Genomic DNA, 118,080 nt, shown 5'->3' with positions numbered 1-118,080 from the left:
GATCTAAATTAATTGAATACTTTTTATAAAATAATAACTTGATGAATTGACGATAAAAATATAGGATTATTGGTGGGAAGAAAAAAAAGCTATGATCATATGTTTCAACAAATAAGATAAATTTTTAAAATTTAGTTTTTTTATTCGTTACATAACTTATTCAAATTAAAATATATATGTTGATTGATTTAAATTTGAATATTATTTATTTTATATGTTGATTGATTTAAATTTGAATATTATTTATTTTATATTTAAGTTGTTCAATTAACTTTTAAAATATATATATATATAATTTTTGTGGATGAAAATAGATAGCAATAAAAATAGTTAAAATAAGTTCTTACATTTATTATTTACATGGTGCCCCGGTTACGGTGGTACGTTTTTCATTTTAAATTAAATTTAAATGATAAAAGTTTTAAAAGAAAAATTTAAAAAATATCCTTACCTTGAATTCTTATGTTAAAAATAAAAAGTAAACGAAATACTTATCAAATTCGTCGTTCGATATGGGAGATGTTAAAGGACAAATAAAATTTTTTGACTTTTCTTTTCGATAGTCAAAATTTTATCCAAATTTACAAATTTATAAAAAGGTAAAAAAAAATATATATATATATATAAAAATAAAAGAGTATATATATACAAATAAAAGAGTTATATGATAAAAAATATTTTCTCATCAAAATAATGTTTTGTTTTAAAACTTATGATATACCTCAACACGTTATTATTGATAATATGTTAAAAGAAATGGGAATATCTAAAGAATTTTCTTATGTACGTGATAATAGGACAAACGAAATTGTTTTTTATTTTAAATCTTTACGTAAAATGATTAATGCATTTATGTGTCTTAATGGCAAACCATATATTCTAGATGACAATAATTTTATTTTTATATTTTGTAAAATTATTGATTATTAAAATTTAAATATCTTTATGCTTTAGATATTTGACATTATATTTATAGAAAATTTTCTCTATAAATTTACGTAATATTTAACTTATAGAATATCAATAAATTCTTTCTAAAAACTTAGTCACGAATTAGTATTAAATTTTTCAAAGACAAATTATATTGAAGCTTAGTGGATCAAATCCTCTTTACGAATTCGAATTAGAATTTTTATAGATAAACTATTAAAACTTAGTGGACCTTATTCTCTTGATTAAAATTAAAATTTTTAGACAACTTAAATTTGATTTTAATGAACGACAATGTTTTGCTTTTACGATTTTAAATATTGAAAGTTTACTTTACTCAAATAAAATTATATAATGGACGAAAAATTAACTCTTACACACACTCAATATGTTCCTAAATTTCCCAAGTTATCAGGAAAATTATCTGAGACTTATCTTAACTTAATAGAAACATACTTTGAAGGACATATTGAGTCAGACTCATCTAAAATTAGGACACTACTATGCAGCTTACCAATTGAGATTGTAGACCAAGTTACGTCGATATGTTCTAAAGCACAGTTAAAAGATTTTAATATTGTTTTTGGTAAATTAAAACTGTTAATTCCAAGTGAGGACATTAATGTAAATATAAAGAACTTTAACTTAGCGGTACAAGGTGCCGAGGAGTCCTTCCATACTTTTTATTTTAGAATTTCAAAACTTCATAAAAAATGCGATTTTGATAACGATACAAGAATGATTGAGAAATTAATAACTTGTTCTTTAAATGATAATATTAGAAGGAAGTTAAATAAACATAAGCACGAAGGTTTAGATAAGATGATGAAATTAGGAGTGGAGTTAGATGGCAGCAATATTAAACCAGACGTTAGCGATACAAATTATGTAGATAATGATAAAAAATTGGATAAAAATAAAAAGTTTTACAATTTAAACATGGATAAAATACCATGCAAAAGTACTTTTAGTAATAATGAGAATAATTCTAATGATTATGAACGTAATAATTTTAAAGAAAATAATTTTAATTATAATGGAAGTAACATTCATAAGGAAAATTTTGATTTTAAGAAGAGGAATTATAATGATTTTAGGCCTAATTATAGTGCTAGCCGAAACTATCAAAACAATATTTTTCGAGACAGTGAGGGTAACTCTAGAAATTTTCGTAATAACCAATCTTCGAATAACAATTCAAACTATTACGGAAGAAACTCCATGTGGCACAACAACAATAATGCAAACAATTATAATAGAAACAATGCCTGGCAATACAATAACAATTCAAACAATTATGGTAGAGGTACTTGGCAAAACAATAATTATAATGGGAGAAACAATTCCTGGTCTTACAACAATCAAAGAAATCAGAGTCAATATAATAATCGATATGGTTATCAATATCAATCCTATAATAACAACAATAATGGAGAAAATAATGCGTGGAAAAATTATAATCAGTATATTAATCAAAGAAAACCATTACAATATAATGACGTGAATCAAAGTAACATCAATTGTAACATGAACATTGAAGAGATTGTTGAAGAAAAATATAACCCTACACAAAATAATAATGGTAGTGATTTTAATATCAACAATTTAACTGAGTTTAAACATAATGATAATGCGTTCATGACCACTTTAAAAGTAAATGATGCTGTTGTTACTATGCAGGTTGATACGGGATCCAAGTTTACAATTATACCTCATGAAATGGCTAAACAAATAGGTATTAAAGATCTTAAAAAGTCCACTCTACAACTTTCAGCTTATGATGGAAACTTAATCAAGATTATTGGCGTCACTCAAGTTAAAGTAACCTACGAAGGTATCACCAAACACTTGCAAGCCGTGATCGTTAAATCTAATAAAAATGCGTTATTGGGACGTATGTGGATTAATGCCTTTAGTAATATTTTGAACAAATTTATAGCAAACATTGATACCAACTATGAAGATGAAATAAAGAAATTAATAAAAGATTGCGAATCTAAACTGACTAAAAAACCGATCAATAAAGGGAATGTCAAAATATATCTACGTAACGACGCCAAACCAAAAATCATACCACCTAGACTGTTACCTTATTCAAAGATAGACGCTGTTACTAGAGAACTTATGAGATGGATAGGAGATGGAATCATTGAGCCTGTAACAGATGTCCGATGGGCAAGTCCGATAACCGCTGTCTACAAGGATAATGGGAGCGTTAGGGTTTGCGCCGACTTCAAAGACACTGTCAATTCAGCCCTTGAGGACTTCAGATACCCACTTCCAAGAATAAATGACCTTATCGCTAAGCTCAAGGAAGGGAAGAAGTTCACCAAGATAGATTTCAAGGATGCGTTCCTACAAATTCCCATCGATGAAACCTGCAGAGACATATTAACTATATCTACACACAGGGGGTACTACCGGTTTACCAGACTTCCTTTTGGGTTAAAGACTTCATCTGCGATTTTAAATTATGGATCAAATTTTCAGTGACATGAAAGATGTCATATTTTATATTGATGATCTACTAATTACGGGAAGTAGTGACGAAGTTCATTTCAATAACATAAAGAAGGTTTTTGAAAGAATACTATCTCATGGTTTAGTGCTTAATTTTGCAAAAAGCCTATTTTTCAAAAAAAGTCTAAGGTTCTTAGGACACGACATCGATGCCAAGGGGATCCACGCCAACCATGACAAGATCGAGGCGATCGTTAAAATGCCGGAACCAAAATCAGCCGCGGAATTGTCAACGTTTCTAGGTATGGCCGGGTACTACAGAAAATTTTTGAACAACTTCGCTGAAATAGCTGATCCTTTATACAAGATTGTTAACAAAGAAAAATGGGAGTGGAATTTAGAACACTCCAAAAGTTTTGATGATCTAAAGACATTGATTAGTCTTCCTCCAGCTTTGACGTACTTTAATCCTGAACTACCTATCGGAATTGCGACTGATGCATCTAAAAGAGGTTTAGGAGCTGTTTTGTTCCACACTGAAAAAGATGGCAAAGAAAAACCGATAGCTTTTGCATCAAAAACTTTAGCAAAATCTGAAACAAATTATACCAATATTGAGCGTGAAGCTTTGGCCATTATGTTTGCTATCAAGAGATTTCAAGAATACTTGATAGGGACTAAGTTCACTATTATAACGGATCACAATCCGCTAATCCATATTTTCACCAAAGGGCTCAAAGATAATAGCACCATGTCATTAAGGTTACAGAAGTGGAGTATAATTTTGGGGGGTTACGACTTTAACATCAGATATAAAGCTGGTAAATACAATGTTGTTCCCGATTGCCTCTCAAGACTACCACAAGTAATTGATGATGACGTTATTGATGATATCGCGATTATAAATGACTTTGGCGATATACCTCTTACTTTTGACCGAATACGTGATGAAACATCCAAAGATTTTGAATTATCTCAAGTTATGAATGATATAAGAAATAATGTGCCTATCCAAAATAAAATTTATGAAAATATTGAACAAGAACTAAGTATCATTAAAGATTGTCTGTACAAAAGCGACAAAATAATAATTCCGTCAAGTCTGAGAAAGAACATACTGAAGGCGTTACACGAAGGTCATTTGGGAGCAGGTAAAATTAAATCCTTAGCCAAAGATCGTATGTGGTGGTCTGGTATGGTCAACGACATTGATTTGGAAGTCAAAAGTTGCGATGATTGTAATATTTATCATGACAATCCAAAGAAGATACAAAATCCATGGGTAGCAGCGACTAAACCATTTGAAAGGATACACATAGATTATGCGGGTCCGTTTTTTACAAAGAATTGGTTGATAATCGTTGATGCTTATAGTAAATTTCCGGTTATAGTTCCGGTAAAGAGTATTACGACTGAATTCACGTTAAAGGAAATTTATAAAACTATTTCACTATTTGGTATACCTGAAACCATTGTTACAGATAATGGTACCAATTTCACGAGCAAAGATTTTGAAAAATTTTGTAGCAATTATGGTATAAAACATGTACTAACATCGGCCTATCATCAGCAATCTAATGGACAAGCTGAACGTATGGTGAGAACCTCATATGAAAAGAAACATAAAGATTGGCTTAGAAACTGCGCTGGACAGATTTTTGTTCAACTATAGAAACACGCCGAATGACACTACGGGAGTTACACCGTCCAAAAGAATGTTTAACCGCGACATAAGAATAAAGTGGGATTTATTAAAACCTTTGGAGGATAAAGTTGGTGAAGTCTTCATGTCGTTACCACGAAATCGAACTTTTAATAGAGGAGACTATGTTTGGTATAAGAAACAGGGTGATGATACGTGGTGCAAAGGCAGCATCAAGCTTAAAGAGAGTAACACCATGTTTCAAGTTTATACTGATAAAGGGATAGTAAGTAGGCATATTGATCAGTTAAGGAAAAGAGAATGTTATAACAGTTTAAAATATTATGAAATTGACCCTAAAAATTCCTCTAAGGGGGGAAGTGTGGACACAAAGAATGAGATTAAGATACCAATTACTAGACCAATAAGAATTAAAAATAAACCTGATTACTTAAAAGATTACGTGCTTAAAATTTAAATATAAAACGCAAAAAATATAAAACGCAAAAAATATAAAACGCTAAAAATATAAAACGCATAAAACGCTAAAAGTATAAAACGCTATGAATAACTTAACACCTAAAAAATAATATAATAATCGTTATGATTTATCATTCCTTATTCTGGATTTTATTCCTTATTCCATAAATTATCATTCCTTATTACATATTTTATTGTTCCGAAATTCAAAATTTTATTTGTGTATATTATTCATACATTTGATTTGATCAACTATTCCAAATTATATATTCCGATTTATTCCAAATTCCTATATTCAACTGGATTAATGATAATAACAATTTTGAGAAATGTGAACAACATACGATAAGGATATCAAACCAACGATAACGTTCAACGATTTTATCAAACCTACGCGATTGATTCAAGCCTACAGAAAACGTACAAACTCACGCAACTCTAATAAACGATTTTACCAAACCTACGTGATAGAATCAAGCCTACGAAAACATTTGAGACTTATGCGCTAACCAAGATTAAACCGAGTACAATCGAAACAGGAAAAACTTCTAGGACAACAAGCTCTCGATGACTGCTGAGAAGAAGCTTCGTTGTTTGTAGAAGAGGGGGAATGTTGATTGATTTAAATTTGAATATTATTTATTTTATATGTTGATTGATTTAAATTTGAATATTATTTATTTTATATTTAAGTTGTTCAATTAACTTTTAAAATATATATATATATAATTTTTGTGGATGAAAATAGATAGCAATAAAAATAGTTAAAATAAGTTCTTACATTTATTATTTACAATATAGTTGGTTACATTAATTAAAAATTGTATTTATTGCAAAGTTTGATGGCTTATATGATTAAAATATATATAGATGATAAATATCTTTATAAAAAACAAACTGATTTTTAATAAATAAATTGTTGAATTTTAATCGTATATAATTGCGAAAAATCGGATAATTGCGAAATTTTTAAATATTTCGGTCCCAAGCTTTCGCAATTAAACGGTTTTGACTGTATCATGTGGTATAATGGTATACTTTGATATAGTGTCGACTTGCATAGTTGTAGTAACATCATTTAATTTCAAAGTAGTCATAAAAGCACTGTCATCACCTTTGTCTGTATTTTCAACCTATGTTGTTGACGTTGAAATCATTCATTATTGTCTTTGGCAGTGTCGACTTTTTTTCCCCAACTTCTTCAATGTTCATATTACAATTATTGTTATCATAGCAATTTTGATTATCATACTGGATTTGTTTTCTTTGATTAAAATTTTTCCACAATTACGATCGTCATGTTCGATTAGTTTTATTTGGTTATCATTATCTTGACACCTTTTGTTTCCTTCATAATTATTTGAATTATTATTATAAGATCGGTAAATTATGATTTTGTTCGTCACATTGAATCTGTCTCCTCTGATTACAATTACATCAGGCGTTGTTCCTACCGTAGTTGTTGTTATAAGATTATGAAAGTTTCTAAAGTTGCTATTGTTATACCGATAATTGTAATTTTGATAGTTGCCATCATTATACTGATTATTTCTATAATTATTATTGTTTCTATTATTACTAAAATTCCTATTCTTGTTGTCATTAACATTACTAAAATTGACCATAATTCCTACTAATGTCAAAATTTTGACTCGTATTATAATTCTATTATAGTTAGTAATATTCTCATTCCTATTAGAAGTATTTTGGTTATCTAAATTTATCATTATTTCTATTATTATCATTATAGTTTTTTATCCCTACTAAAAACATAATTAACATTGTCACTTTCTGATTTTTAATACTATCTAATTTTTGTCCTATTTTAATCATTTCGTCTAATGTATAGTTAATATTTTTATTTAATTTATTTTTTATATTGTCGTTTAAACTAGATGTTCTCAATTTTTCTTTTATGAGATCATCATATAAAATTACATTCTCTATTCAACTTAGAAAGTCTAAAAAATCCAATCCATAAAATATTCCTTAACGCCTTGTGATGCAAGGTTAAATTTGCTAGTTAATATCCAAATATCTTGACTAGACATAAGGTATTTTAATTTTTTAAAGACAACTCTATAATTTGATATCTCCTTAGTACATAATGATTTGATTTTATCGTATAGGTCATCAGATAAATTGCTCATCAATGTTTCAATTTTTACTGAATCGGACAAAATTGTTTGAGAAAAATAATCATCAAATCTCTCCAAGTAAGTGTCAGTCAAACGCCCCTCCAGTTTTGGGAACTTAACCTCCCTGGTAGATGATACACTAACTTTTTCGTCCATATTTATGCAAACTTTTTTTAAAAAGGTCTATTTATAAGCATTGACATTATAAAGTCATATGATTATATATTCAATTTTTTTTTTACTTTGTGTGTGTCCTTTTATATTTTTTATAATTTATTACATAATTTAATTCCAAAATTTTTATTTTTTATAATTATCGGCATCGCACAATATATATGAGATTTTTTTTATATATCATTGTATATGAATAACCATACCGGGGCACCATAGAAGAATTTAAAAATTTTATTATATTTTTTTAAAAAAAAGAATTAAACTAACTAATAAATTATAAAAAATAAGGTATATATATATATTATATTAAAAAACAATTTAAATAAAAATAAGGTTACAGGTTAAAATAATAGTAAGTTTCCTCAACATATGAAATAAGGTTATATTCAAATAATACCAATTAAAGTTATATAAAATATCAATACAAATTTAATCATTTTCCAAGATTTCTTAGTGTTAATGGCGTCTCCAGCTGATTTCAATTGATACATGCTTAAAAATGCATTTTAATGAATGAATTGTCAGTCTAGGTATTATTATTATATGTCATTGCGCCAACCCAAGAAATCAGCCAGGTTTTGCAGACAACAACTTCTACAACTTCCCCTTGCTGAACTCGCGGGTGCTAAGCTAATCGACGGGTCATTGCAATCTCCCTTTAAGCGGGCGGTCGCAGGCGAAGCTTCAGGCCTAAGCTCTACCAAAATCCGCAATAATGAAGGCCTGTACTTCCGACAAATTCATCTAGAAGCACCTACTGGTTGTTAGCTCGCTTCTCAAACCAGGAATAATCAAACCTGCGAACAGCGATCAGATCTGTTCCATGCTTTACTTCATCAACAAGTAGGATGGGTCCCCAAGAGTTATTATCGACTTTTCGGAGGCTTCCAAGAAGTTCCTTCGATACCCTTTCCGACTCAAGTCGATTCCATTGATGTCTTCTAATTTGGAAAAAGCTAGGTAAGCCTGTAATATCGATATAAAATTAGTTTTCCTCAGTATCCCGTTAGCATCTCAAGTTAGGAGGTTTTTCGGTATATGGTTCAAAGTAAACGCGTACAAGTACAAAGTACTGCCCATAGGTGCTCTTAACCCGTACTATCTCTAAAGCATCATCCGTTCGAAAAGAATCATACAACGTATATTTAGACAATATTTTAATATACGGGGACAACGGCTTCGACTTAAAATAGTTCAAATCTCCCCGTTACACCTTGAAGGATAGGGTCTATCGCCACATCCACTCTTATAAACTCCTCTATGTGATTCAAACTCAGTGTTTTTCTGAGATTATGACTTCCTAGTCCTACTACTAAGATTATTTGTTATATAACCTTCATCTGCATATCTACAATCCTCCTTACTTTGATTCTCATTAACAATATTGCATGAAATTTCTAAAATATAAATTACTTGTTGTTTCCGGTGTTCCAATTAGTGTTGTTAAACGGTTCCATTTGAGCTAATTTTTAAAAACGGCTAACTCAATGCTTCACTCAGAAAAATATTAGACAAGCCTGAAAATTTTTCTCATAGAAGGAACAGAGGTTTATACATATATTATCGAAATCTCGAGGCTTAGGCAATATTTTTCTGGCCAAAATATTGAGTTAGCCGTTTTTAAAAATCGGCTCAAAACAAGCCATTTAACAACACTAGTTCCAATGTAGGACCATGAATGATTAAATTTTAACACAAATAAATATGACAACAAAAAATTCTATAATGTAGTCTAACTAAACAATATAAAAGAATTTTAAAAAAATAGTATTTTGTTTTTTACCATTTTTTAAAAATAAGTAACAATTCAATTTAAATAACAATGTTATTTAGAAAAAACAACGCTAAGCGTTTGTATTCAATTTGTAAGCACTTTTACTCAATTTTTTTAATAAAGTGGAATTAAATTAAATTGGGGTTTTTTTAAAAATAAATAAAATAAAAAAATATTCCAGATCAAGAAAATAAAGTTCCGATATCGGGATGTCGGGCAAAAATAGGTTAATTATTTATTATTTACCTTTACAGTTTACATATTTTATGCATTTTAGCTGGATGACAGGTTTCTAAATTTTTTTGGCATAAGAGTTCTATATAGGCATCAACATCAAATGAAAGATAATTCAAACAATTCGAGCGCCAAATCGTCACACTAGCCCTCAAGTCTATGTCATGAAGGGGGTGGACTAAAAACATTTTCTAAAACTTAAGGGTATTTAAATGAAAGATAATAAGAAGTTATTATAAAAGTGTAGGAGTCTTTTTCAATTTTTTAAATTGTTTCAAATTGAGAACAAACAGTAAACGAATAATAAAAATTTTTTCTGCCCAAACATAGACATGCCATATTCTAAAAGTAAGTTTGCGAGATTTTCAATGATTAAAATGTTAAAAAGCGGGATTATGCGCGACAATGGTAATCACTTTTTATATACGAATATTTGGTGAATTTTTAACTCTTTGAAATATAAAAATTAAATGCGAATTTACAAATCTATAGTAAGAATTAAATTTATTTAAAAGTTTATTATACATGAAAAATTATATGAACTCTTCGCAATTCATGTCAAAATTTTGCTCTGCCCCTTAAATTAATTGAAACCGAAGAACGATTTTTTCTCCAAGTCATATTTATTACACTAAAAATTATCTCTGAGGGCTCATTTTAATATGGAGTTAAAAATATATAATTACATATTTTTAAGTTTATTGTTAGATTAGGGTTTTAAAATTTCATCATTTTTTTGATGCTCACGATATTAAATTCGCTATAATATCTTCGAGACATATGTTTCGCTAAATGGTTTTCACTAAATTATTTTAGCAACATAGGTTTCGAGACAATGACGCTATAAAATTTTCGCCTATTGATTCGTGTAGCTTCGTAGTAATGTATTCACTTTAAAAGCTTTGCGATAAGGATTTCGCTATAAAAAAATCACGATTGTCTTCGCAGAATAGTATGCGATAAATGTTTTGCTATAACATCCATTCGCGATAAACGACATCCGCAATAATGTTTTGAAAAAGGGCTTCGAGATAAAAGTTTCACTGAATTGGCATGAAATCATAATATTCGCAGAGGCCCGGTATTATAAATAACACTCTCTAACGGAAAAACTAATATTAACTAACGCTATTAAAATTGACTGAGAAAACTATTTTTAATTAGAACGTTGAAATTATAATTTTAAAAGAAAACCAATTAATATCATTAATTGAACTCCATGACATGGAACCATAATATAAGGCGCAGTGGCTCGTTCTTATAGGAATAGAACTATTTAACGGAGAACCTAATGTTAACTAAAGCTGTTAAAATTGTAGAATAAACGTTTTATCCATATTTAAAAAGTTGAAATTACAATCTTTAATTCAACTCCAAATAGTGAAAACGAGTTCTGCCCATAACAAGAATGAATATAAATAAGCAAAAAAAAGCAATAATTTATTGGAGATAAAGGGGTTTGAACCCTTGACATTCCGCATGCGAAGCGGACGCTCTACCACTGAGCTATATCCCCTAAAAACAAAAAAATGAAATAATATTTTATAATCTTTAAAATTGAAATTTATTTAATACTTTTACAAGCGGTATTAAATATTTAAATTGAATGTATGGGCGATTTATTTTCCAAACTGAGTGGAAAAAGACGTACCAAGATAACGGAACATGACATCATTGTTTTGGTAAAATATATATTTCTATCCTTAAAAATATATAGTTGTAGATTTTTATATATTTTATTAAAAATGAGATGAGAAATACCACTATTTATAGATAGATAATAAATCTTTCTATTGTAAAATAATTGATTTTTTTGATATGGTGACGATTTTTTTTTTTTAGTTTTAACACATTTACACCATCTATAATATTATGTTTATACCAATCTACCAAAATTTGCCTGGGATTTAATATTGTTTTATGATCTTACCTGAAATAAATTCCAGCATCATGGAGTACCTACCCTGTATAAATTTGTCATATTTTCTTTGTAATTTATATGAATTAAGATTAGCTTAAAGATTGGCAAAATATGCAAGACAGGGACATGCTGATGCTTAAAACTGAAATTTGAATCACTTTGTGGGTAATATGGAATAATGCTTATTCCAGATAAACATATCATGTATATGATATTTATGTATAATTGCACATTTCAAGGGCTATTATCTCCTAAATTACTTTATTTGCTTAATTTTTAATAATATAGAACAACATTTAATTAATCAATGCACCTGATAACTATACAGATTCCAAATTTCAGAGGTTTTATATGATTGAAACTTTTCAAATCAAATGAACAGAACTGAATCAGAGATATCTAAATTTTTTTAATTTTTAAGTGTATGATTATCTATTCTGCAACATGTAGTATTAAATCATAAAAAGTAGATAGATATTGGCTGGATCTTTCTATATTGCAGGTTTTTGGTTTAGACTACTTGTGCAAAATGGCCTGGCCTGAAGCTCTCTAATATTTAAGCCTTGAATTAGACAATTTTACATGTTTTCTCATTATATTTATAATGGGCCATGCCAGACATCCTTTGTAAAATTTTTTATGGAATTGGCCAAAAAATTCTATGTGTGAACTCATACCAACTTCTTATATGACAATACCAATTTTTTTAACCTGATATTAACAGTGTTGGTCAATACCACCAAAATAAAACACTGACTCTAGGCTAAAAATCAATTAATTTATGAAAGTTAAATATTTGAGTATCAGCAAAAGAATAGGTTTATCAATACAAATACTTAGTGCATCTTTAATAAACATGCTAAATTATATTTATTCCATATTTAAAGCAAATGAAAAGGCAGCGCGATAATCTACATCAATACAGAATGCGCTTGGAAAATAATATGGAGAAGGAGAGACGAATGGCAAAAAAGTTATTATCTGAAGGAAGGAGAGAGTTACTTTTTTTTATAAATATTTTTATTTTTTTGATATCTACTAGAAAAGCTAAATTGTTGTTAAAGAAAAAACGGTTTCAAGAAAATTTATTGGAAAAGAACGAAAATATATTAGACCAAGTTGAAACTATGGTAATAAATAATGTTCATTATAAATTTTAACATTCTTATAAACAATAATTATTTAAACAAATCCACTAGATATATAATATTGAATTTTCCAATATACAAACTGAAGTTGTCCATAACCTTAAATTAGGAAATGATTGCTTGAAGCAATTGAATCAGGTATATATATATATAATTATTACTAAATTCATTGATGTGTTTGATTGTTTAGCTATTTTCGATTGATGATATAGAAAAAATAATGGAAGAAACTAGAGAGGGTGCTGAGTATCAAAAGGTAATATTTTTTTTCCCCTATATCAAATGACAAGCATACTTTTAATTTTACACTATGTCACAATACTGAAGCAAATTGAAGGTATTATATCCTTAAATTTTACCCAAGAAGATGAAAATGATGTCCTGAAGGAATTGAATGAAATTTTGGATCAAACAAATTTGGTAAAAAAAATAAATAATATATTACAAAGGGATTTTGGAATCACTCATTTTTATATCATTTTACTGATAGCAATTTTTAAATAAAAAATATATTTGATTTTATAAAAAATATATTCCAGAAATTACATACCCTGTGAATTTCAGGAAATTTTATTGTGTACTTTTGAACAATTTATATTGTTATATAGATCAGATTTGTATAATTTAAAAAAAAATACATAAAGGTCCATAGCTTATTGCCTGAAATTCATATCTTAGGTTAGAGGGTCTAAAATATTATTAAATTTTTTAATATAACCCCTTTCTGTTCATTTTTCCCAAAAAATATTTTAAAACCTCCCCATCATTTTATGAGTGGGTGGATTATTTGGCTGCACACCTCTAGGGTAGAATACTCTACACATTCTTTTATATATTTCTTGTAATATCAGATTTTTCAAGTTTAAACATTGCCCTAAATAATTGTTTCAATCATATAAATCTCTTTAAAGTTACAACGAGATCTGATTCTAAAGCTTAATTAATAAAATTATTTGTTCTTATAATATGCTTATTTAAATATATTATTTTTTAAATTTTTCATATTTTAAGGTGCTACCCGATGTACCTAAAGAACCTCTTATTAAAGATAAAATACGTAAGAACGATTGCTTATTATTTACTATTTATATATACTTTTTTGTACTTCAAAAAAAATTAGCAATCAAGAGCCCATTCAAACAAAAAATTCCTCTACAAGCTTGAATGGAACAATTTTTAACATTTGTTTTGCTAAATTTTATATACTATAAATAATTGTGATAAAAAAAAATTATTTTTGATATTTTATAATTGAATCGTGAATAACATTTTGATCGAATTCTAATATAAGATGAAAGAGGTTTATATAATAATAAAAATAAATAATGCCATTATTTTAAAAGTTCATAAACGTATTTAAAATTTGGATTTTTGTTGCAGTTATTGAACCATTGATTCCAGGTAATGATTGACGTCAATTTCGTAATTTTATCATTTTTCTGTGTCAGCTCAAACATCAACCCCCAGATTAAAACATCGGCTAAGGTCAATTTTTCGTTGAAAAGATAAAGAACGTTTTCCCTGGGTTTAACATAATCGTTAAAAATAGTCCCAAGCACGTTTTCGGAAGCTTCGTCTTTAAAACTTGGACACCTATTTTTGCATTCTGGCATAGACATTTCGATACGAATAAACATCTCGCAGATTAAATCAATCAAAATGGCTTGACTCTTTGGGAATTAAATATGATTAGTAAAAAATTACATTCAAAACAGTTCTCTTTTCCTACTTTTTGTTAGCTCTAATTTATTTTTGACGAGACTGTCCAAAAATAGATTTGTGCAAAAGGAAAGTAGGAATTTAAAAAAAAAGTTTGGACTGAGTAATATAAATAAAAAAAATTAAAAGTTTACTTCGGATATTTGGCTATGATTATTTGTTTGCCTCCATAATAATTTGCACGCATTCACTCCGCCCTCAATTTTACATGAGTTTTGATAAATTATTGGATTGAAACAATCTTTAGATTTTTTTTTTTAAAATCAAAGAAAATATTATATTTAATCTGTGTATCAATTAAATACAATGACATGTCTTTGATTAAATAATATTATTCCTATTAATCAAATTGTAAAAATATAGCAGGATTTTTTAGGATAATTTATATAAATATTTATTAATACAACCTCATTTATGCTGAAAGGGTCAGAGTTAAAAATAAAACTAATTACAGCAAAACTTTGGAGCACTATGAAAGATCAATTTCTTAATAATTGAACTATTTTATCAATAAAACAAAATTTATTTAATTAAATCAGTGATCTTCATGGGCCAGGCAAGTATGAGGCCCATTGGGCAAGATAATCATCTTGCAGTGTAATTTCTTTAATATTATCTATCTGAATCATAACTATAATCTGTGTAGATATTTTAAATGATTTACACCAGTAGGTTTGGATTCATAATATTTTTTTTAGCATTCACCTTTTCTGGTGGTAAGCTCCTTCAATATCTCTCTCCACTTTATGTTATTCATGCTATCCCTTTTTTCTAATTTATACTTTTTCATATTGGCTCTAACTTTATGGCCCCATTGAAGTTTTGGCCTTCCTCTTTCACGTTTGCCCATCACTTCCAAACTCTCAACTTTTTCCTATATAGTTCATTCATAGGCCTTCTCAATGTGTGCCCATACCACCTAAGTCTGTTCACCATTAAGGCAATAACTTTAAACTTCCTAGTATTCTTGCACTTCGCACCTCATCCTTTCATGATACCCCAGCAATCATCCTCAGCATTCTCATCTCCATAGTTTGTAGACTTCTCTCGTCTGATTCTTTGGTTGGCCATGTTTCCGAACTATATTGAATAGTTGGTTGTACTACGGAGCTGTAAATTTTTCCCTTCAATTTGTGTGGGATTCTTTTGTCAAAGAGCACTCCAGATAAAGATCTCCACTTTAACCATCCTTGATTAATTTTATTCTTTATCTCTTTCTCTATTGTGCCGTTTGTTTGTATAGTGGAGCCCAAATATTTGCAGCTTTCAATTGCCGATATTTGCCATTTATTTATATCAATTATTTCTGTTTCATCTCCTATCACCATAAAGTTTAATTTTAGTCCATGCTTTTCGAGGATACTTATCCAACTCACTAATCGTTCTTTCATTTTATCCTTGAATTCGGCTAGTATCACAATATCATCTGCAAATATCTATCATATTCCACGGGAGTGTTTCCTGTATAGACTGTGATAATACATCTATTACTGTGATGAAGAGAAGTGAACTGAGAGCCGACCCTTGATGAACTCCTTCGGCTATTGTGAAGCTTGTTGAAGTACCAGTTGTGCTACAGACCATATCCTGTATTATTCTTATATATTTTTTGGGAACCTATTTGTGGCGTAGCGCCCACCAGATAAGTTTTCTTAGGATACTATCGAAGGCTTTTTTTATATCGAGAAAGACCATGTGTAGCTTTTTGTTCTTTTCCTTGTATTTTTCGCTAATTTGCCTAATTGCGTGAAGTGCATCAGTCGTTGATCTTCCAGGCATAAAGTCAAACCTTTCCTATGATTTTTTCGTAAAGTTTAAGACAGTGTGACATTAGTTTTATGCTCCTATAATTTTGACAATTAGGTGGATCCCCTTTATTTTTGAAGATAGTAACTAGATAGCTGAGCCTCCATTTTTGAGGAATCTCTTCGTTTCCCAGTATTTTATTGTACAGATTCGTGAGGAAATGTATTCCATCATCTCTTAGTACTTTAAGGTTTTCTATTGAAATATCATCAGGACCCCTAGCTTTGTTTTTCAAATGCTTGAGGCATGTGATTATTTCTTGTTCCGTTATTGGTTGAATAAGGTTTGAGTTTTCATCTAGATGTAGTATGTTGGGATTAAAGTTGAGAAGCTCCTGAATATACTTTATTTTTGATTACTTTCGGAGCTCCGTTTATACCCCTAGAATTCTTTTCTCGCTGTTTGGCTAATCAGTATACTTTATTTTTCCTCTCCTTAGTATGTAGTTCTTGGTATTCGTATTCCAACCGCCTTTATAGCTATTCTCTTGGATTTTTGTATTTTGTCTTGTCTTCTGGGTTTTTGGATTAGGGCTCTTTTTTCATGTATAGTGGCGTGCACATCTTCATTCCACCACCATAGTTCTTTGTATGATTTGTTACCTCATCTTGTCATGCTTAGTGTTGGCAGTGTCTATTAATCTGGATGAAAGGTCTGTCCACATTTTTTTCACTGACTTGTGAGGAATCTATTGTTTCAATGTTTGAATTGATTACAAAGGCATCTGCCATTGATTTTAATCTACCCCATTTGATGCATATTTCTAGTTTTATCTTGTTTTGAGTGGATTTATTTGTGAGGTGTAAATCCATGACTAGTAACTTGTGTTGCGCGGCAATATCTTCTTCTGGGATGACTTTGCAGTCTATTACACCTTTTAATCTTCTTCGAGAGATTAGCATGTAATCTATCTGGGTTTTCCTTGTACCTCTTTCATATGTTATTAAATGACTGTCCTTTTTCTTATAGTAGGTGTTGGTTAAGGCAAGGTCGAAGGCTTGCGCAAATTTCAGTACATGTTCTCCTTCATCATTTTTTTCTCCATATCCAAAACCACCATGATACCTTTTGTAGGTGTTTCTTGTTTTTCCCATATGCGCATTTAAGTCTCCAACTATTATGATTAGGTCATAGGGATTTCCATTACAGCTTCATCAAGGATAGCTCTAAAGTCATCTTTCTCTTCTTCTTTGCAACTCATTTGAGGAGCATATACTGAAAGAATGTGTAGTATTGATTGACCAATGCAGAGTTTTATTTTTATTAGTCTATCAAAGATCCTATTAACTTCTACCACTGAGGAGGAGATCTTGATTGAGGATGATGCCGACACCATTCCTATTCCATTATAGTACAATTTATACCCATCTCCAATCATTAGTCTTCTGACCTTTCCATTTCGTCTCTTGTATGCATGCTATATCAACTTTTCTCTTGTTCAACATGGATGCCAATTCTCTCGTCTTACCTTTAAGTGTACCAATATTCAAGCTTACTAACCTTGTTTTCTTTGCTTTGATCTTTATTTTACTTTTCACAGGATGGAGGTCTACACCCTGTGCGTCGCTTGGAGGGAACGCCCTAGCTTTCATATTCCTATTTTTGTTTGTCATTTGTTTATTGGACAAGTATCCTTAGAACCCGGCTGTCCAAGCCTGTCAGTGACCGGGGTGTCATCTCTAAGCTCAGAAATTCATCTTACCATATGTCTTTACACATCAGTCATCGAAGAAAAACCTGAAAATTTTTATGGGACCTTCTGTTTCCAAGCATACATCATAACCCACTAGGCCACCCTGGCGATTGGATTTATAATATAAATTTCAAAATTAAATAATAAAATTCCAAAATTATTATGATTAATAATTAATCATAAAATGACATATAAAATTTTTATGTTTAGTTATATTCTTTATATTTAACAAGTAGTGTGCTTGGCTATTTTTAAATAGTAGTGTGATAAAACTGGCTATTTGGCAAAAAAAGTAGCACACTACTAATAAAAAAGCACAACTTTAACCACTCTGATTAGTAAGTTATAATTAAGGATTAGATCAGGTACATTTAGATGACACATTATTGTTTATTTTTGCCTAATGTGGTATCTGTAACTTTTAAAGTATCTATATTTAGATATTATTTTAGACAGGGATGTGAATCCTTCTAAAGAAAAAGATTCAGTAATATCTCTGAACCAGATTTGATTTAAGATAAATATTTACAAGAACACACAAATTTGCAATAGGAGAGGGGGGGGGGAATTTGGCGTTTGAAACAATAATAAAGATTCATAACATATATATTACAAAAAAACCTTACCTAAAATTTAAAAAAATGTTTTTATATTCAAAATTTAAAAAAATTATAATTTACAGGATTTTTTTAATTTTAATTTTTATTATATTCTTTAAAATAAATTTTAAAAAAGAAATTATTGAACCCTGAACTCTATGTTTTAAAAAATGGTTCTGTGGGTTCAGTAAAATATCAAGGATTCGCAGAGTTCTAACTGAGGGTTAGGTTTCATGGCCCTGAATTTAAAGGTATCCAACATTTTATATAATTTTATTTTAAGTTTATAAAAATTAATTATAATAATATTTGGATTAAACTCATGAAATAATATGCTCAAGTTTAATTCATAAGAAATTTAGCACAAATAAACCAGACAAATTTTATGAATGGATGGCATCAATTTTGTGAATGTTTTATATTTAAAATCTAATAATTATTATTTATCATCATATAATTATATATTTTGTATATTTATGGTCAATATATAACGATTATTATTTGTTATTTAATCATATACTTTGTATATAGAGTCATTCCATGTCAAATGAGCAAAAAAATGAGATTTTCGGATGGCCCCCTTCGATTTTTTTAAAATTTGGCAAGCAAAGAAAGATTAGTGTAGTTAAGAAATAGCTAAAATTTTAGCCTTAACATTTATATTTTTGGAGATATTAGTGTTCAAAGTGGCAAAAATGACGTATTTTTACCATTATTTGCCTTCATTCAATTAAGCATATCTTAAAAACTACATAATTGGAAATAACAAATTTAATATCAAAATTACATACAAGGATTCTACTTTTAGATAAAAAATTTTTTTTATTTTTTTCCCAATTTCCGGCCATTTTATTTGTAAATCAAGGACTAATAAAGATTTTTTGGAAATAATAGAACCTTCAATTTTTTTAAAAAAATTTAGTAGACATTACTAAACTCTTCCTTTATATTTATAAAAAAATTTGTTCTGGGACGCGGCCATCTTCATTCTCAAAATCGTTTAAAATGTTTAGAAAAGTGTATAAATATTTTCCCGAAAAGGGACGTCTTTGTATAAAATTATATATTAATTAATTTTTAATGGTTTTTCTTGAACTATTTAATATAATTTAAAGGATTATTCATCTTTTATATGAAAACTTTCATTCAATTATAGAAATTATAAAATAAAATAATATGGGCAAATGTGATAATTGACCAGGGTCAATACATATACGCGATCAAATAGAAATAATGTTTCTTTCTAAGGACATCAAATTTATAACATAAAACAATGGCTATCCGTAGATAGAACCACTCTTGAAACAATAACCAAGCCAGTAGATGAATTTATCAATGCCTTTTTTGAAAAATTGGAATCTTTATTACCCCATTCTTTTATTTCAACGCAACAATTGTTGTATCAAAACAATCTAAAATTGAACTTAGACGAAGGCCAATATTTAATTTTATGTGATTTTTCAGAAAACTATTGCTTTATACTTCAGGGTGAAGTACAAAGTTATCATTGGAATAGGACTCAATCCACTATTCACCCTTTTATATATTATAAAGATAATTTTGCCAATTTGTTACCTAAATTATGTAATGATACCCGAATCTTTACAAACAATACATTAGCAGTACATTATTTCCAAAAAAACATTTGTAAATTTTTTAATTAATAAAATTTATATGCCAAATAAAAATTTTAATTTTTCCGATAGATTCCGTTGCACAGTATAAAAATCGTAAAAATTTTATTAATATTTGCCATCATGAGATGGATTTCGGCATTTATCTGCTACAACACAAGGGAAAAGTGTTTGTGATGGGATTGGTGGCACTGTTAAAAGATTAGCCACTAGAGCTAGTTTACAAAGGCCTTACTCAAAGCAAATAACCACATCATATGAATTATTGTACGAGTTTGCTAAAGAAAATATTAATGGTATATATTTTGAATATATGACCCAAAAAATTATGATTACGAAGAACTATTCGAGGAAAGATATTCAAAAACTAGACCTATACCTGAAACACAGAAAATTCACACCGTACAGGTCTACATCAATTTAAAAGTAAAATGTATTCCAATTCAATAGAAAGCACTATAGAATATTTATCATATAATGATGAAAGTATAATTTTTGGAGAAATATCATGATACATAACATGTGTTTATGATTCTAATTGATGGTTGGCCTTTGTTTTAGTGAAAAATCAAAAGCAGGAAGAAATATATATAAATATTTTACACCCATATGGACCTTCTAACCTTTACATTTCCAAGTATAGACGACACTCTTTACTTTCCAAAATGTCATATCTTAACATTAGTTTCACTGTTAACTGCTACTGGCCATAGTTATACATTGTCATCACAAGAAAGTAAATGCTCTACCTAAAAATTAGAATCTTCTAAAAGTGAGTTATATATTAGATATTTAAATTTATATTATATCAATTATTTTTAATATTTAGGCCATATATGAAATGCACAAGATTCTGATTCATATATTCAAGAACTATAAACTTGGTTGAATATATTTAATAATAATAATTAAATATATGTTATATAAAAATTTTTATAATAAATTACAAATAAAGTAATAAAATGAATTTCTTTTATTGATAGACAACTATAATTGAATGAAAGCCCCATTTATTGTTATTTTCATTTACAAGATGAATAATCCTTTAAATTATATTAAATAGTTCAAGAAAAACCATTAAAACTGATTAATATATAATGTATACAAAGACGCCTTCGGGAAAATATTTATACACTTTTCTAAACATTTTAGTCAATTTTGAGAATGAAGATGGCCGCATCCCAGACCAATTTTTTTTATAAATATAAAGGAAGAGTTAGTAATGTCTACTAAATTTTTTAAAAAAATTGAAGGTCGTATTATTTACAAAAAATCGTTTTTAGTCCTTGCATGTTAAATAAAATGGCAGGAAATTTTTATCTAAAAGTAGAATCTTTGTATGTATTTTTTATATTAAATTTGTTATTTACAATTATGTAGAGATATGCTTAATTGAATGAAGGCAGATAATGGTAAAAATAGGTCATTTTTGCCACTTTGTACCCTAATATCTCCAAAAATATAAAAGTTACAAGGCTATTTCTTAACTAAACTAACCTTTCTTTGCTTACCAAATTCTAAAAAAATCGAAGGGGGTCAGCTGAATCATGGTTGATTTGTCATGGAATGACCCATTACCCGTTATTAAAATTTAATAACAAATATTTATCATCTAATTATATCTTTTTAAATAGGTGATATAATAAATTCAAAAATATTTTTAGCTCACTTCATAATTTGATTAACAATATAATCAATTATGTATTATACCTCATATAATTATGGTAAAAATTCCATTCATAAAGCTTGTATGGTATCAATTTACAGATACATTTGTTATATTTAGATACTGATAGATTTTAGATGATGTATCTTCTAAATCCATTTAAAAAGTGTCTAACAACTCTGCTAAAATCAATACATTTCTAATAATCAGTAAATATCAGATAAAATATTTAAATGATATTTAATATAAAATAAATAACATTTTAAGATATTTTATTCTTTTAACTTGTCAAAATGCAAACTACATCAAAATCAGTTTTTCTATCTGAGGGTGATAATACTTTGGTAAAATTTTTGAACAAACCATTATATTTCGAATTATTAAAGGATGAATGAACATAAGTAGTAATTGCCATTGAGTCATTTTTTGTAAGAAGATATAATAAAAATAATAATGAATATGAAGAATGATGTTGAGGATAAATATAAATAATTAACTTCTTTATAAAAATCTAGGAACAAAATATGTAAAATTTTAGTTAACAATTTACATTCTTCTGATTAGCAATATCTGGATAAAGACTTTGCTTGATCTCTGCAATTTGTTTTAGAACTTGTTTTTGATTTAATATAATTTTTTCAATCCTTCTGTCAAGAATATCAAATTCATTAATTTTATCCTTTAGAAATTGTTAATAAAAATTATGATTATAAAAATATACCACAATTAAATTTACGTCATATATATTTTTTAATTTATATACACATTCAGGAATAAATATTTGAAAATTTGTAATATAAGGTTGTAAAACATACATGCTTGGCTTGTAATCGTAACCAAATGTGTTTAAATAATATATGGCGCTTTATCGAATTATTGGGATGAAATATATTAAAAATCTAAAAAAAGCAATATTTATGAATCAATAATTGAGAAAATTTTGTTTCCTGTGCTTAGCTTTATTTAATTTCTTTTATATCGAACCTAGTTTTAGACAATTCTTAAATTCAAATTTTTTTTGGTAGTTGCTATCCGGACTTTATATTAATAATAGGGCGTCGTTTTAAACCTGGTAAGTGTAGCATGGTAATCACAAATGATGGCACAGAATCAGAGATAGTCATAAATCACAAATAGGGGTGAGTAACAAATAACGATGAATCACAAAGTATGAGATACTAAAATAAAAAATTAAATACAATATAGGTATGATGGGGATGGGGTAGAGTAGGTAAATTTTTTTTAAAAAAATAATAAGAAATATTTGCTAATATTATTCAAAATAGTAATTATTATATAGTATAATGTTTAAAATATAACTCCAAACCACTATTTCATGTCCATAATTTTATTTCCATATAATTCATAATATATATAATCTCACATGATACAAATTTTAATCCTGAATACAAAGTGGCGCGATTGCGATTGCGATTTAGACGCGATAAATACAAAATACAGTTAATATCATATCGCATTCATAGTTACCGATCGCGCGATTTGAGCAATGACATTAATACTATAGACTGCCGATCGTAATGCTAAAATCAAATTTGAAGTGGCAAAAATTGAAGTGACTGGTGGCCATTTTGTGTTTGTATCTTTTACGAAAGAAGCATATGATAATTTCATAAATTTCAGGTATATTTTTATTATGTTTATATTTATAATATATATATATATTCTAATTAAACACCAATTTATTATTTACCTTATATATTATAGTATATATGAATCAAATAAAGGTCACTACTGAATATTTTACTTGAAATATTTCTGCTCTTTATTAACATTTGCAATTTATTATTTAATAATGAATATCTTTTATAAGAATTCAATTTAATATTTTTTAATTACTAAAAGATTTAAAATGGTAGTATATTGCTGAGGAAGCAAAATTTCCTTTCATAAGTATGATATATCAAATTAAATTGTAAAAATTATTTATGGCAGATTTCCTATGAAAGATAAAATATTATTACAAAAGTGGACCCATGCTGTGAAGAGAGAGAACTTAATGTAACAAAATATAGTAAATTATGTTCAAAGCATTTTACACCAGATTCATTTATTCCATCTGTTACAAATCATGTTCAATTAAGAGAGGAAGCAATACCATCAATTTTTAATTTTCCAAAGCATCTTCTAAAAGTAATAAAATAATGAATAATAAATTATAACATGCAGGTTTCCTAGAAGCCATATTAATTCAAAAATACATTAATATTTTTTTTTATAGAAATCAATTCTAGATTTCTTTTGTATTTTTATAATTTATGTCTTATGTCTTTTATGTTTTATTTTTGCTTATAATTATGTTATTCCTTAATAAATATAAACTATCCCTTTCTAAATATATTTCTTTATTTAAATTTAATTCACTAAAGTATAAAAATCAATAATGTAATATATATCATGAAAAATACAAATAATATATATTATGTTATATTTACATCAAATAAAATAATTGTATTATTATAATTAATATGTATCGCGAAAAGAAAATATTAATCTTATAAATCAATAATAAATAATAATATATATATGTTATATTTATGTCTAATAAAATTAATTTATTATAACCAATAAAGTCATTAGAAATTTTCAGATAATTTGTTCTTCACCTATAAATATTTAAGTTAAATAACATATTTTTATATTACTTGGTTTATTGCCCTTGAAAAACTACAGCCTTGTTTAGTTTTTGCCTGATATTTAATTGTAATTTTTGATTTACTTTATTACCAAAATGATGCATTCTTATGTGCAGGTATCTGAAAATAAATTTTTATTAAAATCAAGTAAATATTATATATACCTTTTTATTATAAGTCTTATTATAATTTGATAATGACTTAACCCTGCCTCTTGATCAAACATATGATCTTGCAGGTCACTAAGGATATTTGTGCCTAATATTTTTGACAATATTAGACATTCTATTTTTTTAACAGCATGTCTTTTGGTTATTTCATCTACTTTTTCAAAAGCCCTGAATGAGCTCTCTGTTATTTTGCATAAATTTGACACGCTTTGGGATGGTATTATCAATCCACCATAATTCTTAATTTTTATTAATGTATAATTATTGTCGTTTGCGGAATTATCAATTAGGGAATGTAAACAGATATCACATCTAACTTTCTATTCTTCATATTCAGTAGTGACCTTTATTATAAGGTAAATAATAAATTGGTGTGTAATTAGAATATATATATATATATTATAAATATAAACATAATAAAAATATACCTGAAATTTATGAAATTATCATATGGTTCTTTCGTAAAAGATACAAACACAAAATGGCCACCAGTCACTTCAATTTTTGCCACTTCAAATATATTAATCGGCAGTCTATAGTATTAATGTCATTGGATTTGAGTCGCAAAAGCTTGTCGCCGTGATTTTTTAAAAACACAAATCATTTTGTATTTATCGCATGATTTTAAAATATTGATTCGTAATACCTCTTTGGTGAATATAACACAAAACATTTTACATTTTTAAAAATTTTTTGTAGGTATCAAACCTATAAATCAAGATAAAATTATGATTTAAATAACAAAAGTCTTCATTAGATAAGGAAGGATAATTTATACTTCCAGATTTAACAGAGGTATCAATGAAATAACAGGGGATATAAATGAATGTAAAATATAGCATTTGAAATGGTAATATATTTATTTAAGCTGATTCATTGATATTATTATTTGGCTGATCTCATTAATAGTGACAATACATTGAATGATATAATTATTCCCAAAGCTCCTGCATTAATTGCTTGGATTGAAGGATCTATATCTTCTGTTGAATCTCGTAGTTCATATTATAAATGTCCTAAGATAAATTTTAATGACATTGGTAATTTTTGTTTATTATTGGCTTTATAAAAATACTTAAAATAAATGAATTTAATAAAATGAAGAGGAAAGAATTCTAGATGCTTAAAAATAAAAAAAACTGAATATGGCATATGTCTTGTATTGAGGAAAAAATTTGATCAATATGCAGGAAAATGATTTAACTAATCGAATATATGATGTTCTACACATTTTTTAATCATAATATTTTATAAATTAAATAAAATTATTTTGCATATATTTATTTGGAAATAAAATATATTTTCATATGTATTGCTACCTTATTTCTTTTTTTAAAATAAAATTACATACTATACAGTTTTTTAGTGACATATTCCTAATATATTTTATAATGAGTTTCTTCTTCTTCTACTCCATTTTATAAAGATTTCCATGTTTACCCAGGTATGCCAGTTTATCCTCTGATTTTTCTTTTCCATTTTTGACGATCCTGACCATAAATATTTGTAAGATTCATGCTTCTCATATCCGCCGCTATCACATCTGTCTACGTCATCTTTGCCTTCCTCTGGGTCTTAATCCCCCTACTTCCATCAAGATGCATCTCTTTACCCAGTTATCTTTTGTCATACGTTCCACATGCCCAAACTATTTTAGTCTAATTCGCTGTATTACCACTCCATTCATTTCTATACCCAATCTTGCTCGCAATTCCTAATTTCTCTCTCTCAGAGATACCCCACATATCCATCTAATCATCCTCATCACTGTTCTTTCTAATTTTGCTTCGTGAGTCACTTTCATTGTCCATGTTTCTCCGTTATTAACTAAATAACTCCTCACACAGCTTACGTAGCTTTATTAATCCTTTGCATCATTGATCAGACTTGATCATTATATCTTAAGTAGTGTTGTTAATAGGTTGGTTGTGTAAAACCGTGACCCGGGGTTTGGGTCTAAAAATCGACCCTGAGGACGAACCCGAGGCTCAGACCCGGGGTTTAGACCTATCGTTTAGACCCGGGGTTTAGATTAATGAAAAGTAAAAAAAATAAATCTCAATAACTAATCTTAAATCAAATCTTTACATTCTATAATTAAAGCTTTATTTATTATTTTATTATACATTAATCTCATCTCATTTTCTTACCATTTAATTTAAATATTTGTTTAAATTGGGGTGCTTTTGATTATTCACATATTGCGTTTTTTTATATTTTTAATTTGAAGTTGAAAGAAAATGTTGAAAATAAAAACTTCAGATAATTTAAATTTAATTAAATTTAGAACTATATAAAAAGTGTAAATTGATTTTGTATATTTTGACTTTAGAATAGGCAGGAGAAAAAGATGCATTTTAGAAATTAAACAAACCCGGCTAGAAAGTTTGCACCTCATTCTGAACTATGAGGGCATAGCGATACTAATTTATTAAGCCAGGGTATGCTGAAACACTTTTAAAAAAAGTTTCCATAGCCTATACCAAGCTTAAGATAGCATGATCATGACTGACTAATGATGTAATGGATCAATAAGCTATGAATCATTAACCATTAAGATCTAATGATAATCAACAGTACAATATCAATCAAGCTATGACTCATTAACCATATTTAATAATAATCAACAGTACAGTATAAATAAAGCTATGACCCGAATGCCATTAATGATAATCAACAGCTCAATGTCAATTATATATGGTCAAGAAAAATATGGAAATTATTGAAACAGAAGAAAGAAAATTTAATGAAAAATAATAATAATTTTTGATCATTTATTAGAATTTATGTATGACAACTTTTACGTTCCAAAAGGTGTAGGATCGGTAGTCTTAATAAGATCGGTTCCGATATTTTATTTCCTTTTTTTTTAACAAATCCCTATTTTTTTTAACCTGTTTTTTCTTTAATTTTCTTCTTATACAAAATACTAAATTCTAAATACTAAACTTTTCTTTATTTCTATTTTCAAAAAAAAAGCAATACTTTTACAAACTTTTTAAAACAAAAAAAAAATTTACATTTTGATTAATTTTTGAAAAATCTTTTTAAATATAATAATAAAATCCTAAAAAAAAAATAATAATCTCTATTTCTTTTCTTTTAATGATATACATATATTTCCTATTTTTATAATAAAAAATTATTTATTTTTTTTACAATTACTAAAAAAATAAACGACTATATAAAAAAAAATAACAAACCAAAAACCGACTCTTTTATATAACAAAAAAAAATATAAAATCCATACTAACTGACTGCCTACAGCAATGTATACATTTACTTCAACTATATATGCGTAAATTGCATCTCTTAACCCAGTTTGATTTAATTAACATTCATGAACGTTTTTCAATTGATTTCGAAAAAGAGATATATCACATTTTTTTATCTTTATTTTTAGAATGGTATCATGTGACATTATATTGATATATTTTTGAAATAAGAAATCGTTGAATTATTTTTGCAAACCATTATAGGAGTGGTTTTTTAAACAATATACATATATATAATAATATATCTATATTTGGGCAAATTTAGGTGTGCCCTCTAATATTGGTAAGAGGAAACCATTATATTGGTGTACCTCTCTATTAATTTAAAAGATATAATTACCGGAGCGAGAATTGGATAAAATATTATTAATCTTAATAACTAGTGAAGTGAATGCCAATACGGAATTAAATAATACTCTTGTTAAAAGTAGGATGATAAACAATGTTCCCTGGTAAATAAATGTATTAAATTTGAAGGAAAAAAAAAATTTCGATATAATTACCTTCCCATTCATGCAACATGTAGAAAATTAAATTTTTTTATCTGAGCTTTACGTTAATTTATAACTGTTATGAAATCTTAAGGAGATATTATTATTTTTATTTCTTTTATCGGTTTTTTGGATATTTATTATTTTTTCTTTTCTTTTAACGATTTTTTTGAATTGTGACTAATTTTTTTTGACCAATTCTTGGAATTTGTATTTTTTGAAAAAGATTTTTTTTTGTTTAGAAAAGAAAAATAAAAAATATATTTTTTTGGAAAAAGATTTTGTTTTTTTTCTTAGAAAAAGTAAAAATAAAAAAGTTGTATGAAAAATAATAAAATTGAAAAAAAGAAAATCCATTTCAGCATTAAGGAAATATATTATTTAATATTACGTAAAATCTCGACTTAGAAATTCGGCGACTTTCAATTCCACAAATAAGAAATTTAACACTGGCGACGACACGGGCGACGAACAGATGAAATAACTAAAATAATATAAAAATATATAAGATGATACCTTCGATTTCCATTAAGGAAAACAGTGATTGTTTATCAACATTTCTTATTAAATTGGAGGCATATTTCACATTGAACAATATTGCAGATGAAAAAAAGAAAAAAGCGATAATTATTCTCTCATTACAATCCAGCGATATATATATTCTAGCCACAAAAAGCGGTGCCGAAAAATATGATGGATCTAAAGTATTATGATATGTTAAATATTTTAAAGGGGAAGGAAGCATGTTATATTTCCGCGATAGACCATGAAATTTATCCTCAAAAATTAGAAGAAAACAAAATTATTGATAAAATAAAACACGAATACAAAAAGGATAATAATGTCAACGAAATGGATAAAGGAAACGAAAAATTCAGGGATAAAGCACCCAACTCAAAAAAATTACCAGATTTTATGCCTTGTCATATAACTTCCATTAACGATTCTATAAATTCTTACAGTTTAGCACTTGTATTAAGTATCGAGAAAAAAGAGCAAGTCACGTCAAAACGAAAGAAATGTTCAAAGTATTTATTAAAGGATAAATTATACGTTAAAACCACTAAAATTTTACATGAGTGTGATAAAATTGATGTAATACCCACGTCTCCAACTAGACGTTATCAAGATATAAAAAATATTTTAAAAGATAAAAATAGTGAAAAAATCAAATTAAATAATGGCAATATAAAAGTGAAAAATATTTTAAAAGACAAAAATAAGGGAAAATATTTACCCAAAATCAAAAAATACAAATTCGATATATATAGATTAAAAATATTTCAATATAACATCTGGGACGACGATGTATCAGCATCTCAGATAAAATTAGGAGAAATCGGCAACAAAAAGATTAAGAGACTCACGATCAGAATAATTCAACAAATAGAGCTACCGAAGAGGGAAAAATTTACGAATTCCAACAAGACTAAACTCACATCCAAGTTCAGCAACTTCGACTTCGGAAGGGGAAGGAAATGGAAGCAGGATACGAAAACAAAAAAAATATTAAACGAATTCTTATTAGCTTATAGAAACACCCAGCACACGACTACAGGACAAACCCCAGCACAGATGATGTTTGGACGGAATTCTCGGAATCCTCTTGAAATGATTAAAGAAACCCATGAGAGCAAACAAGACGATACGCATGCAGATCAAAGAGGTACATTTTTCAAGATAGGACAATCAGTATGGACAAAAACTTATAGTGACAAAGTAAAGTGGATCAAGGGGTCTCTAGTGGGCCGATCGGGAAAGTTCATATATACTGTGGATACCGCTAAGGGCCAGTGGAAGCAGTGGCGTAGCTACGGGGTTGGTTTTCAGGTTTGGACCCCTCCCAGAGCAAAAATTTTTTTTAGATTATACGTTCAAAAGACTTAAAAGTGACTTTATATCAAATAAATACCATTAATATTTATATTTTCTGGTTTTGATGTTTGTGGAGGGATATTATAATACTATTGAAATTATTCTGGATAGTATTATTATAAAGTCATTCAGAATAATCTACTAAATTATAATAATATATTATTGATGCATTTAAAAAATATTTTTATTATATAATATCGAAGATATGGTTATTATTTGTAAGATAGGCGAAGCCACTCCCCCCCCCCAGGCTTTTATATGTATGGACCCCCTCTAAGGAAAATTTCTAGCTACGCCACTGAGTGAAAGAGACATAGGATCAAATTAGAAAATCTTTTTAAAAAAGGGAGATGTTATGAAATCTTAAGGAGATATTATTATTTTTATTTCTTTTATCGATTTTTTGGATTGTTATTATTTTTTATTTTCTTTTATCGATTTTTTTGAATTGTGACTAATTTTTTTAACCAATTCTTGGAATTTGTATTTTTTAAAAAAGATTTTTTTTTGTTTTTTTTTTCTTAGAAAAGAAAAATAAAAAATATATTTTTTTGGTAAAAGATTTTGTTTTTTTTCTTAGAAAAATGAAAAATAAAAAAGTTGTATGAAAAATAATAAAATTTAAAAAAATAAAATCGCCGATATCTAACAAAGGTGGTGAGTGATGGCCATCAAATATAGTTGATATATGCATCATGGCATAAGTATTACATGTTTTTATTTCCCTAATAAATTTTTACGGAAAATACCTATTACAATCCTTTATTTCAAATAATAATTATAGAGAAAAATAATTCATGTTAATTTTAAAACATCATAAAATTTCAGGGAAAAAACTTCCATTGATTTTTAATGAAAAAAAATAAAACAAACTATATAATAATTGATTGACATTTCATATAATTTATTTTTTAATTAATATTATTTAATTTGTATGTTCACAAACTGCGACACGCCCACCCTTCATATGCCAAGTGTCCATCTCTTCCTAGTTCCTATGAATTGGAATTTATAATCCTCGGATTTATTCACTTATCGTATTTGTAGCGTTTAACCCAATTATAATATTTATCAAATCGTCTATTTGAATTGTTTTGGTTTTTGGTCTTTGGAACTGTTCATGATATTGATTGAATCGTCCCATTTGATACTGATTTAATATACTCATCCGTAAATGTTTTCCTATACATTCACTTTACAACATATTGCTAATAAACGACATTAACAAATTTATATTTATAATATATCGGATAATCATATTGATGTTATAATCTATAGGAAAGGCATATTGATGATATAATCTTTAGGATAGTCATATGATGTTAAAATTTATGGGATAGTCTTATAGATGTTATACTCATGGGGATAGGATATTGATCTTATAATATAGGGGATAGTCATATTGAGGTTATAATTAATGGAATAGATTTAATGATGCCAAATATGACGTGATTTATAAATACTAGTAGAAAGCCCGTCAAAAATGACGGGGAATGAGATTTTTATTCATTTTTTACGATAGATGCCATGCCAGGTTCAAGCTCACAATATTAGGAAGCATCCAAGATCTTATAATTTTAAAAAGTTTATCAAGCCTAGCTCAACCCTTAATAACTTGTATAAGATATTCCCAAGTCAGGTGCAAGCTAATATTTATTTTGAGGTTCCAGGCCCAGTCCTACCCATTATAATTTTGGAAATTTTTTCCCGCCTCGAAGATAGTTAAATTTTTAATATCATCACATGAACGGGAAATATCTGATTTACCAATTAGTCTAATATGGGGAAAAAACATGTAAATTCCGTATTAAGGGAAACTGGGAAGGCCTGGGCAACCACTTATTAGAGAATCATGACAAATAAAATAAAAATAACTATATATTTTTTAAGATTTTTTTTTTTTGATGACATATAAATTTAGGAATATTTTTTTAAAAAATAATGAGGATTATAATATATTTATTTGATAAAATTAAGAGCAAATCTTGTTGATATTTTAATTTTTGATGGAAAAAGCGACAAAATAAATCTGGGCGGTCGTCTGGAGAGGAAATAATTAATGTATAATTTTATATCATTTAAGGTTGCAGATGAAAGTGATGACGGATTAACAAAGCAGTGTACAAAACACATTACGTCTTGATAAAGATGATATGCCTATGCCTTGGGATACTGGTAAAAGAAGAACGCAAAACGATATTTCTGTCAATGTCAGCATTGGTATTCCCCTCTAAAATAGAATCATGAACACCAATGTTAACTCAACCATAAAACGGTCGTAAGTATTGTTATAAAGGCCACGACAGAACTACTGCATATATTTCCATTAATAAAGTTGATGAAATTGGCCGTACTGTACATTCAAGTTTGAACACGCAAAACAATATTTCTGTCAATGTCAGCATTGATATCCCTTTCTATAGAATCATGAACGACAATGTTAACTCAACCATAAAACGGTCCTAAGTATTGTTTTAAATGCCACGACAGAACTACTGCATATTTTTCCATTAATAAAGTTGATGAAATTGGCCGTACTGTACATTCAAGTTTGAACATTCCTCTAAATATTCATGAAAGTTTCTCAGAGAATCGGATAAAGTAATATTTATATTAACTCATAGTGAAGTGAATGATAGTACAGAATTAAATATTTATATTTGTTAAAAAATAGGCGGAGGCATAGGGATTGTGGTAGTGGTGATAGTATAATTTGGAGAACTGGGTGAAAATAAAATAAACATAGATATAAAACATAAGATAAAAAAATAAAATAAACCTCCAGATGAGTTCATTTCAAGCGTAGTTCTTTATTATTTTGTCTACCAGTAACTCTAGAACGGGTAAGGCGTTTGTTTAATCGTCATTATTTTCTTTGCTTATCTTTATTAATAGATTCATCATGTTTTGTAGCAATGTGAAGGATTAAGGTTAGCCTAGACAAATAAAGAAATCAGGCAAAAATATAAATAAAGTATTGTTGAAATTAAACAAACATTAAAATAATGTAAAACCAGTAGATGTGTCAATATTAGATGCATATTTCTTTCTAGTAATTGGAGGGCTATCATCAAAAAATTTTTTTTGGGGGACTTATCAAGCCTATTATGATATTCTAACAGTTAAAAAATAACATGATGAATGTAATGTTATTAAGATTAAAGTTAATTAATTGTAAGGTAATTAAAAAATAAGATTAAAAATGGGAGGGGGGAAGAAGGTATAAATAAAAATTAAATTAGTATAAAAAATTGTAATGTAAGTACTGACAAAAATTGTGATTATGTTCAAAATAAATATACAAGTTGAGTATCTTGTAGAGATTTCATTAATGTGTAATTGATAATATGAGATGAAAATTGATAAGGTAATCTAAAAAATAAAGAAAGGATTAAGTGAAATAAAAAGTTTCATTCATATTTACAAAGTTGAGGGAATATTGTTTTTATCAATTCAAAGACGATTTTTCAAATCTCTCAATCCATGTTAGGTATGTGTACACCTCAATTCTCGAAATTCCATTCATCTGTTTGTATAAAATAAATAAATAAAATCAACAAATAAAAATAAATACGTACCGATGACATGACGAAGAGATGACATGACGTAGAGATGACATGACGTAGCGATGACATGACGTCACGATGACTTGGTGAGGACATCGGAAAATTATAATATAGATATAATAAACCAAATCTCCCAAAGGAGTCATCATTAGAAGTGTCTTTCTAATTGATATCTAAAATACATATATAATTGCTTTAATATAATATAATTTACTTAAAATCTGCACACTATAATTAAAATTTCATGTGTGACCCATTAATTTCTAATTTTACTTGAATATTATATTTTATTTCAAATCTGCACAACATTGTAATTAAAATTTCATCACCCATTAGAATTTAATTTACTTGAATACTGTTGAGCTGAATTTAGAATAGAATGATTTAAATAAAATATTTATTTTTATTTTTTTTTGAAATTTATAAATAAAAATGAATAAATACATGACGTAGCGATGACATGACGTTCGAAGGATGTAGCGAGGACATCGGAAAATTATAATATAGATAAGGGGTTTTTTTGGTGCAAGTGGCTACAAATGCAAATAAAAGAATATCAATAAAAACCATATTAATCGAACTAAAATATTCACGAGAAGTTAAATAATAAATTTTTATTTCTTTTTTCCCTTCTAGGATAAATTGCAAATATGAACATTAAATCTCAATATCGATAGTAGTCATAAAGAATTTAAAATCAGTCTTAAAGTAAATAAATTATATTATAGTTCTCGGGTATAAGCTTTTGTTTTGCCCAACTCTTCTATTATTAGCCTATAGAAGTTTAATCAATAGTTTTCGGGCGGTTGATCGTACAAGTACGTACGGCTTGCCTACAAACGTGTAAGGAGCTCCTCATTTTTCTTCACCTAAATTAAATATCCAGTTTGATGAACTTGAAAAATCTTTTGTATCCATAACCAGAGGGCGAAAACACTTTTATCACGTATCACGTAATATTGAAAAGAATTTTATTGATAAAAATTGATGAAAATTGAAGAATGATGGAAATTTAACAAACAATAAATATAATCAACAAGGAACGATAATAAAGAAACCAGCCTTTACAATCAATAAGACGAGAAAAGAGATGTTAAATAAGCTAAAATTAGTTACATAGAATTAGTTTATTTCATTATACAAAATATTTTAGCAGTATTTTACTTCATATTATTCAAAAGATATTCAAAACATTTTATTTTTATTATATAACTTGCCGAAATATTTCATCATCTTAGAAAAATATTTTTCTTATTTTACTTAAAAACTTCTATTTTGTTTTACGTTTATATTCTAATTTATATTCTAATTTATATTTCATTTAGGTTTTATATTTTTATATTTTAGATTTTATATTTTAGTATGTAAATATACTTAGTTATATAGGTAGATAAAATTATTATATTTAGAAGTATTATTTTGTAGAATAAATTGTTTTTATGAAATAAATTGAGAATAGACAGAAAAATTTATTTATGGCCTATCAATTATATTTTATTATTAAAAATAAAAGGTTTTTATTATATAAATCAAATTTATCCAAAATTAAAATTATCTAAATAAATAAAATAAAATATAGAATAAAATGTAGTATAGTAATTTATAATATGCATAAAACATATATATATTATATAGAAGATATAAAACCCATAATAAATTTTTTAAATCACAAATAATCAGCCAATCCACCTTTAGATTGCATTCAACTCCTTCAATTATCTGACAGACTTGGTAGTCATGAATGGTTAGAATCATTCCCTAGTCGTAACCTTGGTAATCTCTTATCAGATAAACAATTGAGAGTAGCCATTGGTTTACGTCTAGGTTGTGACATCGTACAGCCTCATGCTTGCATCAAATGCAAATCACCCGTCGATTCAAAGGGTAGGCATGGCCTTAATTATATATTTAGTCAATGGCGACATCAACGCCACACAGCAGTAAACCATATAATAAATAGAAGCCAAACAGCTGCCCACATTCCGAATAATCTTGAACCATCAAACTTATCTCAAATAAATGGCTTAAAAGACCTGATGGTATGACAACCATACCTTGGGCCCTCGGTAAATCACTTATATGGGATTGCACGTGTTTCATAATCCCCTTCAAACATAAATTTCAATTTAACACAGCAGAAATTAAAAAGACAAAAAAATACAAAAATTTCATATTCACTTCAGTAGTGACCTCTACGAACGGGCATTTTTCGCCTTCAACAATTATGTTTTCAAAAAATCTGGGTAATAAAAACAACTTTTCACAAATGAACCCAGTGAATTTCTTTTTATTCGACAAAAATTCAAATAGAAATTTTTAGACATAATTATGGTTTTGGGGACTCAATTATAGAATTTTATTTTTAATTATATAATACTAATGTCATTTATTTTTAAATTAAAAATATATATAGAAATAAAATTAATATTAAAATTAACATATAAAATATAAAATAAAATAATATTATATAAAAACGGAGATGGGACTACAAGTTCCCAAAAAACATGAGTAATTATATTTTAAAATAGTGATATGAATGTTTTGTTTTAAATAATAGAATTCTTTTGGTTCTGATGTAAGGGCTCTTGTCTTATCCCCTATATTTTTTAAGAACTTTAAAGTTCCGCTTGGCATATGTCCAAGGGAAGAGATATCGATCGGTGTAAAAATATAATTGGTGAATTTGAAATATTTCATTGTTTTTTTTCTCTCGGCTATATCAACCGGATTAGAATTTAAATTTTTTTGGAAAGAAGATACGCATGTGAAATCCCAAATTAAGGATTTCCTTAAAGACCAATGCACGGAAGTTAAGCCATCTGGTCTTAAGCCATCATCTAATGATAAATTTGTAGGCTCCAGGATGTTTGGTATTCGGGCCCTGGTAAGAGAAACGGCTAATAGCTAAATTAATTGCTGCATGCCTTGCATGCCTGCCTTGCATGCCTGCCTTGCATGCCTGCCTTGCATGCCTGCCTTGCATGCCTGCCTTGCATGCCTGCCTTGCATGCCTGCCTTGCATGCCTGCCTTGCATGCCTGCCTTGCATGCCTGCCTTGCATGCCTGCCTTGCATGCCTGCCTTGCATGCCTGCCTTGCATGCCTGCCTTGCATGCCTGCCTTGCATGCCTGCCTTGCATGCCTGCCTTGCATGCCTGCCTTGCATGCCTGCCTTGCATGCCTGCCTTGCATGCTTGCCTTGACTATATATACAATTTAGACCATGTCTCCCTTTGGAGTTAACTAATATTTTACATTTGATGCATGTATGTGGTTGAACAATGTTACATCCAAGTGGATGGCCTATGACTCTTAATTGTTCATCTGATAAGAGGTTACCTCGGTTACGACTTGGTAATGCTTCCAACTATTCATAACCACTAATAAATTTAGAAATTAATTTTTTTTAACTAGGTTTTATGTAAAAAAGAAATATAATAAAATATTTTAATTGTAAAAAAAAAAAATTGAGAGGCTATAAAATAAAAATAAAATTTACCTGTCAATTCTCAGTTTAGTTACACCGTTAAAAAAAATTATGTAACTTGAAACGAAAACCTTTCATTCTGCTAAATTATTATATGAAACTTACTCAAATACTCATTTAATCTATTATCATATACTATACGCATTTTGATACCATATATATATATATATTGAATTTTTTTTAAAACAATTATTATTTAATTCTTAATCTATCTATCTTCGTGTATTTGCTATTCTTACAAGGCGGACTCTCTGTAAGATATAGAATCGGCACGGTAATCATAATTAAATTTTAATAAAATTTTTCAATGAAGGACCACAATATTAAAATGATCTCTTTAAATATAAGATCCCTGAATGATAAACTAACTATACTTAGGCAAGTCATGAAAGACCAACATTACGATATCCTCCTTTTACAGGAGACCCACCTTAAAGTAACTGAGGTAAGGAACCTCTTAGATTACACCTTATATTGCAGCTCAAATGCTGAACACGTATAGGCTGGGGTGGCGATTATGATACATATTAAATTAATAAGATTCGTATGCTTCAATCAAATCTCCAGCCGAATATGCTGCCTTACCCTAAACTTAGGATACAAAAAAGTTCATTTGTTTAATATATACGCTCCTCACAATGATAGTGTTTTCTATATGGAATTGGAGAATGTCTTAAAGAAACTACCACATCTGAATGGCATCATTCTAGCAGGCGATTTCAATGCTTCGGTAGGTAAATCTAAGAACTCTTCCTGCCTTGGAAACGCCACATTAATACAAAGTACGAACCCCAACGGTAAAAGGTTAATAGAAATCTGTGAGCTTTTCAACATGAAAATTGGAAATACTTTCTTCAATCATCCAACTCATCACATAATGACTTATTAGAGTCCTTCCTTTGGCACTACCTCACAGATAGATTTCTTTGTAATTTCCACTAAGATCTTTAAGTGGATGAGAGACATCAGAGTAATCAGTAAACTAAACCTTACACTTTTTACGGACCATTATCCACTGGGTTGTGAACTCAAAATTAACAACAGTATCTTCCCAAACCACACTAAACAGAACAGTTTCACCACTGTAAAATACATAGCTAGAAAAGACTTGGCACAACTAAATGACTTAGAGGTGAAAGAAGAGTTCGTCCCTAAATTAACATCATGGAGAAATACAGTAAATATCATTAAATTTGACCTAAAAGGACATTAAGCTGAATTTATTAAGTAGTATAACATCATGCTTAAAACCACGCACCAAGCGCAGAGAGTGGCTCACCCCTTCAACAATACAAATAATTAAGAATCTTACAACAAATATTTCCCACCACCAATTCGCAAGACATTATAGGATGTACATTACTCACCGCATAAGGGCTGACAAAAGACTGTTTATTGCTAACTTTTCGAATTCTATCGAATTCAATTTTTATAATAATAATATTTATAAGGCCTTCCAATCTCTTAAACTACTAACCACATTTAAAACCAATCCTTTACCAAGACTACAATTAAATAACAACAAGATTATAACTGACCCTAATGAACAATTAGACTTATAGATAGACCACTACATGAACCTCTACAGAACGAGATGGCTTAAACCTAGATGTGACTACCCCTTCCAATCACCCAGTCAGAATCTGAACAACGATATAGTCGGTGCCATCAAACGTCTAAAAATGCATAAAGCTGCTGGAGCTGATGGGATCTTTGCAGAACTCTGAAAGATAGAGGTAGACCTAAGTGCCAGCTTACTACTTCCCCTCTTTAGGGAGATTTGGAATACAGGTAAGTTTCCTGACGAATGGATGATATCAATTATACTAAACTTCCCTAAAAATAAGTCCCTAAACTGCCTTAAGGATCAAAGGTATTGCCCTGATTCCAGTCACACTAAAAATGTTCACATACATCATATCGGTCAGGATTGAACCAATCATTAACAGGTTCCTTTCTAACGCTATCACATCATACAGGAGTGGCAGAAATACTACGAAGTTGACTATGGCACTTAAGGTCATTCTGGAAAAGGCCAGAATGCATAAATCCCCCATCTTTGCCCTAATGATTGATTTAAGTCAAGCCTTTGACTCCATAATTCAGAATAAGATATGGCCCTTGCTGGAAAACATTGGAATAGATAAGCATCTGATAGCGCTAATTAAGATAATTTAGGACAATCATAGCGTAGTTCCTCAACATCTAAATATGAAATCACAACCTTTTAAAGCAAATAGGGGTCTCAAACAAAGATGCATCCTTTCACCGATTATTTTTAATGTAATAATGAATGATATCCTAAATAAATCCCTTAAACAGGAATATGCACTCAACACATATTACAGTGATCAACAGCACCTCAATGATATGCATAACTCTCTAAACTTTCTATGTTATGCCGACGACGTATGTATTCTAACCAACTCAGAATACAAATTAAGAAATATTTTATCATTATTTGTCAATAACTGTGATGGATATGGTTTAAGAGTTAACTACACAAAAACCAAGCTGATCACCTCAAATACCGATGCGAGTAACTTAAACCCCTTTAACTATGAGGGTAATACGTTAGAATTAGTGTCAGATTTTAAATACCTAGGTACCAGATTTTTTAGATACGAAATCGAGAACGAATAATGCTAGACTCCGCTATCATCAACTGTTGAAATTATGGTCATCCAACCAAATATCAACTAATTTAAAAATAAGACTCTTCAAGTCCCTAATTGTACCCATTTTTATCTACGGCCTGGAGACTTGGCAGGACTCAAAAAGTAACATAAACACAATTCAGACATTTATAAACTACAACACATCAAATACAACGCTATGTAATAGATGCGACATCCTACCAATCAATCGTCTCATACCCTTGAGGAGACTAGAATTACTAGGCCATAGCTTAAGACACTCGCAGGAAAATATGATATTCTCGTCCTTGAAATGGTGCCCTGACGGTAGAAAGAAAACTCCTAAATACTATTGGTTGGCGAAATGTTTGAAAGATATGGACCTGATTAACCTCTCGTTTGCAGATTTTATGGCACTCAGCAAAAACAAGAAACACCTAAAAGAACATTTACAATACATGTTAAAATGTGGCTTAAATTAATATTGAAACCGTTCTTCTCCTTTACTTTCTTGCAATAAATAGAATAAAGTATGTTTGATAATGATAATAACCTGAACAACAACAACATAACTTAACTTCCTTTATTAACCCACGACCTTTCTTTTCTGGACACACGATATCGGCGACGATAACGATAACAATTACGAGACCATTAGTTGTATAATGAACAATGAGAAGGTACACTGGTTATAATAATAACCAATAACTTGGACGAACCCAAATATCGGCACAGCACATACAAGATCTACAGGACATACGATATTTGGCACACCGAACAACAAACAAGGAAGAGACTCTTCATGCAAACTTAACATAAACTCTCAATACTTACCAAGATATAAGGGTTATTATTTTTTGTTGCCTCACTAAATACCACTTAAGAATGCAGGTACATTATTATATGACATTATTTTTTTTCCCCCTTAACACTATTCTGCCTGTAACGGAACTAATACATCGTCATTATTGTACTTCTTCCTTCTTCACTTTGCTAACTAGCTACATAGTGGTACCGTCCACTATAATAAAACGGGTAGACATCATGTATGGGATCTATATACTAGTGAAAATACATGATGCACGCTTCAACTCCTGGTGAGTGATGAATCTGGCGTGGTAATGAATGAATGAATGAATGATGTAACTTTTATCGATAAAAATGCGAATGCTCATTGACGCGCACCCGAAAGATAATGCTCTTATTATAAAATCAGAGAATAAAGAAGAACAAGATATTAAAACGTATTTTAATATATATTAATTTTTATATGCTAGATATTTTAGGATAAAATTATTAAATCTTTCAAAAAACGTTGATCCTGATATATTATCTTTCAAACTTATTGAGAAGTTTGACATACTTTATGGCCATAAAAAGGAATTGAAGCATTTGCTAAATTTTTTAATCAAAAGAATCAACTCTCCAACCAATAGCATAAAGTTAAAAGGAGAAATTAGTTCAAGTATATAACACATTTATCTAAAATGGTATTTTTTATCTAAAATGGTATTTTTTATCTTTTAGCTAACAGCAATATTATCAATACTGAAGTTATTGATGAGCATATTGAATTACTATATGAGAATAAATCTTCCCAGCTAAAATGTTTAAAATTTCTCTTGCAATCATGTAGTTCTTCCTCAAATATGTGTATTATTGTAGAGCATGGTAGACACTATTATTGACTAAAATATATAATTTATATTAATAGAAACTCTCTTGAAAATCATTATAAAAATATTGAATAATCAAAACACAACTGATTATGATGTTACTTTATACTCAACATCATTATTTGTTACAGTTGCTAAATTTTTATGTTTTACAGAAAAACTCTTTAGTTTAAAAATTATAGAAATTTTTTTAAAAGTTTAATTATAGTTGAGCTTCCATATAAATTACATCATGTATAGATATTTTATTCCATTACAAAATCTTATTCGCATGTTAATCAAAATGAGTTATTGCCCAAAATCCTGGATATTAAGGATAAGGAGAAAACAATATTGCAAAGTTATATTAAATATAGGATTACTCTGTTATTTTATTATGTAGATTGTTTGCAACTATTTATATATTACACTGATGATCACAACTCATGTAAACATTACATAGATTTACTTTGCAAACTTGAGCTAATTCCTACCTTAAATATTTTGTCCACTGTTAAAGATGTAATTGAAAATCAAATAGGACCATTGTTAATTCACCTACTATTTAACATGAGCATTTACAAGGAAGTGATAATTAAATATGTAAATCTTATTTTTTAATTTTATTTTCATAGACATATAAATAGAAAATTATTAACTCAAATGTGAAGTTACAATGTTGTTAAATTCCTTAGGCTGCATTCAAAGTGGAGATGGAGTCGTTTTTTACATCTGTTCTGTCAAAAGTCAATCTCATTAAAAATGATATATATATGTTCAAAGTGTGTCTGTTCTGATACCTTCCATCTTAAAATGGATCCGGCAAATTTAATAGAGTGTTATAATGTTAATTATAATTTTTTAAAAATGGAAATAAATAAATATATATATCATTTTTAATGAGATTGACTTTTGACGGAACGGATGTAAAAAACGGATCTGTCTTCACTTTAAATGCAGCCTTAATTGGGTTGAATTAGCATGTTTTTGTTTGAAAAAATGAGCTAGACACAACCCAACCAAATGGGTTGATCTGCTTGACCAAATCTATATCCCTGAGCACCAACCTAAAACCAACTTAATACAATATTTTATTGTAAATATTTCTCAATCATATTTTTATGCCTAGAGGACTATATTTGAAAACATCAATATGCCTAATCTAATTAGTATTAATAAATTTATCAATATAAATTCAATACCCCCACCCCCTCTTATACCCTACTGTAAAATAATAATACTTTTTCTTCCGGTATATTTATTTATATATATATCTTACTTATTGTCATCTAATTGGGACCAACACCCAGATTTATATATAGAGTAAATAAAAAAAAATTCATTCAATTTTTAATTCTTTAGATATTTTCTCAATAATTTTTTATTTAAAAAAATTTAATTTTAATTCATATATGAGAAAAATTAATAACTTTATATAGTAAAATTTAAAATTCTTAATTAAATTGAGCAAGAATATGTTGTCTTAATTTATAAAATTAAAAATATTGTTTAGTTTTAATATCTGTAGAATCAGGACCATGTACAGACTTTTGCACACCCAGTGAGAAAAATTTTGCATTCATTTAAAAAACCTCCAATTTATCTATTCATCAAATTCAGAGATAAAACTTTGTAATTCAAATGTCTAAAAATTTATTATATAATGATCACAACTCGAGTTGCTAGTGTAAGGTAAAAATTATACAATATTTTCAGATTAAGAAGAGAACACCATTTGTAAAAAAAGAATTAAATATAATATTAAAGAAAGGTAATTATTTCCTCATCCTTTATGCATAATAATATGATTAAGGAAAATACTCACAATAAAATATATTAAATTGGTGGGTTGATGCTTGGGTCTATGGATTTGGTTGATTAGATTGACCCTTTGGTTGATTTGGATCTGGTTCATTTTTTCAACCAAAAACCATGGTCATGGTAGTGCAAAACTAACCATGTAACCACATTACTATATAGGCTCTAATTTTTTGTCTATAATTGATTGGGATAGAACATGTGCAGAAAATTTACTACCCCATTGTATATGTACTAGAGTTCTGCAAGTCTATTTGAAACTCAGGGTCAAATTTTTGGGCATGACTAAAATACGCGCCCTTGGAAAAGAAGCTTAATTTATATCATATTAATATAGAATCGTATTTAGCATTATAAGATGATTTAGAAAATGTTTTTTTTTAAAAAAAAATGGTAACAGTAAAATTTAAAAAATATAATTTTTTTACTTGACTAAAATATGCGCCTTATCAAAAAAGTTAAACATGATTCTGCATTCATTTTTTAAAAATAATGTATATTCACCAAGGGCGCATACGCGTAGTATAAAAAAAATTTTTTTAAAAAATAAATACTATCATTTTCTAAATCTCCCTGAAAAGCTTAACATGATTCTGCATTCATTTTTTGTCAATATTGTTAGGATGTAACCCTCAATTTCAGTCTAGGTTTAGCATTAATGTCATTGCTTTGTCCTATCCCCAAATCCTAGAACAATGTATCACTTTATTTTTGATAAAAGTAAAGGAGAAACAAGAATTTTATTTTTTAACTCTCAGCGGGGGCTTGAGTTAAAATATAGAAAATGAGTCATTTTTTTGCAAAATCTACACAGGCCTTATAAAATTTCTCTTTAAAAAATATTTTAACTAAATAAGCAGATCACGATATTTCATGTATTTTCATATTTTATTTTTAATAAAACTAGGGTGAACATGATTTAGTGAAAAATTTGGGCAACTTCTTAATTTCCGGTCATCTCATACACACGGACGAGTCCTTTCACAACAATATGCTCTCGTTGATGCTGAACATGTCCTTCGATTGTAAATTAAGAATCGCTATGCTTAAATCAGGATACATCGATAAAATCAATAATATATTCAGTTGAGTCTATTTCCTGACTAAAGACGTATTAGACCCAAATCTTCACAGAACCATTAGCGGATCTGGAATTTTTTAATTATTCAGTCAGCTACTATGATATACGGGATATAATTTCTCGTCTTGTCGGTACCGTCCTGAATTTTTTGATTATCCCCGGTGATATATCGGATCAAATTTTCCACCTATGTGCCCATCCTAAAATTTTAAAAAACCGCTAGATACAAATCGGGGAAATTCGGATCCAGTGCATCTCTAATATAGTTGCTCTAGTTCTTTGAGTAATCCGCCCTTGAGCATAATTCTGATTTTGCTAAATCCCCTACGACATATACATACAAATTATTTGTACCTTTTTTTTGTTAGAACCGGTTAGCATTTCTTCAAATTTTAAAAGGTATTTCGGTTCAAGAAGTTTAGGATAGGTTTCTAGTTCCAGTTTAACGCGTGAAAGTGAAATTTATGAGATTTTAAAATCTCACACCATCAAAATCACATGGCTAATAAATAACGTGTAAAATTGAAATTATGAAATTTTGATTTTTATCGCTTTAAATACATTGGTCTTTAAAACAAACTTCACATATATTTTGAAATGCAGGAAATATGATTACAGAAAAAACGGATTTGAAATTAAAAAGCATTATATAAAAATGTCTTCAACCTGACAGTTTCATTCAAATCTGACGTCTAAATTTTACACAATTTAAAAAAAATCGATAAAGATCGAAATCTCATAATTTCGATTTCATGCGTTATTAGACGTGTGATTTGGGTAACCTTATATATCAGAATCTCACAGATTTTACTTTCACATGTTACACCTTCCCCCCCTTTAAAAAAAATATTTTTTGTCATTTCTATTTTTTATTCAAAAAAATATATATAATGACAGAAAACGAAAAATTGAATAAAATTGTCAAAATTTTGTACAATTTTTCTCTGGAACAAAACTGCATAACACGATTCAATGGCTCTATCATTATTAATCGAGTATAAATATATTATATTATTCGTTTTTTACCCCACTTTTTCAAAAGCTCATATATTACTTTTCGTAAGGATAATGTATATATCAGATTTTTCTTTCCTTCCTAAGCTTTTTTGATAATATATTTTTTTGTATTGTTTGTTAAGGCTCCTTTTTTTTAAAAAAAAGATCAATAGATGAAAAATGAAGTTATTAACATAAACAAATTATTTTGCGTTTATGTACACGATATAATTTTGAACTGAAATTCTTTATATTTAAATAGTGTTTTAATTCCTTTCGACTTCGACCGAGTCGAAACCGAAAAAAGCTGCCTTAACCAAAATCTGGGCCGTTTTTTCAACTCTGACTCAAAGTTCGGGTCTTTTTTTACAAATTCAAAAGTTGTGGTCGTTTTTTCGATCCGACTCAAAATATGAGTCCTTTTTTTAAAATCCAACAAATAGTTTCGTAAGTCCCCACAAACGCTTAAACAATGTTTATGCTTATATTCCTGAAATACCAATTTATGAATAATCAATACTGGATATAATTTTACTCTTGTTTTATATGAATTCCGGAGAGTCTTCACATTTTAATTCTTGAAATTTGTAAAAACGGACGGTTAATTATGATAAATTTGTAAAAAAAAATCAGCACACCTTGGAAAAATTTTATAGCATAAAACATCTTTTAATAATTAAAAGTTTAAAAAAAGTTTGCTCGATTTTTTCGCTTAAAATGAATTTTTTAGGCACTCATTACAATTGATACTGTGACTAACTTTAAACCCTTAATAAATATTTAAGAATTTCTAAACATATTTATATGATAATGATTTCAATCATGAAAAATCTTTTTTTCTGGGGTAATGGCGGAATCATTTTTCTATGGTTTATTGTAGAAATTTTAATTTAGCATGTTTTACAATATATATTTTTACTCATTTCAGGCAAAAAAGATTAAAAATAACGATTGTGACAATTGCCATTTTCTTGTGGTTCATCCAGGCGCGTACGCAGCGGGGGGGGGGCAGGGGGACAAATCCCACCCAAAGCCAAAAAATGCAGATGCCGGATTATATTTTTCAAAAATATTATTGTTAATATTAATTTATATTTGTTAATATTTATTCTTATCTCATATATACATATATATATATATATATTTAATTACATTTATTTATCACATTCATCTACTAAGTTATTTTATCAATCAATTTCGATTTCAAGTTTTGGCGTAATTTACCTATTATTTTCAAATTTTAGTGGCGTAATATTTATCTAAATTTCTAATAAAATAATAATTATCTCTGACTCCTTGTCCAACAGGGAGAAAAAAATTGCAAGCTTGTCCAACGAGATCGAGTCTCCGCCACAGTAACAGCTATTTTGGAGTTAGAAGAGCTGATTATTAATGCTATTACTGAAATATCACAATGGCTTGAAAGAAATATTTCCTCAGAAGCAAGAAAATTATTGGATTCAATACTTATTCCTAATTTTTTTTCTCATTAGAATGTATTATTTAATTATACAACTATTTTATGTAATACTTTTCAAAAACATAACATTGACTTGATTAAGAAGATGAGAATAGCGGAGAGCATTTTATTAGAACTCAAGGAAATAGAGCTAGTGTTGTTGAAGAATTTCATATTTTATATGTTATTGTTGAGTCAAAAGCAGAACTATACGTGTTAAATATTTGTCCCCCTCGACTTGCAGCAAGCAAGCTCATCATCAAAACATTAATATAGGATCAGTAGAAGAGTATTATAAAACAAATGTCCCCTCTCCCAACCTTTTTCATATGGTGATAGAAAAAAATATAAATATTTGTTATATTTTTATCATGAAGATGTTAAAATATCTTATGATGCCTTATTAGCTGAATAACTATGATTAAAAGATTAACTATGGTTGATACAGTCCCAAAAAATGCTATGGATGCTTTTTATTTCAAACACATTTTAGATTATACTCCCAATTATTAAAATGGTTATATATATATTAGCAGCTCTTTAGTAAACTAATGAGAGAACATTCACTTTTTTAAGAAGAATAACAGAGCCTTGCAGAGGTACCATTTGCAGGACCAGGCCCAGATTTTATTTTAAAATTTTTTCCGGCCCGGGTTTTTTTTAAAAAAATTTTCAGGCCCGGCCTGGCTGGCTTAGCCCGAATTTTTTAAAATAAATTATATTTATTTTTGATATTTATAGCTAATAATGGCGATTTCAAATATTTGGTTTTAAAATATACAACTCGGCTCGGATATTTTTTCTTAAAAAATTTTCAGGCCCAGCCCGGGTGTTTTTAAAAAAAAAAATTACGAGCCCGGCCCGGGTATATTTAAAAAAATTAAAATACGGTCCGGCTCAGGGGCCGGGCCTGCAAGTCTGTGAAAAACATACCTATGAAATATAACATCTGAAAGTAGATTGAATGATTTGGATCTTTTGAATATTCATAGACATTTAACGCCAAGCAAGGATTGATAATTGAAAAATTAGCTCAAAACATACAAAATACAATTATTCCTAAGAAACTTTTTGTGTATTAATTTATATTTACAACATTTAAATTTTTTATACTTTATATATTTTAAAAGCTCAAAAAATTCAAATTTCAATTTTGGGTCATTTAGGTGATTCATATCGTGAGTTATATTCACTTTATATTTTATGATTCATATTTAAATGCCGGTTTATATATATAATTTTTTTAATTCACATTAGTTTAAAATTGTGTATTAGAAAAGTTATTAATCCTAATAAATTTATGCTTTAGTATTTTTAATTAAAAATATTATTTCTTAAAAAAATTTATTATCCCCCCCCCCCCCAGACCAAATTCCTGCGTACGCGCCTGGGTTCATCTTAACCGAAATATAAATTTAACATGCTTACAATTTTAATTTTTGCCTACTTGCGTCAAAAATCTTCAAAAATAATGATTATGACAATTATCTTATGGTACATCTTTATTGAAATTTTAATTTAACTGTTTATAATTTATATTTTTACATATTTGCTTCAAAAAAGTTTAAAACGATTATGATAATTGTTACTCCTCTGTGATACATCTTAACTGAAATTTTAATTTAACATGTTTGCAATTTATACTTTTACCCATTTACATCAAACAATTCAAAAAGTTAAAAAATAACGATTATGACAATTGCCACTTTTCTATTGTTCTTCTTCACTGAAATTTTAATTTGACCGCTTAAAATCTAGAGACGCGCATAAGTGAGTTAGCCTCAAAATTAAAAGAAGCTTTAATTATCCCACCCATAATAATATCTAAATGTTATTTATTATTATATTTATTGGAGTCGACCCTAGTTAGATTTTCGTCCAAAAAAATGACCTAGAATTGGATCAAGTGAAAAAAAGCGTTCCAAACTTTAGGTCTTCTTAAAAAACGACCCATATTTTGGGTCGGGTTAAAAAAACTGCCAAACTTTGAGTAGAAGTCGAAATAAACGACCCGGACTTGATGATAAAACGACCGTACCCAAAATTTATTTGGGTCAGCTATGTTCGAGATAACTCGGCTTAGCTGATTAACGACACTATATTTAAGAATAAAACACCCTAATTTGGAAGTAATAAAAAATAAAAGAATCACCTTCGCCTCCTTCATCCTTTAAATATTCCATTAATACATGATTATCGATAGCTAATTAATGCCCTGGTTAACCCGCGAAAATCGACGACCCGAAAGCACAAATTGGCATTCGAAAAAATTTTGCCCGCCTTGCTGATCAACGTGACAACAAACCAAACCAATTGCTTCGACATTTTATCGCCCCAGAACAAGGCGGCCGTTCTTTGCCTTCTAGATTATGCCATACAAAATCGCAACGCCTTACTGATCAAATTTTTTGGGAACTTATCGATGCACCAATCACTTCGTTTAAACTTTCAGGTTTTATAATTTTTTCTTTTTAAATTGCTTTTTTAAATACTTACTGTAAAAACACATATATTTCAAAGTATAAAAACAATTGTTAAATCAGTATATTACGAACATTAGACAAAGAAAAAAAATCCCCATCGTAAAAAAACACTTTCCCTTTATTTCGAAAGGAAAAATTATTTAGTTGTTGACAAACGTCTATAAATGTCAATTACAAAAATTAAAAAAATAAATGTCTTTATTTTTTCGACCTTTCTTTACACCAATGTCATCAACTGATTTTGCTGATTTTCAGTAGGATAATAAATAATAAATCAAGGAATATATAAAGATTTTGCTTTTTTTTAAAAATTAATGTATCAAATACTCCAGTCAATGTTAACCCATGAGTGGTAAGGTGAAAAACGCTAGTGGCTGGGTGGCCTCCTCCATTTTGAAACTGCTATTTATGGCTCATTCAATACAAATCAGCTGGTGAATTTATATTAGTTTTTTATCCATTTAAAAGAATAAAATAAAAATATTTAAATAACGTCACCAGATAATTTGCACACTGTACCCCCCCCCCCCAATCCTTATATACCGCTCAAGGGTTGAAAAAAGAAATAAGTGCTATTATTTATCACACAATTTACTTTTCTTTCATTTTTATGAAAAAAATAATAAAACGTAGGATCACCTAAAACCCTTAATTATTAGTGTTGTCGCAGCTGATGTAGAGTCATTCAATAACACTTATCAGAACGAAGTCATAGCTTTGATCAATGCCCTATTGGAAGATTTGAATTGCTTTAATTCTTTGACTCGCGCCATTGACAAAGATGTGTCCCTGTTAAATAATCTGGTCACTTTTATAATCGCTATATTGGAAAATGGTAATTTTTTGATTTTTTTTGTAATAGGTGCAATCTTGTCAATGTTATAAAAAATATATTTATTTATTATTTTTGTTAAATTTCGGAAGAGATCTGGAACAAATAATGAAGGCCATTTTTTGAGTCCCTGTTCCCACCCCGTTACTGTCATGAATGTGGAAAAGCACACTTCAAAAATTAACTGCATTGGATCGAATTTATGTTCGATATATTCAATTTTCGAACGAGCCATTGCTACCACCTCTAGTTTTCTTTAATTTAATAAAATTATTCTTTTATTTGTAAAGCGAGCGTAGAAAAGCTTGCTTACAACAGATTTATAGGATTGACGCTTGGATATGTATCAATTAAATATAGTATGATATAACATCATCTGGGATTTTACAAATATTTCGCTAAATAATATTCCTCTCCCTATGAACAGATTTTCCAAGTTATATACCTATATCCTCTATTATTACAAGCTATCTTTTGTAAGATTGCATTTTTTTGACATATTTACATATGTACCATTTTCGTTTTTGAATTTTTTTTATTTAGTCCTGTTTTCAGTGTATAAATATATATTCATATAAAATTATAATATTGGATACAAATTTTTCTCTTTTTTTCCATAAAATTTCAAATAACTTTTATATTTAAAAAAAATGAACTTTTTATCAAATATTTATTACGAATTTTTACAATTGATTAATGATTGAAATACCATATCTCCTAAACCTGAGCTCGGCCTTTCCTTAAATTTTGCCCCTTTGTCCTATATCTATATAAAAAATAAATTTGAAAGAAAAAAAATATTTCTATTTTCGCGTTTTGACATTTAGATTTCTCAAAAACAATATTTAACATTATTAAATAAAAGTATTTTGTTAGATGCCCCCCCCCCCTCTGCTGACTACACATTAGAGTTATTTTTGTATATCGCCATTTTTTTCGAAACATTTCCTTCGTAGTTTTGATATTCGTTTAAAGAATGTTTATTTCCTTTTATAAAAGAAAGAAAATTTTGATATAGACTTTTAAAACAAATTCCTATTTTAGCTTTTCTAAATCCTGTTTTTTTTAAAAAATTGTTTTAAAAAATTTTTTCAGGTTTCGATTTAGCGAAAACAGGATTTTCTCCAACTTAGTTCATGACATTTTTTAAAAAATAATTGACGTGAATATAATTATTCATTTCCTTGAATAAAAATCAGATGGTGACGCGCCATTTTGATTTCTTGTAGAATCTTGATTATTTTTTAAAAAAGGTTTTCATAAAATTTTAATCTACAAATTGTTTATAAATCGAGATGGCGTACCACCGGAAAAAACCTTCATGGGCCTTATTTTGATCAAGCCTGACCCAGGGCCGCATTGGAAAAATTTTTTCGACCTATATTTAAAATTTTAAAAAATTCTCAAACCCATCATAAATTTCAAAAATTTAATTTTTTGTATTTCATTAAAATATACAATATTAAAGTATTTAAGCATTCATTTTATTTAAAATACTGAAGTTTATTATCATAAGAAGAAAAAAGTTGAAATATTTTTTTTAAATGTTAGCAAGTGTTTTAAATAAGTCAAATTTAAATTTAAAAAATTTAAGCCCAAGCATGCACTAGCCAAAAAATTCTTCAAAATCCCAGGACCGCTAGAAAATATAATATTAGACTGCATGCCAGCCCACCCCATGAAGATCTATGACCACCAGCTGATTTGTACTGATATACATTTAAATGAATGAATCGTCAATCTATGTATTATTATGTCATTGGAGCATACTAAATATTTTATTATTCATTCAATCTTAATACAACTTGATTTAATTGCAAATATTATATATTTTTTAGTAAGATTAGATATTATTTTTTTATAAAATTATATAATATTTTTTGGCCATGAAATCTAAGTTTTGAATAAAACATTGATTAATTTACCATTCGCTAAATATGCTAATTTGACTTGGCTAAATTCATGAAGAGTAGGCCAAAAGTATCAGAACTTTTGCACTGGAGGCTAGAAAAATTTTCCTCATTAAAATCAAAATGAATATTTTATTCTTGAGTCATACATTAACCTTAAATATTTTTATTAATCAATAGAGAATCGGGATTCTATTGTCTATTTAGCGTTAAATTTGATAGCGAACCTTTAATAAAAATTTTCATAACTGAATCATGTTAAAAATTTTTGACAGATTCAAAATTATTTTTTAATTGGGGAAAAAATTACTATTACTAATATTATTTATATTTTAAAACATTTATCATAAATCACCTAGTTATCTCTTTTTTTAAACAGATAGAAGTAAAAATGACGACTTTTTGCTCCTAAACACCGTAGTCTTGTTGAACGTTTTGATATCTAAGGATTTTTCCTTTGCCACCCTTTTCGTCCAACAAAGAATCTTAAATATTTTATCCGATTTGATGAAATGTAATAAAAAATTATACCTTGAATAAATAGAAAAATGCTGAAAAGAATATAAACCTGATTTAGCATTTATTTAATATTTGTCATTTTTCACTTAAAAAAATAAATAGCGAAACAAGAGGATGACGAGTTCGTGTGCCAATTAGTGTACGCGTTTTATCGTATGATGCATTACGATTACATACAGAAAGAGATTATCAATCATGAAAGTTAAGTAATATTTTATCTTAATCTTGTAACATTATAAAAAAATATATAGTGTTAAATATATATTTTGAATGACAAAACTTTTTCTTTTTAAATGAAATGACCTTTTCGCAATTCTTCCTTTTTCGTTTTTTTTGAAATAGATTTATATAACCTTTTAAAAACTTATATGTAAAAAACTTACTTGTAAAAATGTATATAAAGACTGTAAATTTTCAGTGTAGAGAGATATAAAATAAAATAAAATAAATTTAAAATATAAATTTTTGGTGCCTCCATTAAAATTTATTATGGTGGCAGAATATTTGATTATTATAACGTTACCAACCGAAATGTGTATAAAAATTTTTTTTGATAACAATAAAAGAGATTAAACATACAAATTACACGAAAGCAAGACTATTATTCTAATACGATACGATAGACTGGAGGATATGCAACAGGCCTATAGACTCATAAATGGAAAGCAATACATTGACGCCAATGGGAGATTATTTATATTGAAGGCAAAACGATATCAAAGACATTAAAGAAACTATCAATATTAGTCGTATTGTATTTAAATAAATATATATATAAAATAAATTATAATTATAAAATATTGATATGATATAATAAAAGTATAATGAAACCTTTAATAAACATTAAAAATACTATTAAGACAATCTTTTAGCAAGCTCAATTCCATCTCCATATTTTTGTACGTTTTATTTTTTATCGGGTTGTTACTCCTAATATTATCAATTATTTCCATTAATTCTTCATCCTTATTTGTTTCTTTAACTATTCTATTGAAGTTTTTTGGGATGTCCCATAATTTGTCATCAATTTTTTCACCTTCTATAATCTTTATCGCACTTTCGGTATTTGTTAATGGTAATCTTGATAAACAATCTGGCACTAAATTCTGTTTCCCCGGTCTATGTATTATTGTGTAATCATAAGTTCCCATTGCTAAATTCCACTTTTGTAATCGCATTGATATTGAAGTATTTTCTTTGAGTGTTTTTGAAAACATATATTAGCGGTTTGTGATCTGTTATTATCGTAAATTTTGTCCCAATCAAATATTCTTGAAATTTTTTCACTGCATATATTATAGATAGAACTTCTCTTTCAATATTTGTATAATTTGTTTCAGCTTTCAATAAAGTTCTCGACGCAAATGCTATAGGTTTTTCTTTACCATCGCTTTCAATGTGAAATAATACTGCACCTAATTCTTTTTCCGAAGCGTCAGTAGCAATTCTTTTAGGCAATTCAGGATTGTAAAAATTTAGAGTTGGCGGACTACTAATCAACGTTTTCAAATCATCAAAACTTTTCTGATGTGCATCTTCCCATATCCACTTTTCTTTGTTAACGATTTTACATAACGGGTCTGCTAAAGCAAAGTTACACAAAAATTATCTGTAATAACTGGCCATGCCTAAAAATGTTGCTAACTCCTCTTTTGTTGTTGGTTTTGGCATGTTTGTAATGGTTCGGATGTATGCCTTTTTCGTCTATATCATGTCCCAAAAATCTTATCTCCTTCTTCATAAACACACTTTTGTTAAAGTTTGGTGTAAGTCCATATTTTGTTATTTTGTCGAAGACTTTTATTATGTTGTTGAGATGTACTGTATCATTATCACTAGTTATCAGTAAATCATCTATGTAAAATATTATATCCTTCATATCTCCAAAATTTTTATCCTACATTGGAAAATTGCTGATGACGTTTTAAACCAAAAGGTAGCCTCCTAAATCTATAATAACCTTTGTGTGTTGATATTGTAAGTAAATCTCTAGATTCTTTATATATTGGTATTTGAAGAAACGCGTTTTTGAAGTCGATTTTTGTAAATTTTTTTCCTTTCGATAATTTTGAAATTAAATCATTAATACGTGGTATCGGATATTTAAAGTCCTTTAATACAGGGTTTATCGTATTTTTAAAATCAGCACATAGCCTTAGTGATCCATCACTTTTATAAACTGGAGTGAGTGGACTTGCCCATCGTACTTCATCTACTGGTTCTATTATCTTATCATTTTTGTAATTCTTTTGTTATTAAATCAAGTCTTTTCTATGGAACGCGTCTTGGTGGTATAATTTTTGGTTTTGCATCTTGTTTCAAATGTAACTTAACATCACTTCGATATATAGGTTTTTTGTTAATTTTTGAGTTGCATTCTTTCATCAACTTTTCTAACCTGTCACTATTATTTTCCTCGATTTATGTTTCTGAAAACTTTTATTCACGTCCTTCCCAGAAGTGCAATCTTGTCACTTTGGACTACATTTTAAGTTTTGCCTTCATATATCGCTTTTATTTGAACAATTCCTAACACCTCTATTCTTTTTCCATCATAGCCAGTAAGTTTCGTATCCGATTTATTTAAGACTTTGATTCCTATCTTTCTTGCAATATTAATCGGCAATAATGAATACCTCGAGCAGGTGTCGATCTGCTTGACTTTCGGTATATCATTAAGGTATATCGTAACTTTGTAAGCGTCATTTGCCTTGTCATCATCATCCATATTATTCACGTCAACGTTAAATAAACTGTGTTCCTTTTTATCATTATTATCCTCTTTTATTTCTTCTATATCAACGGTATTTATATTATTCGAATATCTGGATTGATTATTATTATTGCCTCTATATCTGTTGTTGTATGACTGATTATTGTTTTGATTATTATTGTATCTTGGTATGTATCTCGATTCGTTTTGATGTCTATAATATGATCTTGGCCCATTATACCCCCTTTCATTATCGTAAACTCTTGGATTATAATTTCGATATCTTGGTTCATAATTATTTGAATGTCGCGAATTAAAATTGTTTTGATATCGTGGATTGAAATTGTTTTGAAATCGCGGATTAAAATTATTTCCTTGATAATTGTTTCTTTGATAATTATCGTACCTAGGTTTCCATTGATTTCTGTATACGTTATTCGTTTGCGCATTAATCCTTTTATTGTGATCATCGTATTTCATCATTCTTCTATCCGTATCCATTTGTTTAACTCTCTGCATCTCTATTTGTCTTATTTCCGTAGTGTCTCCTTCTATTTTTATGTTATCAAAATTATTTAATCATACTCTTCCTCAATCTCCCTATTTTTATTATCTCTAGTATATCTATACTTTCTATATGTGAAATTTTCTGACGTATCTCTTTATTAGTTGAAAATATTTTTATTTTCTCGATTGCTCTATACTGAATCTGTATTTATTACTTAACATACATAATCTAGTTACCCAATTACTGAATGTTTCATTTTTATCTTGTACCACTTCACTAAATTTTTTTAGATACGTTATATACGATTTGTCTGGGTGTAATAGTTTAAATCTTTCAAGTACGATTGACGGATTGCAAAATTCTGTTGGAGTACATATTGCTTCTAGTTTCAGGTATTCTTCTTCGGGTAATTTTTGCGTGAATGCGTATGCTTTTTCTGCATCAGAAAATTGTGGACCCTTAAAAATATTATCAAATTTAAAAACTTCAACATTATTATTATAATTTGGACATTCAATAATAGTATTTTTAATGTTTATTAAAGGTTTCGTTATACTTTTATTATATCATATCAATATTTTATAATTATAATTTATTATATATATATATATATATTTATTTAAATACAATACGACTAATATTGATAGTTTCTTTAATGACTTTGATATCGTGCCTTCAATATAAATAATCTCCCATTGGCGTCAATGTATTGCTTTCCATTTATGAGTCTATAGGCCTGTTGCATATCCTCCAGTCTATCGTATCGTATTAGAATAATAGTCTTGCTTTCATGTAATTTTTATGTCCTATCTCTTTTATTGTTATCAAAAAATTTTTTATACACATTTCGGTTGGTAATGTTATAATAATCAAATATTCTGCCACCATACCGATTTAATGTTCCTCAAGGATCAAAATTTTAAACGTTATTTAAGCAGGAAATACAAAATACATTTAACGACACTTGGCTCTAATTACAAATCTTTTTTCTACAGGTCCATCTTTTCTATCATTATATGTTTAAAAGAAAAGCTGACCTTGGTTTTGTTAAAATTTCTATGAACTGGACCAGGAGATGTACGTACAAAAAACGTTAAATCGGGATTTTAAAGCTATTTTTCATAAGGCTTTTGAATTATTTCTTTTTTAAAATTTATTTTCGTATTATTGCATCACGCTCAAATTTTAGGTGTGGTTCCTATCATTATTGATTTGATGAACGATAAGAATCTATTTATCAAGCAAATATGTAATTCTACGTTAAATATAATATCTGTAAGTATTTTTATTTTATTTTATTTGATTTATTTTTTCTTAAAAAAGAATTAAGGCTGTGTCCTAGGTCGGCTTAATTGAATGCCTATTGCTTTTTAGTATAGGCTAAAAAGTTTTGTTTTTGAACCAGAATACCCTATTTTGGTTTGTTTTAAGTATGAATAGTGAACGTCATGGTCCGGACCATGGTTTTTTATAAAAATATCTATCCAGAAGGTACTTCTAAATCCTAAGATAAAAAGATCCCTCAGGACTTGTGGTCCTCAGAATAAAGATCGATCAAGCACTAAGTACGAACAAGTTCGTCTTTTAAAATGGTATACTAGCCATCGAAAAACCAATTTTTTTTTGAATGTGTCTTATAATTGCTCATAATTTTTGTTTTAGATCTAATAGTAAATAACATAGAATAAAAATGTTAGAAATACATACAGCTTATAATATAATTTTATAATAAATTTAATTTCTATGCACAAACATACATAATTGTGTTTATTTTAATATAAAAGTGTCGACATTACCACATCCTGATATGATAGCACTATTGTAATAAATAGATTAACAACCAATCTCATTTGATTAACTTATAATATATATAAATTAAACCCTATTATTCTAATTACCTATCCAGTACTATTTATGTCTGCCTAGCAATCCGAGGTTTAGCTCATATTTTGTAAGGTAAAATTTTTCCATGTTTTTTAAAAAAAATGAATTTGATACAAAGTAGTAAAATAACGCAAGTTAAATAGAGATATAATTTTGCAAAAAACACTATTATTAGTTACTTTCAAATTTGATAAATGCACATAAACACTATAATTAAATACATTTTTAAAAAATATAACCACCGAATTAACTCGCTACTTTTCAAATATATTTCATTCATTATATTTAAACTCAAATTAAAAATCAATTATATACATCTTTTTAAGTTTTAATAAAATTTATTACATAAAAATTAAAATTATTTGTTAATCATGTATTTTTTTGGATCAAATAATTATCATATTTTCATTTATATTCTCTAATGGTTAGGAAAGAATCACAAATACGTTTTACCGACGTAACACGTCCATCCCAATTGTAACTTTTCTATCCAAATTATTTTAAACAAAAATCGAGCGTTGCTAAATATTAAAAATTGTATATTGAATAGCATGCTTAAAATCTTAATTTCCTCTTACTTTTTTGGCTATTTAGTCGAGGCGCAGTCATATTTAGAATATAATTAAAATATTCATCCTCATATATTTATAGAATTTTATGTCATCATATAATAATTGCTAAATTAATTTTGAAACCATCCTCTATCATGTCGATTCAAATATATATGATTTATTTGAGATCTTTTTTGCTAATCAGCATAGGTTGCTAGAGCATAGATATATAGTGGAACTGTTCAATAAAATTATTTCTTATATTTTAAGTTATAAAAAAATGCGTCATTGAGTATAAAGTTAGAAAATTGAGATAAATTACAAATAAAGCAGACGATATAATATTTAGTTGGTATCTTTTAATCTCATGACTTAGACCGATGTTGATGTTATGTTTAAAATCTAAATTAAAAAAAATCTAAAATCGGATGAATATTATAAATCAGATTTAAGTATATTATAAAGAAAAAATTTCAAATAGTGGGATAGAAAAGTTGCAATTGACTCTTTCCCAACCAATAGAGCATCTAAAAATATATATTTTAACAAATAATTTTTAATTTATTAATAAATTTTACTAGACCTTAACTAAAAGATGTGCACTTTTTTTTTATCTAAAAACAGATAGAAGTGTATATAATTGGTTGTAATTTTTAATTTGGGATATCATACAAATATAATGAATGAAGTATATTTGATAAGTAACTAATTAATTCGATCCAGCATCTACATGACAGGATTTTCACTGGATGCAAACCCCCCTCAAAAACCTTTGCCTACCTCCTTAAAAAATTCCCGCCGCTTTCGGCGGCGATGCCTCTTTATCATTATTTTCACCTATTTATTTATTGATACTCTTTTCAAATAATTTATAAAGGATAACTTAAATTAATCTATCTCTACTACCAACTATCGATATTTTGTGAATATTAAGAATTTATTTTTTAGATAATAAATTTAATTAAAACCTCCATTATTTACAATGAATTAATTATTATGGCATTATGAGCTTGCTGAAATATCTTAACCTTTTAAATTATATTTAAAAGGATAGTTTATTTGGAAAACAATCTGTATGATTGTTTGCAATATATAGATTTGGTCGATGAATTGTATTATAATAATACTATAATAAAAGTAATAATTTTTACAGCAATAAATTTTATTATTTCATCTCAAAATTCAATAGATAACCCCCCAAAAATTTTTATCCTACCCCCATTAAAACAGCTTACCCCCTACCCCCTCAAAAAAATAGGATGCAAACTGTTCCTACCCCTCCCGCTCATGTAGACGCTGATTCGATCATTATATTTAAAAAAATGCAACTAATTATAGTGCCTATGCCTTAATCAAATTCGAAAGTAACTACTTATAGTGATTTTTTTACAAAATTATATCTACAATAAATCTAACTAGCATTAAAAATACCAATAAAATTTAAAAAATTATACAATTCCCATATTATTTTAATATTTCTTATCAAATTCATTTTTAAAAAAATATACGAAAAAATTTCACTTCAAGATATTAACCATTGACTTCGGATTGTTAGACAGACACCAATAGTACTAGACTAGACGAGCTATTAATATAAAATGCTTTTAATTTGTATATAAGTTATTCAAATCAAATTTGTTGTTAATCTACCTATTATAACATGATGTGGAAATGTAGATACACCTTTACATTAAAATAAACAATATATATTTGAGCATAAAAATTTACTTTATTACAAAAATGTTTATTAAATACTGCACCTATTTCTTATTACTAAGCTGAATAACATTTTTATTCAATAATTATGTTATTTAATATTCAATTTTCTTCCTATTTAGATCTAAAACATGTTATGAACAATTAAGACACATTCAAAAACAAAATCGATTTTTCGATGGCTTTTTATACTTTTTAAAAAGTCGAACTTGTTCTTAAAACACGAAATTAAACCGACCGCTTTCAGAATTAAAAAAAATGCTCAGTTTAGAATTTTTACTGAATTTCATATCTATTTTTCTTAAATATCTAAGACGATTTTTTGAGCGTTTATACTTGAACAATTAGTATTTTTTTCTGCGCAATTAAGTTTTTTATTTTTAAGAAATAATTCTATTATTCTGGGTTTTCATTTCATTTTTAATTTTGAGCTATTAAATTAGAGGCAAAAATAATTATTCAATTTCCTACTTTATTTTAGCAAGCTTAAATTTAGAAATATAGAGCAATAGGAAGTGTAAGAAAAAAAATTCACGGGGATTAATCTAAAAAAAATATTAATTTTTCTCTCGAATATATCTAGATTTTTTTAAAAAAATTAAATAAGTGTTCTGGAATTCGTGAGAAATTCGGAATCTTTCATTTTTGAATTATTTTACGAATGCAATTTAATAGTGCGCACAAATTGAGCGTTGCAACGCTCCGTTTTAAAAGCTAATAATGCATTTTAGATGGTATTGTGCAAATTGGATTTTTTTACGGCAAGCGTTAAAAAAAGCAAACTGGTTTGATTTTTTTAATGCTTTTTTAATTTTGCGCTAAAATTTGAAAATGGATACAAAATTGTAAGGATAATTTATCTCATATATTAATCGATATTATATCATTTAGAATATATTAATTGATATTTATATAATTTTAGAATATATTAATTATATTTTAGAATATATTTATATAATTTTAGAATATATTAATTGATATTATTATTTGAATAAATTTTAGATATCAACCATTAGTTTAAGGTAAAATATGAACAGTGATAAATTATATTTTTATTAGCATGGAGATGGAGTTTCCACAGCATGATACAACTGTATCATAAAGAAGTTGAATATATATATATATATAAAATTCATGAAGCCAATGATAAAGGACAGAAAAACTACTGACAATTTTAGTCCTAAAGAAACTACACCAAAGACTAATGGTTTAAAAATAAATGCACTCATGGGTGAAAGACTTTTGGCTCTTTTGGAAAAGGTGCCATCTGAAAGCCAGTAAAATATATTTTTTTGTCTATAAATTTAATATTATTTTAGATTTTATCTACAATCAATGGCAGAAGGCTTGGAAAGTATGAGCCTTTCAAATAAATACTTTTTCAATTGTGTAGTATCAAGATTGTATCATACTTTGATGGAGCAATCAAAGGATCAAAATACTATAGAATTTTCACCAACAAATTCAACAGAAACAACTTTAAATCAAACATTAAATAAATTTTATCTTAGTTTATTTATTTTTGTAAATATGTTTATTTATATATAATAAAGTAATATTCCATATTATAAAGTAATATTCCATATTATAAAGTAATATTCCATATTATAAAGTAATATTCCATATTATAAAGTAATATTCCATATTATAAAGTAATATTCCATATTATAAAGTAATATTCCATATTATAAAGTAATATTCCATATTATAGTGTCCATTTTGAAAAATATAAATAAATAAGCAAACTATTCAAAATTTATTTAGCATTTTTAATAAAATATATAGATTATTATAAATATATTAAGGTAGGATAAACAAATAAATATTATAATAATCAAATTATGAAATGAGATTGTGTAAACAGTTATGAAAATCCAATAAATAAAAAAATCAGGAGTAACATGATTGGAAGAAGTTACAATTAAGATCTAATAGTGTATATATATTATAAATTTTGACACAATAATTAATTATTGAGATCAAAATTTGAAGCCTTTCTAGGATTTCAATTCATTGACATATAATTTAGCCAATATTATCTTTAGAAATTAAATAAAATATTATGTATATAAACAGAATAATAGTGTTTGATTTTTTAAGATATTGACTATTTATATCTTACTATGTTTTATTGAGCTAACAATATTATATTTTGACATCATCTTATGTGATTATAATAAAAAAATTCAAAAACCAATTAAATAAAATTGTGCAAGATGGTATGATTATACTATTTTAATAAGATATTTAATATTCTTACATATATTTTTATTATTAAAGAATTGAAAATGTAATTAAATTATTTTATTTGCATTATTTGTAAATTATAATGTTCTCCTCATCCTTGTATAATTAAAATAAGCAATTAGTTGCTTATCTTGTAAACTAAAGAAATCCATATTGTTTAATAAAAATTAAATCACGTTTCAATTTTAAAACAAGGAAAAAACGTACTGCTTTCAATTTAAACAAAGATGCGTTGCGTTAAAAAACGTACTGCAAACGCAAACGCTCAATTTGTGCGCACTATAATATATTCCAGCTGGATAGATTAGCTACAAATTTCAGATAATTTTATAAATATTTATTTAATTTATATATCTATTTTTACAATATAAAAAATTACACAACGATATTCGCAGGGTATTCCAGGAATATTTACTCACATAATATACAATTTATAATAATGAACTCTTTAACATATGTTTAATTTAGGTGTTGGACCCAGAAAATTGGGGACGCGTGATTAAAGAAGAATTTTTTATAAGACATAATGCTTTTTGGTTGGAAATGGTGAATGAAACACCCAATATAAATGGCGACTAAAGAAGAAGATAATTAATGATCATTCTATAAATTTTAATCAATTCAGACTAGCCAATGATCAGAATTATATTTAATACATGTAAAAGACGTTACATTATCTGCTTTTGTGTCATTAAAATAATTTATTCCATTTTTTTATATTAGCAATGAAAAGTATCTGTGCAATATACTAAATGTAAATCTATTAATATCGTTTTTTTTATAATTATACATTCCAAATAAATTGTTCCTTGAAATCCTTTTTAGGTTTCTAAAAAAGTAAAGTTTAAGATTTAAATTTAATCGTCGATAAATTAAATCCTGTCAGAATCCAAAAAAATTTTCTTTGATGATGTTAAATCTTTGGAACACTGCCTTTGTGTTAAGTTGTGCCACCAATGTATTGTTAGATAATTTTAAAGATGTGTTTAAGATGTTTTATTATTGTTTACTTTGAAAGCTAAATTTATTAATCAAGGTTTATTTCTCAAGTTCTTCGGCCTCTCATGCACTCAGCAAATGCATTACAAATACAAAAAAACGAATAGATTTTTAAATCTTATTTAAATAATTTATATTTTAAAGTATCGAACTATAGTACCTTTAATATGAATTGCACTGACCCTAATTTGAACTAGGTTTAAATGACAAAACCAGGTTTGTAATCGGTTTAACAAAAAAGCAGAGGTTGTTACTTATCGTAGGTTTGGTTAACAAACTTACTAAAATGGAAAATAATATTTATCAATTTTTGTTGTTATTAAACACAATATCTTTATGAAATTCTTTTTTTGATCCAAAAAAAATATATTACAATTTATAATTCAAACTAAAAAAATACAAATAGGATGTGTGAAAATTTGAATAAGAAATAACATTTTTATATGGCTTTGATAAATGTATGTAAATAAGAGATCTTTATTTATTTTAAGGAGATTTCTTAAAATTCAGATAGTTAAATATTTTTGTGTTATATAGCCCGCTATTTCGCGTGCACCAGATTTCTCGTATATAATTCTCAAATTATAAGCGATCTCTTTTGTCATATCGACGCACCCGTTATCATAATCACCTGTGGATAGTTTGATAGGACCACATTTCAAAGCCCTTTCATAGTATACCATAGCCAGGGAAGTCAAATCTATTTGATGAAAGGAGCGAGCAATGTTATAATAAGATTCCTGACATGGTCCACGATAGTGTAAGTAAATTGAAAAACAGATAAAAGCGTAAGTCAGGGGTAACATGATTAAAGGAACGTTGGTGGCTACAGGGAAAAATTTATTGGCGTTGGGTGCGGTTAAAGCGTTGAGTAGTTTTTTCAAACCCGAACTCTCGATTATATTGTCACGTATATAATAAGGTTGGTGGCAAGATATATTTAATAGCGTAGTTCCCAACATTAGAAAAATCAATGGTCTGGCGTGCTCATTACCTTTTAAAAGTATATGCGAGTTCGTTTCGTCCAAGATCATGGATAATACGTTCTTTAACTCTGATAAGGCGATTCCATAGCAACCAGTAGCCAAGTTGAGACAAGCGTATGCTAACGAATAAATAAAATATACGCGCTTTCCACTTTTGAGATTATTTTGGTAATCATTCGTTTCCAATAATCTAAGCCGCTTCAATATAAACATAATTATCGGTTTATGCGCTTTGGCCATGTGAGCTAAATTTTTTTTCTCATTGATCGTATATAAATTGCTGTATTTATTTGTAGAAAAGTAACTACTAAATTTATTAACGTATTTAGGCCTTAAAGTGTACATCAAGATATTCATGAACGTTGCGTGAATATCCAATATTTGATCATTTATTAAGCATTGATCTACGTTCGGGGATAAATTATAATAGAATATCTTGTTGGAATTAGGATCCATCTCCATTAAAATGAGTACCGATTTAATAATGTCTATGGCGTAATGCCATCTTCTAGATCTGATTGTTAGTAATAGAAGATTTAGACGGATATTTTTACGATAATTACGACCGCTGAACGCGTTAATATTGGCTGATGCGCAAATAAACAAAAAGAAAATATTATCAATCGCGTGGTCGCTATGGTCGGCTAATAGTTCTTTCACCAAAAGACCGAATAATTGATTCATCTTAATGCCTACTTTGGTTCCGAATCTTATATTGAGAATTTCTTGCGCTCCCATCTCTTTGACCTCATCATCGAGAGACATTACCGTGGAATCGTGATTGATTTGAGGCATACGAGCCGGTACTACTAATTTTTTCCGCTCCTTGACTTTACCGAGCTTAATTTCTGCGAAATGCATGGTTTCCAAAACAATATTTCTTCGGGACATAGAAGTCGAAGAAATCTTGAGGCTATCAGAGGCCATAGAAAAAAAAGTTGAAATACCGAGGCTTAAAAATCGGTCGCGATTGGGAGCAGAAAAAGATGATGTAGGGTACTTGAGGCACTCGTGTAAACAATCATTAAATAATTCTTGGTCTTGCATGAGATTCGAAAAAAGTTCCAACGTTATATTATCAGATGGGAAAGGAGGGCATTCCTCAAAATCTTCGTTTTTATAGGAAGTCATGCCAAGATTTTTGTCATCATAATTTCCCTTTGATGTAGAGTAGACGTTCATTAAATTCGATTTTATGGCGCTGATGTTAGGATAAATGTTTTTATTTTGCACCTTTAAAAGTTCTGCTTCTAGAGTTTTTAATTTAAAACGGGTGATTTGATGTTCTGGGGCTAAACTGACCACTTTTTTCATGGCATAATAAGCCTTTTCAGTTTCGTTAAAGGATTCCAGCGTTTCGGAATAGGAGAGCCATATTCCGGGTACGCTGCTATAAATAGTCGGATTTTCGATGTAGTCATAATCTATTTCAAACTCATCTGATTGAGGTTGATCATCCTTAGGGGTTTTGTCGAAATCCTGCTTAATCCCTAATAACCGGTGATAAAGTACTAAAGCTTTTTCGAGGAACTTTTTATTTCTATCTAAGTTTGAATCGCAGCATGTTTCACAATTTTTACCAGCCCCTTCTTCGAAACTCATCTTATAGGCTTCGATTAAATCGATGTATAGATCACCAAAGAGATTGGGATCCAATTCAATCAGCGATCTTTCCGAATGGTTTGTTATATTATCGTAATAGGGAGTCCTAAAATGGTGATATTTTTCGGCATGCAAATATGGAGAGGCGAATTTTTGTAAATTTATTATACTAATGGCTAATTCGTTTTGAAAATCTATGGGGAAATTATCGGGAATGATAACATCGTTAATCCCGCCATCATTTTTATCCGTGTGTTGGTTACCATTTGATAAGAGCGAAGCTGATATTAAATCGATACCACAAAAATTCCCCAAAATGTCTAAAACATTTATGAATCGTTTGGTGTTGACCTGGACGAAATTTTAAATAAAATAGACATAAAGGGTGTGATATTATTAATTATTTCTCAATTGTTTATTAAATAGCAGGTTTTATAATATACTTACGCTGGGGTTTGGTCTAAAAAGTCGACTAAACTAGCTCTGAGCATAAACCCTGAAGGCGCTCTCCGAAATAGAAATCTGGAAAGATTCACCCAATTTAAAAAAATTTTTTCAATTATAAAAATAAATTTCTCCCAAAATTTTTAAAAATCTAGTATACATTTCAAATTTATAATGAGTCTAATATAATTGTATAATCGTTCTATATTTAGTCGTTTTAGCTACTATTTTAACAGATTAAAAAATAGATACCCGAGTAGAGAATCATTGCCTCACGCTGCATTCTTAGTTAGCTCGGTGCGAACCGATGCAGAGTAGAGGCGGGTTTTTGGATCATAAGCCTGCCCAAATGTTTTAAAAAAATTTAATCCCCCCAGCCCATAGTTAAAAAAAATATATATCCGCCCGCCAGCCCGCCCATTATTCTAAAATTTTTTACCCGCCCACTCATTATTTATAAAAAATTTATAACCCAAGCCCGCGCTATTATCATATTTAATTATGGCCATTCTTTCAATTTTTTAAGCATCTAATAAAAAAAAAATTTCAGCATTACACCTCTATAAAAAGTTTTTAGGAAATTACTATATTAAACATAAAAAAATATTCAATTTATATTATGGATAATTTAGTTGCAAATAAAATATTTATGAAAATAATATAAATATAAAATTGATATTATATATAATTAATAATGCAAAAATAATAATGAATCGACATTTTCTGAATTCAAGCACGTTTTTCTTTGTTTTAAAAAATTTCCAGCAATAATAAATCCTCATCAGAAGAAGCACTAGTTGCAGGAATTGCCAATATTTTTGCTAGTCATGATAGCTTTGGCAAATCTCTTTTTTGTCGTTTCCATCAAAGTAGTTTTATAAATATAAAAAAAGATTTATTTATTTTACGAAAAATGTTTTTATGATACCAAAAAAGGACATTTTAATTATATCCAAAAAAATTCATAGGAACAATTTTTTATAAATATTTACTTAAATGATTTTAAAATTTTTTAACCTGCCCGCCCATTGTTTAAATTTCTTAACCCTCCCACCCACCCAGTTATAATTTTTTTGGGCACAAACCCCGCTCAATGCAGTCCTCTTATGAAGTCAGTCTATTCATTTGATTCTTTGAAAATATAGCTCAATTAGCTTAACTTGCATCACAATGGTTAGCAGATTTAACGCGGGGCACGCCAGTATTATCATAGTTATATCTTTTGTCCTAGTTGGACTAAATTAATTAGGAATTTAGTCAACGAATTTCGTATTAATATTATTAAGCGTTTAGTAACTAATTTTCGTTAAACAAATTTTGGGATCTTATGTTTTTCGTAAACTATGTTAAATGAATACTTTTGAGTTTATCGATGTCAAAGCTCAAAATTTATCATGAACCAAAAAATTGCTTATATGTATGATATGCTCAAAATATAATTTAATAGGTTAAAATTATTTTCTTTAATAAAATGTAATTTAAGGATATACCACATATATTCTAATGATAAATACCAAAACCTGCAAGTCCAGCTCGGGTATATGGGCCCGTATCACGTCAATACCGCGAAACTTTTACCGCGAAATGTATTATCGCGAATGCATTATCGCGAATGTCGATTACCGCGAAAAGATATTATATATCGCGAATGCATCATAGCGAATATATTAGCGCGAATGCATTATAGCTAATGCATTACCGCGAAAATATTATAGCGAATGCATTACAGCGAATGTAATACCGCGAATGCATTATCGCGAATGCATCATAGCGAATGTATTATCGCGAATGTATCATAGCGATTGCATTATCGCGAATGCATCATAGCGAATGCAATATCGCGAATGCATTACAACCAACATTATCACAATGCAATAGTGATTTATATTTGACAAAATTATATTTAACCCATTTCCCAAAAAACCAGCTTAATTGTCTATATTTATTTAAAGTAGCGTTTTAAAATTATTTACCTCTAAAACACGTCGTTATTTATGAAATTCGTATTTTATTTAAAAATATGTGGAATTTGGTATACTCAATTTTTTTAACGATTAGATTAAGTCGTTTTTTACAAAAGACCCTATTAATAAATATTTTATATTTTAAGATTGATTCTAGTAAAAGTTAATTTTCGCCCCAACAAGCCCCAAACCCCAGGCTTGTAGATTATATTGGTTTATTAAGTCTCCTATAGGATAATTGTTATTATCAATAATACACCATTTGTATATAAATAATTTATAAAAAATTTCAAAATGTGATATTTTATTTTAAAAAATGTTTAAGTTTTAATGAATTTTTTAATTTTTTTCTAATTCTTTTGATTATCAACCACCAGAAAAGGTGAAAGTTAAAGGGGAAAAAAATAGAATTTAAAGCTATAATAGTAGCCAATGAATACTTATTATATCATTATAATTAATTCGACCTAATTCTACTAGCCCCTAGTTACTGATATGATTTACCCTTTCCAGCGCTAAAAAAATATGTTGATAATTTTTAAAATTTTTTAAATAAGATTAGATGAAGGGGAACATTGGATTGAGACCTCTATCTTATTAAATCTTTTGTAATCGTCATTAATTTTATAGCTTTAAAACATAAAATCTTATCTTTTTTAAATTTAAACATTGTTAAATTTAAAAATAATAAATGCCAACTCCTGTTTCAAATATAAATCTTAAAATGATAAAAAATATATTTATAATCTTAAAAACATTTTGTCTGGTTCATAAATAATTTTACGCCATTTTAAAATTATTTTTAAATATATTTTGCCTATAAAAATAAAAAATTTATTTTTTATATCAAATTTATGTCTAATTTTAATTATGATTAATGATAATATAGATATATATATATTTTTAAGGAAAAACAAATTACTAAAATAACTATATTCACATATATACAAATGAGAGGTTTTCTTAATAATAAAATGACCATATAATAATTATTAAAATGACCACATAAAAATATATTAAAATAATAATTATTCAAATGACCACATAAGAATATATAAAAAAATAAATATTCAAGTGATCACATAAAAAATATTTTAAAAAATAAATAAATAAAAAAAAGATCAAAAATTTCCCCGTGATTCAGGTAGTTACCCCTTTATCAACGCCAAAAAAATTATATTATTAATATTTAGCTATTTTTTACAGTACTGACAAAATTGAATTTAACATATTTCAATGTCATAATTAGTAATAAAATAAATAATATAAATGTCGTAAATTAATATACCTATGTTCTTCGGCTGCATTTTTTAGCTCTGATTATTTAAAGCCCTGCCCTAAATTTTCAAATTTCGTTATTTTGAATATTTTCTCTGTATTTTATAAATTGTTTTATACGGAATTTAAGATAAGTAAATAATATTAAAGCATAATTAAAATGTTTTTCACAACGGCATAAAAATATGGATTTGTGGCCTTCTGTCTCTCTTAAAGTTGAAATTGTTTTAAACTGTATCATGAATAATAAACCAATTTGCACAGTGAGATAGAAATAATTAAATAGACAGAATATGAAATTAAAAAATCTTCTTTTCCCATTTCAGAAAGTCTCATAATCATTATGTTTAAAAATATTTATTGTAGGCATTCCCTTTCAGGCAGAATAATATGATTTGAAAATAACTTACAAAATATTAAATTTGAACTAAATTTACATATCATCTCTATTGAAACCACCAAAATATATAATTAAATATATTTTTTATCATTTTAAGATTTATATTTGAAACAGGAGTTGGCATTTATTATTTTTAAATTTAACAATGTTTAAATTTAAAAAAGATAAGATTTTATGTTTTAAAGCTATAAAATTAATAATTTTGACAAAAGATTTAATAAGATAGAGGTCTCAATCCAATGTTCCCCTTCATCTAATCTTATTTAAAAATTTTTTTGCCAGATATGGCTTGGGGGAGGGTTGTATTACAACCACTTATTTTTTTAAAAATATTTATGAAAAATTTTAAACCATTTACTATAATAAAAAGAAAAAATTATCAACATATTTTTTTAGCGCTGGAAAGGGTAAATCATATCAGTAACTAGGGGCTAGTAGAATTAGGTCGAATTAATTATAATGATATAATAAGTATTCATTGGCTACTATTATAGCTTTAAATTCTATTTTTTTCCCCTTTAACTTTCACCTTTTCTGGTGGTTGATAATCAAAAGAATTAGAAAAAAATTAAAAAATTCATTAAAACTTAAACATTTTTTAAAATAAAATATCACATTTTGAAATTTTTTATGAATTATTTATATACAAATGGTGTATTATTGATAATAACAATTATCCTATAGGAGACTTAATAAACCAATGTAATCTACAAACCTGGGGTTTGGGGCTTGTTGGGGCAAAAATTAACCTTTACTAGAATCAATCTTAAAATATAAAATATTTATTAATGTATAACTTAAGTTAAGTGTTTGTTGGGCTATCCCATGGTATTTAATAAATTCAATTATAAATTGTCAACCTTATGATGATATTGACAAAAACGACTAGTAGCCCTATTCCTACTATTGGAAGAAAGTTGATAATGAGATCAAAAATTTTGATTATTTACCGGGCGGCTAAAAAACGTCGTGTTTTGAAATCTTATTAACTCCGAAACGTGTCATTCGTTTTTTATGAAATCTCCTGTCTTAATATTCTCAAAATATATAATTTTATAAAGTGGTTTTTAGAAAATTAAGATAAAAAAAATGTAGTCGTACATATATATTTTTAAAGATTTACTTTAATTCATAAACTATAACATAAAAACATAATATTTTAAATTTTATAAAGTGGCTTTTAGAAAATTAAGATAAAAAAAATGTAGTCGTACATATATATATTTAAAGATTACCTTTAATTCATAAACTATAACATAAAAACAAAATATTTTAAATTTTATAAAGTGGCTTTTAGAAAATTAAGATAAAAAATTGTAGTCGGACATATATATTTTTAAAGATTTCTTCAAATTCATAAACTATAACATAAAATATTTTGGCATTATTAAACAAATCTCATTATTAAATACCACTAACAATATAAACATACGATAATTTTCTAAATTATGTATTTTATCAAAGATCTGATAATGATAAAATTTTGACATGAGAAGAAAAATTGGAATCAAGTTTAATTCCTGAATTCTCTAGGAAAAAGTGGAATATTAATTCAGTTCACCAAGCTAACCCCATGGTTATCATATAACTCATCAAGCTCCTTTTGTTTTTCAACTAAAATTTTATCAAGCAAAACCATAGATTCGTAATACGAATTCCACTAGAATTTATCAGATACCTACCCAATTTCTTGATGTTACCTGCCATAATGGTAGACATTTTTTGTTTATTCCACAAGGTAAGACACTTTTGGAAAGAACTTTGTGATATTATTTTATGTTATCAGCTAAAGTTAAAAAATTTCTGATGCCCATAATTAGGGGAGACCGGTGTTATAATGAACCCAGGGTTATAGTGCGAGTGGCTTTATTTTCTAGAGTATTAAATAATTTTTTACCAAAACTATATACTTATATATTGCATATGCGGCTATAATTTTTATTTCTATCGGACCGCTTGAAGAATTTTTATAATGCTTTATATCATTCGTACCTTCAAAAGTAACTTTTTACACTTTTACTATTTTTCAAAAATAAAGATTAATATACAATTTTACCACACAAAAATCATCTTATATAAAAGAAAAAATCCTATTTTATAGAATAACAATTTACCCGAACAAAATTGATAATATGAATACTTCAAAATATGATCTTAATCAAAGTGGTGCTACTGGGGCTATTTTTATGGGGTTAGGTCGAACCTTTTTTTTTTTGCTATTTTTTAAAAATTTGACATGCAAAAAAAGCCAAGGAGAGACCAACTAAAAGAAAAAAAATCGAAAAATGTTATTATATGATAAATAATTGTTTGGTATACAAATAAATTATATCAAGCATAACAATCAAGACTGCTTTCAATGTCCGTTATTAGTTACTACATGGCTTTGCAATTTTATTGTTTTTTTATTTGCAAAGATTGTGAATGTTTTAAATGATTTTATATAACACTTTTATGTTTTAAATCATTAAATTTATCCTAATAAAAAAATATATAACTTTTATATATGGAAAATTAAGAAGAGTTTATAATAGCCTCGACCAAGGGCTTGTTCGTCCCCGGGTAGGGTTCACTCGTTTACCAAAAAAAATTCCAGGAAAAATGATATTTTGAAAGAATTATTAGAGATGTATTTTTGAAATTTAAACATATCATAAAACTAATAGAGCTGAACAAAATGAGATATTTTATATTAAAAATGATAAAGTACTTATAATTTGCCTTTAGGGTTCGCCATAACCCCGTTCTCCCCTACAAGTTTTCAATAAATTAAAAAGAAAAAACTTGATGTTTAATATTTAAAATGATTAGATGAAAAAGAGAAATCTATTTTTTTACTTAGAATCTTTTTTATATATTTTGAGTCAAAAAAAAGAAAAGCCTTAGCCTTAATTTCAATAAAAAAATGTTTTTAGAGCCAATCCCCATTTTAACTTAATTTTCAGATTTAACTAAGTCAGTCGAAAAGTCGATAAATATAAAATTGTAACTTTCATGAAACTCCATTCGCGATATGATAATGCATTCGCTATAATGCATTCGCTATAATGCATTCGCCATAATGCATTCGCGATAATTCATTCGCTATAATGTATTCGCTATAATGCATTCGCTATAATGGATTCGCTATAATGCATTCGCTATAATGCATTCGCGATAATTCATTCGCTATAATGTATTCGCTATAAAACATTCGCGATAACATTTTCGCGGTATTACATTCGCGCTAATACATTCGCTATAATATTTTCGCTGTATTATATTCGCTATAATGCATTTGCGGCAATGCATTCGCTATATTATATTCGCGATAATGCATTCGCGATAATACATTTCGCGCTAAAATTTTCGCGGTATTGACATGTAACCATATGGGCCAAGTCGTAAAAAATTTTCAAAAATAAATACGGGGCCTAAAAACTTTTTCCTATAAACCCGGGGCCAAATATTTTATATTACAAATCTGGGCCGAGTAGTGCAATTGATATTTCTGTAGGTCTTTGGTAAATACAAAGGTAAATTTATCCACTTACAATAATATAACCCAATCAACAAATTTTAAATATCAGTTTTCTAAGAAAAATAAGTTAGTCATCAATATTTTAAATGACACTACAAATGGGGATGATACCTCTCCAACAAACTAATTCAAAAACAACAAGCGAAGATATCAAACGAGATAAAATTAAATATCCGGAAGTCCAGATTATTCTTTTAGTAAATTATGTAGAACTATATTTCTTTAAAAAGATCATTTTATGAAGACTCAGGCAAATGTATGCAGCTTTCCAAATTCTTAAGCAAACTTCCAAAGCTATGCTTGTTTTTTTTGCCTGATTTATCATATTGCATTTGCCTAAATTAAATGTTTTTCCAAATATTAAATATAATTTGAAATGCTTTAACAGTTTATTTATCAAGAAAGAAAATAAAAGATAAAATTTAATATTTCATTAAAAACACAATGAATTCATCAAATTTCAATCCGAAATTCGTTTACGATGCAAGGACGAATGAATTAAATAGTCACAAAATTCGTAACCAATTTAGCCTAGTTATGATATAAATAAGTTATGTATTTAGTTTGGTTTAGTATTGTTAAGAAGCCTGACGGATGGATTTTGAAACACGGCCCGATTAAGATTTTAGCCAAAATAATATTATATAAGCTCCGAGATTTGGCAAATAAAGATCCAAACCTTTCTGCCATCTAAGCCTCAATTACATAATATTATAAAAAATATATAAAGTAAATTAAAAAAATTTTTTAAAAAAAGCGTTTACCAAAAAATATTTTCAATTCATTTCCCATTTGGTTAATAAAAACCATTATTTTGATAATTACACACAATTATAGACTAGACACAAGATCCCTAAATTTTAAGGTATATATATGTTGGCAGAAATATATATTTTTTAAAAGAATTGAGCGAGTCTTCTTATATTTCTAATTTAAATGTTTGTGGTGAGGGCAGGCCTGAGTAATAAATCGGTCAATCTAGGTTAGATAAATTACTTTTAACACTTGAGTGGTATTGTGGTGGAAAGGAGGAGAGTGGTATTGTGGTGGAAAAGAGGAGAGTGGTATTGTGGTGGAAAAGAGGAGAGTTATTGAGGGGAAGGGGGCCAATGGCTCATCACATACAACCTAAACTAGATTCATTCATTAAGATGTGTATCAATACAAATCTGGTTATGCCATTTTGGTTTCTCATAATGTTAAATTATTTATTTTATATTAAATTATACGAAAATTTAATCTATAAAAATCAAATATTTCTCATTCATTTATAAATATTCTTATATGTAGGGCTAGACTGATCCATCACCGCGTTAATCCTATATTTCTATAAAGCCGATAACTGATATTTATTGATTTTTATTTACAATTTATATTTGAACCAATGTCATTAAAAGCCTAGATTAAGATCTTAACCATGATTTTTATTTACAATTTATATTTGAACCAATGTCATTCGAAAATAAGCCAATACCAAACCTTTCTGTCATTGTGAACAAAATCTCGTCATCACTACGATTAAGAAGCAACTGAAAGCATTTTTTGTGATATTAATGTTTTAAGCTAAATTATATAAAATTGGCAACAGTGAGAAATAGAATATATTAAGGAATATTATATCAGTTTTGATTAATATTTAGTGCCTGACTAGTAGTTATTAATTCCTTAGTCAGTTTTACGAACCTCAAAAAAAACCAAGATATAAAAAATTATAACCAACATTTTGGAGATACTGATCATGAATGCTTATTAGTAGGGGAGACCGGGGTTATAAAGCAATGAGAAATGATGTTATTTATATATTAATAAATTGTATCTTTGGATAATCTCAACCCATAAATAAACTTCGTTTTGTTTTGAAACATTTAGAAAATTCTTAAATTATTTTTTCTGATTCTGATGATGTGTCAACATATAAAGGAAAGTGTTGAGAACGAACTAAAAAAGATTCATCGGTCAAAAAACAAATAGTAATCAAGAAATTTTGACGTTTTAGATTAGGAAAATTTATTTCCTTTTTTAAAATTTTTATGGACCCAACAAATTCGTATTCCAGTGAAAGGTTATTTTGTATAGCCAATTGGTAATTAAGGGAATAACGAACACAATTAAAATATAAAACATTCTCCTTTTTAAATAAAAATTTTAATTGTTAAATGGTAATTATTTTGTTCATTAAAAAAAAATAAAAAAAGCAGGATTTAATGGAAAAAAGGAGTAGAAATAAGTAACATTAAAGTTTTGAGAAATTTAAAAAAGTAATTAAATACAACGTGAATTTTTCGGGCGTAAATAAAATATTGTAATTCGTCAGCGGGCGGGTGGAGTTAAAAATAATTTCGCAGCGGGCGTAAAAAAGTGTGAATTTTTTTTACTAGTGAAAGTAAAAAATTAATCCCGCGCTAATTAAAATATTACTAACAAAATAAAAGTGATATTAAAAGTTTATGAAAAAAATTATAACACATTTATTCATAACAAATGAATTAAGTTATCGAATAGATTTAGTTTAGGGCTTCTAGCCTATCTATAAGAATTCTAGAGCCATTTAAGCTAACTAATGACCCCTGGGTTTATAGGGAAATGGGTAGGTGAGAAATTTGTAAAGGTTTTTCAGATCATAATTAGCAAAATATTTTAGGGGGGTTTTCTGTCCGTGAAATTTACTTATTAGAAAACTATTATATTTTTACCGATTATATTTGTTATTGCCGGGATAGTTTTGAAAGAAAAGAAAGTTAACATTTCAGGTTTGGTTTGGATATATTTATTAATATATTTTATATCTTTATAGTTCATATTAATAATAAATTGTGTAAATAAAATAGTATGATGATTCAACATCAAAAAAATATTCAAAATAATGAAGATAAAATAGTATTAACTTCAGATGCGTAACCAAAAGGAAGGGGGGATTTTCACCCCCTCCCCTCCATCGCAAATTTCCTTGTTTTCGTGAATCATTTCTATTAAGCTGGCTGGTAATCTCCACTTTTTGTAGAAATTGGCTCAATATATGGAAATATTGATGTAAGCATCATTCCATATCCTACGACAATTTCTAGAAATTTAATAGATGCTGAAGGTATACGCAATAAATTATTTCTGAAATTAAACGCATATATGTAAAAGGGTTGATGTGCTGATACCAAATCTATGAAAGTATGGTTAAATTATTTATAATTTTTAGATTCGATAGTATTTTAACTTTTTTATAATATTTTTTACAAATTAAATAAAATGCAACTTAATATATATCTTGATTAGATTATGGCCTTCAAATCAGGGATGTGAACCCGGACCCTCCTGGACCCTCGTATTTTGGCTGAACCCTGACCCGGACCCTTTTAAAAAGTAGAGGGTCCAAGGGTTCAGGGTGATAAAAATTTTTAACTTAAATTTTTTTTTTTAAATTAATGTAAAAATATAATTTTTAAAAAATAATATAAAATTTTTATAATTTTATTAATTTTTAAAAAATAATATAAAATTTTTATTATTTTATTAATTTTTAAAAAATTATGTAAAATTTTTATAATTTTTAAAAAATAATGTAAAATTTTTATAATTTTATTAATTTTTTCGTGGAATCTCCCTAAAAAATAGTCACTTTAAAACTATAATTGATAAAGTAAGGGATGTTGTAAAATATTTAAGAACTCCCACAATTGTTAGAATATTAAAATCCATGAAAAGGTAAATGGCAATTTTAGATTGCACAACACGTTGGTCCTCTATATGTATGATGCTAGAGCGATTATTAAGTTTGAAAGATTTCTGTAATGATTTTATCATAGGAGCATGTGAAATCATTTTGTCAGAAGATGATTGGAATCAAGTAAAAGAGCTTACTAGTGAGCTGGTTCCTTTAAAAATAACAACATTAAGAGTGCAAGCAGAACAATTATGTTTATCGGATTTTTATGGCATATGGTTAAGATGTCGATTAGAGTTAGGGAGATTAACAAGTTCTTTTTCAAATGAAGTATTAGAAAATAAGAGAGCAACAATATTTACAAAATAGTGTTGTATATGCTTCTATATATTTAGACCCGCGATATCAGGTTTTATTAAGTAGTGAGCAAAAACAAATGGCTATAGACCATCTTAAAGATTTATGGCATACCCAAAACTCTAATATTTACAATACATTGGTGGTTACAACAATATCTACTGGTTGTAGCGATAACAATTATAATGATAACGATATTGATGATCTGAAAATTTTACTATTAGATAGAGAAAAAAAAATTAAATTATCATCTGATAGAAAGGAGCAAAAAATATCTATTGTATCTTTAATAGAAAAGTTCTCGGAAGTTATGAGAATAAATAGAGATGCAAACATTTTAAAATTCTGGGAGAAAAATTCTTCAATATATCCAGAATTATATACCTTTTCTAGAATCGTCATGGCTGTACCGGCGACACAAGTACAATAATTTATGTATTATAAAAATGACTATTTATTTTAGGTAAGTGTAGAACGTGGATTTTCATCGTTGACTAATTTACGTGGAAATCTGAAGGATGATATTTTAGAAGATATCATGATTGTGCGATTGAATAAAATAAATATAAATTATCTCATTTCGAATTATAAATGTGTATATATTGAAGTATAATAAAAAATGAATGGAAAAAAGTCTTATTTTTATATTTCCTCTGAACCCCAACCCTGGACCCGGGTCCTTTTTAAATTTATTACCGGACCTGAACCCGGACCCTTTTTTTTGTCGAAGGGTTCACATCCCTGCTTCAAATAAACTTTTATTTTAGGTGGCGATGAATAAATATACATAATAATTCTATCAATAGAGTCTGTCTCAAGTTATTTCCAACTTTCCAACATGTAAGAATTCATTATTTTATTTTTTATTAAATTTTACATTTAAGGAGAGGGTAATAAAAAAAATAAGTTTTAGTCAAGATGATTTAAGTTTAAATAAAATTTAAGAGAATAAATTAAGAAGCCAAAAGATTTTTGAAAGAATTTCCTAATAGAAACTGGTCTATCGCAGCCATAACTTTATAACATAGATTGCTCAAAGATTAAAAATAACATCACTCAAAATGTCGCCATTTTGAACATTTATTTTAATAAGTCTATGTTTTTAATGATAGAAACAATTGAACGAAAAAAATAAAATAATTCAGATAATTATGATTTTTTTTTATTTCGATTGCAATACCAAAAAGATATAAAACAACCGGATTCTAATTTGCGCTACATGGATGCCTTAAGCCATCAGCTGATGACAAATCAACATGCTCCAGAATGTTTAGTATTCGGGATCTAGTAAAAAAAATTTTTGAATACTATTCTAATTTAAATTTATTTTTTTGTGATAGATCAGTTTTATTTATTATAAAAAATAATATATTCATTGATCTGATTTTTTAGTTACCTGTTTTATGTTTTTAAATTTGTAATCAGAGACGTTAATAATTTATATTTATTTGATATGCAAATTAGGATTATAAATGTAATATATATAATCTCAATTATTCCCATTCTAAGATCACTAATTTTTTCCAAGAAATTTTTTTTAAATATTATTATTATTATTTATATTTTTTTTTAATTCTGTGAATAATTTTAATTAAAAAACGGTTTCAATTTAGAAATAATTAAAAATATAACGATATCAAAATGAAATATTTTTTTTAAAAAAAATTTTTTATATTAAAAGTATTAAAATAAACTTTAAAAAAGGGTAAATATATCACCCTAGATAGGAGTGAAGCTGGCGAAGGTAGAATCCTTTGTTGGGGTCGTCTGTAATCTGTCTTTTAAATAAAATAAAGGCCATATTCCCGAACATGCATAAGGTATTAGTAATGATTGGTGTGAACACTATGTTTGTGAGGCTATATTTGTCTTTCTTAAGACTTTTGTCTTTTCGATGGAAGAAAATGAGAGGTTAGACTTAACTGCAAAATCAATAAAAGTACAGTCCCAAGTCAGCGGGAGATCGTCCGTCCATGGGATAAGGGATATACCACGCGGGAGTGGGGCCTTTTCATTTGAAAGGTGCACAGGTTCGAGAATTATTATTATTTAAATATCTAAGGAAATTATTTTACGAGACAATTTTTAAAATATTTTCTAAAAAAAATTTCTTTATTAAAAGACATTTTAAAAAATCAGCAATATCGAAGAAGATTTTTTATCTACTGTATAAAATATTTTTTTAAATTGATATTTTAACTTTGAATATCCTTATTTAAAGAGAATAATAAAATTGATAGTTTACTTGAATTTTAAAATTATACAAGGCTACTATGCGAGATTTAAATGGCGCAATATTCACTATAGAGATCTGTATGAAAAAAAATTGCGGGAATTCCCAGTTAATGGGGGAGGAGACTTAGTAATCCTGCCAACTAACCCGGCCGAAGGCCAGAAAATAGTATTAATCATATTAATTTCTTTTATTTATAAATTTCTTGACTTTATCAATTTGTCCGGCAAAATTTTATGCATAAATTTTTAATGATCTTAAATTTTATTTATTACACAAATAATATAATTTTAATTTACAGACAGATAAACAATAACAAAAATGATGGAAAATAAAATTATTTGGGCTGGAGAGGAAAAGGAGCTATAAAATAATGAATATAGAAAATACGGGATTTTTTTTGTTATTTTTAGATTATAACGGAAAACAGGAATATATTTTGAAATTCAATTTTATAGGACATATAAATAATTAAATGCATTCAGCATTTTTTTGTAACAATAATGCGAAGGGCATATGCATTTGGATATTAGTAGTAGAACCCATCATGGTATCAATCAGCCTCACCAGTAACTCGATCGATGGAAATGCAAACTAGAAAATGTAAATACAATCTGACGCCGGGCGAGGAAGATAGAGCTTATTTGACCCCCATATTCCATTATAGATGTTGCAACAAAAAAATGTCGATACAAATCAATAGGAAAATTTTTAAGGGTGAATAGTGCCTTAAAATTATTTTAATGATATTTAGCAGAGACTTGCTAAGGTACTGTTTGCACATCCCGGCCTGAATTTATTAAAAATATATTTTTTATTTTTATAGTTAATAATGACGAATTAAAATATTTGGTTTTAAAATATACGGCTCGGCCCGGGTATATTTAAAAAAAAATTAGATACGGCCCGGCATTTAGAAAAGGAAAAAAAAAATCATTTTTTTAAACGCTTATCTTCAAATTTTTTTTATATAAAAATCTAAATTAACAACAAAAATATAATAGGAAATATTTAATTTAAAAAAAACTAATTCAAAGTATTAATATTAATTTAGGTTTATTTATATTATATTTTAAGGATAACCACTGATGATTTTTTAAGGGCTTTTTTTTGCTTCACTTTCTATAATAATTTTAGGCTTGCTATTTTGAAGCCTAGACAATTTCCTTTGGCTTATAAAAGCAAAGTAATGTATTTAAAAAATTAATCATAAAAATCTTATAATTTAATAAAATCAAAACAAATCCTTTTTGTTTTTAACTAATCAGCATAATTGATAATTTTGTACAAAAACAAATGATGTTTACTCAAAAAAATTATCATTCCCTTAGTAGAGAATAATTTATGTCGAAATATAAATTCAATTCTTTTATTATTTATGAGGGCTAATAACATAGATTTTAAAAAGCCATGAGTCTCGACCCCTTCATATTCCAGCCATCTTCGACCTCCGAAAAAAACTATCTATTTCTAGGTATAATATAAATTGGAAACAAGCAATTTTAAAAAAATTGTAGTTATTTTCTAAAAACAAGAATTTTCCCGTCCTTAGGCAGCTATCTGTACTGCATATTTTTAAACTGGTACAGCGTCAAATAAATGGAACGATTGTGGCTTACATATTCTTTTCTACTAGCTACCACCCGTTTCGCTATATAGAAATTATTCAAGAAAAGAAAACCTTAATTCACGAATAATAAGAAAGGCACTCCATAATCACCCTGGAAGCATTAGATCTTCTTAGTGATATAAACTATCTACGTATGGAAACCGATATATAATCAAAAACTATGAAACCAACCACACACTTAAGCGTGAGATTGACCAAACTTTTGAAAGCAATAATTCTGAAAACATCTTAATGTCAGACCCGGCTCTGCCCGTATCGTTATTAGCTATAAAAATTAAAAATAAATGTAATATATTTTTAAAAAATTCGAGCCGGGTCGTGCAAATGATACCTTTGATTTATATATCAGTTTTGCCAGCTATGAAATTGAGAATTATATATTTTTTTAAAAAAATACATCGTGGGAGGGGGAGGTGGGTATTATTTAATTGACGTGCCCGCCGTCATACTTTGTTTGCATTATATTATCGACTTTTAAAACAAAATATACATTATAAATTTTATTTATAAGTGATATTATAATAATTATTTTTAAAAGCTCCAAATTTAAAAAAATAAATTAAGAGATAAATAAAGCTAAAATTTGAAATATATCGGATTATTTATAAATAAAAATAAATGATTTCATTTCATTTAGTTTTTTTGCTTTAATTGAATTTTTTAAAAAATTATTAGAGAAGACGCATTGTAAATAATTAATAAATATAAATCTTATATTGATCAATTCACAGTATATGGAAGAGCAGCAACTTTGTTCTAACTCTTCATCACTAGGGTTACTACTTGACAACCCCAACATAAACTGGTACATTAAAATTTTCTCTATACTCATTTTGATTACGGGACTCTTCGGAAATTTATTCGGAGCAATTATGGTATATAATACAAGCGTAATCATTGATTCATGCGCTCATCTTAAGGTTTTCATTAAATGTGTCAAGAATTTGCTAATTAAAACCACGAAGCGATCATTTGGAAAATGGTTTTGGAAAAAATCGTCGAATGTATTTAACCCGCCATTAGAACATCAAAATTCGTTGTCAATAAATACAAGGTGTGGAAATAGTAGTGAATTCTCCTTCAAAAGAATAAAGTGTAGTTTTAATGCTAATCAGTATTTATTAAAATGGTTTTTCTTAATAAATTTTATGAATGTTCTTGGCTTGATAATTTCACCCTTGCTCAAAATTTATGCGAGTGAACATCCAGAAAATCCTATCTGGAATTCTAAAGGTTGGAAATCATATTCGGCACATTATCATTATCCCATAACGAAATCGTTGTTAAATTTTGGTTTCTTTATTTATTTACTCTTCTTCGCTAATCAACTAATAGCAGTTATATTCCCGTTCAACTATAACTTGTTAGTTAATATTAAAAGAGTCAGAATTGCAATGCTCTTGAGTGTCATATACTCGATCATATGGTATTTTCCTATTTACAAGTGGTTTACTTTGTATAAAACAAAATTATGTACAAAACAAATGATGGGAGGAAATAAAATTTACACAGAAAATTATATCTATTATTATCGCTACCGAAAATTTGAACCTCAGGACACTAGTTCTAAGTATTTGTGGATAACTTACCAAATCTGCAGAGAAGTTTTTGCTGTGCTAATACCCTTTTGCCTAATGATTATTTGCAAAATTATAATTATCAAAAGAGGCATGAAGGTTGCCGATAAAATTTATAAATCATTCAATAGTAAGCATGTCATAGGCCTATCTACTAATGAAACTAAGGAAGATTTTAATGTTGACAATTTTAAAAATTCTCATTTTTTCGATTCAATTGGGAATGATCCCACCCTTATTCAAAATTATAATTTAACTGAGAATGGAACAAAGTTAACCGAAGTTCTAAATAAAGGAGTCATTAGTATATTACTAAATATTGAACCTTCTGGAATGAATTCCTCTAACAGATGGCACTCTAAAAAGTTATTCGAAAATAAGCAACACATAAAAACATTAACAATCTTGACATTTCAATTTATATTTCTTTTGCTACCAAAATCAGTGTTTCAAATGTTAATAGATATTTTGGATGCAAAGTATTCTAAAAACTTTCTACTTAATACTTATGTCATCTTAATAGCGTTAGAATATATATATTTTGGTTGTACTCTTTATTTTAACTTATTATTCAATTCCGATTACAGAAGAATGGTTACCGAAAAATTGAAGATATACATCAGAATTTTTACAAAAAACTTTCAAAATTAAAATTTTGAGTATTCGTCATTATAAAATCATATAGTCATTTAATTATATTGATATATTATAATTTTTATTCCACAATGATAATTTCTTTTGGATCTTCTCCAATTTGTAATCATTAAATTATTTTTCTGGTAACCCCTTCCTTTAAATTGTGATAAATAAATGCATTATCAATTAAATAAACAAAATTATGATAATCGTATAAAAATTTAAATACCATATCTAACACCCACGAAAACTCTCATACGGTGGCGGAAATAACATAAAAATATTCTGAGCTAAACAATATTAAATTCGTTTCTGTTCTAGGAAGCTTCGGAAACGAGTTACCTATTTTCCTGAAGGAGATAGGAAGAAAAATTACCCATCTTACGAGCAATCTTAGAGAATTAGCCATAACATTGACTTAAAAATTTACATTCAAATTTCTTATCAATTCACTATATCTAAAAAGAATTATTCGATTCGTATTTAACTAATAATAAAATTATTCGATGAATCGAAAACGAATATATTATTCTAAGAATAATTTTTTATACATTATTCGATCGAATAATTCGATTTTTTCATATTATTTAAAATTATTTGTAGGTATTTAACATGTTTACGGAACATTTTATTTTTTTTAAAATATTCAAATATTCATTCAAAATATCGAATATTCGACGAATCAAATTGAATAATGTTTTTATTATCCGTATGAATACAAATAAGGAATTATTCGATTGGGAAATGATTCGTATTTTGTTGGTATACAATTCACGGCTCCATATTTTTTATTAATCATTTATTTTAGTCTTTTTTTTATGATTTATAGTTACTTTTTTTTTGTTTTAACATATATCTAATGCATATATATATATATTAATAAGCATATTATATATATAACTGTTATTTATTTTATATTAATATTTAATCTTAATGGACAATCATACTTTACCAAAAAGTGAGGGTTATTTTATGTGTATTTACCATTAACCAATCCTAAGGTAGGACTCTATATGGTTTATGATAGGTTTTTTGAAAAATTATATATTTGTTAGACACAAAGAACCAATTAAGTTTTTTTTTACAAATTATGTGTATTTATGTTTTTTTGAATTATTTATTAAAAACTCCTATCATAAAATATAAAAGACTATCAAATTAAAATAAAAATACAATTTCATAATTGTGTTCCCAAAAAGGAACCATAATTATTTAAAATTTCTTTTGAATTTTTTGACTTGTATATAAAAAACAACAATTTAAAAAATAGTGTATAAATATTTTGAAAAGATGATAATTTTTATTAACTTATAACAAATAAGCTTGTTTTAAAAAATCAAATAATTAATTATATTTCTTATTTATACTATAATATCTTTTAAAAATTAATACTTTGATAAAAAATTTAAAGTATGATTTTTATTAAAATTTTGTAATTATATATTTCATATTTTAAAAATTTTATTTCTTTAAAATAGCATTCCTACCTATAAGAATTATTAGTACTTCCTTTATTTTTGTCGAGATATATATACTATATTATGAAAATCCCAAGTTTAATATCATCTTACAAAAAATTCGAGGAGAAGCCTACTCTACCTTGGACGATGTCTTGCTTCCAAAAGGAGATAAAAATCATTAACATTAAAATAAGTTAATGATAGTAAGATTGATTCAAAAAATGAAACTTTCAAGTTAACTACCAACTGTTTGAAATATTGTTGAATTGTTGCGGTGATCATTACCTTAGTAATTGTTGTTCATTACCAAATGATCTGTGAAACAAAAGATGCGAAAATGACATTTAATTATTTTGTGACATTCGCATTTATAATTTTTTCCCTTGAATTTTGGTTTCTTTGATTAATATATTATTATGGAATTATGTGTAAAATAGCACTTACGGCCGAAAGGTGTTTGATTTAACATGACCCTATATAATTATCAGAGACCGGCAGGCCCAGCCTTAACCGGCTATACGGGCCGGGGCGTATTTTAATTTTTTGAATTGAATATACCCGGACCGGGCTAAAAAAATCCGGGCCTGGCCATGTAAATGAAATCTCTGCATGTCTCTGATAATTATATAAATAAAACATAAAATAATCAAAAACAATAGAAATATCAGATATTTAATAACGGCACAGTACTATTTATAAGGATAATCGTAATGGTATAACTATTATATTTATATTCAATGATACTTCAAAATTCATTTCAATGATTGAATCCTCAGTTAAGGAATGTATTATATGTTATTGGGTGGGCGTGGAACATAGCTTACCCCATCCCCAATTTTAAATCTGTTATATATATTGCACTTAAATTCCTATATTAAGTTCTAGTATTTTCAGACATTAAACAAGTTGACCTATACAAAAAAAATTCAAGACTAAATATTAAAAAATTATAAGAATTTTTGCAAAGAAGTTTCAAAAATCAAGAAAATTTGGTTAAATTATTTGATAATTTTATTTACTATTTTTTATAAATCTATCTAATATATGCAATAATCAATTTTTTTTTTAAATATTTTTCACATAATGTTTTTTTTTTAAATTAAAAAATTAAAATACGCTGTTTTGCCTCCAAAAAAAATTTTAAAAATTATTTAATAAAAAAAGTATGAAACTCTAGGAAACATAGTTTAGCATAAAATAGGGTATTGGAAAAAACCAAGGTCAAAGTATCGACATTTGTATCAACAATTTTAAAAAACTTTGCAGTGTTACTACCAATACGTAGGCGTATCCAATATTTTCATATAGAGGACACTATTAGGTCATTTCCAGTTTCAAAGCGGTTTTAGGGTAATGTTACCAGATATTTTTTTCAGTTTGTTTTTTATTTATCATTAAAAAACATCTGTGAAATGGGGCTCTGTATTGTTTATTTTAAATATTATACTATAAAAAAAATTAATTCGACAAATTATTATCTTTTGTTTGTAAATTAAAAAAAATTGCAGGTAACATTATTCAAAAACCGCTTTAAAAAAATGTTCTGCCAGAAGGTGGCATTGGGCGGGTTTTTCCACGACTAATTTTATTGGAAATCTTTAGGCCCATCTATTGTAGGCCTTTGGTAAATGTTTGGAATTATAGTCGTCATTTTAAATTCATTAACTTTTTCTTTAAAATTCTTCTTTATAGTGATATATTGTTAAAAAATTTTTTTTTTTTGGGGGGGGGGGATATTTTTTTACTGGCTTAAAATGATATTTATGAGGTCAGACTAATTTGTGCCCCCCCCCCCCCCGGATACTTCCCTGCCGGTATATCACTCATGGTATACCTAAAACGAATTATTTGTTATTCGATTCGATTTGATTCGTATTTTAAGAATACGAAATTCGATTCGAATAAGAAAAATATATTATTCGTCGAATAATTTTTTATCTATTATTCGAGATTATTCGATTAAAATAATTTATATTAATAAATATCGAAAAATAATCATATATTATTAGTAGGAATTATTTGCAATTATTCCTATTTAATAAAATTTTCTAGTGGAATAATGAAGAAACATTTTATATTTCTAAATGTTGTTAACGGCTGTTTTTATTCGAATAATTCATAATACAAAATTAACTTCCGAAAATTGCTTTATGATGAACGAAGAAAGTATTTATTCTTATATGTAATTTATAACACATATACGATTATAAATAACTAGTAGCTATCCCGTCAAGAATGATGGGCGAACCAGATATTTCTCCTTTGTTTGGATAGAGAAATCATAAATTAGACTTTTTGCAAAAACTTTTTGTTTAAAAAATTTGTTGTTGGTATATTTGTCTTCCATATGATATGAATATTATATTGATTTTTCTACATTATATATAAATATACTCAGGGTTGGGCAAATTTTCAGAAAATTGTAGTTACTAGATACTTTAGAAAAATTTCAATAAGATATAAGATACTTGTATTTTTTTAAAAAAAGTATCTAAGATATTTAAAAAACTTTAAATAGTCAAAATCAAAATGTATAAAGCTTTATTTTCTTATCTATAATATAAATTTATAAAAAAATATTTAAAATAAATTGTAGAAAATAACAAATTGATTATAAAAGATAATGCGATATTCCATTTAATAATTATATAATTAGTAAATAATAATAAATCAGCATTATTTTTTAATATTATTAATTTTTCAAATGATTTATCGTTCAATCTTTGACGATTTAGTCTATTAACCATATTAGCAAAGCTAAATAATCTTTCAACGGGGGCTGAGGAGGGTAATATTGTGTTATATTTAATAAATATCTTTTATATATTTATAACTATTTAACATATTTATACTCCGCCTGTCATCTTTCATATAATTTAGGACCTCTATTTCACTATCATTTATTGAATTATTAGAATTGGATGTGGTACTTTTAAGGCAAAAGTAATCATCATCTTCATCAATTGAAGATTTTTTTGAAGTATTAATTTCAATTTTATTTTTAAAAATAATTAAAACTTCATGTAATAACAAATCCTGAAGGTATTTTTTTTCCTTTTCACCATCAATCCAACGATTTTTAAAATAAGGATGAGAAATAGTTGCCAAAAATGCACTTTTAAAATTGTTATCAAAATCATATATATTTATTTTCTATGGCAACAGCTATTGGTTTGCAAAATTGTAGATTGATTTGAATTAAATTTATAATTTTTTTAACGACATTTAAAATTGGAGCAGATTCTCCATAATAGCAGTTGATTTCACTCTGTATTTTGTCAATCGTGGGGCCATTATATTGCAATATTCTTCTAAATATTGAATTTCAATATCTCTTAATTTAGGAAATTCTAATTTTTGACATAATTTAGGAAGTACGCCTTTAAATTTTGTTAAACTATGAAGACTATCATACAAACTATTCCATCTAGTGCAACAAGGTGTAACTAATTGTTTTCCTAAAACTGCTTTGATAAGTTCTGCAGTTTAAGGCCTATTATTTGCATTCCATAACTTAGTACATTTAGCATTGCAGGATGATGAATTTTAGAAATGTTAGGAGAATCCTTAATAGCTCTCTCAACATCTGTTGTGGCAATGTTATTGAGGCTTCTTTAGACCCTTAAATAAACAAATAAATAATTTTATTGAATAAAATTTTTTACTAAATTTTATAAATAATACTTTCAATGATTTCGAATTCTATACATTCATCATCATTGATGTCAAAGTCATTCTCTACAGCTTTCATAGAATATCCAAACTCCTTGAAAGCTTTCTTAAAGTTAGAGCCGTTATCTGTAACAGTTGCTATAACTTTTTCATGATCATCTTGCAGTACTTCAAAAAATTTGCCATTAAGTATGCTTAGTTTAAATTTATTGTTATAATTTTCGGTTGAAGATTCATCTGAAGACGAAGATAAACATATTATTCTATTTTCTTCCATAATTTTAAAATAGAAAGATATAAAACGAATCAAATATGGTAGTTCTAATTGCTAACAAATTGCTATATGACGACCAACGTCATATATCAAAAATTATCTTAAAATATCTAAATTTTGATTAAATTTTTCATTTAAATCTTAAAACAATATCATTTTAAATTTTAATACTATTTAAATTAACCAATATAAATTTTTTTTAAAGTATCTGTATCTTTTTGAATACAAAGTTGGTTAAGATACAAATACTTTTAAATAATATGTATCTTAGATACTGGATATAAAATACTTTCCAAAATTTTAAAAAAGATGATACAAATATCCGCGATACTGCCCAACCCTGTAATATACTATATATGTATCTATATTATCTTACTAATAAAATTTGTTTGTCTTTTATCCATAGTTAAATTTTACAAAATAAATTTAAATGCTATCTTTTTTAATTTACGGTTAAATAAAATTTTCGAATTGAATCGAATAATCATTTTATTATTCTATGAATAATGAATTAATCGAATACGAATACGAATAATTCCATAATTCGATTCGGAATTTCGAATCGAAAATCAGAATAATACAATTAATCGATTCGATTCGTATTTTTGTAGGTCTCTCATATATTAATGGTTGGCAGAAGATTACATTTATTTTTTTAAGATATATATCTTTTTGAATTATATAAAAAAAATTTTTTTATCACTTAATCAGAAGATTGTGCAAAATGGACCCATGTTTAAACCAGAGTTGTGGAGAATGGGTTCAAAAATTATTCATCCTCATCTTTCATAGGGTATAGTTTTTTCAAGGTAAAAAAATTTGGGGGATTCACAACAATCAAAGCCAATAAAAATATTCGTTATAAAAATGAAAGCTTAGAATATATTTATTGAAATCCTCAAATTAATTTTGTTGTTTAAAATATAAGGTAATGTAATCGTACATCCAGGGTTGGCAAGTCGGTCAATTGACCAGTCAAATTTAGTCAATTGACCGGAGGAGTATTTGTGTCAAATACGATCAAATACTCTAAAAAATTTAAAGGAAAAAAGAATTAAAAATATGTTTAAAAAAGGGAAAAACGATGTAAATACATGTGATCACAATGTTTGCTTATTTTTGAGGAGAACTCACTAGCAGTGAAATTAATGAAGTATGTGATATAATTCAAGAATTAGCTATTTTACAAGGTAGTGATGACCAAAATATTTTAAGTGATATAATTAATTTCAGAAGCAAAAACAGCATGTTTAATATAGCAAATTATGTGGAAAGTAGTAATTTCCAGAAACAATCAATTCCGACCTCAAGTTAATAGATTAAACTTTGTCTACCCTGCCCAGAGACTAACAATCCTAGTTCTACTTCTTCTTTAGAAAGAAATAGGTCGATTTGGGTTAATATTCTTATGAAAATAGAAATCGATTGAAGATCTAAGACATCAGGAAAATTGATTAAAAAATCAGAACAAGACTCTGCTACAGATAGCTACACGTTAGTTATTGAATGAAAATGAATTTAAAAAATTAATATCATAGATTCATTTTACTATTATATTCAAAATAAAATTAATATTAACTTAAAAAAACATATATTTGAATTTGACCACTTGACCAGTCAAATATCGGTCAATTGACCGAAACGTATTTGACCGGTCAAGTGCACAACCCTGCGTACATCTCATAATTTTAATTTAACAATCATATATTTATAATAAAAAAAATTTTCATTATATAATATGTAGCTATTTTAGTCACATAATAACATACTTTTGCAAACATATATTTTATAATGCTTTTTTTAAAAAACGAGGATGATTTTTTTTGCAAATTAAAAATTTTTTGTTATTTTATTTTTATAAATGTTAAGTTGTTCAGATTTGATTTTTAAATTTATAGGAATCAAGGCAACAAGGAAGTCCATTGTTGTTCACCCTTTCTGTCATCTATGAGCAAAATAATCAAGCATGTGTAATAAAAATCAAGCTATTTAAAAACACTACTCTGGATTACAATAATGGAGAATGGGAATCAGGGGGGGGGAGGGGCTGGCTTACCTGGGTAAACCAAGAAAGCCGCCATTAAATGGAAAAATCATTATTTGATTTAAGATAATTTTCATATTTTTTTTGTTGTAAGTTATAATGCCATGAGCCACTGTCAAAATTCTTTGTACCAACCATCTATGAGCAAAATCTTAGGCTTGCCAAATATTTTTCTGGATAAAAGTCACTTTTAAACCCTGGCTTAAATGGAACAATTTTGGAATACTAACTGTATGCATTAAAAATTAAAACAATTAGTATGTTTACAGAATACAAAATCAAATTTGATATCGTGTATGATCGATAATTTGCCAATTTCAATTTAATAACAGATTGGCCTCCAAAAGTGGTATCAGTACACCCCTAGACATAATGGGAAAACCATTTCTTAACTATAAATGGAAGATTATGTGCTCATTATAATAAATTTTTGTAATAAAATCATCCAGGTGATTTAATAAAATTGTCTCTTTTCTGATTTTATCATATACATTTATAAAAAATCTCAAAAGGTAAATTAGGACACTAACTAAAAAACTTTAATCATGGCATTGCAAAAGCTTTGTTTTTTGAAAAAATAAATTGTGATATTGCAAAAGGGCAATATATGTTTGAAAATACATTACGTGAGTAGCTATATTTTAAAAATATTACCAATAAATCCACATATAAATTCACAGTTCCCATATCTAAAGAGTTAATTGCATAATGATGTAATGTTTTATTCAGGGAAGTATATGCTGCTTCAGAATCATTTAGTGAGTAATATAATCTGGAAATTTTTTCTGATATTGATACAAGAGTTGTTTTCACATAATCACTTGCGTAATCAAAATCATTTAAGAAAAATAAAATCCTCTGATAGTCTATAATACCATTATTAAATTTTGAATTTATAAATCTTTTAATAAACCTAATATAGCTTTTTTAATCTCTCCTAATTCCTCATACATTGATGCACATTCAATAGAATACTTTACTAATAAGGTTAAATTGAATTCTTCTTCAGGTTTTTTGGTATTTCTTTTCAGTGTGTAAATAGCTTTTTTATAAAACTTTATTGCTTCATTATAGTTTTCAGAGGTTTTGCAATATTTGGCCAATTTGACCCATCTATTTGGATCCATATTTGAGTCCAAATGGGCAGATATGACAGAGTATTGATAAGATTTTAAAGAATCACCAATTTCTTCATAAATTAAACTAAGTAAACTATATGGTTCACAAGCAGATGGTGCTAATCTGTTAAATATATTAATTAACATCATATTTTGTTATTACTTTATTATTTCATTGCATATTTCTTTGGCTTGTAATTTCTGACCACTAGCCCATTGCATATTTGCAGTTCCCATTAACCCTTGTAAATGTTTGGGAAGTCTTGTTTTAGTAGATATTGCTAATTTTCCAGAATATGATTTTTCTAAAATATTAGTTCCTAGCTGTGAACTAATCCTCCTTGTTTTACTCTTACGATATGGAATATACTCTTCAGAACCTGAAGAATTTTCGCTTTTTTCATCTAATTTCCAATCTTCCTCATTAACAGAATCATGATCAACATTTTTTTTTCTGATATTAGGTGTTTCTTATGAAAATATTAGTATATGTATTAAAATATTTACCTTCTATTCCTTTTTCTAAATAATCTTGATATTCCTGAAAAGATATAATACCGTTTATAAAGTTTGATGATATTTCGTTTAAAAGATTATCGTCGTCAATTATTTGTATATTATCAAGCATATCTTTCTTTTATAAAAAAAAATACATTAAAGATTAATTTATTTAAACCATATTATTTTCATCAAGTAGAAAATCGCCAGTTATAATGCTTTCTAGCAAGCCTGCTGCTTCGCTAGAACTCATGGCTTTGAATCTATAAAAAGGATGAGGATGTCACCTGTACAATCTTTTTTAGACATGACAGCCTTAAAATACCTAACCTAGATGGCTATAATTTATAATCTTAGTTATATCGTTATTATGGAACTTTTTTATTTTAATAAAATAAATTACTAAAATTTTCAAACTGTCTTTTTTTTTTTACCCTACTCCAAATCTGTTTTTAACATTTATCCTTAACCCAAATCAACAATAACCAATTGCATTAAAAATAGATTAAAAGTAATAAAAAAATAAAAATTAAATAGTTTTAGACTTATCCTTAATTAACTAATTGAGATATATCATCCCCTTCTAATGACTCTCTTTAGACAGGATGGGGTGCTATTCTGATATATCTAACCAGGTTCTTGTAACGGGTGATGTAGATATGCCGTAGGGCCAAATATGTTTTAATTTTATGCATTTAATCAATAGCGTCACAAGCTTTTATAATTTTAGGGGGCTCAACTTACTACTTTTTTTAGGAAATATTCCCAAATAACCTTATCTTTTTATGAAATACTTTCAAAATTACATTTAAATATATATTTCCTAAAATAATTTAAATTTTAGTGGGTTTTTTAAATTTATTAAGCCCCCCTAGCGACCCCCCCCCCCCCTCCCCGTATTTAATATTAAATTTTAAAAATTATGGATACTACATTTCCCACCGAAGCCGAACACTCACATATAGAAGATAACGAATTCAGAATCATATGATGATGTTCTAGAGAATTATATGTGGGATAATTATGATGGACGTGTTTAATATTATGCGGAGGATTCTTTATATGTTGTGTTAGATATATTGATTTTAAGTTTTTTTCTTTTTATTTCAAAGATATATAACGGCAATAACAAAAAAACATTTTGTTTCTTAACTTAAATAAAGTTTAAATTATCGTTTTATTTTATCCTTACAATTTACATATTTTATTATTTTATCACTCAAATTAAATTTAATCTTAAACAAAGAACATTTTATTATCGTTTTTCGAAACTTAATGATTGATTATTATTTACTTTATCGATTAGTAAAATAGAAATATATATAGCAAACATTTTTCTAAGAGGCGCATTATTTTTTTGATATTGATATTTTTTTGATGTATTTTATTGATGAATGACTTTGATATAGTGATATAGTTCTTGTGTACTTTTAATATGCTGATTGATAAAATTATAGGAAAACTCCCATATTTTTATTAGTAGACTCTCATTTTTAGCATATTGAGTTATATTTACAAAACTGGTGAGGATTAAATAATTGGAGATGATTGGAAAACTGTATTTGAGAAATTGATGCCTCTTATTGCCAATGGAATATGCTTGAAACAATTGATTATTGGAAAAAATATGAATGTTGAATGGTATAATAATAATTGAGATTATGGTAATTTTAATGATATTTGGTCTGTTGAAAATAAATTTATTATGTAATGAAATATCATCTAACTAAGTGTAAAATTTGCACATATATAGAGATTCGATATATGGAATATGGTAATTAATCTATGGTGATAAAAGAATATTATGAAAATCGATGCTTTTATAAATGGATAATTTGGACGTCGTAATTTTTGAAGGGATCAAAAATATCTGGGGTAAGTTCAACTGGAGTTAAATCCCCCCCCCCCCCCATTAATTTGCGAGTCTAGGTCTGGGGGGCCAGAATATTTTTATCAAAACATGAGTATCAAATAAAAGCCAATTAAAATAACTTTTGACTGAAAGTATTCATACTTAGTCTTAATGGGTTGGATTTGGTTTTGGGAGTTGTGACGTGAGGTGTCAACCGACATGCATAATTAACAAATAAAAAATTTCTAAATTAATTTATATTTTAAATGTTTTACTTAATCGTAAGTAAAACATATCATTTATAATAAAATATTATTACCTACACTACAAAACATAAGGGAGTCAAGGAATTTGTTAGGAGGGAGGACATTATTAGTTGGGTTTCCCCCATAAATTTTATTGGTGATCTTTAGGTCCACGTATTGGTAGGCCTTCGGCTATTAGATTTTTATAAAAATATATCTTAGGGTTTCACTTCTTTTATAAAAATGTTCTTTCTAAAAATTGTGAGTTATAATATATATTTAAAAAGTTATTTACTTTTACTAATTTATCTTTTAAATTAGTAATATATTGTTTACAGTTTTTGGAGTGAGGGCTGTGTTGGGGGAAATTTTATAGCCTTAAAATGATATTTACGAGAGCAGGCAAATTATGAGGGAGGGGGCATGGTTACCCACCTGATACAAAATTTCCAACATTGTAAAATTAACATAAAACAAGATAAGCAACGTATTCCCACTATATAGCTTATTATAAAATTATCATTTATAATATAATATTATTACATACACAGAAAAAAATATATTTATTTATTTTCCATGAATTTAAAGGAAAAATTTTTAATATTTTTTTTTGACACCTAGAACCCTTGAACCCTTCACTTTTAAAAGTACGGGTACAGCCAAAATATCAGTATTCAGGAGTGTTCAGGGTCCAGGTTTCCCCCTGATAAAAAACATTATTCCTAGAAAGTTACAAAAAAAAGGATTTTAAAAAAGTAAATAAATATAAAAAAGTAAATAAATATAAAAATTAAAAGGTGGGCCATCATTCAAGGATGGAGGGGATGCTTAGAAGTCAGATTAACAGGCCTCTAAAGTGACCCTCTGACATGGATAAACTTTCACATTTGATTTCAGGTGTTTAGAGTTTTTTTTACAGAAGCTTTTAATGAAAATTTCTAAGGTTTTGGTGACTATGGGCATAAAAATTACATTTAGAAAGGTCAGAGTGATTTTTTAATCTTTGGTGTGGGCCGGTGCTTGTTTAATTTTAGCCGATTTTTAAAAACAGTTAACTCAATATTTTATTCAGAATAATATAACCTAAGCCTCGAGATTTTATTAAAAGATGTCCAAACCTTTCCATCTATTAGCTAAATCTTCAGGCTTGTGTATATTTTTCTGGATAAAATATTGACTGAGGACAAAATGTGGATTGTTTGATCTAGATGAGAACAATATAAATATCGTCCTAGGCTAGGGGAAGGCCGTTAGACCAAGATATTGATAAAATAATACCATCTGTTCTTTTTAATGACTGATTCAAGGCTGAGCTGTGTTAGCCATTTTTGGTAGCTTGTAATATGATGTTGAAATTTTGTGACGGGATTGAATATAGATATATTTTATTTTACACGTGAGCGTCTACCTTTATAGATGTTGATTACCACAAATAGCATATCTCTGAAATAAAAACAATTAGGAAAATCTTATCCCTTTTTTTATATAGAAATTATTTTGAAATTAAAATTAGTCTTTCTTATTATGATTGTATTTTATGCACGATTATGTACTTCATTAAATGTAAATATATTTTTTCACTATCTGTTTTTTTATTTGAAAAGTCGAATTATTCGTTATTCGTATTACGAATAAATATTATTCGATTCGTATGAATACGAGCACTACAATTATTTGATTCGAGCTTTATGAATACGAATATTTAATTATTCGATTCTATTTGATTTTTTTGGAGGTCTTATAAGGATTTAGACAATATTTTTATTTAATGAAGATTTGCTCTAATTTTTTTTAAATTATCTCTTAAATAAAGGCAGGAAAGTATAAATAGATTTTTATTTCATAGTCAAAGAAAAAAAATATTATGAAAGTTAGAGAACGATAATTTAGTGTATAATTCATCCAATAATATTTATTATTATGACAGAGATGTAGGGGGTGAGGGGGGGCGTATATATTAAATAGAATTAAATAAATAGAGAGAAAATAAACAAAACTTTTCTAACAGCCTGATATGATTCATGTGGTTAACGAGATAAATTTAAACTAACTCGGAACTGTTTGGCATTTTTCTATAACAAACAAAATTCATAAAATTAGAGAGGCGATAGCACAAATAAAGATATAATAAGTATAAAATATCGCCAACCTGATTATCGAATCTATAGTTCAACAGAAATCGCAGATGGTTATAGAGCAATAAGAAAAGTTGAAAGTGATTCAAGTTAATAATTTCATCGCAGTATATTATAAGTTTTATAATCACACCAATATCCATTTTACATGAGAACAAAATAAAAAAATGGCGTGTTATCTGATTAATACTAAAGAGTTTTTAAAATATTATAATACTTTATGGAAGTTTTTAAAAAATATAAATAGGGACAGATGGGCCGGGGATAATTGGCACACAGGAAATTGGATTTTTGTAAAGTTTACGTTTAAAATTCAGCTACATTTTAGATAATGAGGATATGAGTGTTTGAAAAGATAATTAAATCTCTAATTATAATCTTATGTATAATAATATATATGTGGAAACAAATTGTGCAAAATAATTATGCAGGCCAGGCTAAAAGTTCTGAAAGCTTTTTTTAAAGCTGAAAATTGGAAAACAAATTTATGTTTTTTCTCCTTCATAAAATTATTCCGAATAGATAACTTTTTCAAAAACTTCTATTGGCCAGTTGGGGCTCTTGTTACGACTTCTAATCTATTTTTTTGGCAAATTTCTGTTCACAACATGATGCTAATCAAAGTATCAATTTTTTTTGTAAACGATGATAAAATTACAATACTATTTAATATTTTTATAACACATAAAATATCAATAACGTTTGACGCTATACATCATCTCTATTGATGTGGCCCACTTTTATTTTGCAACTACCAAAATGTAAAGTTTAAAAAAATATCTAAAATTATTTTTAAAAGAGTTAACAGGATGCGGGTTATTATATTAGACGAATCCTATTTCAAAATACGTTTCAATATTTCCCAGCCTCCCCAAGACTTGAACCACACTCAATTTCAACTAATAATAGCATTAGAACCAGGAATTAAAATTTTCAAGAATCTATTTTTGAACAACCGGATTATTTTAGATTAGGGTGGGTTAGGATCCATCTTGGAAAATCAATTATTATTAAGTCTGTGTTAAAAAAATTCTCACAAAAACGACTTCAAAATTAGAAAAGACCCAAATCTAGTTCATAACCTTTGTTGGAACCACATAATCGACCATAGTATAAACGTTCACACTAATTCCTTTGAATATAAGCATCGGGGATCCATTAATATTTTATATATAATCATAAAAGTATACTTTTTTATGATGATAAAAATCTAAAAAATATTTTGAAAAAAGATTATATAAGAGCATTATCTTTTTATCAGGCATTAACTTCAAAAAAATATAATATTTTATATTTTAAAATTCTTTTTCCCCGCATATTTTGTTTAAAAAATTTTAAATCACATTTTTTTTGTCGTAAAAATATTCTTTTGATATAAAATATATAATTTATATTTTATTAGTTAATTGGGAGTAATTTTTTTTTGTGACAATATAATTTGTGTGTTAATTTATCGATTTAAAACAATGCATTAAATTTCTATTTTTTTAAGTATATTAGTTTATAAAAAAAAAGAAAATTACATTTAATAGTAAAGTATCTTTTGAGTAATATCTTACAAATTCCCCAATTATAATTTTATAATGATTTATCTTCTATTTTTTAATTTATATTTAAATTTTGAGATAAAAGTAATAATTATTATTTTCCCAATCATTAATAATTATAATAAGAATAAAATAGGCTAAAATGAAAAACTATGTTTTTCTTCTTCCTTCGCAAATAAATTACTTACCTTTGCCGAGTTTTATTGCTGAGCCCTATGGAGCGCAAGGGAGTGCTTCTGAGAGTCGTTTATACACAAATAATTCGAGTAAACATGATAATTGTCAAACTAGTCTAAATAATAGTAAAGAAAATATTTATCATGATGCCACTTTAAATTTGGCATCAAATAGTTGTGATCATCAAGGAAATCGACAATACCAACGTGAGGGAAATCTATATAATACAAATAGTTCTGTCATAGAGAACGGATCGTTTATTATCGAAAAAGTAAATGATGACAAATGCGAATCAGCAAATAACTGTGCTATCAAAAATAAATTGGTCAAAAGCGGCATGGAGAGCTTATTACATGTTTTATTTAGCGAAAAAGATAGATCAAATATTTTATTACCATCCCAGCAACATTCAATTCCTACAATGACTCATGGCAAACTAGATTACGATAAGGCAAGGGAGAGTAAACAGGAAGTACCGTTCAACAACCTCGATATTACGAATGGGGGAAAAATATATTCAATTTTTTCTCCTTCCCAACCAAAAGATAATAATAAAGATCGTTCGCGATCCCTGACATCGAACAAAATAACGCTGAATAAATCGAATAATATTAGCTTAAAAAATATTCATGATGATAATAATTTATCACATATTAAATCTAGAATCAGTTTAAGTAATATATCGCAGAGAGTTCAAAATATGCTGCTTAATAATTCTAAATATGATAAAATAATCAACAGAAACTACAACCCTCCGATTAAAAAATTTCATATTTCAACTAGCTGTGAATTTAAGGGGTCTAACCTTTTACCCACTTTGCAAGTCGTCAAAAAAGATGGTTGGTACGGGTTGAACGATTCTGTCCTAACGATATATCAACAGCTGGAGAGAGATGGTTCTTGTGATAAAGTTAAAGTCGAAATTATACCGATAGATCTTGTTCCCCAGTTTTTAATCAACAATATTTCGAAATCTGATTACGTGTGCAATGGCAAAAATATCAACGATGTAAGCATGCATTCACTTTCGCGAACCAATAAAAATAGAGACATAACCAGCAGATTAGCCGATAATACTTTGCAATTTTTGAAAAGCGTGTTACATGAGAATATAATCAATCCTTCCATACGAATAAACAAAACTTTAAACAAGGATATCAAAGGTGGTCTTAAGAAATATAATGTAACCGCTAAATTCAAACATGTCAAACAAAGTATATATAACATATTAATTCATCTTTTTTCCCATCCTTCCCCCTTCTCCATAAAAAATTTTTTTAAATCCCCCCCCCCCCCCCCCCCCCAACTCGTTAATAAATAAAGCAAAGTGGTTTAGATAACCCAATTTTTAGATTAGCTTTCTTGTGATGCCTTTTTTCTGTCTTCCGACCTTGAAAAGGTGATCCTGATGATCCTGTCTGAATTGAAAATATTTTTTAAACCTAAAGAAAAACTTTGAATATTCCATTCTTCCACTTACAACTCTAACAAAAATAAATTATACAGTCCAACTTCTACAAGATGAAACTCCATAGTTAATTTTAGTCAGAGTTTAGAACGAATAGAGCAGTTTTAATGAGATTATTTTTAATTCGGAGTTTAGTTGGGACATATCAGGAAGAGCACCACCATTTTCTTAAAATATACTCGATAATAATATTTTAATAATCGTTTCTCTGATTATTTTATTATTTTTTTCTTACAAATTCTTTGTTTAGCTTTAGATTTTATCATAAAGAAGAAAAGGATTAACAATAGGAATCATTTTTTATTTATAAGAAGAAAAATAACAAAGAGGAATAAACATAGCGTTTACCAGCCGGCTAAAAAAAATGGGCTAATCAGATTTAGTCGAAAAATATATTTTGGCCACGAAGTTTTTCTAAATATATAGCAACTCAAATTTGAAAGAAATTAGTATAAAATTAAAACTCCTTAAGGTAAACGGATTTTCTCCGACACGCGCCTGTAGATTAAGCAGAATTTTACAACACCTAGCCATTACCCAACTAAACTCTCTAACTTACTAGGAGAATACTCTTTCCCATTGAAAGATTTGTAGAAGCAAATCACCCCCCCCCCCCCATCAGTTCATGTAGACACTGATATATCACCTATACTGGATTTATATTCTTAGTGATCTTTTAGGGACAAAAAGAAAATAAATATCGATATATATAATATGCCAAATTTATTAGGGCAAGAATAATTTTCCTTGGCGTAATGTCAGCTTATAATACTATTTATTACTATAATTATCTTATTAAAACCCCAATTTTTCCATTTTTTCAAAAAAAAATTTGTTTGAGTTAGGCCGCTATTAATAATAAATGCGAAAATAGCACGATATCGGTCCCCAAAGTATGGTATCTCTCATCGTTATGAAGAGCGATATCTCTCTATTTTTGCACTCTTATAAATGTGAACTTAGATCAAATGATGTGGCTAGTTATTATAATTTAGGAGATCCTGAAGAGTCAATTATAATCTATTTTTAAAATTTAGTCTGAATTTTACTGGGCATATGAAGTGTGCGCTTTAACAACTGATCAAAATTATAATATTTTATTCCATTCACTTAGATATAGTATGTCCATTTATTGTAACTTACTATTTTAATTTATTTTTCTAACAGTGACTCTATCCCATTTGTCAATAAGACAAAAAACAATAAATATTAGAACTGTAACAAGAAATTGCATTATAACATATGATCATTTTCTATTTTTTTAAATTTTTAAATATTTTTAGCAATTTTAAAAAAATAAATTGTGACCCTTTCGACATGTGATTAGGAAAAGATGAAATTAATAATAAAGAAAATATTATTTTATCAAAAGATTTTATCTATATCTGCTGTTAAATTGTGTTACATCTAGTCCACCTGAATTTAGCTTTAGGCGTTTTTGAAATAAACACTTTGCTCAAGTAGAAAGTGTACTCTAAGTAGCGTGCTTTATTAATTTCAGCTGAGCACACTTAGACCTCACCCAGTGGCCCCTACACTATCTGAGGGAAGGAAGCAGAATACCTCCTAAAAAGTACCCCCCCCCCCCCACCTTCGAAAAAATTGCTAATTATTATTTGACACTCATAAATTTCAAAAATAATTTTTATTGCATCAATCTTTAATATATAATATAATAAAATAAAATTATTAAAAAAAATATATACTTTAAATATATTTTTTTTAAATTAATAATTTAGACAAATTAGGGGAATAGAAAGCGAAAGAATCAATATTTAATTGTTTAAATAAATTTTTTCCCATTGATAAAATGAATAAATTATTCTGAAATGGATCTTTCATTGCACTACGAAATATTGTTTTACTTAATTTAATTACTCATGACCCTTTCAGCAGTATACATGAGGTAGTAAGAATGGTTAAAAAATATTTCTATAAAATTGTAAAATTAGAGAAAGAAGAAAAATTTTAAAGTAGACGATAAGGTAAAATAAACGAATAGTTTTCCCAGTCAGAATCATAAGTCTCAGAATTATCATCATCATCAGAAGAAGAAGCTAAATAATGTATTAGTAAAAATATTTTAATTAAACAAATTTACAATTCTCAGAATCTGACAAATCTTTAAATTCTTTAACCTATTATTTAATTTAACATGTATTAACGGAAACACGAGGTCGAGTCCGATATCATAAACCAGAAATCATTTGATTATGGATGGGTACAATAAAAGAATTAAATTTTTTTTAAAAAAGTACCCACTCTCAAATTTTTAGAAGCAGTTGCTTCGGACCCCCACCGTTGTAGGGCACTGACCCCACCCTGGAATAGCCATAACACGTTAATTAAAGCCAACTCATAGGTGACCTAATATTTCTTGATCAACACCATGTCTAATTGTTTAAATTTTTATATATGCTAGGAGTAATGTGTCATTTTTTCAACTTTAAATGATTTTTTTGCAAAAATCTGATTTTACTCGAAATATATTCGTGTGTAAAATGTCTATCTTATGAATTTTAAACCACTTTGCAGTTAACCTTAGAGTCATTTATAATTCACCTAAAAATATGATAAACGAATATTATTAAATTCAAGATTTCGTCACAAAATCATCTGAAATTTATATGGTAAGTATTCCAAACATAACAGAATATATTTCTGATAAAAAATAGATTTTTAAAATTTAAAATATTACTTTCAAAAAATGATTTAAAGTTTAAAAAAATAATGCATTGCCGGAAAAAAAAACAGTGTATAATTTTTCATAACTTGTAAAATTTATATATGGTAGATAAAAAAATTTAATTTCAATTTAATTATCTTTGATTTTAAATTAGTTGGTCTTATTTTAAAAATAAATCATTAAATTTCAAATAAAAAACTATAGTTAATCCATAAAATTAGCATAACATTATTTTTCGACGCATAGATTCAGCGTAACAGATTTTTTTTAAAATTAGGAATTTTCCTGGCATGGAAATTAAGTGATCGAAATAAGAAGGTTAAATTAGTTATTAAACGTGATCACATTTGGAAGTTATCTTTGTAGTTATTACAAATAAGTATCTTATACAGGATATATAATTAAATTAGTTTTTTTTCTCTTCCAATATTGTATTAAAGTTTTATTTATATTTTATAATAATATTTTTTTTGAAAAAAGCTTATTTTTGAGGTATATTATATAAAATTATATTTTGTTCTAATACTTAAAATAATTGCATTTTTCAATATGAAATAAAATAATAAGGTATAAAAACAGGCACATGATTTTAAATTAAAAAAAGTTTTTAACCGTACATAAAATCGATAATATATTATCCTTTATAAATATTTTGCTCATAAAAGAGAAAAATAATTATGGTAATTAGTTCCATTCCATAATAGTGACACCGAGATATTAATGAGATTCACTTTTTTTTCAAAAAAAATCATGGGAAGATTGACAGGTATGAATTTAAGGGGAGAAATTCATAGTGGAAATGAAATATGAGTTAACAGCTGATCAAGCTTAAAACTATCTTTTAATAAGGCCAATATTTCTTTATCCATATTAATGGTTCTTAGAATATTATTATGATTGGAAATTAAAAATTAATAAAAATAAATTATCTCATTAAAAGGCTTTATAAATTCGTTCAGCTGTTAATAGGTGTCGCATCATTTTCTCTGACCATATTCAGTTTTCGGCGTGTTTTTGGAAGGAAATAAGATGAAATTTATCATAATGATCAATTCTTTCTGGAAATCACTGCTTCCCACTAGGGAGCAAAGGGATGACAATAAGCCAATCACATATAATACTTACCGAAACTGACATTTCATTTATTAGAATTCTATTTGAAGCGTCGTTGATTATAAATCAGATGGTGACACCATTTTGGTTTTCCTCATAACAAATTTTATAAATAAATAAAACTTTAATTCTTTTTTTTATTTTTAATATTAATTGTTGGTATAAAAAATCAAAATAGCGTGGTACCCGCTGATTTGGATAGATGACATTTATATAAATATATTCGTTAGTCTACAAAAAAAGATCGTATATTTTCTTTGTTATCTTCCTATTTTTGAAACTTTCTAAATTGTATTCATACTTGTATACGGAAAATAGCTGATTCTTTAATATCATATTAATTTCATTTATATAAAGGTAAATATTGTGCGTATGTAAATTTATACAAGGATTCTTGAATTTTTTTTTTCTATCAACTAGTAGAGGAGAAGGGATAATATAAAAAATGGGCGCTGACTAGAGCCAACTCCTGAGCCATCGCATCTAGTCGGCTTGAGCCTGTGCTGATTTTTACGACTCTGACTCGAGCTGTAAAACTGGGCTCATTTAAAAACACTAGGCTCAAATAGAAATCCAGAAATTGGTTTACTAAATCTGTTTTGCGAAAATAAAAAAACTTTCAAAAGATTTTAAATCTTAATCAAAATCGTATGTTAAAATTTTGAAATTTATAAAAAAAATTATAATTATATTTATATTAATGTTACAAAAGTTTCTGAATTCAATTTTTGATATTTAGGCCACAGTCTAAAAAAAGAAATTAATACAAAGGAAATATTATAGTTTCATTATTTATATGATTTATATTTAATAAAAATAAAAAAATGAAAAATTTTCAAATATAAAATACTGTTCGTTGTCATCAATGATTTATTAAAAAAAACAAAGGGGAAAATAAATAACTGCGACACAAAATTTAAAGCCTCTATTAGATTATTCTGAAAACTTCTGCATTAGGTTGTGTCCAAAATTTCAAAAAAAAACTTGATACGCAAACTCTGAAAAAGAGAAATAAGCTTTCGTTTAAATTCTAAAAATATTTTAAAATTTTAAAAATTTAACATAACGATTTCTAAAATTTCAAAACTTCTAAAAGTATTAAAACTTTTCGAATTTAAAATTTATTCCGCAAAAGTATTCTTCGAAGTATTTGTAATTTAAATAAATTTTTCGAAATTTATTTTCGTTATTATTTAATTTATATTTATAATACATCTTTCAAAAAGGTATTTATATTTATCTTCAGATAATTTATTTTATATATCGAATGCGTTTTTTTGAAAACTTGCCTAAGCCCAGAACACCATTTTAAAATTTTTATTTAAAAAAGAACTAAACTGGTATAACTATTGATGGTTCGACACTCAGTGTGAATTATAATATAAGGGTCATTAATTAGAAAACTTTGAATTATATAATTATATATTTTTTGAAGACTATAATTTAGACTTCAATATAATGACGTTAGAGTAATAATAATTTATTTTGGCACAAAAAAAAACATTTTTTTCGATTTTTTAATTTTGTATAAAAAGTTTTAACACGATTATAAAATGAATCATTAATTATTTATAATCCAATCGAAGAATCTGATACACTATTACAAATATATAACGATAACCTCAATAAAACTGAAAAATTAAGTCGTATTTGTTACATGACAACTAATGTCAACGAATACTTTTCTTCTTTTTTTAAAAAAAGAAGAGTTTTCTGTTTGAATTGAAATATGTTTTTAATTTGAAATTGAATTAGAATCAATATAAGCATGATTATGATTTATTGGAATATAATAAAAATGATAGGAATTGATGTAATTGGTTAATTTTTTTAAGGCGTCCTATAACGCTTACTTCAATGATCCTCATCTATGGCGACAACGAATTTCGCCGTAAACGGTCCACAGGCTCATTAAGGTGCCATCTTAGAATGCTGGGGATTAATCATTGCCGAAGCCAATCGGTCCTCAATCCTTTATTTTCCAAATTTTAGGTTTAATCTAAATAAGTGCTAAAATACAAAATAGGATTATAGGAAAAATAAACAATTAAAAAGCATGAGATGTTTTTTTCAGAAATTCGGAAGTAGGACTGGTTAAAACTTCAAAGATTTATCTGGTGGAAAAGGTTAAACAAGAAGAGAGGGAACCGTTCAAGAGATATACATGGACTTATTAAAAGGGGATTTAAAGATGTTAAGACTAGAACCAGAGATGGCACAAAACATGGGTGAATGAGGACGAAATAATTCGTTCACTATTTTTATGCGATTAACACAATTTAAATTAGAAATAAAGAAGAGGAATGAATGGATGTGGAACTCAAATGTCAATATCTAAGAGATTTGATCTTGATAAATTTTATTTAAGCTATATTAAACCTAATAAAATAATTCAGTGATAAATTATCTGAGTCACACAAGTGAGTGATAAATTACAAATTTTAGCAAATTTTTTATGGTGAGCTTTGTCCCGGTTTGGGGTTCTCAAAAATTTAAAAAAGGTTGGCTTCTTAAATTTGACCCGGTTCTAGATTCTGATTCCAAGATTCGATTAACAAACTTTCTCAAATGAATCACAAAGTTTTGAACAATATATGTATGAGTAAAATTTCAGGCCATTTTCTTTTCTTTCTTTCGTTCGTTCTTTCTTGAATATTAAAGAATGCGTGCTTTAAATGTTCGTTACATATTTTGTTAGAAGCTGTTCTGGTTGAGGTTTATATAAATGCTGTTGTTACAATTTCTAAAATTTTAAGAAAAGAATTATTTTCTAATTTCGGGTCCTATATGCGGTCCGGATTCAAGGGCCCATGTTTCAATGATTTTTACTTCTGCAAATTACAGTCTATTGGTTAATTGAAAATCACTATTTCTACATTGCCATCCATTTACATTTATTGTCTTACTTCTTCACCGTTAATAACTCAATTAGTAGGTATCCCAATTCGCAAAGAAAAAAAATAAAATATAAAAAGAATGATAAAAAATAGAATAATATACTAAAAAAAATGAAACCACTTAATAAATAGCATCCATTCCTTGTTTCCTTGTGTTCCTATATCTTTTTTTTATGGATCTTATTTAATCAATTCTCGTTTTCTAACTTTTCCCCTTTGTTAGTTTTTAAATCCCATCCCTGGACATATTATTATTAATAAAGTGTTATGTAATACTGAATTAATTTTTATAAAATAAATTATTTTCAATTTTTATATTATTTTTAAAACTATTTATTCGTCATTGTTTAATGATACACTTAAAACCACCAATCCAAAATAAAAAAAAATATGGTTTGGTTGTTTTCATGATGCTATCAAAATCGAATACATTTTATCTTATGTTATAGATATAACTGAACTATGTATTATGCCACATATACGTATTTTTAAATTGAAATCTGTTAAATACAAGTTTAAAATGACAACTGAAAATCAATAATAATTGGAATATACTACATTGTTTGTGTACTTGTATTTTATACATGAAATGAATTAGTTTATTTAAATTTAGAATAAATTTGATATAGGTCTATTTTTACGCTCCATTAATCATTTCGATTAGTATTAAAGTCTTATTAATCTTTGTCTGAAGTATTGATTATTTATATTATTGTAATAATTATAATATCTTTTCTAAGAATAAAAAGTTAAATTTTTTAAGGCGAATTGAAAGGATAGGGGGAGGATATACAGATTTTTATTTAACAAACATTGTTATTATATATATATTTATATGAAAATGTAATAAAGTATAATATAGATATATAAAATAATGAATTTTAAAATTTGAATTTTTGTATTTTTCCAAATGGAGTGAACTGATTTAATTGCATGAAAAATTTGTCAAAATTTAAAAATATTATATTATATTTGTTTAAAGATCGATTATGGAGATTAATTTTTTTTACAATAATATTATTATTTTTAATTTATTTTATATTAGTATAGTTAAGGATTAAAAATAATACACTTTTAATATTTTCCAAAAATGTTCTTGCAAAATATAACATAACGCCATTAATTAGATTGCGTATTAAATAATTAACTAATAGCTTAGATCATTATGCTAAATGATATATTCGGTTTTCTTAAAAGGATCTGGGTACTTTCCCCCAGAGTTAGAAAAAAAAATCTTCCTAATCTTTTTGAGCAAAAATCTTTGAAGATTTAGATTTTTTTAAAAAAGGGATTTTGGCATATTTGCTTTTTCTTTGAAATGGGCTATATTTTATTACATAAATTTAACTGTGATTGCATATTTTAGCTTAAGAAAATTTGATTTTTTTAAAAATTTGGTTTAAGTAATACTCTCATTTTAAATGATATAATAAATAAATTTGAATAGATCCTTTTCAAATTTTTTATAACTACATTAAAGAGTAATAACTAAATAATGCCATATATTGAAATAAATATTCAAGAATAATATGTGTTAATAAGTGTGTTAGTTGTCTTCTTTATTTTTTTAAAAAAAATAATTTTTTCTTTTTATTTCGATCGGAGATTCGACAACTTTCTTTGGGATAAATTTCTTATAATTGTTACTAAAATCTTCAAATTAAAATTAAATTTGGCCGTGATGAATGCTTTTATTATTTTTTACGTTTGTCAAAAAAATAATTGTAAATAAATTAATGAACCATAGGTAGGGACTTTTACAACCCCCCTCTGTGTCAAGGATAATTTACTCTCTCACTCCCCTACCCCTTTACTGCCTCTTACCTTATTCTTACCCCTTATCAACTTAACCCTAAGGTAAGTTCTTGTACTTAAAGCTTCGAAATCTCTCAATTTATAATTTCTGAGAGATATTTATCATTCTAAAAAAGTCAAAAATAGTGTTGTTAATTGCTTGGTCGTAACATTTACGACCCAATTTTGTGCTCAGGCCTGCTTTGATCATGAACCCTGAGAACAAACCTGGGGTTCAGACCAGGCACTAAACCCCATTTATTTTTAGTTGTTTTTTGTTGAACTTAGGGTATATATTAGCTTTATTCATTAGGAGAACAAGCATTCCCTCTCGATAAGCTAATGTAGGGTTTGGGGGGGGGGGTCAGGAATATTTATCCAAAATAATAATATGGGTATCAAATAAAAGGTGTTTTTATATATCTTGACTGTAGTAATCATAATTATTATTCTAACTCAGTGAGTCTAGGTCTTAAGGGATCAGGAATAATTTTAACAACACAAAATATTGATATCTCAACACGTTACTTACTCCATAAATTTAAGACAATTTTCCCCTTGAAATTTTGTGACTTTTTTAATTTTCTTAAAATAAAATCTAATATTATAAATCTATTCTTTTTAGATATAAACTCATGTGTGTTATTGGGATCAAGTATGTCAGGTCCATTCTTAAAATTTTGCGCAAACGATTTTGAAATTGCAGTCATCATAAGAATATGTCTGATTTATTTTACTAGAGAAACTTCTAATATCAAATTAATATCAGTTTAAATAAATGGGGTAGGGTTGTACCTTGAATTGGAGCTAGCTGACACATGTCATAACAACCGGAGTCAATCTTATCAATAATTAAATATTACGGTTTTGTTTTGTATTGAAAATTAAATCAAATAATATTTGCCTGTTATAAATAGTCTTTACCGATAAATTTAAAAAACTTAATTAATTTTAAAAAAATAATAAATTTCAAAATCTTTTAGATGAAATAAAGGATGATCTCGAATCCAAAGTAAGCGAAGAATATTGTTTTGATTCTCTATCTGAGAATACAGACTCTTCGGACATCAATGAAAGCTCAGAGACTGATGATGAATATGGATCAGATTTCTCCACATCTACTGAAGAAAGTGATTTAGATGTCGACTCGAAATTTTCTTACGGTTAAAAAAAAATACAAAAATACATAGACAATGTAAAGATATTTTGATTTTAGCTGAAGACTATAATTTATCTAGTATTGGATAAAATAATATTATGTTTATATAACTTTAAATCATATTGAAAACAATTAGTTTTAAGCGAAATTTTTAAGATTTTCGACAAACAAAGCCAATATAGTAAATAAAACAAATTAAGAGGTCTTAATGTTGCTAAAAGGCTATATTTGAGTCGATTTTTAAAAATGCTAACTCAATATTTATTCTAGAAAAATATTACGCAAGCTTTAAGATTTGCTCATAGATGGCACAAGAGTTTGGACATCCATTAGCGAAATCTGGAGGCTTATGAAATATCTCATAAAATACTGAGGTTTAACAACACCAAAAGGCCTAGTGTTTGAGAGTGAAGGATAAAATAAAAACAAGATATGTATATAATAGAACCGATAATTTCTAATTTTTTTTACAAATCATCGCATGTATGATGTTTAATTATTATTTTCTAATTGTGATTGTGTAAACATTAGTTTATATATAGGTCGTATTGGGATAAGAAATCCATAGGGGACGCGAAATCTCTCGATTTTATATAATTTACTGAGAAGAATGTTTAAAGTTATAAAATCCAATTTGACCGGAAATGTTTGCGAATTTCACAACAATTTTGCAGTAGATTTTATAACTAATACTATTAAAAATAAAAATTAAAAAAAAACACAAAAAGTTAATGGCGGAAATTGTCTAAAATTTAGAGGTTAACCCTGCATTCATAGTTAATGCGAATTCGCGGCAAAGTTTACAAAATATAATATAAATATAATAATTTTACATTAATTTTTATATATTTCGCCGCGAATTCACGCTATCTGTGAATGCAAGGCAAGTGCATTCTACATGCTAAATTACATTTCCAGTCATATAATGTGATTTTGAAATTCTAAAACATAGCCCATGGATAATAATTTAAATAGAAACATTCCTAAATACTCATGAATTCCATTTCTAATACGACATATATATATGTATTTCTTTTCTTTTCTTTTCTTTTCTTTTCTTTTCTTTTCTTTTCTTTTCTTTTCTTTTCTTTTCTTTTCTTTTCTTTTCTTTTCTTTTCTTTTCTTTTCTTTTCTTTTCTTTTCTTTTCTTTTCTTTTCTTTTCTTTTCTTTTCTTTTCTTTTCTTTTCTTTTCTTTTCTTTTCTTTCTTTTCTTTTCTTTTCTTTTCTTTTCTTTTCTTTTCTTTTCTTTTCTTTTCTTTTCTTTTCTTTTCTTTTCTTTCTTTCTTTCTTTCTTTCTTTCTTTCTTTCTTTCTTTCTTTCTTTCTTTCTTTCTTTCTTTCTTTCTTTCTTTCTTTCTTTCTTTCTTTCTTTCTTTCTTTCTTTCTTTCTTTCTTTCTTTCTTTCTTTCTTTCTTTCTTTCTTTCTTTCTTTCTTTCTTTCTTTCTTTCTTTCTTTCTTTCTTTCTTTCTTTCTTTCTTTCTTTCTTTCTTTCTTTCTTTCTTTCTTTCTTTCTTTCTTTCTTTCTTTCTTTCTTTCTTTCTTTCCTTCTTTCCTTCTTTCCTTCTTTCTTTCTTTCCTTCCTTCCTTCCTTCCTTTTTTCCTTCTTTCTTTCTTTTTTCTTTCACAATAATAAGAAATAATTAATTTTTGTGAATTTTTCAAAAGATACTTACGTGTGCAAGATTTGTGATCATTATTTTGAAAGTGGCCAAGAATTTATGAAGCACCAACAAAAGAAAAAACATTTTTGGTGTGGTATATGTAACGTCAATTTAGTCTCCATGAAAATGTTAAATCTGCATAAAATAGATTGCAATCATCGTTCCGATAAGGATTCCTTATTCTTAGATTGCAATCCATATTTAACCAGTCCGCTCATTGAATATAATCACAGTTATAGCAAGGACAAGATGGATATTGAGACCTTAATTTAGGCTAACATAAACTCGATAAATATAATGCTATTATGGGTAGAATACCATATCATCAGCTAGAAATTTACAAAATTATAATTATTTAAATTTTATATGCTGATTAAATTTACACAAATAAAAATTTATATATAGTAAAATAACTAAGAGCATTGGAAAAACCAAAGGTGGGAAGGTGAGATATCTCCCCCTAACCAATTGTATTTTTTAAGTAGTAAGTACTATTTTAAAATAAATATTATTCACTACAACTCACCTACACTTCACACACCCATCTACCGAATAATGAAGAGAATATGTCATTATAAAAAACAATTTTTATTTTAAGAAAATTTATTTTAAAAAGTTTAAACCAAAATTATTTTTTAAATAAAAAAAACCTAGTCAAAAAATCTGGCTTACCCTGCATTCACAGTTAACACAAATTGGCGCCCAATTATACAAAACATTGATATAAATAAAATAATTTAACATTAATTTTTGAAAATTTTGCTGCGAATTCGCGCTAATGTGAATGCAGCATTAAACTTCTATAAAATTTATGGGGAGGGGATAAAATCCTAGATGTTATGGACGTATCCTTGATCAGCCATTCATAATCAAGATATTTTATCATTTATTTTTACAAAGGCAGAAAAATTATATTAAAAAAAAGCAATAACTACAATGAATATAATCTAAAATGAGATTGTCTAATAATTTAGGAAGGATTTGGCATTCAAAAATAGAATTATAAAAACAAAATTTTTCTAAGTAGTAACCTTTTAAAAAAGGTAATGACATTAATATCAAGGCTGATAATTTATTTTAAAATAAATTTAAAAGTGTGCATACATGCGCCATTTTATGGTCTGCATGTCAGCTAAGATGACATTTAAGTTTATGTTTAGAAAAAAAAAATTCTAACAATCTTAACTGTTTTATTATAAATAAAAGTTTTAAATTTCAATGGATAGAAGTATTATTCGACACTTAAATTTATATTAAAAATTAAACTATCCAAAAATTAATATTTTTTGCTTAAGAATAGAATTATACAACTTAAAAAAACTACCGTACAAATATAAATGATAATCATTTAGAAAATGTATGAGTTAATACTCTATAGTGTTAAAAAATTGGTATACATATATACAATGTAAACGATAAGGAACGCGTTCCGAAACTTTAAGTGGACGGACCGAAAATAGAACATATTTTTTATCATGGGTGGGAAAGGAAAGTAAAAATATATATTACCGCCTTTTTTAGTAATGTAGTATCATTTTTAAAACACATAAGAGCCATTTCCAATTCAATTGTGTCACATTTTTCAATATTAAATAAAAATTTGATAGGACACTATGATTTTGAGAAAAATTCAGTAAGTTTCGAAGAAAATATTGGCAGATTGCTTTCTTTCTAAGATAATTATGTTATTGGCCATAAAATCGTGAATTTAGTTTTCCATTAGGATTGTATTAGTAATAGACAATTTTCAAAAAAAAAACGATTTTTACATCTTAAATAGAGTATGAATAAATATTTTGATAACGATTCTTACGTTACGATTATTAAAAAACTTAAGAATCTTTTATAAAAAAATTTTATAAAAAAAATCTTCATGAAAGAAAAAACTTAGATTATCAAGTTGGAGAAAATTCTATGGAAAGTGCTGCTGATATCAATCAAAAATTCAATAATTTCAATTTTTTAATTTTTTTTTCTTACTTTAAAAGCAACTAGGGTTGTTAAAAGGGTCGATTTTGAGCCTATTTTTTAAAACGGCTCTAGAAATATATTAAGCAAGCCTGAAGATTTGCTCATAGATGGTACAAAGATTTAGACATTTAGAGACATCTCGAGGTTTAGGCTATATTTTCCTGGCTGTAATATTGAGTTAACAGCTTTTAGTCTGAAGCAGTAATGCATCAATTAATATTATTATAAATATTTGAGATAATAAACGTAGAGCAATAATCTATCTTAATTTTCAAGATATATTTATAATCTCAAAAAAAGGACATAAAATTTTAAAAATAAAGGATTCATTGGGAATAGAAATTTTTTGTTAATATTTTTTACTATCAAAATTTTGTTTTGAAAAAAAAAAATTAAACTGATAACCTTTTTGAAATAATGTTATATATTAAATTATTGAATGTGTTTGAAATGATGACAAGTATATTTAAAATAAAAGAAAATCATTCTGATAAATTATAGTGTTTGTGTATCAAACCAGGAACATTATCTTTCGATATCTTTAAACTTTAAAAATGTTAAAAATCAATAAATTTGAAAATATTTGAAATGTTAAAAATTAGATTCTTGAAATCAAAATATTTCAGAACTTTTGAATGTTTGAATAAAAATTAATATATTTGGTGAATTTTTTGAATCGGCTATAAGACATTTTTTAAAATTATTTTAAATTCAATTTAAATAACTAAATAAAGTAAAAACCTCATATCTTCCAATATTCGATTTATGTATCCTGCAATATATTCCACTCTCTACCCGAGGATACATCCTCAATTTCATTCCGTCCCAATCATATATTTTACCTGTTATGACGAATGTAAGGTGGATGGTATATATAATAAGAGAAGATATTCTCGATCAAGTATGAGGTGAATATCTGGTCAAATGGAGTCGGAGATTTGACAGTCGAAACGTTTGTAGCTGGTCGTCGTGCTAGGATTTTTTTTAAGGATAATTAATTTAAAACATGAATTACTGATTTGTTAGATAGTTTTGATAAAACGCCCGATTAGAATCGATTTATAGTCCCCATTTAGATTTTAGCCAAAATAATATTATATAAGACGATTGCAGATAGATGTATAAACATATAACTGCCATTTATGAGCAAAAGCTCTAGGGCTTACATATTATTTTGAGCTGAGCCGTTTTTAAAATTCAACCCAAATCGGGTTTTTTAACACTACAGCAGGATAAAGGAAATTACATATGTGCATTTTTAGTTATGCCCTTCTTTTTATAATTCACCTGGAAATCTCTCTTCTTATCTTTATAATCATTTAATTAACAGCCATGTCGATTAGCTCATTTGTAAAATTAGCCCTTTAGTATTTTCCCTAACACTTCCTTATTAAGGTGGGCGCGGGCCGTGAAATTAGGCGTGACCCATCGTGTCACGGTGGGTCACGCGTGAGTGTGAATAAATTTTAATTTCCAAGGCGTGATTGGGCTTGACGGGCCTTCCCAAAATTTTCCCCGGGCGTGATCGGGCGTGAACATAAATTTTTCGTGAATCACGGAAATTTTAATTTTTATAATTGTTTTTTTATAAATATAAATTTGCAATTTTATAATTATATTATATATTTTCTTATTTAATTTAGTTCTTTTTTAAAAAAGAATAATTTATGAAAACTACAGAAGTAGAAAATTACTTAAATAAATGTATAGTTGTGAGTGATAACGGAGGAAATCTTATAAGTGCATTCAAAGGACGAAACGTTAGAATGTATATGCCATATACTAAATAATATTATGCATTATATTTTTTGACAATTGTTTAACTGAAATAGCCTTAAATATAAATGGTGTAAAAAAAATAGTACATTTCAAACAATCTACAGCTAATAGCAAACTAAGCCACGCCCTTAAACAAGATGTAATAACGAGAATAACAAGATGGAATTCTGTATATATCATGATATGGAGTTTCTTAAAATAATATTATGAAATTCAGGTGTACTTGTTTAGCAAGCAAGAATTAAAAAGAGCCACAATTAATATCAGCATCATACGATAGTTAGATAAATTTTTATCAATATTTAAAGAATGCTCGGATAATCTGAGAGCAGATTCTCGTCCCACAATTAATGAAGTTTGTCTATGGAAACAAAAATTAGTAAAATTTTGTTAACCTTCTGAACGTGATACAATAATAATCAAAACCTTAAAATACAGAACAAGATTTCTTTTAAAAGATTATTATGCAGCCACTACATAAGGTAGGCTTAATTCTAGTTCCGAATTTCAAAAGACTTAAGTTTTTAATAAAAGAAGAAAAGGATGATATATATAAAACCATCTTAAAAATGCTAAATGATATAAAATTAGATGATATGCATAAGTCGATGTCAACTTCATTTATAACTTTCCTAACTTATCCTAAACTCATAAAAAACCTTATATTCTAAATGGTCAATACCAACTATAATTTATAACTTTCCTAATTCATCCTACACTCATAAAAGACCGTATATTCTAAATAAAAATTTTAGAGAATTTCTAGATGATTCTGATGAAGCATCAACATCACCGTTCATATAAGATAAATAACAACACAATATTTTGAAGTTTTGGAAGCAGGAATATTCATTTCCTTTTTTGAGAAAATTATCGAGTAAAATTTTGTCAGCTGCAAGTTCGGCTTCTAGTGAAAGGTTATTTTCTGTAGCGAATCTCTTATTAGAGAAAAGACGTACACAATTGAAATATAAAAAGATGGACATTCTTCTTTTTCTTAATAATTTCGATTTATAGATTGTATTTATTTTTTGTTATTAATATGAATTATGAAATTAGAGAAATAAATAGAATGAATTCAAAAAAGTGTAAAATTATAGCAATAGTTTTGAAAAATTTAAAAACACCGTGAATTTTCGGGCGTGAATCAAAATATTGCTTTTCGTGAGCGGGCGGGTCAAAAATTTTTTAGTGGTAATCGTGAATGGGCGTTAATTATTTTTATTGCCACCGTTTAGGCCCGCACCCACCTCTATTCCTTATCACGGTTCTGGACCAGAATTTTTTGCGAGGTTTAGTACGTGCCCAGTTTCAAATATTTTTTTTATAAATAATAAATTTGATACAGGTCCTGGCTGGCTAATTTTTTTGTGGGGCTCGGTCCAGACAGGCCGAACCCATAAGAGTTTTATAGCATCTATAAATTTTAGTAGTAAAAAAAAATTGAAAAACGATAATCACCATAGGACAGTTATCATCTTATGCATTAGAAATTTTAAAAAATTGAAGTTTGGACATAACTTAATATTTTTTTGCTTGTTAAATGTCGACATAAAATTTCTAAAATTCCTGAACCTGTGTGTGGAATAGGATTCAAAAACTTAAATATTTTCGGGTTCAGGTTAGGTATAAGTAATCCATTACATCGCTTTTAAAATAAAAAAAATGCACAGCATTCTGCCTAATGCTTTAAGAGCTTTGTCTAATTATGATAGTTGCAACACTTTCGCCATTTATCCTGTAGTACCAATGTAACCCTGCATTCATAGTAGGTACGAATTCGAGGTGAAATTTTCGGAAAAAATTATTCTCGAACAGGCTTGGGTTTTTTCAGACCCGGCCCATATTTTGTTAAAATATATGGCACGACATGGGTATATTAAAAAAACTCATACCCAGCCTGGGTATATTCGAAAAATTGAAATATTGCCTGGTCCATGTACCCGGCTGGGCCTGCAGGTATCTGATATTTATATATTTTGTATACTTCACCGCAAATTCGCACTAACTGTAAATGCGGAATAAAATTCAATCTAACACATCTTTATAGTTTTATAGAACAAAGTATTATAATTCGGACATTTAATACTCTAATTATAAGCTAATCAATACAAAAAGGCACATAAAGATAATTGTCAAAATTAGGAAATTTGGAGTGTGTCCAAATATACATTTTAATTATTCTTCATTTTTGAAACTATTTTTAAAATTTATTTCATATATAACGCAATCCTTTTGTTAATTTTTTTTTCTCAATAATTTTTTACGTAAGAGAATCTTAAAATATAACTTCTGCAGTTTTCATAAAACATTTTCAACCGTTTTACAAAGAACCTCTACTCCCAAGACAATATTTATTTATAAATCGTTATTAATCTTATTATATGCGTAAAAAATTGCAAAGTATTAGCATGAATATAAAATATTAGGTAATTCTTATAACTTTATGGGTATAAAAGACAATTTTTTGGAAAAATGTTAAATATTTTATCAAAAAATGAACATAAATAAGTAAGATATAATGTATAAAATACAACTACACATCAAATTGAAGGCCTCTATGCACAAAAAAGTTATTCAAGTTAATATTTTTACAATCTTAATTACCCCCCCCCCCCCCTATTCCAAAGCACAAGGATTTACATTAACAACCATGGTTTTGATGTCTGTATATTTATATTATATTTCAATCTTGATCGATATTA

General features: G+C 27.3%; 6 protein-coding genes and 1 non-coding gene across 15 annotated transcripts; 4 read left to right on the top strand and 3 right to left on the bottom strand.

Moving 5' to 3' along the window:
* Positions 1-11,276: 11,276 nt before the first annotated feature.
* Trnaa-cgc (transfer RNA alanine (anticodon CGC)) lies at positions 11,277-11,348 on the bottom strand. The gene has a single exon. It is a non-coding gene; the product is annotated as a tRNA-Ala (tRNA).
* Positions 11,349-11,354: 6 nt separating this feature from the next.
* Positions 11,355-14,224, top strand: LOC135931630 (charged multivesicular body protein 6-A-like). Its single transcript, XM_065468868.1, has 8 exons — positions 11,355-11,514; positions 12,641-12,750; positions 12,796-12,883; positions 12,953-13,039; positions 13,092-13,157; positions 13,229-13,321; positions 13,913-13,958; positions 14,022-14,224. Exons 1-8 carry the CDS (start codon positions 11,443-11,445, stop codon positions 14,063-14,065), a joined length of 606 nt encoding a protein of 201 aa, XP_065324940.1. The 5' UTR covers positions 11,355-11,442; the 3' UTR covers positions 14,066-14,224.
* LOC135931629 (uncharacterized) lies at positions 14,090-22,845 on the bottom strand. Its single transcript, XM_065468867.1, has 5 exons — positions 22,740-22,845; positions 22,569-22,697; positions 22,304-22,529; positions 14,755-14,861; positions 14,090-14,571 (listed from the first exon to the last, which is right to left on the bottom strand). The coding sequence occupies exons 1-5, from the start codon at positions 22,833-22,835 to the stop codon at positions 14,233-14,235; spliced, it is 897 nt and encodes a 298-aa protein (XP_065324939.1). The 5' UTR covers positions 22,836-22,845; the 3' UTR covers positions 14,090-14,232.
* Positions 22,846-41,282: 18,437 nt separating this feature from the next.
* Positions 41,283-63,289, top strand: LOC135931026 (kinesin-associated protein 3-like). Of its 7 annotated transcripts, none has more exons than XR_010572910.1 (12): positions 41,808-41,842; positions 41,886-42,043; positions 42,088-42,187; positions 42,230-42,429; positions 44,552-44,729; positions 45,623-45,720; positions 49,384-49,632; positions 50,297-50,498; positions 52,785-52,919; positions 53,027-53,130; positions 57,335-57,420; positions 63,012-63,038. XR_010572910.1 is itself a non-coding variant. In XM_065467874.1 (12 exons), exons 1-12 carry the CDS (start codon positions 41,821-41,823, stop codon positions 63,120-63,122), a joined length of 1,638 nt encoding a protein of 545 aa, XP_065323946.1. In that variant the 5' UTR covers positions 41,808-41,820; the 3' UTR covers positions 63,123-63,289. The 7 variants fall into 7 exon arrangements, 6 of the variants coding, with proteins under 6 accessions (XP_065323952.1, XP_065323946.1, XP_065323947.1 ...); XM_065467874.1 differs by having other exon boundaries at positions 53,027-53,125; positions 63,012-63,289; XM_065467880.1 differs by lacking the exons at positions 41,886-42,043; positions 42,088-42,187; positions 42,230-42,429 and adding exons at positions 41,283-41,415; positions 41,458-41,636 and having other exon boundaries at positions 41,699-41,842; positions 53,027-53,125; positions 63,012-63,282.
* On the top strand, positions 61,245-62,590 carry LOC135922292 (uncharacterized). The gene is made up of 5 exons (XM_065456694.1): positions 61,245-61,402; positions 61,449-61,573; positions 61,616-61,650; positions 61,690-61,806; positions 62,577-62,590. The coding sequence occupies exons 1-5, from the start codon at positions 61,379-61,381 to the stop codon at positions 62,588-62,590; spliced, it is 315 nt and encodes a 104-aa protein (XP_065312766.1). The 5' UTR covers positions 61,245-61,378.
* A 583-nt stretch (positions 63,290-63,872) lies between the features above and the next one.
* Positions 63,873-93,185, bottom strand: LOC135922984 (uncharacterized). 3 transcript variants are annotated; one of them, XM_065457555.1, is made up of 7 exons: positions 93,069-93,185; positions 92,900-93,026; positions 92,556-92,862; positions 92,188-92,516; positions 91,929-92,140; positions 79,467-79,526; positions 63,873-66,481 (listed from the first exon to the last, which is right to left on the bottom strand). In XM_065457555.1, the coding sequence occupies exons 1-7, from the start codon at positions 93,141-93,143 to the stop codon at positions 64,049-64,051; spliced, it is 3,543 nt and encodes a 1,180-aa protein (XP_065313627.1). In that variant the 5' UTR covers positions 93,144-93,185; the 3' UTR covers positions 63,873-64,048. The 3 variants fall into 3 exon arrangements, with proteins under 3 accessions (XP_065313627.1, XP_065313629.1, XP_065313628.1); XM_065457557.1 differs by having other exon boundaries at positions 63,874-66,481; positions 92,900-93,022; positions 93,069-93,178; XM_065457556.1 differs by lacking the exon at positions 79,467-79,526 and having other exon boundaries at positions 63,877-66,481.
* A 5,484-nt stretch (positions 93,186-98,669) lies between these two features.
* Positions 98,670-111,898, top strand: LOC135931955 (uncharacterized). Its single transcript, XM_065469279.1, has 3 exons — positions 98,670-100,060; positions 109,788-109,967; positions 111,630-111,898. Exons 1-3 carry the CDS (start codon positions 98,812-98,814, stop codon positions 111,896-111,898), a joined length of 1,698 nt encoding a protein of 565 aa, XP_065325351.1. The 5' UTR covers positions 98,670-98,811.
* Positions 111,899-118,080: the final 6,182 nt, after the last annotated feature.

Source organism: Gordionus sp. m RMFG-2023, chromosome 1 (assembly GCF_954871325.1).
Source record: "Gordionus sp. m RMFG-2023 chromosome 1, tfGorSpeb1-WG-v2, whole genome shotgun sequence".
NCBI lineage: Eukaryota > Metazoa > Nematomorpha > Gordioida > Chordodea > Parachordodidae > Gordionus > Gordionus sp. m RMFG-2023.
This window is presented reverse-complemented; position numbering and strand designations above follow the sequence as displayed.

Excerpts from the sequence above, each read along its gene's own strand:
- LOC135931629 (XM_065468867.1), bottom strand. The coding sequence starts at position 22,835 with ATGTATGTTTTACAACCTTATATTACAAATTTTCAAATATTTATTCCT. Across the intron at positions 22,698-22,739 it reads ATGACGTAAATTTAATTGTG|GATAAAATTAATGAATTTGA; the intron begins GTATATTTTTAT and ends CAATTTCTAAAG. Across the intron at positions 14,572-14,754 it reads ATCATAGCCAAATATCCGAA|AGTCAAGCCATTTTGATTGA; the intron begins GTAAACTTTTAA and ends TAATTCCCAAAG.
- LOC135931955 (XM_065469279.1), top strand. The coding sequence starts at position 98,812 with ATGAAAAACTATGTTTTTCTTCTTCCTTCGCAAATAAATTACTTACCT. Across the intron at positions 100,061-109,787 it reads ATTCAAACATGTCAAACAAA|ATGAAATAAAGGATGATCTC; the intron begins GTATATATAACA and ends AAAATCTTTTAG. Across the intron at positions 109,968-111,629 it reads CGACTCGAAATTTTCTTACG|ATACTTACGTGTGCAAGATT; the intron begins GTTAAAAAAAAA and ends ATTTTTCAAAAG.
- LOC135922292 (XM_065456694.1), top strand. The coding sequence starts at position 61,379 with ATGATACAACTGTATCATAAAGAA. Across the intron at positions 61,574-61,615 it reads AAGGTGCCATCTGAAAGCCA|ATTTTATCTACAATCAATGG; the intron begins GTAAAATATATT and ends ATATTATTTTAG. Across the intron at positions 61,651-61,689 it reads AATGGCAGAAGGCTTGGAAA|TATCAAGATTGTATCATACT; the intron begins GTATGAGCCTTT and ends TCAATTGTGTAG.
- LOC135931630 (XM_065468868.1), top strand. The coding sequence starts at position 11,443 with ATGGGCGATTTATTTTCCAAACTGAGTGGAAAAAGACGTACCAAGATA. Across the intron at positions 12,884-12,952 it reads TAGACCAAGTTGAAACTATG|ATATATAATATTGAATTTTC; the intron begins GTAATAAATAAT and ends CAAATCCACTAG. Across the intron at positions 13,158-13,228 it reads AGGGTGCTGAGTATCAAAAG|CAAATTGAAGGTATTATATC; the intron begins GTAATATTTTTT and ends ACAATACTGAAG.
- LOC135922984 (XM_065457555.1), bottom strand. The coding sequence starts at position 93,143 with ATGAGTTCTAGCGAAGCAGCAGGCTTGCTAGAAAGCATTATAACTGGC. Across the intron at positions 92,141-92,187 it reads GATTAAAAAAGCTATATTAG|ACTATCAGAGGATTTTATTT; the intron begins GTTTATTAAAAG and ends ATGGTATTATAG. Across the intron at positions 66,482-79,466 it reads CAGCTTCACTCCTATCTAGG|GTCAACACCAAACGATTCAT; the intron begins GTGATATATTTA and ends AATTTCGTCCAG.
- LOC135931026 (XM_065467874.1), top strand. The coding sequence starts at position 41,821 with ATGTGTATTATTGTAGAGCATG. Across the intron at positions 52,920-53,026 it reads TTTATCCGATTTGATGAAAT|CGAAACAAGAGGATGACGAG; the intron begins GTAATAAAAAAT and ends AAAAATAAATAG. Across the intron at positions 57,421-63,011 it reads CTACGTTAAATATAATATCT|GTGTTGGACCCAGAAAATTG; the intron begins GTAAGTATTTTT and ends TGTTTAATTTAG.